Consider the following 144179-nt stretch of genomic DNA (forward strand, 5'->3'; position numbering starts at 1 on the left):
CCCCTCGGAAAACGTCTGGGTAGGAGGACTTATCCTCCACCTCATAGAAAACTGGCTAGACCTCTGTCGTCCACTTTACGCATGCTTCAGACTAAGTCCTATCCCAACCTGGCCCTTTTTCATTCGATCACTCCAGAGGCTTTTAGCTCTAGTTGCCCCGACTGTGCGGCTGTTAGCAATCTAGAACACATGCTCTGGCGATGCCCCTCGTTACAGGGGCCCAATCGCATCACGGAAGAAGAATGGAGCTCGGCCATCCAGAGTTCAGAACTGTCACGACAAACTTGGGCTGTCCAGAGAGTCCACGATGCGGCGGTTCGGCTCGGCCTACCCGTCCCCACGTGGGAGCGGCCCGCAGCTCTGCCCTAGGGCAGGGCTTCTCAGGACCTATTTAATAAAGTTCTTTGTCTGTCTGTCCAAGTAACCCCAATATTAGGAACGCAACAGACGAAGAAAAGGATGAATATTTGCAGTTTGTGGACCAAGCCTACATGAAAACAAAAATATTAACCTCAAATTTTCTGATACTACGTCATGGAAATTGATATTAACGATTAGAATTCATTTCATATCGCATTCTTAAATAAGACAATCCGATTTAAGTATTCTTCCCTTTTCTACCCACTGTCGTCCGATTCATGGCCAGTCCCCCTTAGTGGGTTGTGCTATACATATGCTTCAAAGCAAACCAAACCTATATGATGTGAACAAAGAAACCACGTTAGGTATTGTGCGGGGTGACACGGTGTGTAGTTTGTGTAGTCCCAGCTTCTTTTATTATTATTATTTTGTGAATGTGGCAGCCACGGTTGGCCTAGTAGTTTCTTTGGATATTGTATGTACCGGATTCTAGCGGACATGATGCGCATATACTCGTATACTTTTTAAAAGCGAATCATTTCTTCGCGATCATATACCAAGTAAACAGTATCTATCTATCTATCTATCTATCTATCTATCTATCTATCTATCTATCTATCTATCTATCTATCTATCTATCTATCTATCTATCTATCTATCTATCTATCTATCTATCTATCTATCTAACTATCTATCCGCCTACGTCTTGGTGCTCTCATGGTCGTTTCGTTAACTTGGTAAGTACCAAAATTGGCATAGTATGACCAGAGTGTATGACGAACATAAATTTGATAGGTCATGACATGCGTGTCATGTAGGTCATGAAACAGCCGTCTACATCTTGGTGCTCTCATGGTCGTTTCGTTAACTTGGTAGGCTCCCCGCGCACTGCTTCGCATAACATCGATTCGCGGATCTGCCGGATTTTTTTTTTCTTAGTTGTTATATTTGAATTGTATTGTTTAAGGTATATGGCTTCTCCGCGCCTATTGTGCTTGGTTTTTTTTTTTCTCGTGCAAAGTGATATTGTACTTAGTTTTGAAAACGACTGCACTTTGTTCGTTCGAAAACGTGTGCACACGTTGCAGCGCGGCCTCCTCAGTAGACATTTATAAGCACTGTTAAATCAGTGGACTTTTTCCTATAATCCGGTCTCTAGTGATGACTCAAGCTGCAGCGAGAGGCGCTGGTTGTTGCTGTTGTGGCTATGGTGTGGGGCTGCTGAGCACGAGGTCGCGGGATCGTATCCCGGCGGCCGCATTTCGATGGGAGCGAAAACACCCGCGTACTTAGATTTAGGTGCACGTTAAAGAACCCCAGGTGGTCCAAATTTCCGGAGTCCCCCACTTCGGCGTGCCTCATATCAGAACTGGTTTTGGCACGTAAAACCCCATAATTTATTTTAATTTTTTTTTTTGGTTGTTGCTGTTGCATGAACATGCAGGGTGGTCGCAAGCAGAAATAAATGGCGGGAAATTCAAACGCAGCTTAATGACGAAGCTATCAGCGTGTACGCCTTGACCGAAACGCATCTATATATATATATATATATACGAGATTTGGAGCAGCCTCCTGTTATTGGCAATATTGTACGGGAGGGGTGCAACAGAATGACTGGGTCAATGAAAGGTGGAGGCGTAGGCATGTTAATTAGGTGAGGTATGAAGTGGCAAATGGTAAAAGAGACATGTAAGGAGCATTTCTGGATTAGCGGCACATGGCAAGGAAAAAAGATGAGGCCTGGAGTAGCTTACCTATGGACAGGCAGTGATACCTGAGGTAAAAATAAATAATTGGTTGATTGCATTAGAAGCGATATTAATGAGTTCAATAAATCGGGCAAGGTCGTATTAGCAGGAGATATGAATGCGCACATGGAAAATTAAGACGGATATTCTGATTACAACGGTTCTCTAGTGCTGGATCTGTGTGACGAACAGATCCTTATAGTAGTTAACATGGAGAATAATTGTCATGGAGAGGTAACGTGGCAATGCGGAAACAAGCAGTCATGTATAGACTATGCCTGTCTCAGAAATGGTCTACGAACGACTAGACCAAATGATGATAGATGAAGATGGAAAAGATAGCCTGGGAAGCGATCATAAATGTTTAACGTTAAAATTTGGGAGAGATACTAACGCAAAACACGAACCAATAGCATCAGAATTTCAAAAATGAATGAAAACCAAATAACAGAGACCGCAAAAAACATAGGGAAGTAAATGGAGGCGTTTCCTACAACAGTCTGAGAATACAAGAAACTGGTAGATACTATGCAGCAGGAGTTAAGACAGACAAGGCAAAAAAATGTTTGGTTGGAAAGAGGAAACCATGTAAGTTGTGGAACAACGAAATAAAGCAAGCTATAGAAGAGCGTAAGCAGGCTTCTAGGGATCATGGAGAAACCAAAAAGTTGGGATTACACGAAGAAGAGGTGCTCCTTAGATGGAACAAATACCGAGAAAAGAAAAGGTTGGCGAGTGAACTCGTGCAAGAGAAAATTAAAAGCACAGCTGAACGTTGGGAGCATAACGTTCGTAAAAGAGACAAAGGCACACCAAAAAGATTCTGGAACTGTGTAAGAGCACTCGGAGCTACAACTAAGAATTCGCAAATGGCTATAAGGGATGAAGACTGCAACATCATCGAAGGAGACGATGCGCTGCCGTACAACAAAGACGTTATTAAGGGTAAATTTGGTAAGAAAGGAAGCGTAATCCAGACTCAAACAGATACAGAAACAACAGAGAAGCCTGAGAGATCAAAATGGTATGCAGAAACCGTTTACTGGAAAAAAGCAGGTCTCCCTAGTAACACGGTCGCAGAATCCGATGAAATTCCAATGCAGCTAATCAAACAGCTGGTTCCAAAGACCAAGGCACTGCTGACTAATGCCATAGAGCAAGAGATTAAGATTAAAACAATGAAAATTGCATTTGCATGGCGTGAGAGCAAGATGAACGTCATCTACAAAGGCAAATGTGATAAGGATAAGACGAGATCGTACAGGCCAGTTACAGTAACGTCGGTGGCAATTCAAGCCTGAAGATTATCACTGTCGAAGTGGGTGGAGATTAGTGATGTACTGGGGGAATTACAGAATGGGTTCAGTCCCGGCAGACACTTAGAGGATAACATGTTTGTACTTAATCAGGGCAGATATTTAGGTCGCTCAGAATATAACTTTATGGATGGCATTTCCAGATATTAGAGAGTGTACGGCAACGTAGACAGAGAATCGTTATGGGATATTCTCAAGCACAGAGGCATAGATGACGATTTCGTCGAGCTGCTGAAGGATATATATCGAGACAAACGAGTACAAATTGCATGAGAAGGCAGAAAATGTAATGCAGTCGTGAAAATTTACCAAGGACTGAAGCAACGAAGTCCTCTATCGCTATTGTTGTCCAGGCTTTATGTTAAGAACATCAAAAGATGACTGGAATACAGTGAATTAGGGTTTGATTTATCCTACATGCGTAATGGGCAAATGGTGCAACAGAAGGTTACCGGAAAGATGTATGCGGACGAAATAGTGCTACTAGCGGACAATGCAAGATATTTAAAGAGAACATTTTTAGCTCCCGCGGATGAGGACAAAAATATAACATTGACAACACTATGCGCTAACTTGAACAATTTAGTCCCAGCAAAAAACACCTTTAAACACTATCCATAGTAGCATATAGTTGAAGTTAGCGCATTGTGTTGCCAACGTCTCCCTTTTGTCCTCGTCCGCTGGCGCTAAAAATGTTATGCCCAACATACAGCAGATTTACAGAGACTAATTACGAATATGTGTTGCAACGCAGCGACAAATCTAGGTCTTAAGTTTGACACAGAGAAATCGGGAATCATCATCTTTATTCAAGAGACGACTAATTACGTGGGGTCAATTCAACAGCTCGTCATACCCATAGTCAAGCCATATACCTCGCCGTACACATAAACGAAGGAACGACGACTTACTCAAGTATCCACCAAAATAAGCTGAAAATAAAAGCGAAGCGGAATGCAGCGATAATGATACATAGAGCATTTTGGGGCTACAATAAAGTGTAGGTGGTGCGTGGAATCCGGAAAGGAATTATGATGCCATCGCTAATGTTCGCCACTGCCATTCCGCGCTTAAAATTGGTAGGTCGGTTGACTTTTGGGAGGCCATGGTAAAACCACAAATGAGGCAATTCAGGTTGACATGGTAATGGAATGGCATGGAATTGACATGGCAGAGGTTGGGCCTCTGTTGAAGTCGCATGAGCACAGAGCAAAATTAGTTTTGAAGAAAGGCGCAGGAACGTGGAAGAAAATAAATGCAGGGCAAAAGTGCACAGGTATCTGTACCTGAAAAGCCTGAACACAAATACCAACTGGATGTAAATCTTTAAAAATTAAAATTCAATTGTGTGGCTTTACGCGCCAAAACGACGATCTGATTAGGAGGCACGCCATAGTGGGGGACTCCGAAATAATTTCGACCACCTGCGGTTCTTTAACGTGCACCTAAATTTAAATAGACGGGTGTTTTCGCCTTTCGCCCCCATCGAAATGCGGCCGCTTTGGCCTGGATTCGATCCCGAGACCTCGTGCTTAGCAGCCCAACACCATAGCCACTAAGCATCCACGACGGGTGATGTCAATCTTTCGAAAGTGCCGAAACACAACTTCATCGACTGCGCCTTGGGACAGAATGTGAGAAGGGGTGAAGTATACCCCCACCTGCACCACTAATGTATCGCACTAATGCCGCCTTGGGACAGCATACACCAAACATTTTCTATATCGCATAAAACGGGATTCTTCCCCGGCTTGCTCCTGTGGCAACGACGATGGTCCTGTTCGCCGCCTACTCCTTATTGGCCCAGATATGCGACGAAAAGACAGCAACTAGAACAAGAGCTACATTCCGCTGATACTCACCGACCATTCTCGCTCGCAAAATTGCTGGGCCCATGACCATCGAAAATTGCTCAGCGAAAAGCATTAAACGCCCTCGAACATTATTTCCAAGACACCAAGCATCCTTAGCAATTACTAGATATTTCACTGAATAGCCACACGGTATAACTACAACTTGCCTTTATTATTTGCAATTATTAGCGCTTGTGTATCACGTGTTATACTCTTTTGTATTCTATATAGTCTCATCTGTTTATATGCTCATCACAGTCTACATCGCGGCCGCTTGTGCGTATTTGTGACTTTGTTTACCAACTCATTGTGGTGCGAATTGCCTTTGCCTTTTATATTTATGTTTGTGGGTGTCTAGGACTGTGAGCTGTGGGTTTGTGGCCCTGTGACAATGTTTAATTTCATTTTCGCGCTACCAATATTTTTTTATATTGTTGCTTCTGCTATGATAAAGAAGTAGCCATCACCATTATAGGGTGACTACAGCTTTCTTTTTATTTTCATTTCACTAAAAAAACTAGGAAGAGGTCTAGAAAGTTGGCAACCAAGTACAGGGTGATTGACAGTGTAAATAGACAACCAGGAGTCATCACAAATAAAGTGAGAGAAACAGAGACGGTAAATTGGATTCAACGAATAATAAAAAATGACCCTGGAGATTTACAAGAAAGGGAAGGAAGAGATGCGAGGGGAAAATATGTAACGCACACAATACGCCTTGCTATTTGAGGCTCGAGCTGGTTGCCTACGGACAAAAACATACCGGATCACGTATTCGTAACAAGATGAAGCATGTGTATGCTGCAGCAAAAATCCGGAGACCACTCAGCACATCCTAAGGAAATGCGTAGGTATTCAGCCAGTGAAACCCGTAAGTAACGTACACCTTCGAGAAGCGCTTGGATTTAAAGCGGACGGAAGCATCAACCGGTCAGCAGTCGAGATACGCAAGATACGTTTAGAGTATTGGTAGAAAAAGTGCAGGGAAGAGATTGATACGACCGGATCCGTTACAGGCATAGCTAGCGGTACAATGATGTCGGCGAAATGCAAAAACAACCTTGTCCCGTGCATCGGGGACACCTTAAAGATCCCCTGGTGGTCAAAATTAATCCGGAGTCCCCCACTATACGGCGCGCCTTATAATCAAATCTTGGTTTTGGCACGTAAAACCCCAGAATTCAAATTCATTCATGGTGCAAGGTAGATAGAGAAGTTTTGAGGAAGAGAAAAAAGGTTAAGGAGATGTATACAAAAATGCTAGAATGAAAAGAATGTATAGCATACCTGATGAACTCGAGCAGACTAGGGGACGATTTGTCACCGCCCCTTTTCAAAGGGGATGCCAATAATTGATCATCATCATAATTATCATCATAACATAGGGTAACTCGATGGCAGCGACGCCGTTAAAGGTGGAGACACCCTTTCACTCAGTCCGCGCCGCTTTTCGAAAGCGCCGATTGTGGAATTTGTTATTTGTGATATATATATATATATATATATATATATATATATATATTGTGGAACTTGTTATTTGTGATATATAACAGTAGCGACGAATTCGCGTAAACCCATCGCCTGTTTTAAAGCAACCTGTAGCAGTAGGACCATACCATTTGTACGGCAGTACAGACAGTACGTCGATGGTTGTAGGCGTCAAATAGCACGAGGCGTGTTTCCATAACACATGAGGCACACATTATTCTTTTATTTATATTTTTACACATTTTTTCTTCCATGAGCACCATTTTCTGCGGCTACTTTTATTATATATATATATATATATATATATATATGGGATGCCGGTTACAAGATTAATAAACCATTGATAGATCGTACCGCAAGCTTCTGGCTTTGAGTTAAAGAAGACATTTATTTTGTCTATAAGTTCTGGTTTAATCTTGACAAGAGTAAAGCTGGCAGTCACTTTAGCATACGTTAAAGATGATAAACGCGAAAGCCTGCGCGCTCACCAGGCATTCATTTAATTATTTAACATTCTCATTCCAATGCGTTGTTACTTCCTATTACTTGTTTTTCTCTTGTTCTCTTTGTCGTTCGCCTGACATCGCCACTGGTTCTGCGTGGTTAATATGGCACAGTAGAATGGTCGTGGCTTTCTCTTTCTATTTTATTTGTCTACTTTCTTGTAGCGCGGGCAGAATGAGAGGGACACGAAAAGGCATATTAGAAAAACACACAGCGCTGACTTTCAACAACAGATTTATTTCCAGTTCTCGAAGGCGTACATATCCTCCAGAAAACGTCATAAGGCACGTGTACACTGCTTGGAAAATATAAACAAAACCGGGAAAACCAAACGCAAATGCTTTTGTGGCTACATTGATTATTTAGAAGGAGGTCCGTTAACGCGAACAGAGGGAATCGAGCTCTTTTATTAATAAAGAAATTGATGGCTTACTGGCGGATAGGTCACCAAATGTGGCTATGTTCGTAGATTTCATAGTCATTTCGAACTTGCTTCTACGAATGATAACAGTTTTTTAATGTGTCTGATAAGTCACCTGAGACGTCACTGGAATTTTGGTGCCATAACGCCAGACAGTCGTATTCCCCCCCTTCCCCCATGCGCCATTTAAGGCTTTTGCCTTAAATATTCGACGACGACGAGAACCGCGAGGCGGGGTGTGGGAGGTTATCTCGTCGCTGTAGTTCAGTGTCGCGCAGAATGCACCGGAGCCACAATTACGAAAAAAGACCATTGTGAGATAAGGAATGTCGGCTGCTCGAAGCAGCTGTGTAACTTCACTATACCAGCACCACCTCAGATAAGACGAGGCTTGCGCACTTGGAGAATTGTCAAGCACGTGTACTTAAGGTTTTCATTGCCAAACAAAGAAGCCACGAACGTTATCGGGGCCACTTCCCGCGTGTCACCGACCCCATTTGACAGAGCGGTTTGTCAGTCCACTTGTATGATACCAGGGCGCAGAGGAGTTGGTTATCTGAATGACGTTCACAACACGTACAGAGAGCATTGCACCCTCCGATAATCTCGTTCCCTAAAAAAACAGGCCTCTTTGAATGTAGGCTTGCGGAATTCTTCGATGTGCGAGAAGTAGCGACGAATTCGCGTAAACCCATCGCCTGTTTTAAAGCAACCTGTAGCAGTAGGACCATACCATTTGTACGGCAGTACAGACAGTACGTCGATGGTTGTAGGCGTCAAATAGCACGAGGCGTGTTTCCATAACACATGAGGCACACATTATTCTTTTATTTATATTTTTACACATTTTTTCTTCCATGAGCACCATTTTCTGCGGCTACTTTTATTCTCTCTTTTAGAGAGACAGTAGTTCAGTGATCTACAGCGGAGCAGTGGATGAAAAAATAACTGGTCGCAGGTGGGGCACGAACCTACGTCTTCGCATTACGCGTGCGATGCTCTTACCAGTTGAGCTAACGCGGCAACGTCTTCCCATCCAATTTCTGGAGTATTTATGTTTATCTTCTAGAACTAAACCTGGATAGGGGAAATACATGTACTTATTCATTTAATTAAAGAAATAATAACTGATGGAAATGAAAGTGGATGTCCAGGTTTAGTTCTAGTCGAAAACACAAATACCCCAGAAAGTGGATGGGAAAACGGTAGCTCAATTGGTAAGAGCATCGCACGCGTAATGCGAAAACGTGGGTACGTGCCGCACCTGCTCCAGTTGTTTTTTTTTATCCACTTTCGTTTCCATTAATTTATCATTTCTTTAATTCACGTCTTCTTAAGATGGGCGTCCACAACACGTGGCAAGAGCTCGCCGAAGCGCACAAGAACAGCCAACTGGAACGACTCAAGCTTACACCCACCGGGAGATCAGTACTCCGACACCTGAACTACAGCGAGGCGTACGTCGCAGACACGGACAAGAAAGAACGAATACCATCGGACGTTCGAGAGTCCCTCTGCATTGCACCCGTCCCGCGCAACATGCATCCCATATACCACAAGAGTAGAAGGCAAGCTAGAGCCAACGCCATCAAACGAAGATTCAAGCAAGACCCAGACGCCCGCTACACCGACGCGGCCAAGTATCCGCATCGAAACGCGTACGCTCTCAGCGTCGTAGACTCCAGAGGCCGCGAGTTAGCATCGGCAACCGTCAAGGCACGCAACCTGGAAACGGCGGAAGAAGCGGCAATCACTCTCGCCACCACCACGTGCACAGACGCAGCAGTCATTTTCACCGACTCTCAGGCCGCCTGTAGAAATTTCTCGAGGGGCCGCATCTCGGCTGATGCACTCAAGGTATTAAAACGACGTAGCACTCCGCTCCCGTACACCTGTGTAATGTAGGTACCTGGACACGAGGGACTAGAGGGAACGAAGCGGCCCACACCGCTGCCCGCGAGCACGTCAGCCAGGCTCCCCTCGCCCCACACGCTCTCCGACCAGCGGCAGAAGAGGCAGAAGCCGTCCCCAACAACTATTCGGCGATATTGCAGCACTACAGGCTCGAGCACCGCACCCAAAACTCGGCAGAGAAGAAAGTGTGATGCTCAGACGCCTACAAAGAAATATGTAGACTCACGGAACTATAATGCACCGCCTCTACCCGACGCTCCACAGCTACCTCTGCCCACTCTGCAACGTTCCCGACACCCTGGCACGCTTGCTCTTGGAATGCCCGTGGCATGAAGACAGCGAAATGCAGCCGGAAATAGACGCTAACCGAGCACTACAAGCAAACGAAGACCACCTATTCGAAACGTGGGAGGCCAAGCTCGCCCTCGGGGACCTGGAAGACCAACGACAACTCGTCGCCAGGGCCAAGAGGGCAGTCGAAGCTGCAGAGGGTTCCTGGACTAAGGAACCTTCCCACCTCAGGGTGATACCGGGCATCGCTCGGGACACTGTTTCAACATTAAACGTTTCTTTCTCTCTCTCTCTTTAATTCAGTTAATAAGTACATGTAATTTCCCCTATGCGTCCTTGACGTCTTTGTTTGTTGGCTTCTTATGATACACCTTTCTTTTGAATTTTACACCCTCGCCGCTAACACACCCTCGCTTGTTGCCTTGCCCACCCGCCTTACAAGAACCGTACCTATCAGTAGCATAGCCAGAAATGTTGTTCGGGGGGGGGGGGGGGGGGGGGGGGGGTCACGTTGCAGCACGGCCTCCTCCTTATAGAATTTGTTGAGGGATCAAATACATGAATAACTACTGCATTGCCAATGTCATTGTATATTAGATGCTGCAAACGAATTGAACGCTACGTACTGTGAAGTAAAATATGTATTTTTTCATAAAAGAATATATTCGTATGTCCCAAAAATTGTGGCAGCCATAACTGATCTCAATTCTTCCGCATTTTCTTTTGCCTATTTAATAAGTAAAGGAAATATCACACGAACTTTAGAACTTTATCAGTTCGAAACCAGCAAAGCAGTGCGTGCAGCAGATATGAAAAACGTATACATATATATATAAAGGACATGAAATGAGCAAGTTGAGGACAAATATTTTGATGAATGTTTATCATTCAAGAACCTTGTTTACATTTTTGTACATATGCAACGGCCAGGGAAACACCTCAATGACTCTGTCCTTCGTTGCAATAGATTGCGCAGGAGCAGCTGTTAGCGGTCGTGTATTGTAATTACACCGAGATTATAGTTGCAGCAGTGAGTGCAAATAAAAAGCAGGAGTTCTGCAAAATATGCATTAGACATGCGAAGATAGAATGGAATATACAAATGCCGAGATACAGCTTGATGAAGGGCAAAAAAGTGCCGCTGGAAACAAAGTTCACTGCTTGTATACACAACACCTCGCAACAAGATATTTAAATATAAGTATAAGTCTCCAATAAATCTACGTATTTAAGCAAACGTCACTGTATATAATGCATCAAACAAGAGAAATAAACATGTTGCAGCAGTCACAGATACTAAACTTTACGCATAAAAAGACAGACGATCCAGGCACGAACAAAACTATGATCGCAGAAATCGTGATGTGTACTTAGGCCTTGCGGCGGTCGCGACCGCACCATATGAGTAGAATAATAGCGGAATAATGCCGAAATCAGTACGAAAATGTGTAATTTAACTGCCTGCAGAGCGGCAACAAATATTCTGCATCCAAAATTAAAGAAGAGTATTGTTTCGGTTCAAAAAAGAAGTAAAAGCAGGCGGATAAAAGGGAAAGAAAAGGCCAAAAGAAAGCCACAGATGATGCGGAAAGTTGAACTACCCAATATCCGAGTGTGTTTGTTGGGAAATGCCACGGGGGCAGGGCTTTCAATGAGCAAGGTCGGTCAAAATTGGTTATTGATGTCCTCGTAATTTTCGTATTGATCATGATGCTAACTATTAGATCATGATGCTAACTATTAGAATAAACGGCTAAAATTTCTGCCGTTTTAAAAGCTAATGAACAGTCATACGTGTTTATAATTACGAGTTTATGGACCTGAAGGAACAGAGCTTCTTACTTGCATTGAGTTTTGCTGTTTGGCTATCTAAAGGACAATCTTCACTCGGCGGGGAAGTTTAGCGAAGCGGTCAATAACTTCGGACACGCTGACGCCGATGTCTCTGTGGGTGTACAGAAGCACCAGCCTATCACCATGCGTTCCTCAGACATTGTAGAGCGCAAGTATTTTTTTTTTAGTAATCTCATGTTAAAAAATATTCTCTCTGCGCTGGCAGTGGTCACTGGAAGGGTGACTAGAATCTGGAGCAGTTGGTACGAATTTACATAGAACCTGCAGTCGCAATTAGAGAGGGCATCTATTCTGGTTCTCAAACCTAAAAACACTCCTTCGATATCGTTGGCCTCCTTGTTGAGGTACCTTGCACAAACAGTAAGTGGTTCAATTCCAGCAATATCCGCCGTTTCGTCAGCAAGTATAGCGAAGCAGCCTGCAGCGTTTTCTTTTGTATCTAGGCTTTCTTTGATAATTTCACCACAAATTTCTATAATTTGTGGTGAAATTAGATCGATCAGCTGGACCAGGGCAGGCAAAGTAAAATAAGGAAAACAGAAGAAAGTTAAAGGCCTATTATTGAGGTAGTTCTTTTTTGCGGGCGACAAGGTCTGGCTCTCCGTGGCCATAGGGACAGCGGTCCTATAGATTTAAGCAAAGCCCCCGCTGAAAATACTGGTATTTTCAGAGTGCTTCTTCGCATGCGAGCTGATTGTGGAGATACATATCTGAAGAACCATTTGGAAAGTTGCCCCAGTAATGCCTCGTATTTAAGCCACGATGTGTAATATTTGATCAACTTCTCAAATATTATCGTTAGAAGAAAACTGTCAATGAGAAAATTGTAGAGCAACATGAGAAACTCCCGATACAGCTTTCTGTTGCTCAATACGTGCTACATAAAAGTGTTCTTCCGAGCGTGAAAGAAGCCCGCGAATACACCCAAAGTGCCTCGAGCGGCCAGTCGCGCGGTAATTTTGCGTGTATTCGCGGACTTCTTTCACGCTCGGAAGAACACTTTTATGTAGCACGTATTGAGCAACAGAAAGCTGTATCGGGAGTTTCTCATGTTGCTCTCAATTTTCTCATTGACAGTTTTCATCTAACGATAATATTTGAGAAGTTGATTAATTAATAAGACGAACTATGGGATTAGGCGGAATGCAAAAGGTAATCTGGGTATCTCCAAGCGGCGGCAAATAATATTGCCTTGGTTCTGTCCTGTTACCTGGGATTTGTATATTTTTAAAGTTTAGCTAATGTTACGTGGTACACACTGTATATCAGACTTGCTACACGTATATACTCTGATGTCCATCGTATTTTTTTTTTTACTCCGCAAGATCGTTATTTCTTTTTATTTTACTGTGGTGGATTGCCAGCCTTTTCACTATAGGTGTACTTGTGCGTGCGTGCGCATGTGTGCACGTGCGTTAGCTCGTGGCACCTCAACTTTAGTAGGTTTTGTGCGTACTGTAATAGCAACAAAAACATTTATTTGAACCCCTTGCAGCCACATTCACGCTTAGATGCTTGAGTACAGCGTTACGAAACAGCTGAATTGTGATATTCATCGGGTTCAGATCATATATATATATATATATATATATATATATACAGGTAACATGCACCACAATGGAAACAATGCCACCAAGCAGCAAGCTAGACCTTGTAAGTCTGAGTGTCTGAGCCTTTACTTGAGATATGCATTCATGGGTACGTGGCTTAGGACAGGAGAACATACACCGCCATGTCGCGGATTTTTTTCCCGGCAAGGCAGCACCGTGAAAAACTCTCAGATAGAGATCACAGCAGGACAAGCGGCCAAGTTCATGGTTCCAAGCATGAACAATAACGAGTTGTTTACATGAAGCTCCCGGTAAACCGGCCAAAATATGTATAGTAGCGTACAAGCGAAAGCACCAGGGACGAATTCAAAAAAGCCTATTGTTCATAAAGCATTTTTCCATTGCCCGGCAACCGTCGCTAATAAATACAACATCACTATTGGCTGGCATCTGGTTTTACGCACAGTTCTAGTGTAAGAACTTGTTCGTGAATGCAGGATATAAGCGCCCGCGTATTCACAAACGAGCGGCTAACGAGCCTTTAATCGCATGCGGTTGCTGTACGAACCGTTGGAAGTTTATATCGGGTACTCTCTGCTCAAACACACACACACACACTTTATATATTTTTAACTAATGAAAACATTTACTAAATTCTGGGGTTATGTGCCAAAACCACGATCTGATTATGAGGCATGTCGTATGGGGGAACTCCGGTTTAATTTTAAGTACCTGAGGTTCTTTAATGTGCGTCCAATGTACGAGCGTTTTTGTATTTCAACTCCATCGAAATGCGGCCTCCACGGCCGGCGATTTGATCCCGCGACCTCGTGCTTAGCAGCACAACACCAAAGCCACTAAACAACTAACGCGGGTTATGCTCAACTAGCGCGCGAATATTGTATAAAAATTGAAATGACATTTTTACAGCTTCGTTCAACTCCTTATCCCCTCCTTCATGAATCGGTTACAATTACCAGCCTGCACCCCCTCTTACCTTCTTATTGTCTTGTCTGTCCAATTTGTATGTTTTCGTGTATAATAATAATAATAATAATAATAATAATAATAATAATAATAATAATAATAATAATAATAATAATAATAATAATAATAATAATCAATCATTTATTTATTTATCGTGCCCAGGAACAACCGTGAGGTCTAGGTGCTGGCGCACGTATACATAGAAAAAGAAATACAGCAGGGGAGTATCAGTGAAAAAAAAATGAATAAAAAATAACAATCTTGAAAAGAAAAGTGTACATACATGACCGAAGGCGCAAAATGCATACATAATAAAAAGGAGAAGGGAAGTTGAACAATATGTGAAAATAAGACACAACAACGGAAAGCTCAGAGCAGAACAAAGACATAGAGTTGTGAAAAATATCAGCAGGGGACAATATCAGCAAATACTGCAGGGAAATATCAGTAAAAAAATGAATAAAAAATAACAATCTTGAAAAGAAAAGTGTACATACATGTAACCGAAGGCGCAAAATGCATATATAATAAAAAGGAGGAGAAGGGAAGTTGAACAATATGTGAAACTAAGACACAACAACGGAAAGCTGAGAGCAGAACAAAGACAGAGAGTTGTGAAAAATATCAAGGTCATGAAAGTGGGCGTTATAAAGACTCTGTATTCTATGGACGGTTGAGTGTTGGTGGTGACAGGCAGCAACATGGAAAGGTCTGTGTTCTCTCGTGATCTTGCGCGGAATACGAAATGTGATACAACTGAGGAGTTCGGGGCACATGAGGATACCGTGAAGGAGTTTGAAAAGGAAAAGCAGGTCAGCGCGATTACGTCGGCAGCGAAGTAGGGGCAATGGCAATAATCCAACAGTGCTAGAGCAGGGCCCAGAGTCCGTGTTAGCAAAACGGTGATGATATATGCTTAGAAACTTTTTCTGGACCCGATCTATAATGTCACTGTTGGAGGTAGAAACGCCATTCCAGACGACCGACGCGTATTCGAGTTGAGGAAGACAGATTGTTGTGTACAACTTGCGGAACGGTGTAGGAGAATTGAATTCTCTCGACAGTCTGCAAACAGAGCCAAGCGTGCGCATGCCCCGCATTGCAACGCGTTTTGTGTGTGCTGAAAAGTGTAAGGTTGTATCAAAAAGTACACCAAGATCATTGATATCACGGACCTTACACAATGGTACAGAATCTACTGAATAAGAAAAAGAAATGCTTGCTGTTTTGCGGGTGAAAGTCATGACTTTGGTCTTAGCAGCATTCAAGGTGAGGTTATTTTCTGTGCACCATTTAGAAAAAGAAAGCAAGTCAGACTGCAGGATGCGACAGTCACCAACAGTGTGAATTGCCTTAAAAATCTTTATGTCATCGGCATACAGGAGGAATGAAGAATGCCGAATGGCGGAAAGAACGTTATTAATAAAAATTAAAAAAAGGAGTGGTCCTAACACTGATCCTTGAGGAGCGCCGCTGGTTACCATGTACGAAGAAGACGTTTGGCCGTTGACGTTAACAAAACATGATCTACCAATAAGATAACTCCGCAAGAGATTTACAATTGACGAGTCAACACCAAAGTGCGTAAGCTTGATGAGAAGCAGTGAGTGGCTTACCACATCAAAAGCTTTACTGAGGTCGCAATATATGGTGGCTACTTGCCCCCTTTGAAGTACTGGCGCGGAGATATGTGTCATGAAGCTTGCGAGAGTTGTGATAGTGGAGCGGCCGGTGAGCAATCCATGCTGATTCGGAATCAATGTGTTCTTCACAGTACAAGACAATACGTTGTGAAGAGCAAGCTCAAAAACCTTAGACGTGGCACAGAGAAGAGAAATCGGGCGATAATTTGAGACATCGGTTTTACAGCCAGACTTAAATACAGGAAAAACACGAGCAGTTTTCCACATGTGATGGAAGGTGGAGGTATTCAGAGAGCTATTAAATATAGATGTCAATACTGGGGCAAATATACCGCCGTACGCTTTTAAGATTGCGGAAGGGATGCCATCAGGACCGCAAGATAGGGAAGGCTTCAAGCGCTTAAGGCATTCTATGATCAGCTCTGCATCAAACAACACAGGACTAGATGTAGGAGCCGTTGTGTGCTACTGACTGACACCAGCGTTGAAACCTGAAGGTTTATATAGGGAAGAGAAATGGGCAGCAAAACAATCCGCGACTGCGTGGACCTCTACTCCACTAGAGTCGAGCAGGCGAAAACAATCTCCGCGATTACTGGTACGCCCTTGCGGATATACTTCCAAAATTCCGCCGGCCGGTCGGAGGCGCTCTTCTCCAATTAAGAACGCAATATATGCGCCATGATCCCGCTTATAGAGGCGTTTGCGGAGAGTTCGAAAAAAGCAGAATTCTTCTCTCCACTCATTAGGCACAGGAATTCTGGATTTACGGTGCGCGCGATCTTTATGCTTTATGGCAGTTATAAGTTCAGATGAGAACCAATGGGGATATTTAGAGCACCCAGGACTGTACTGAGGAATGTATTGGCGCATACCGCTCAAAACAAGCTCCGTAAACTTATCTATTTGGTCATCAACTTTGGTTTTATCTGTGACCAGGGACCAATCTCTGGTGGACAAGAAGTCATACAAGCCAACATAATCACCCCGCTTGAAAGCAAATCGAGAAGATTCATTAATGCCAGTCGAGAAGCTCTGCTTCAAGGCAGACACAGAGGCAGTTATCTTAAGTGAGGGGTGAAACTTATCGGGACGGACAAGGGAAATGTCACAACGGGAAACATCTATAGCTTGAGCATTAGAGAGGCAAAGGTCTAAAACGTTGCCACAGGAATTGGCGATCAAATTGTGCTGCTGAAGAGAACAGAAGGACATAAAGTCTAACAACAGGCTGCATTTGTTCTCTATGTAATGATTATAGTGAGAATATGTAAGCATGTTCCAATGAATTCCTGGTGTGTTAAAATCACCAAGAAGGATTACTCTGTGTTTGCGATGGGAGGATAAGACACCTTCAATAGAAGAAATGACCTGATCAAACAAAGCAGGAGAAATATTCGGTGGAACGTAGAATGTTCCAATTAACAATTTTTCACAGCGCGCTAGGCTGACTTCAAGCCAAATAGATTCCTGTACACTTTCTATGTCGCTGCGCCTTACACATGTCAGTGAGCTGTCAACGGCAATAAGTACGCCACCACCTTTTTGTTTAACTCCACTGAAGTCCCGGTCACTGCGAAAGACGTTATAATGTGGCGGAAAAAAATCTGAGGAGGAAATTTCGCTGCAGAGCCAAGTTTCGGAAATAACAAAAATAGGAAAGGAAGAGGAAATGACATTGGCGAAAAATTCACGTGCCTTGGTGCGAAGTCCACGAACGTTTTGGTAGAAAATGTCCAGATGACACACCACTTTGATCGTTTTGGGTCTTCTCTGAAGCATGAAGCATACCGTCGTGTAGCACCCCACGGAACAGCTTGAACAGGCACCCCATTGGCCACATACACGGGTCGTTCAGGCGCTTAAGAGCTTCATCGTCGACGGCTTCCTCAGCGCAGACGAGAAATGAGGCATACGAATTACGCCTCGTCTTGAGGCGTTTGCAGGCGATTGGCGGTGCTCCGACGTTTGACAGGTGAGCAGTCAGATGCGCAGACGTCGTATTTTGAGAAAGCCTGGACACAAAAATGGCTTTCGGTCGCGGGGCGCGTTTCGCTACGGATATTGCCTTGCTCTCCCCAGCTCCAAAACAAGCAGGCTGACGTTCACTCCGAGTTGCCTTGGAGAGATGGTCAGCGGTCACGGCACTCGGCGACGCAGTCTGGACGGTCGCAGCATACGTTTTCTTGGACGGGTGGAGCGGCAGCACAGTAGGAGAAATGGGCGGCATCACAGCGGGAGAAATGGGAGACGGCTTGCCAAGCGCATCATGCAGGGAACGCACCTCGACCCGCAGCGCACCCATAGCCTCGGCCTGCTGAGCGGATGCCAGCGCGTTTTCCCTGTGCAGACGCTCGTTGTCACTCCGCAGCCGCGCCACCTCATCGCTGAGGAAGGATATTCCCTCGAGCGCCTGAAGGAGAAGGCCACGGAGGGCCGCGACGTCACCAACCGCCTCAAAACCGGTCCCGACGAGAGCAAGGCTCTGTGGAGGGGTCGCCGATGGGGAAGCAGCGGGCGTGTTGGCATCGCTAAGCCTAGCCGCAGCAATGTCGGCATGGTCGGCGTTCTGGCACAGGTTACACGTGAAAGCTTTCTCACCAGACTTCAGAAGCTCAAGGTCCTCGTCGGGCCATGCAATACACTTCACGTGTGCACGTTTTTCGCATGAAATACAGCGATGAAACTGCTGTTTTCCGTAAAAAGGCTGGGAGCACAGAATACAAACGTCCGTACTAGGCGCCATCTCAATAATAATAATAATAATAATAATAATAATAATAATAATAATAATAATAATAATAATAATAATAATAATAATACCTCCGCAGCAAAAGCAAAACAGGGCCCATATTCACAAATAGTTGTCACGCTAGAATTGCTCGTAACAGAAAATTCCCGCCATATCCTGACGCTGGACATATACTTAGCGATGGCGGCTCCCAATGGCACATAGCACTTATGCACGGAAAGATACTGCACTTCTGTGAATGAGGAACTGCTGAATGTTCAAAACGTCAAACTCAAGGCTGACGTTAACGTGGTTTCGTGGAATCACTTACGTCCGTTAGGCTAGGTTCGCATGAGTCGCACTTGCAATATACCGCTCAATTTAGAGTCATATCCAATATGTCAAATTGGTCTAGTTCACTGTTCTATGAGGGGCATTCTACAAAACGGCGATATCTGTCTTTCTGTTATCGTGTTTTTATTTATTTATTCAGTTATTCATTTATTTATTCATTTATTTTTATTATTTATTTATTAGTATCATGATATTATTTTTCTCCTTTTTTGCTGGGTGATGTAATCGCAAACGGGACATTCCTATCGCTTCCGGCAAAATTGGTCACAATTAGTCAAGAAAACAAAAGTCGCACTTTGCCCGAAAGGCGAAGCATCAATTGCGATAGCAAATTTACTAGTAGAGTATACGGAGTAAGGATAGTAGTTTTATGGGCTACATAAACTTGGACACATTCGCTTACTAACTGAATTAACAAGCATAGTGTGAACGCGCTCAAGCAAACATCAATAGATCGCACTCGATGACCGCAGACAAGCACTGTCAAAAAGTTGGCGTGAGCAAGCATGGCAGGAGCAGTGAGCGAAGGTTGGTGTGGTCTATCGCTTCAACGAAAACTGAGCGGCCGAATGCACAGCGCATACAAAGGTCAGAGCCGTGTGGAGATGGCTTTCAAGATACGGTGCGCGCGACAGCCCTCAGCCGCGCACGGCAGAGTAGAAGCCGCGCACCCTCCCTCCCACGCTGCCTTCCCGCTTTCCTCCTTTCGCGTGGGAGATTAAGTCGCAAGTTCCCCTTGCGCCCGGTCGCAAGATACGCATTTAGTGCCGCAGCTAAACGTCGCCTCCCCTCCCTCCCTCCCATCCCCCCACGGCCTTTCGCACGACCGGAGACGTCGTGTTTGCTCTCCGCCGTGCGTTCGGTCTCCGTGAAAGCGCGCGTACTTCGTGCGCTTTCACTCGCACATGCAGCATACGGCGCGCGGCGACGAGTTTATCGCCGTTGGACTTATACGGAACCTGACAGTGACGACGACGGCGACGGCAGGAATGCGCTTGGAGTGTCCATATAGACCTTTTCATCGGGCAAGGAGGAAAGGGCGCGCGACGAGCCTTTCCTCCTCTCTGGCTTGTGCGAGCCGGCGCGGCGCCGCTTGAATGTGTTGCCCGTCGCTCACTGCGGAACGATTTGGAGGTGTTTTAGCTAGTTCTGAGTGCAATTTATGGAATGTCAGTTCTCACTAGGTCATCGAACATCCACTATGTAGCCTTTAGGTGCAACAGTAGCTACAGTATCCGGAAATTTCTCTTGGATGTGCAAAAATGCGACGCGCATCATCAGCCGCGGTATGTGTACGTGTTGTGAACTATGTTGGATGTATCAGTTTTCACTCGACGAAGAGTTGTTGTAAAACGTTTGCATCAGCCACCGGCATCGCTCTCACGTATTTTAAGTCTAGTAGACTTCAAATCACTATGTCTACGTTAGCTTCCTGCAAGAGGCCGAAGGCTTTGCTCAACACAGCGAGCACTGCGGTTGGCAAACCAACATGATACACACAATTGCTTCGTGCTTAGATCGGCATTGCCTTTTTGCCCTGTAAGGCACAATATACAAAGGGGATCGCTCAAAGAGAATCGAACAGCTATTTGCAAGGACATAATTTCCGTAAGATGGGTGAATGCATCGTAGATGACTGCACTTACGAGACTGAAAAAAAAAAAGAGTTCATATATGTCCTCATTTTGCGGCAAAATAAAACAGAACACGGGATAACGACGAAATAAGACTCCGCATAGTCGTGCCGCATGCTTGGACCACTTGTACCATACGCTATATAGAACAAACAGATCTATAACACAACATTTAGTACTGTCTGGGACGCTCGCACAGTCTGCAGCTGCTCGTTCGCCCACTCGAAAAGTGTGATTCCACTATACGGTATGTGGTTATTATTAAACAAACTATTTTATTTGTGGGCGGAAACCTTGCCCAGCAAACAAGGCAGTCACCCATTCTTTCTACACATAAGTTGAACGCTTGTCAAAGTAAACAGCACGACTTATTCTCCAGCAGAACGGTACTCATGCTGTTGGGATCGTCAAATGTTTCGTAACTACTCGTTGCAGCTAAACCAGAGGTTAGAATTACAGTGCTGAGAATGCTGCAGTAAGGTAAAATTCCTGAAACGAATTTTCAGAAATACTTTACTGATATCCGAGGCTGATTGTAAGCTCAAACAAACGTGCACACGCCGCGCTGGGTGCTCCGGCCGCCCTAAATTTAGCCAGCAGTTACTCCAGCCGCTTAATTACTTCAGACTTAAATTCCTTCACTACGCCTCACAGGACTATTCCCCATGTAGAAGACGCCATTTCATGCTAAATAGACCGCGCGAGTACGAAAAAATCCACCAGAAACTGCCGCCGAGCATATTGACCCTTTTCGCGGAGCAGTTTGTTTTAGAGAAACGAGATGGCGCTCACGGCGGCGCGCCATACCTCTCCTCAGCGACCGCGAACGAATACGAAATCATTACCGCTTCTACTTTGCTTCTGTGAGATTAGCTGTCAGAAATGCAACTGAGTTTTCGCTAACACACTGTTCTCCAATCATGCTAGATTGAATCATGGGGATTGAAGACGTGTGCAATAGTTGGCTGCAAAAATAGTGACGGGGATGTTAAGGAATAGAATGAATCTGTGTGGCCAAGTTCGCGGACCGCTGCTGCAACTGTCCGAACGTGTTACCGGCACTTCGTGATGTACTTACGGCTTTCCTCGAGGATACAGAAACTTGCTCATCCGCCAGCATTGTATCGCTAACCTTCAAAGAAAGGGCTTCATCCCCAGAACGTCGGCAAGAGTGAGTACCACTCGTTAAACAATGACAAAGGGAGTAGCGCCGCTTCCTGTCATAGTAAGTTTCGCGCACGTTATCTATACACATCTGTCCCAAATGGCAGGAAAACTTACGCCCACTCTATCGCCGACGTATCAAGAATAAATGAATGGGGGCACACTTAAATATATACGCACTGTATACGCACAATAATTAACGGACTACACCTATGGCGCATGAATGGTCGAAGCTGAATGTTACGTGGCGGTCCGCGAGAGTAAGCGAGTTACTAGCTGTAATATATATTTGCTACAAGGTATTACAATGTACAAAACAGCTACGTTTCAAGATTTGTGTGCAGCAAGAACAAATCTGTCGGAACTGGGCACACCCGCGAGCGATTAGGCAACAAATAATTAGATAGTGGCCGCACCGACGAAACTTCACTGAGTCAGAAACTGACAGGCCACTGCTTCAAAATATTTGCCGAATAAAGAACCAAGGTCAAAACACACTAATCCTGACTGAATTCATGAACGGAAAGCTGGGAATACATATTTAGCACCGCTTTTAGAACAAGCACCATGTATGCTGCTTGCGCGTTTGGACATAGCTTAATCAGCTCCGAAAGCGCTTTTGCATGTCCTCTGAAGCTGTGATCAAAGCTTCGTGTCGTCCACCTAGTCACCGTCTACTATATATCCGAAAACAGGTTTTCTAAGCCGTGCCAGCGTCATACACTTCCATGGTAAACAAAGAGGCAACGGAGGCAGTTGAGGCAAGCAATGGACGCCGCACCACGTGATCAAACATGGCAGCGCCCACGGGATCGCCGCGAAAAGGGTCAATACCGCAGCATACAACACGGGCGTTCGCCCAAGCCAGCATACCAACTGCCCATAGATGGCGGCACTGCCTACGCAATGGCGGCGCCCATGAAAAAACGGTCTATAATTGCTATCACAATATAAGCTAAATATCACTGTGCCGGGATCGTTTGCTTGAAGAGGCAAAGCGTAGTTGGTACTTGCATAGAGCGTGCAAGCACAGGCATTACGTGTTTGCCTCGGCCTTCCGCGGAGCGCCTCAACAGCAGGAACAGTTATCACGGCTCAAGACCATCCGATCACGACTTACATGACCATCGACACGCTTAGGGCCCATATTCGCCACGTTTCACGGGTGCAATCAAGCTCTCTTGCCTCCCTGCCAGAACGACGACCACAGGCGTCATTTTCCAACGTGGTCAACATTCATAGTGTCTCCCTACCATCGGGGTTCACACCCTCGACACGTTCACCATCAGCGTTGTGGTGTTTAAAACAACCTGAAGTGCGCCTTTACGTTCCAGGAATAAGAAAAAAGACGGACATGCCCACTTTGGCCTTGAAGCAAGCAGCTCTCGATTGCTTGCACTCTTTCTACTCTGACCGAATCCACATATATACGGATGGCTCTTCCACTCAGACCAGCTCCACCGGCGCAGTGGTTATACCATCACGATCAATGAGCATCACATACAAGGCTTCTCACGTGACATCATCGACCGCTTCGGAGCTTGTTGCCCTCCGAGGTGCCATTGATTATATTAACAACCAACCGGCTAATCGGTGGGTAATATTATGCGATTCAAAGGCGGCCCTACAATGTCTTTTGTCAGCTCTCCGTCGCGGGTCCTGCGAACAACTCGTCTCGGAGATACGAGAAATGCACCACCATACGATCGCAAAAGGACACGACGTCGTGTTTCAGTGGCTGCCGAGTCATTGCGGCATCACCGGCAACGACATCGCCGACGAAGCTGCTAGGAAAGCACACGAAGGAGCAAATATTGTTTCTGTACCTTTGTCGAGGACTGACGCAGCCCAACATCTAAGCAAGCTAGCGCAAACTATGACATTGGAGAAGTGGCATACAACTGAATTCGCCCAACATTGGTTGCATTCTCTCGACCCATCTATGCAGCTGCGGCTGTTGCCTGGATTTCCGCGAAATGAGGAGACAATGCTGTGCCGCTTACGCTTGGGTGTTGCATTCACCAATGCTTACACGTGTTTGATTGGAATGGCTGATAGCGCCGAGTGTAATGCCTGTGGTGTCGATGAGACTATAGAACACCTACTATGCTACTGTCCATCTTTTCAAAGCGAAAGACATAACCTCTGCAACGTTCTCAATAGGCTAGATAGAAGACCGTTCACTTTGAGCAAGATCTTGGGACCATGGCCTCGAATATCACAGCTGCAAAAGGCCACAAAAGCGCTGCTGCGATTTTTAAAAGCGACAGGACTGAGTGACCGTCTATGACCCGGACTGAGTGATAATCAGTGATAGAACAGAGATCTGTTGCTACGTCGGCGATATCAAGAGTGAACTTTCTATTCTTCTCTTAATCTCTCTCTCCCCTTTTTCCTTCCCCCAGTGTAGGGTAGCCAACCGGGCTCAGTCCTGGTTAACCTCCCTGCCTTTCATTAAATCATTTTCTCTCTCTGCATAAAGCTCCGCCGGCCAATGTTCACAACAAAGAAGATAGCAGCGAAGGCATTGGCCTATATAAAAAAAATTATTCTAAACACACACACACACACACACACACACACACACACACACACACACACACACACACACACACACACACACACACACACACACACACACACACACACACACACACACACACACACACACACACACACACACACACACACACGCACGCACGCACGCACGCACGCACGCACACACACACACACACACACACACAAGCACAAACAAACAAATGATGAAAAAAGGTTTCCTTACGAAGAGTATTTCTTCCTTGCCCGGCGTTGGGAGTCGCCACGTACTTGTGATTGCAATCGGCGTGATAACGAGGCAATACGGGCCCTCACGTAAGAGCGTTGTGTATTGTGTAAACAGGGTTAGCATGCGACAGGTTTATCGGCTACCGAATAAACGTTGTCAGTCTAATACATGCGCTATATATATCCGATAACCGGGACGTATATCCACCCCCCCCCCCCCCCCACACACACACACAAAAAAAAAAAGTAGTTACGCTAGAACTGTTCTGAAAAGCATGTTCTTTCAAACTTGATGTCGGGCATATCATTAGTGAAGGCGGAATGCCAATCAAAACGAGCACTTACAAGCGAAAAGCTTCGTTAATTTGGCCCCAAAATTTAGCAAACTTAAGTAAGTAAACGCTTTCCTTTATTGAGAAGTCTCTGGGCTTCCGATTCCGCGTTCGCACATGCTTCCACCGGCATTTTAAAGGAAAGATATTTTTTTTAGCTGTATTAATAAGTTACTCATCTACAATACTAAAATGTCTACCCCTATCGCGAGAGCACGCCTAATAACCAGAAAAAGGGAAGAAACACGGACAGGTGGCAACTCGCAAGTTCATGCACCTGCTCGCCGTGACCATATATATTTTGACGGTGTCTGCTCAGGCGTAGTTAATTTGTTTTATGGTTACAGATGGACTACATTGTGTTCTAAAAAGAACGAAAGAGTGCACTTGACCACTTTTCAATAAGTTTTGCTGCGTCACGACGGCCCAAATACGAGAAAAATAGAAAGAAACTTCAAAATCCGTGACGTCACACTTGCGTACCGGCGCTGGAGTATTGGAGAAAAATTGTAAAAGAATGGAACTTAGACCTTCGTTTTACTTCCAATGATAAACCCATTAGCACGAAATTAACGAAAATGAAGTTTTGATGGAATACTTTTGGATAGAAACTGATTCAGCGTTTCCCTTTAGCGTCCCTTTTAAAGGGCCGCTAAAGCGTCGCTTTCGTCTTTTTTAAATACTTTTTAAAAGGATCGCTTTTGCACCTTTAAATGTGTAAAAGTACCCTCCATTCTGTCGCGGAGTTTTAAGCTTATTATTGAAAGTCTCCACATATTATAAGCGTGCGGAGCGATTATTCAATTATAATTGTTCGGACGCGTCGGCAACGCTGATAACTGATAGCGATGGCATGCCGCAAAATTAGAATTTCAATCAAGTGCAGCTTGGCGGCAAGATAGCGGATGTTGTTTTTACGTTTGCGTTTCAAGATATTCTATGAATGCTTACACATTACTGAAGACTTCTACAAACCTTATAAGTGCTGGTTTATGCTGGTTTATCCTGCTTCGGTGAGCCAAGCCAACCCCCTCAACTATGGCGAGTGCCTGCCAGGCGAGCATAATTATCTAGCCACTGGGCCAAAAAACAACAGAAGAACAAAAATTAGTAAGTGCGCGGTTGCGAAGATAGGCGGGCTGTATATATATATATATATATATATATATATATATATATATATATATATCAATGGGGATGACACGCGACACTAACCGAAGGAGTCGGAGGAGGGAAAGTCGAAAGATAGCCCGAAAGTTATGTAATAATTCTCTCGAGGCAGCGTGTAGGTAGTCGGACAAGGCCATATATGACATATGTGATGATGCGTGATGTGAAAGCAGCGCCACTTTACGGCATAAACTGGCCCGTTACATGCAAAAGAAATAAATAGAGGGCGCAGAAACTGCAGTAGCAGCGTGGACTTAAGTTTTGCTTACCACAGAGCACGTATTATTGTCAGGTGACAAGGCATTTATCTGACAACTTATTCGGCTACATGTTACACCACTGTGTGTCGACTGATTCCAGCGTGCATGGTTTCACATGAAGTATAGTTTAGCAAGCTCACCAAAATAAAAAAGTAAATATATAAATATATAAAGAAATAAGAATAAAATAAAAGCAAAAAGTGGACGCCCGCAAATACGAGTGTATCGAGACGCAACGTTGCCCCTACACAGCTAGGATCAAAGCTTTCATATTCTATTTGTTTATTTTATAAAAATATTGTATCACCTAGCTACATGCCCTGATAGTGATCCTCCGTGTTCCTAACGATTGTTCTAAGCGATCACCGCGAGCGTTAACAGATAGGTTCGTAATGGTTCGTACAGCCCATAAACCCCAGATTTTGTCGATTTTCATGATCGCTCCTGTTCACCACTCATGCGATGGGCCTCTCGAAAGTAAGTGGGCACTGATTGCAGAGCACCCGCAGATAGGTTTTGCTATCTTTCGAGCGCGCCATGTCGCAGGGAGGTTGCGTTCACCGGGGGCAGCCTGATCTCTACAGCCCGCCTAATTTCGCAACCGCACTTACCCATTTTTGTTTTTCTCTTCTTTTTTTGCCCAGTGGCTAGATAATTATGCTCGCCTAGCAGGCACTCGTCATAGTTGAGGGGGTTGGCTCAGCGAAGCGGGATAAGCGACTTGAGGCACGAAGAAACGAGCTGGGGACCGGCATTCGTCACAATAGGCTATATAGACACGTGGGGTCGACCTTGGCGCGAAAGGAGGTTGGCCGTGTCTCGGCAATGGGGGACGTTTTCAGCGACTGAAGACCGGTGTTTTGCGGCCCATTATATGCAGCCCCACTCGCCCCCTCTTCGCGAGGAAAGAGCACGCATCGGGGACACTCGTATCGAGATTGCGCGCTGAGAACGCGGTCGCTTCCTTCTCTGCGAAAACATTGAGCATGACAGCCTGGCGAGACTCTTGCGAGCTGCAGAGAAACATGGACGTATGTGAAGCTGCGATTATCGAAGACCGGGTAGTGAGATCATCTGTACCACATCAGACGTTACCGGACGCAGATTACGCGACTTACTTGAGGTCTCTCTGGGGCAAATTCAAAGATCACACAGCGCTGGTAAGTGACTCGACGGGAATAAATGTTTATGTGACAAGCTATCGAACAGCGCCAACGACAACATAAGAGAGACGGTACGCTGTCTTGATTCTTCGTCTCTCTTCTTCCGCGCCGTCGGCGCTGTTCGACACGTTGGCCGCCCAACTTCGCCGTTCCTATTATTCATGGTTTTTGGCTAAACAAAGAACGGAGAGACTCTGCCGTGGAACATGTCAATAATGGTGTTTAGCGCATGCTGCAATGGGTTTTCGTCTATAATTTGGTGTCGTACTTTTTTTCAGGTTACGTTGAATCATTTGTGTAGACAAGCAGGCGGTGCTAGTGCGTACCATTGGGCAGTCAATGAGCGTACTATATGCACTTGCTAGCCGCAGATTAACTCGGTTTCAGCGCAAGTCCAAGAAGTATTAGTTTCTTGAAGCCGAATCTGACGTTGGTGTTCATCGTTCCGTAGCACTTGTATTACTGGTATGGATGTACCCTCTAGGCTCCTCGCTGAGGCATTTATTGTAAACCGGTAAAAAGATCTATACATATATGAGACGGTGTGGTAGCGGTAGTCCCGGTACCCCTTCCCTCGATATATTACATGAAGGTATTACGAAACTATTCATATTCCTAATTGAAAAGGAGCAATTCTGAACTTTCAAATATTCAAAACTAACAAAATATTTCGCAACAATCTAATATGTTAGCCTGGTTACTGATTTCCCTCTGCTTAACAAAGTATTGCAAATTATCAGAAGTGAGACAACGACAAAAGTTTTCGGAGCAGTGCAGAAGCAGAATAGGTGATGCAAGGATTTTTTTTTTTTCGGTTTTACGGCAGAAGCCTTCATGGCTACTTGTGATTCTTGCTCATAGTCTGACATTTCTGTGCTTGACAGTCAAGTCATGTAGAAGTTTTATGTTTTGCGCTACAACCTGTGATGCTTTCCTTGGAACGGGCCCCTTTCAGATGTGTCTGCGGCACAAATCCTTCAGCTGCTTTTATTGCGATAGCAATTATATGGGCACTTCAACCGGATTTCTGCCGTCGGCGTCGTCGCCGTGAGGTTCCGTATGAAGCCCAAGGGCGATAAAATCGACGCCGCGCGCCGTATGCGCGAGTGAAAGCACGCGGGGGACGCGCGCTATCGCGGAGAGCGAACGCACGGCGGAAAGCAAACACGACCGTCGCGCGAAAGGCTGTGGGGGTATGGGAGGGAGGCAGGCGGGGCAACGCTCTGCTGCAGCACCAAATGCTTATCTTGCAACTGGGCGCAAGGGGAACTGGCCACTCGATCTCCAACGCGAAAGCAAGAAAGCGGGAAGGCAGCGCGGGAGGGAGGGGGGGGGGGCAGCTTCTCTGCCAACAACTCCTCTGCACAAATCCTCTGCACTTTGCCCAGCGGTGGCGGTCGCCCGCACCGTCTCTTATCTCCGCACGGCTCTGACCTTTGTATGCGCTGTGCATTCGCCTCTCAGTTTCTGTTGAAGCGATAGACCGCACGAACCTTCGCCCGCTGCGCCGCTTGCTGCCAGCGTTTTGACAGTCGTTGTCTGCGGTCATTCAGTGTGATCTATTCATGTTTGCTTGTGCGCGCTGACACCACGCTTGTTAATTCAGTTAGTAAGCGAATGTTTCCAAGTTTATGCAGCCGATAAAACTACTATCTCTACTCCGAATAGCTATCTACTAATTTGCTAGCGCAATTGATGCTTCGCCTTTCGGGCGAAACAGCGACATTTTTTTTTTCCCCCTCAACTTCTAATGTTCTTTCCGCAACCATTTTGTATAGTACGTAGGCTTGTTGTACTTGCGTTACTGTACCGCAAGAAGCCGAGTGTAGGCTATGGTAGGGCGTCGCGTTCACCAATGCCTACGCGTTCCGCATAGGGATGTCCGACAGTGTAGCATGTGGCAGTTGTGGGGACGCGGAAATGATTCGTCATGTTCTTTGTCAGTGCCAGCAATACAGTTTGCAAAGACAATCGCTTTCCGTCGTGCTGAACCAGTTGGACGACCAGCCTTTATTGGACGAAAGAATTCTGCAACATCGCATCTCAACATCGCATGCACTCAACATCGCATCAGAAGGCCGTGCAAGCGCTCTTGCGCTACCCGAAATCCGCTGGCCTGTGTGAACGTCTGTGATCGGAACGCCTCTTCGGTTGCCTATGCCTGTGTTTTTTTCGCTCTCTCTCTCTCTCTTTGCATTCTCTCCAATCTCTTTATCCCCCACCTCAGCGTAGGGTAGCAAACCGGAAACTCGCTTCTTCTTAAGCTCCCTGACTTTCCTCTCTCACTTGCTCTCTCTCTCTCTACAACCATTTGTTCAGCGTTTTTGGAAAGCGATTGTCATGCAGCAGGCACCCTTTCTTGGAAAGCTAGTTTATAGCCAAGCTGTAAAGTTGTTGGTAGGCTAATCATGCATTTTTTTAACATGGTAATTATTGAGATTGCTTTAAAACTGATCCTTTGAACCTGATAGTTAGCTATCTTTTGTTCCATTATTCAGCGCCCATGCATTTCAACCAACTAGCTCAAGTATTAGCGTATTTACTAGTCAACACAGGGCCAGTACCAGACTATTTCGAAATATTCTTGCTGTAAATATATACGCTTTCCTTTGACTGTTTGGTACTCGATTCGTTACTCAATCCCTAATATTCATATTCTACTCGAATTCGAACAGTTAATGTTCACCCACCTCTAGTACGGGCTCTGAGGAGTGCAGAAAAAGATCAAAAAAAAAAGAAAAGAAAAGAAAGAGATAAATGATATGCGGAAGGCGGGTAGGTTAACCGGTTGATATATATCAAGTTTTCTACCCTTCACTGGGGAAGGGATAAGGGGAGACAGAAAGATAAAGAAAAACGCACACATATGGAAAGAGAGGGAGATTAAAACACAAACACACAAAGGAACTCGGGAGTGTCACAGTTCACAGGATATGTTCGATTGTTTCCTCGCTGCTGCAACTATCACAGGCAGCACTGTCAGCCATTCCGATGCGGCAAGCAAAAGCATTCGTAAAATATACTCCAAGCCACAGTCGGCAGAAAGCAGTTGTCTTGATTCGGGAAAGTCCAGATGGAATGCGTAGTCGGAGGGAGGGGTCCAGGCGGTGCATTCGAGTACCGTATTTACTCCAAAATAGGTTGGTCACGAATATAGGTCGACCCCTATATATTGTGCTCTCCGAGAAATAAAAAAAAAGGCGAAAGCTTGCACTTGGCCACGCAAAGCTCAAGGCACAGCGAATATGGCCGATTGATTGCATCTCTTGGTTGTAGAGATGCAATCTTGGTTTGTAGCTAGGCCTATACTCGTGTACGTCATCTGTGCTAGTACTGGAAAGGCTGCGGTAATGCTGGAAAGATGCGCCGCGCCATCACGCCACCGCCGCGCTATCGCCGCCGCCACAGCTGGTATGACGTCAGGCTCCACCGCACCGTCGCGCTACCACCGCGCACCTTTCCAGTACTACCGCAGCCTTTCCAGTACTAGCACAGATGACGTACACGAGTATAGGCCTAGCTGCAACCAAGTATAAACCTCGACATAGCCAAGTTCAACCTAGCTACAACCAAGAGACGCAATCAATCGGCCAGCTTCGCTGTGTCTTGAGCTTTGCGCGGCCTAGTGCAAGCTTTCACCTTTTTTTTCTCCTGGTTCAGCGCGTCGCGGAGAAGAGAGGCGGGAGTCAGGAAGGGAGGGAGCTGGCGAGGAGGAGAACGCGCGCGCATGCGCCGCGGCGACACGCGGCGCCGCCCTTCTAGGTGTCGCCGCCCTCCTGGTTGTCAATGCTACGACGCGGCAGTTTCTTGATACGAACCACACATTACGGATTGCTTAAACAGTTTCGCTGTTAAAAAGGAAATTAATCGAATATAGGTCGACCCATATCTTTTGAGAAACGGAAAAATTGGAGCATGACACACCTTTATTCACAATACGCTCGGTTCGGCCACTTGCTTCTTGCTGCCACAAGCCACATTCTCGTCAGAACTGTCAGGAAAGTTGTCCTCGTCAGAAGGTAGAGTCCATTGCGCCGCACAAACATTTGGACCCAGCCTCGACACACTTTAAACGTTGACCGGCCGATACCATCTCGTTGTGCCAACTGCCGTGCTTTCGTCTGAGTGTCCTCGGAGGACACCTGAAGACCCTTTGCACGCTCTTCTTCCACATGAAGCCTCAATTCTTTCTCGAGAGCGTCATGCCTCCCGGTTGCTGGGCCGCAAAAAGCACGACGACACCCGTCGCACGCAAAAAGTTGGTTCCGCTGCTTCCTCCAACCCCTAACCAGCTTTTCATTTGCGCCGAACTCGCACTGAGCGGCGCGGTTGTTGAAGTTTCCGTCAATACGTACCACGCTTCAAGTCAGAGTTGCAGCTCTGCCGACGTGAAGTCGTCGCACAGCCGCGCAACAACAAATACAAACAGTCACGTAGAAATTATCGCAAAATGGCGACGCAGAAGGAAACAACCAAACAACCAATAAAGAAGTGTGCTTCATTAACCAGAAACACACATATGTGTTTCCGTAGGAAGACACCGCTTCGGCCCTGCCCGCACGGCGGTTTATGTCCCAAAGTTGCGTTGAACACGACGAGCGCGCGCCGCCTCGACTCGCGTGGTTTGGGACTGTCACCTCGGGCATGGCGCCGCCTTGTCGGCGCCATCGCCAACGTCTGCGCGGTGTTTCGACGGCTCCCAGCGTGCGAAATTGTTCGTCCGGAGGAAGACACCGCTTTCGCCCTAGCAGCGCGGCGGTTTATTTTTATTTGTAACGCGATAGCGTTAAGGGCCCCGTGTTGCAGAAAATCCGGCGTCGGTGTCGTCCGTGGCGCAAAAAATCATCCGCAACAACCGCATGTGCAAGGTGTTAGTACAGAAGAAAATCATTCTCAACCACCCGGACCGCGCAGGCCCTTCGATGTGATGCAAGCTTTTGGTGAACAAAAATTGAATTTCTCACAGTGAAATCCATCAGAAAAAAAAGTCGCAGTTTCGCCCGAAGGGCGAAGCATCAATTGCGATAGCAAATTAGTAGAGAGCTATTCGGAGTAGGGATAGTAATTTTATCGGCTGTATAAACTTGGACACATCCGCTTACTAACTGAATTAACAAGCGTGGTGTCAGCGCGCACAAGCAAACATGAATAGATCACACTGAATGACCGCAGACAACGACTGTCAAAACGCTGGCAGCAAGCGCAGCCGCCGCAGCGGGCAAGGTTCGTGCGGTCTATCGCTTCAAAGGAAACTGAGCGGCGGATGCACAACGCATACAAAGGTCAGAGCCGTGTGGAGATAAGAGACGGTGCGGGCGACGGCCACAGCTGGGCAAAGTACGAACGCAGTTGTTGGCAGAGTAGAAGATGCGCCCCCCCCCCCCCCCTCCCGCTTTCTTGCTTTCGCGTGGGAGATTGAGTGGCAAGTTCCCCCTACGCCGGGTTGCAAGATACGCCTTTGGTGCCTGAGCACAGCGTCATCCCGCCTCCCTCCCTCCCATACCCTCACGGCCTTTGGCGCGACGGTGGCGTTTGCTTTCCTCCGTGCGTTCGCTGCGGTGATAGCGTGCGTCCCCCGCGCGCTTTCGCTCGCGCATACGGCGCGCGGCGACGATTTTATCGCCCTTGGAATCGATACGGAACCTCACGGCGATGGCGACGCCGACGGCAGAAATCCGGTTGAAGTGTCCATATAATTGCGATCGTAATAATAGTAAAGTACAACTTAAACACAACCTAAAGACATGGTGGCGTCGAACTGTTATTTGAATGTACGAGAAAACATAATTCTGTTACGAGGAAACTCAAACAAACCTCTTTTGCCAGCATTTCTACCATAAAAACACCGGCTCACTCGGGTAGCCTGCTTGCGAAAATGTTATCCAGATGGCGCTGGCATCCTCGGCAGGTCGAAAATGCGTTTTCGACACGCGCGCGCGTCGGGGCAATAGCAAACAATTAATAAAATAAGGAAAAAAGGTCCTAGGGCCTTCACATTTTAATGTAAGACAACTTATATTGCCCCTGGAGAAATGTCTTCTCAGCAATGCATTTCTGGTTAATAGTGAAGCCGACTTTAAGGGGATTGGTGTAAGCTTCGTCTTTGTAAGCTGGCTTTCCCACGTTCTGCGTTGTAGTGATTGAAGCCTGCTTGCTAGGTGCGAACGATGCGATGCGAACGGGTCCCGATAACGCTATCGCGTTCCACTCTTAAAGGCGAAGCTTAAGCGTCCCCCAATTTTTTATTATTATTTTTCAATTTATCACAATACCCACAGCATCCGTAGGCATTACAGCGGGTTTAAGGGGGGGAGAAGGAAACAAAGAACCAATAAATAACGCAGGTCAAACAAAACATGTACCCGGAACACTTTCGTACTCGCACTACACAACACTATCTTACTTCAGTGGGCGTATCGAGTTTGGAGTTACATCGTCTGAGAGAATCGTTGCGACATCGGATAGTAACTTAATTGTTTCATTGGCTTATGGTGCAGGGAAAAAATTGCATTTTAAACGCTTCAGTTTTACAGGCTATTTGTTTAATCTTATTTTCATGGTCCAGCCGTTGAGACACGTAATCAGGCTTGGAAAAATATTTTCCGGGGTCAATATCTGTTCTAGTGTGGAATATGTTGTGAAAGAGTTTCATTCTGAGATATTTCCAGCATTGCTGTAGTGGTTCCCAACCGAGGCCTTCTTTTGCTCTTGAAATACTGAAATTCCTGGTATAATTTGAACAAACAAAACGAACAGCTATGCTTTGAATTCCTTATAAACTGTTCACGTCACATGCCCCAATGTTACATCGAACGCGGCGGGCGCGTGCCGCCCCGGCTGACGTGGTTTTGGACTTCGTCTCAGTGAGCGCTCGCGTACTCGTCGGCGGTCGGCGCCGTGGAACTCCCTTGCTCGGTACTTTTGCTAGATTTGATCACGAATATAGGTCGGGATTCTTTCGTCACGAATATAGTTCGATAGCTAATTATGGGTAACATTTCGAGGGAAAAATAGGTTGACCTATATTCGAATAAATCTGGCATACCGGAAACCTGGCGTGTTCCACATGGATAGTGTGGCATCACACGCTAGTATGCGAAGCTTTGTTGCTGCGTCAGTTCTTGATAGAGGGATGGTTTCCTTCACGGCTTCTTCATGAGCCCTCCTAGCAGCTTCATCGGCATGCATGTTCGTTGCCCATGATGCCGCAGTGGCCTGGGAGCCACTGAAAAGTTATGTCATGCCCTTTTTCTGCTAATTGGTTATATAGCTGCCTTATTTCCAGCACGATTTGGTCTTGTGGTCCACGACGTAGAGCGGATAACAGACAATGCAGAGCTGCCTCTGAATCGGTAAATATGCTCTATCTTCGAGATAGATCTTTATGAATCATGCAAAGTGCGCGGCGAAGTGCAGCAAGCTCCGCAGCAGTCGGCGTTGTCCGGTGAGTGGTTGTGAACTGAATGGTCACGGCTTTTTCAGGAAAGATCACAGACCCTTCAAGTGTTGGCGAGCCATCAGTGTAAATGTGAAGATGGTCCTTGTTTGTCTCCTGCAGCATGAGTAGAGATAGCTACTTGAGAGCTGGCGACGAGAATCCGGCTTTCGTTCGAATTCCTGGTACCGAGGGTCGAACTTGTGGGTGAGTCAAACACCAAGCAGGTGATAGCAACCTCTCGGCAGGCGTATAATCTCTAGGGAGGCAGTCACGGTACGCCGCTATCTCCTGGCAAAAGGAGGCACTCGGTCGGTCTTTCGGCAGTGCGGCGAGGAGGTGGAAAGGGGTGCGGGCAATGTGCCTGATGTGTGCTCTGAGCACTTGCAATATCATATGAGTTGTGATTAGGTAATTTTGAGCTATCGCAATTGTTTCCGCTGTCATTGTGCAGCGCGGTAATCCAAGACAAACCCCGGGTGGCTGTGCCTGAGCCCTCTCGATTGCGCGAATGTTACTTTTGCAGGTATTGCTCAGTACAGGTAAGCTGTACCTCGGATACCCGAGAAACAGCGCCCTGTAGATCTAGAACATCGCGTGTACTGACGCACCCCACGTTTTCCCTCCAAGAAATTTGAAAAGGTGTGAAATGGCCGTTAGACGCTTCTTCAGGTAGGCCACATGGGCACTCAAGCTGAGGTCTCGATCAATGATCACCCCTAAGAATCCGTGCATCCTGGCGTAACAGAGGCTCTGCCCATTGATAGATATGCCATAGGACGTCATTGGTTTCCGCGTAAACGCGACCAGCGCGCATTTCTCAGGTGAAATCTGGCGGCCTTGTTCGCTAAGATACACCGATATTGAAGTCGCGGCTTTTTGTAGTCTCGAGTGCACCTGAGGACGTGTAACACCTGACGTCCACACACAAATATATGTCATTGATATCTGACATTGATATCTGGACAGCACTTGGTATGCGTTCCACGAGACCGACAAGAACAAGGACGAATAGTGTGGGGCTCAAGACGCCACCTTGGGGAACACCACGGTGCGTGTAGTGTTGAGAGGTCGGACCGTCATCGGTCTGCTCAAAAAATGACCTCATCTGTAGGTAGTTGCGGGTCCACTGGTAAACTCGGCCACCAAGGCCAACCGATTCAAGAGCGTCAAGCATGGCTCCATGAGCAACACTGTCCTAAGCTCCCTTTACGTCGAGAAACATGGCGACAGATAACCGTTTCAATCTCTTTTGATGCTGGACATAAGTGAGGAGGTCGATGACATTATCACTGGAGTAGCGGAGACGTTGAAAATCGGCCATAGCGTTTGAATAAACTCTGTAGCTTTCCAGGTACCAATTCAATCTGGCAAGGATCACGCGTTCCATCACCTTGCCTACGCAACTAGCCAACGTGATTGGGCGGTATGACGTGAGTTCTTGTGGTGAGTGGCGAGGTTTGAGGAGTGGCACCAGACGGCTTGTCTTTCATTTTGAGAAACGTTTCCATCTCGCCAGGATTCATTGAATATATCCAGTCACGCATTTCGTGCTCGCTCAACCAGGTGACACAAGATGCGGTACGATATGCCATCTGGTCCAGGCGACGACGACCGATTACATAAAGCAAGGGCTGCATCGAGCTCCTCGGTGATGAAAGGCAGGGCCATGCGTGAATCCCGTGAATGCGGAGCGATGTTATCTGTACCAAGGGAGCCTGTGTACTGTTATTGCTCGGCAATCTTCCTGCAGAAATATTCTGCAACCTCGATGTCCTCTCGACGTTAAAAAAGCGCCAGGGCTTTTAATGGCGCGCGTTGTTCGGAAATACACGTAGGCCTCGCACGGTTCTCCATATACGAGAAGGCGGTTAAGAGGTTTTCAGGACCGTGCCACTCTTCAGAAGACGTTCTAAAGTACTCACATCCAATTTATTAAGTGCCTACTTCACTTACGCCTACAGACGTAACATGCTCGAACATGTGTATTATGCGCAAGCTGAACAGCTCAATGCAATATGATATTTTATTGCGATAGCAATTACATGGACACTTCAACCGGATTTCTGCCGTCGGCGTCGTCGTCGCCGTCGCCGTCAGGTTCCCTATAGATAAAATCTTCGCCGCGCGCCGTATGCCCGAGCGGAAGCGTGCGGGGACGCGCGCTATCACGGAGAGCGAACGCACTCAATCTCCCACGCGCAAGCAAGGAAGCGGGAAGCCAGCGCCGGAGGGAGCTGGGGGGGGGGGGGGGGGGCGCACTTCTACTCTGCCAGCAACCGCGCTCGTCGCTCGCTCGCACCGTCGCTTATCTCCACACGGCTCTGACCTTTATGCGCCGTGCATTCGCCGCTCAGTTTCCGTTGAAGCGATAGACCGCACGTACCTTCGCCCGCTGCTTGCTGCCAGCGTTTTGACAGTCGTTGTCTGCAGTCATTCAGTGTGATCTATTCATGTTTGTTTGTGCGCGCTCACACCACGCTTGTTCATTCAGTTAGTAATAGTAGGGCCACATTTTCCAACGCACGCTACACATGCAATGCTGCCCGGATCGGCAGTGCAGCGCTACAGGTGTGTCCCTTCGCACGCGCTGCCCACGGGAAGCGCTTCTCATCAGCACCACCGTTTCACAGGCGCCTTCTCGTGGTCATCGAGTCTCTCTTCATGTCGGTCTACTTACGGCGCAGCACACCTGCTTACTTAATCAGCTCATGTTTACTACAATTCATATTGCTACCAAAGCCGCTCACCTTACTTCGTATGGCATTGCTGTGTTGCTATCGCATTCATTGCTTCGCCCTTAGGGCAAAACTGTGACATTTTTTTTACAGCACACCAACGTGAATTTAAGGTTTTCTTGGCACTACGTAATTGCTTGAATTTCACCACGGCGTCGTTTTGAGAACGTAACTCAATCTGATTCCTCATTTCTTGATTTCCGGAGAGCGTATGATACGGCATCTCATTCAATATCGTTGCGTAAACGAGTTAATTTAAGCGCGAAAGCGTGGTCAATTTCATCCCGCGACCTCGTGCTTATCAGCCGAACTCAATAGCCACTAAGCCACCACGGCGGGTTGATTGGTGTATAATACATCAATTTTATCCTCTTTAGATGTATTATTAGGTGAACTTTGCGGAATTGCGATAATGGTTTTTACTGAGAAGTTATATAGAGTTGTAAACCTGGTACCAGTTGACAGTAGACAAGAACTTTATTGAAAGGTCCTGAGGAAAAAAAGATTGGGGGAGCCGAAGGCACCCCAATCAATCAAGGTGGCTCTCGGCGACGTCGCGGGCCCTCTGGACGGCCTGTCGTTGATGCGTGAAGTCCGCGCTTTGCAGTAGGGCGTCCCACTTGGACTTGTCGTGAAGACCAGAGCCCGCGTTTAACGGGCACAGCCAGAGCATATGATCGAAAGAGCAGTACTCGTGCCCACATTTGGAGCACGATTGCGGGAAGTTGGAATCTATCCGATTGAGCGCTCTGGGGGTGAGGTACGATCTCGTCTATAAGAGCCTGAACGTGACAGACTGAGCCCTGTTTAATTTTTGGTGAGGGGGAGGGAATTTCATCCTGCTCAGTCTGTAGTGGGATGAGATCTCGTTAAAAGTGGTAAGAGGGTCTTTAAGGGAGCAATCCTGTGAGAGAGCTGGACCGTTAGCCCGGGCGCGGTTCGTGAATTCACGCGCTAGGGAGTGGCCTGCTCGTTGGGGTTGCAACCCGCTTGATTAACTACTCCTTTAACGTGGGCCGGGAACCAGGCGATGCGGTGACCTCTTATCTCGTTGTCCGGAGTATTTTGAAGAGACTTGTTGACTAGGCTAGCCGTGTGCTTAGACACTAGGGCTGGCGAGAAGGCCCTGACGGCAGTGCGCGAGTCGGAGAAAACAGTCGTTGGGCCTTTCGCAGCGTTATAAGGGCCAAGGCTATCGCGGTTTCCTCCGCCTCGTTTGCGTGCTTAGTGCAACAGACGCAGTGCTAATCAGCGTTCCGCGCGCGTCTACGACCGAGATTACAAACCTGTTTTCGCTGCCGTATTTGGCCGCGTCAACGAAGAGTGCATCTGCCCCGTACGGATTAACTCTTTGAAGGTTGGCTTTAGCCCGTGTGATTCTTCGGCCCTCGTTATATACCGGATGAATGTACCAAAAAAATTTTTTTTGAGGAGGGGGTTCTTTTTCGGATTCGATTTTAATTTTCAGATTTTCAAGAATAAAAAAACTGACAGCCTAAACTAAAAATTCGCGCCCGATAATCACTAGACCGTTTGGCGGTACGTCGTCTGTCGTCTGGCAAAATGGGCTGGACTGGTCTGGCTCGCTATGCTAGCTGTCTGGTGTGGAATCGCGTTTGCGGTCGCATAGGCGGGTCTTTACTTGGTTGGTCTCTTGGCGATAAAAGCACGCGCGACAGTCGGATTTCGTGACCTATCTGAATCCGAACCATAAGTTAGGTGCAGAGAAGGCACGCGCCTCCGGTGCTTCGGCAAAGCGCGTAAACGCTAGAGTCGAGAGTAAGCATTTGGATTATGTGAGTGCGCTCCGGCTGTGTGAATGCATGTGAATGTGACTTTAACCTGCGGCGCCTGCGTAAAGTGATCGCGTGATAGCTCAGCCCGCGGATCAGGCCCGAATTCACCCCCCATGTGAATCCAGATTTATTTGAAGTTGGCGGCATTGTGAGCGAAAAGCTGGGATGCTCGCGTCATATCGCTGCCGTCATAGTTATGGCTGTCGCAACGGTTCATAAGCATGGTCGCCGCACAAACAAGTCAGCGTGTGTGGAGTCACATGCAAGCTGTGTATATTGATAGCTATACGTAGGGCGCCTGGTATTCATACTTCTCTCGTGCCAACCAGTGATATTGAGGAGATTCGCGTGTGCGTCCCGTGCTATAGCAACCCAAAGGGAGATTATGTGCGCACTCACCAGCTTCCATTATATAGGCTACAGACGCAGCATTGGAAGGCGGGAATAAATGTCAACCTATACATCTGCCGTTCGCGTGCATCACATCGCATTCCAACAAGTTGCTATTGAAAGCAAGAGCGCGCCATTCTCCGCGATACTGAACTGCCTTTGGGACCAGCCCAGGTCTTCACGGAACAGGTTGTAACGTTTCTTCGTCGGAGTAGAAAAAATCTCAGCCGCTATGCCATCGCAGTCGCCGTCATACATTATTTGTCGCCTTGCTGCTGTCGTCAAGCACCCGTTAGTGTCACGCGCACAATTTTTCGCCTTACACAAATATGTCGGTTATTATTATTATTATTATTATTATTATTATTATTATTATTATTATTATTATTATTATTATTATTATTATTATTATTTGATTTGTACACATATGCACACAAGGACACGAAGGAAATAGGGAGGGAGCAAGCTGACAACTGCCACCGAGAGGGGCACAACGCCTGCCTACTCTTTCAGGAGGAGGGTATAGAGGAAATGAATATAGCAGGAAAGAAAAGAGGAAATAAAGAAATGACGGAGACACAGACAGAACAAAACAAAAACACAAATAATGTCTATAAACGGGAGGCAAAGGCAGTATCTTTCAGAAATGCTAGCAAGGCTCGATGGGCCTGGTCACGTCGAGCAGCGCACCCCCTTGGAAATAGGCAATCGTCAAGGGTCGCACATTGCAGTCCAATAAGTCTATATTCCTTAATTAGCAATGTGCGCTGCGCAACAAATGCGGGACACTGTAAAACGAGATGTTCAAGTGTCTCACAGGAGCCACAAAACGTACACGACGGGCTGTCCACATGCACGTCCTTGTCGGTGTAGGCGTTCACGCACTGATACCTGCACATCCAACCCTTAACTTGTATAACAGCGCTCTAGCACGACGGGGCAAGCCTCGACCACGAACACGGGAAGGAAACGACCCGTCTGCAACACGCTTGTCTGGGTGCTGCTTTAGGAGGTGTCCGCGTATCAGAAGACGAGCGTTTTCAAACATACAGGAAATGTCAGGGCAGTCACATTCGTGGTGGGCACAACTTGAAGCGAGGCGATCAGCCTCTTCATTTCGGGCGATGCCCACGTGCGAGGGTATCCACTGGGCAATGAGGGACACTCCACGCGAAGTAATTTTGCCGGCAGATTATTGGATACTGCATAAAATTGGGCTATCGGCACCTTGTCTCAGTCTGCTGAGGGTGGCTCGGGAGTCTGTAAGAATGACGAACTTCAATGCGATTAATTCTTCGTGTACGTACTTCAGAGCAACATTAATCGCTGCCAGTTCTGCAGTTCTTGATGAGCTTGGATGAAGTATTGCAAAAACCCGTCTGATGTCAGTCGAAGGGCAGAAGAAAGTTACAGAAGCGTCTTGGGCGTCGCTGCGTACAGATGCGTCCGTGAATACTATAATATAATCTCTGAATTTTTCAAATAGGTGGGACTGGGCCAATTATTATAGTGCCGAAACAGGCTGGCTAGACGTTTTGTGTATTTCGGGAATTGACGGACAAATGGGGAAGGAACATTTGTTGTGATTTTCCGGAGTTGTGAAGGAAGTAGTGTATTCTAAACTGCGAGTAGTGTCCACAAACAATGCCGCCATTTTCCCCATGCGAGAGAACGGGAGCTGAATCAGCCGATTAATGAGTGCTTGGCCGTCTGATGCTCGGTGCAAACGCTCGATATGGTGTAGCGCTCTTTGGTCTAGCTGCTTGCAAGCTCAGGGGCAACTGGTACGCTTCTGGGAGTAGTGGAACAGGTAGCGCCTCACGAGGCAAGCCAAACATGACTCGGAGGAAACACGATAGTCCCATTCCAATTGAGACATCACATTTGGCGGCACGTTCAAGACTGGCAAGGCATACATCACGCCAGAGAGGACAGATGATTGATATACCTGAAGTGCTGTCGTCTGGTCGCAACCAGCACCTCTAGCAGTCAAGGCGGCCACATACTTGAGCAGCGACCGGGATTTTTACCGCACAGAGGTAATGGCAGGGCGCCAAGACAGGCGATCATCGATAATTACGCCCAGGTAGCGGTGGTGTTGTACCCATTGTACTGGTGTCTCTCCAAGGTACAGCCGGCTCATGCTTCGACGAGCGCGTTGCCTTGGATGATACGCGATTGCCGTTTATCTGCTAACGCCTTTGCAGAACCTCAAACGAGGCTATAGTCAACTGCTCGCACAATACTTGACAAAACATCGACTCCCACAGTGCGCCGGATCTACATAACTTTTTCTCTTTCTGAGTGTGAAATAGATTCGTTGGATGACGCCCTACATTGAGTGTACGCACGCGCAGGTTGGCTTTCTGTGTATGTATCCCGTGGTTTTCTTCATAATAATGTATCAGTTGTTAGAGGCTTTCCTGTGTGCTTACGTCACTGTTACGCGGAAAGCAAAACATGAAGAGGTAGGCGTATGCATCGCCGAAAATAGCGTGTTTACACTAATTCCTATCTCTCAAGGGCAGCAATCTTGACGAATGCTGTGAGTTTTATAACTACCATAAATTTACGAGCCTTTGTGCTGCGCTCGTCAAACCAAACGGATAAGAGCAACTCGTCGCCTTTCTGTGCGAACAAGCGCGGCTGTGGCAATGTGGGGGTTGCTTATATTTGTATGAAATATATGAAAGCCGAAAGTGCCCCCATATGTGTTTTCGGTTTTTCACTTATTCAAGGGGTGTGCGAATATTCGTAATTTTAATACGAGTCAAACAGGCCTTGTTATTTTATGAGTATTCGATTCGAGAAATCACTATTCCAATTTGTTGATTATTCGTTTCTGTTTGTATAGAAGAGATAACAACACTTATTGGAGTGTTGCGGGAGAAAGATCGATGTAAGTGGGGACTGCTCCGGATGATCCAGCGGCAGGGGAGCCGCTGTTGTTGCGTTTCGTAAAGCTGAATTCGTAAAGTTATTCGCTTATGATGTGTTCCACATCGCGATTCACTGACATTTGCTCCTACAAAAATTTCGAGCATAACAGCTTTTTGTATGAACATGGTCCCAATTCTTGAGCTAACGCATGGGGTAGACAATTTCTGTTCAATAATTTCCAGTCATGTGGTGAGCTCCGAGTCAGGATTTGGTAATGCCTGCCGTATGCACAGCACAATATGCTTAGGTTCTGGATAGCCTATATACGAATTCGTCGTCTTGATTTAGACAAGGCCATGTATTATTTAACCAGTCTCACCATATTTGCATCCCTTTATATAAATGTGTAACTCTAATGGTCAACCGGTTATCTGCACTACGCATTACATGGCCTTTCCAGCTCCATTTTTTTCTCTTAATGTCAACTAGAACACCGGACGACAGCGAGAAGCGCACGGGACAGAACGCCTAGCATATTTAGTTTCATCGCTCTTTGTGCGGTCCTTAACTTGCTCTCGAGCTTCTTTGTTAACCTCCAAGTTTCTGCCCCATATGTTAGCACCGGTAGAATTCAATGATTGTACACTTTTATTTTCATCGATAGTGGTGAACTCCCGGTCAGGATTTGGTAATGCCTGCCGCATGCACTCCAATCCATTTTATTCTTCTGAAAATTTTCTTCTCTTTATCAGGGCCCACTGTGAGTAATTGACCTAGATAAAAGTACTACTGGGTGTCAAACAGAACGGGCGACAGTAGAAAAGAAACGCAGTCGAGGACAGCCAAAAATTAGGTGGGGCAATGAAATTAGGAAATTTGCAGGTGCAAATTGGAATCAGCTAGCGCAAGACAGGGATAATTGGAAATCTCTAGGAGAGGCCTTCGTCATGCAGTGGACATAAAAATAAGATGATGGTGATAATTATGATATCTATGAAGGGTGTATAGATATCAGTAGAGACCGGATTTTAGGCAAATGCCTTTTTTGTTCCTTGCGCTCCTATCGCCCCATTTTGATATATGAGCATGAATTAGACTTTAAGAAGGGCTTTTATAGTGTTTTTATAGTGCCTATAAATGCCTATTTTAGCGTTTGTGCCTAAATGCCTATAAATTCCTATAAATGCCTATTTTCAATATCGGCGCGTATATGAACACTATTTGGCCTCAAGTTTCGCTTTCGATTGCAGTTAGAGACCGTTATTAATGTTACCGGGCAACATTGACTGTTCGGAACTCTATGGGGTTCAACCTAGTCCTTTAGTTCAACCAACTCCCGGAAAAGAACTGCTAGCAGCATTGAAATGGGACGCGCCAGCCAGCATACGCCGCCGCGCTGACATTGCGCGAGCGGTTGGCGAATGCGAAACTGCGGAGAGTTGTCAGGGCAAAGGAGAGTGAAGAGCAAAAGAAGAAAGAAAAATGTGATGTGCACACGGCTTTTGTTTTGTTTTTAAGGTGTTCTTTTATTTTTAAGGTGTTCACCGCCGTCAGGCGTTCCTTCTCAGCGTACGAGGCCATTCTCAGTGACAAGAGGCACAATTTTGAATCCAAAAATCTCGAGATGGTGGTAGTTTGCTATTGTTTCCACAACATTCACAGTGATTCTTAGACTACGTTCGGCGTGCTCTCCAAACAGATTTCTTCAAACATGTGCACTTCAAATGGGCGGAAGTGTATTTGGCAGTGTTGGGACGTCTGGCCTGTACAATTCGGATAATGTCATTGTATATGAGAAAATTACGAAGATTTGTACCTAACAGTCCTCATTTAAGAACATGCTAATTTCTTAATAAATCGTAGTCTCTCTTGCATTTGTTATTTGTCTGTTTTTGTTGTGTCTCAATTTAATTGCGTCAGGTAGACATAAAGAATCGGTTTTTTTAATCAGTATTCCCAGCTTTCAAGCACTCTTTTTCATGCCTGTTTCACTATATGCGACGCTCGAGCCCAGTGGCCATTGAACATGAATATGAGCAGTGTGCTTATTGAATGAAGCCAATTGATCGTCATTAGTCCGGCAGTTTTATGGGACAATTACGCGGCTATGTTCAACTGTTGGCGCCTTTGTGCAATCATAGAGAATAACATTTCTTGTTTTCCTATCGTAGTAGATATAGGCCGCGCACGTCTTCGTTTGAAATTATTTGCATTTATGTAAAAACTATTGTGCCTATATTTACGACGTTGGAGCCCTAAAACGTTGTTTTGCCTGTCTGTTTTTGGCGCCTAAAACGCGCTTTTTTAATGCCTAAACATCCGGCCTCTAGACATCACACTTCTCACCTTCAACGAACACCACACTCTATGTGCATCTGGGGATGTGGTGTCCCCTTGTTTCACTAATCACGTTGTCATGTTACGAGAAGTAATAAATACGGCAAATCTACAAAAACTTTATCTTTCACTTTGTGCATAAGTGAAAGATAAAGTTTGTGAGTCAATTTGGTTAAAAATTGTCTTATTTATTAGTTCTCGCAACATGCCTATGTTGATATATATATATATATATATATATATATATATATATATATATATATATATATATAAGTCTCTCCTACTCGCATAAAAACTTAGCGGTGACCGGTGTTGGGTGCGTTCTTTGTTGGTATAGAAGCTTGCTGGCGCTTTCTGGCAATGACTTACAGTAATGCGAACGATATTTCCAATGATCATAGGCTTGTGTCACGTCGTTTCTTTTAAAGCGAAGTATATGCTAGGCAAAATCGTATATGGCTATAGATGAAATCGCCTGTGTACATAAAACTATCATCATCAGCATTGGCTCGAGCCTCGTCGTCTTCTTCCGCAGCTGGCTCGTTGGCATCCCTCGGGTTGCACTCGTGCCACTGCTCCCGCGTTCGTCGTCTTCGTCCACAGCTGGCTGCGTTGCCGCTCGTCATTCCAACGTAGAATTTCACTTCTGTCGTCGTAATACGGAGGCCGCGTTTACGGGGGTATGAGTCATTACATTGAGCAATTCATTGTCTTGCGTAGTGGTCAAATTTAATTTAAAAGCAATTTAATTTCGAAGACTCGCAAGCGGCAATGGTGGGCGAATGCTGCTAACCACGCCGCCGAGAAAACTCGAGACATCGAACGCAAGCGACAACGGCTGGACTGCGGGCATACTGTCAGTGACGTCGTTCTCTCCGTCGCAGCCGAACGTGTGTGTAACCTCATAATTGAGAAATACTTTAATGAACCCTCGGGATTAACCCAGTGATAAACACCGGGGCCGCACGTTTCAGCTTCGCTGGTTAACCATCTTCACGGAGTGGAAGGGCCGACGATTTTTTTTTTGTCTTCCTAAAATACTGGCGAGTTACCGTTTCCACATAAACCACTTACAGAGACGGGGCTTGAGAATATCATGAGGCATCGTCGAACCACCTCTGTGAATAGGCGAATATTATTCCCAATTGAGTTATTATAGAAGCGTTGGAAAGTTCTGAGGAGTTTACTGAAGTACAGTGTAAGTTCAGTTAAAATAATATAGACATCTAGAAAATGCTGCAAACATAAATGCTTACAGTATTTACGCACCAATAATTTGTGTTGATGCAAATATCTCTTTATTTTATCATTGGACAGTCACCCTTACGGGTGTTTGTTAACTTACCGAGAAACGTAGAAACATTGTTTCATCGACTACGGCTAGGTGTGGCGGCTGTGGCCTTCACCGATAAAATAGGAAGCGCTGAATCAGCATTGTACGCTTGTGGTGAACCAAATGAGGACATATCACATGTGCTGCTAACTTGTCCGCTTTATGCCATGCAGACGCGAGAGCTGTGCGTCAAGTTTAGAACTGTGGCAGCCTCGTTTCCTCCAGCAATGGGGAATCATGCGCGGTCTTTGGGGCCTACTCTTGGACCATGGCTGATATTGCAACGAGAACTTGTGCATTTCTTTCTTTCTCTTCGTTTCTTTCTTTCTTTCTTTCTTTCTTTCTTTCTTTCTTTCTTTCTTTCTTCTTTCTTTCTTTCTCTTCGTTTCTTTCTCTTTTATTCTTGCTTGCTGGCTTGCTTTCTTGCTTACTTTATTTCTTGCTTTCTGCCTTCGTTCTTTTTTCTTTCGTGTTGCAGCCTAGCCTTGAAGTACTTATAGTATGCGTGTGTCTGAACTTTATCTTATTTTTCAAGATCGTACCTAAGTGTGACATTACGTAATCCCCTATTTGTTTCGTTTTCTTTATTTGTTTCATTTCCAGCAGTACTTTTTCGAGTAATGTTTATCGCTCATTGGGCCTTAGCCTACATGGAACTAAAATGGAGCAACCGGAAGCACCCTGCTTCCGACCTCTCCACCTGGTCCGAGCTAAATCTAACATTTAGAGTTCGACAACCTTCATATTGCACAACGGCGCCTATGCGCCGACTTTCAAAAGGGGCACCATTCAACTGCTTTGAAGCACTGATTGTGACTCTCTGGCGCGATGTAGTTAGAGTACTCTTGGCTTTTAGATACGTTGAACATGACGCAAAATACTTCCCGTTCATTTCATGGGTGCAAAAAAAGAAATAAATAAAGAAGCAATAAATTATCTTGTAAAAAGGGGGGTACTGCTCTAGAAACCCACGGACAACAAAGGTAGACGTGGACAGAAGGTGTGCTGTTTCTAGCGCAGTACCCCCAGTTTTACAAGAGGAACATCCACCAACTAGCCCAACTTGCCGCTCTACTGCAATAAATTATGTTCATCAGCTCTCCCTTACAGCGGGACTTTGGCTTCCAGACTGATAGACAAATGGCCGCCAACAACTATCGTATCCGTTTGAACAATGGAGGAGAAAATAAGACAGAAACGAGAACTCTACATTTATACCTCACGTGGTGGCAGCTCTGACTATCGAAAGGTCATGAGCGTGGCTCCCGACATAGGGAAGTGCGCGCGTGATCTTGGATTAACAGGTATATATGCTGGACTCGCTCGATGAAGTGCCCACCGCTGCAACTCTAGGTGTTCTGCAACAAAGTTATGCTCGGATCTTTGTGAATAGAATGAACTGGTGGGGCACAGCTTCTGCTGTTTGTGCCGATCTTGTCTGCTTACGTGTTGGAGCAATGCTGCCAAATATAATTTCCTTCTTGTCTTTTCTTTTCGACTGGCTACTGTGATACAAATATTTCAAAGGATGCGGCAAAGTTGTCTATACATTGAATGGATCGATTTCCGCATGACAAGAGCATGTTTTGTGTGGAGTACGTAGGTGTTCAACTGCTGAACAAGGATCACAAGGATGCACTAGATGCAAAGGGAAAAGAAACAAGGCGTCTTTGTCTAGTTCCCTTCCTTCTCCGTGATAACCTGTGTCAGGAACTTAAGCCCTTGTATCGGGCTTTGTTTATTCTCACTGCATAGCCGACGTGCCTTAAAAAGGCACACTACCGTTTGAATTCCGAGTGAATAGAAGATATGCGAAATTCCGCAAGCAAGCTCTCGCGCACACTTTGTTTGACCTAACAAAGATGACCGACCTCGGGTTAGAATCGCAATTATGGTTTTAAAACGCGGGCTGCTGACAACATTCCTGCTGCCTTCCTTCGCTCGCACCATGCACCCAAGCTGTGAAAATGAATGTTCCAGGTTTAACAGTGCTACTAGCTGAAAGACGGTCATCTTGGTTACGGCGTCGGCTTTGTCACTTTCTTTGTTACTTTTGCGCCTCACGCGTCCATTGGCGAGTATTGTCTCCAATCCCGCTTCTGACTGCCAGGTGAAGAGCGACACGGGTGAGCGCTACACGTACGGGGAGCTCGAGGATGCCTGCACCCGCGTCGCCGCCGGCCTTGGCCAGCCTCGGCTTCAGGCCAGGAGACATGGCTGGCATACACTGCGAGACGAGCCTGGATGCCATGGTTGCCTTCTACGGCACTGCTTTCGCCGGCGGCTCCACGGTGTTTGCCAAGGCGAGCCTTACAGCACGTCAGTTTTCTCTTTTCTATTTTTTACTACCTCTCGCACTCGCTCGTTTCTTTTTTTCCCCCTTTTCTAGTTTTGCTTTTTGCACGAATCAATTACATGTAACTTGCCAAGAGTGTTTGATTCATCGCATATGTGGACTAATTGGGGTGACCACTTTGGATGTTTCTGATGCTTTTCTGGTTAACATTCCTGCATTCTCCCTTTCATTTTTTTCTCTCTCTCTCTCGCTCTCTCTCTTTGTAAATTAGGTATATCTATCCTTGACTGTAGTATAGCTCTGTAGAATAACGTTGCGCTAGAGGTTCCGCTCATGCGCAACGAAGCTGACGTCGCACATCCCTCTTCCCGCGGTCTCATTCCGATTGGTGCTGTGCACAGCTCCCGATTGGATGCATAGTCATTTCAACAGCAGGCGCGAGACGGACCGCTTTATCTCGCCGTATAGCCAAGCTTCAATTTACGCCGCCCTACTAGCCCTACTACGTCGCAGGAGGGTTGCACTGCGAGCCGCGCTTCGCATTGATGCGCGCGTGATCGGATAGTTTGAATGAATAAGTTGTCGTCATTTATTTCGGTTTACATGGTTGTCTTGAAATGTTGAAACACGGAACTAGACGTTTATGACGATTCTCTTCAATTTTCCGAATTAACCTCGTGATGTAAAATTTATAATTAAGAAGTTATTTAACATAATTATTTTAATTAGTTAATAGGTTGCTTTGGTGGCTTCTTTGCAAATAATTAATATTCATCAATGAATAATAATAATTAATCTTTAGGGATGTTATTCCAGCAACTTTTGCGGTTCTTTTCTTTCTTTCTTTCTTTCTTTCTTTCTTTCTTGAAAGTGTTAAAACTAAAAACAAAAGCACAATGTATGCGGTTTGGAGGCACACTTGACCTATTTTCGAGTGGTTTAAGATGCTGGCTTCAATCGCAGATAGGGCAAATTGGAATTCTTTCGATGTCTATGAATGTTTCTTCACGTGAGTTACGCACCACCAAAATAGAACTATCCCTGGCCAGCGGCCCGATACCCGAACACGATGAGATTCGAGTGCTTGGTCTCTTTATCCACAAACACAAACTAGTTGATACGACAATAGCGTAATTGCGTAAGGTGGGGGACAAGGTGGGCCGGATGGTCCGCCGGGTTTCCAACAAACGCGAGGGGTTACGGTGCAAAGACGCCTACGGTTGGCGCATGCATTCGTGACCAGTCGAGTCCTCTACTCGACTCCTTACCTCCACCGACGCAAGTGTGACGAGAACGCCCTCGAGGTGATTCTCAGGAAGATGTACAAGCGTGTGTTCGATCTCCCGATAACCACGTCCAACCACCGCCTCATGGGCCTGGGGATGCTAAACAGTTTCGCGGAGCTGCGGGCGGCACACTTGACCAATCAATATACAAGACTTTCAAAGACGCCGTCGGGACGCCGCCTATATATTAGCCCGACTATACACATCAAGCACCCAACACTGACGGAAGAGCGCGTACGCTTCCCCGAAGTCTGCAGATACGCCCTGCAGGTGCGGCCTCTTCCGGCCAACATGACACGTGACGACCAAAGTAGTAGGCGCCTTGCGCGGGCGAAGGCACTTGCCTGCCACTATAAACGAGGCAACCTAAATTTGCCCGCGCGGCGCCAGCGCCGAATGCTCCCCTGGCGGAAGGATGGAAGTGTCGAAGGTCGTCTCTGGGCCAGCGCGCGCCCGTGTTCTCTACGGCGCGAGCGATCGCGTGCGTTGTTTTCGCGACGGCGAGCGCGACTTCAGCAACAAGGAAAGGTGGCACGCAATACTGCTGTGTTGTTGATTGCCACAACAGCCTCGAAAGGTCGAAAGCCGCCCGTGAAGTCCTACAGAATTCCGGAGAGGTGTTACGAGAAGGACAGACGACAAGCGTGGAAAACTGCAGTGCGCCAAGCCACGTACTTTCGCATTCGCGTGCAATATCACGACCGCTCGATAAAAACACAATAGTAATATGCCTGTATTTAGCGCATGGCCGTTTTAGACATGTCGCATAGTTGAATCGTACAGTGACATCCACCGTATTAGCTTAGCGGTAAATGCATACGTGTTGCGCCGCTAAGCTCGACGACGCGAGCTCGATTCCCGGCCACGGCGGCCGCATTTCGATGGGGGCGAAATGCAAGAACACACTGGTTACTGTGTACTTTGATTTTTGTGCATGTTAAAGAATCCCCAGTGGTCAAAATTATTCCTGAGACCCTCCATTACAGCGTGCCTCATAATGATATCGTGGTTTTTGCACGCAAAACCCCCGAATTTAATTGATTGTACTGTTCGTTCACTCGCGATCGGCAAGGACGAGCTCGAGAGAATTATACCCCTTTTCCAAACGCTGCAACTTAAATTGCTAGTTGTGCAGGCAACAAAAGGGGCCGCGCGCTACTTGTCTTTTGTGTGGTGGCAATCCGTATTTAATGCTAGCTGCGGTCATCGCGTGCGTCGGTAAGCGGCAGATCGGAAAGCAGCTGCCCGAGACGTGCGCGTTATGTTGGTTGCTTGGCCATGCTTTCTAGGTTCACAATATCCAAGCATGCGTTAAATTAATTGCCACCTTGCACATTCTTCCTGCCAAGAATCTTCGTTTCCTGTAGTAGCCGGCCATCGGCGTGAGCTTACTTTAGCTGCAGCGGGGCATTCGCCCGACGAGAAACTAGATTTCCTTTGATGAGGCATGTGTCGCTAATTCTTACGCTCGTGCTGCTGGTCCCAATGTAATCGCTGGTCACCGTGATTTGGGTTCATTTCGCGGAGCAGTTTGTACGAGCGATTTCTCATGAGCAGTGAAAAGATACCTTCCTCACTAATGCAATGAGTTGCAAAGACTGTAACATCTGCATTGAATATGGCATGATATATGTTACCGAGCCGATGGGAAAGTCCGTACGTCCGGAAGGAAATCAGACAGCGTCTCCAGGCATAATGCGACGTTTTATTCTCGTCTCGGAAATATATAGAAAAAAAAGGGGGGGGGGGGAGGTGGGAAAGAAGAAAAGGTGGCACACGGCGCATGGGCAGCTGCCGCATGTCGATTCGGCTGACGTAAGTGATAACAATATACATTAAATATTTATGCAGCATGATATAGGGCATTGTGCGCATATGTAGTACTTACATCGTTAATTAATTTTATTGGCTTATTGATGCCTAATGCATGTGTTCTTTCTGTGCTGACAGTGCTGATGCCACTCCCTGGTAGCCAAAATGAGAGCAGCGGTGTGTGCGCGCCCAGCGACCAACGAAATCAACCGCAATCGTCACCGTCTCTGCAGATCTCTACAAGCATGCATGACCGCTTTGTTACGGCACCAAGAGAAATAAACGTGACTAAATTACTGAATTCGGTTTGTACAGTGGTGAGCACTGTTAGGGTGAACACCTCCTTAGTATTCAAGTTGGTATAACTTCAACATACCTTCTACTTCAGGGGGGAAATGTGCCGAATACGACGTCTAATGATGATGCCGATAAAATAAACAATAGTTTTCATTATTTTGTGCTAAACATTAACTGCTATAGGCTCGTGAATTCTAATGAGGTGTTCACTCTAACAGTGCTCACCACTGTAACTCTAACTCGATGTCGTATACAATCTTGGTGGACACCTCCGACCCGCACTTGGCTTTCACTGTCACATCACCAAACGCCAAACACGTGTGGAAGCAGACGCTCCCCTTTCTTGAGGTTGCGCCACGAAAAAATCTGTCGGCGTCGGCAACCTTCTTGAAACCGCATTGCAGCCTTTGCAATGCTGTTCAGCAAGCCGGCGATCTGCCGCCGTCGAAAACGGAGCGCTGTGAGCACGAGCAGCGAAGGAAAGCGCGGGCGAAACAATGTAAACAAAGCGGAGACTGCACCACGACGCGACCGCGCTGCTGGACATTTCCACTTTGGGGGCGCTGTCAGGAGGCGCAGTAGCGCCTTCTGGCGATCGTTTTCTTGTCTATGGGAACAAACGCGGAATCTTCTACGTGCACGCCTCCGGCTCTCACCATGAGGGGTAGTACATGGCCGCAGTCGTCCACCAAAACGTCGCGGTAAATGGCCTAACATTTAGAGCTCAAGACATAACACACGCGGAATAAGTCGCCATCGCGCTAGCTGCCGCAGACCAGGACTCACGCGTCATCATTACTGACTCGAGAGGGGCCTGCAGAAAAATTGAACAGGGGTACATTCCTCTCATTGCGTCTCGCATCCTTCAAAATAGCGAGTACCTCGGTGCCTCCGCGTCTCGAACGATCGTATGGGCTTCTGCTCATACGGACCTCGAAGGCAACGAAACGGCAGACGCCGCTGCCCGTGCGCTCACTCTCCGGGCAACGCCTTCAGAACCTTCCGAAATGGATCCCGAACCCAATCCGGCCCTCACTTTTCGAGAAATTACTCAATTATAATAATTCGGCCACGCAATTTATCCAAAGCCCTGTAAGGGTCTTACAAAGGCAGAGGAACGCACACTCCTCCGCCTTTACACCAAAACACTGATGTGCCCGGCAGTTTCAAACACTTTGATCCTGCCTGTACAGGAAAATGCCCGCAATGCGCGGAGAAGTCTTCGGACATCTTCCACATGGTGTGGGCGTGCCTCACCCCGAACCTCACCCCAAAACCAAACCCCACCCGGGAGGACTCGGAGGCAGCCCTGCTCGGCTGCTCCGACCTGGCGAGCCAGAAGGCCCTGGTTGCCCAAGCACAAGCCGCGGCGGTCGCCAATGGGCTCCTGTAATGAGGAGCCCACCTAGTGAGTGTGAGAGGTGGCCCCCTCCGGGCCACCTCAAGCTTCCTCCCTGTATTTTAAATAAAGTTTTTTCAGACAGACAGTGAGTTACGTGTGGAAGTTGACACGGAAACGAATGGGTGCTTGTTAGCGCTTCGTGGGTTCCCATAGTACGTACAGATGAGCGAAAAGTATACAATGATACTGCGTCAATCTAGAGCATGGTAATCGTAGTTTGGTATGACAAGAAACAGCGAAAAACTGAGAGGAGCCCGGGGAAATCATCTGCAAATCTCTGAAGCAGAATCCCTGTTACATCATGTTACAGCAACGGCTAGCGGGTACAGACTAGTTAACTGAACCGGCTAAGAATGACTTTTCCTGTCTAAGGCGTTAAAAGAAAATTCAACCTGGCAGACTTTGCGCGTTTTTTGGAAGGAAGAGATCCAAATGCAGACCGAAAGGGCATGTGACGTCACGTCATGACCACGTCAGTGACGCGGTTCTAGCACGAGAGAAACGGAGAAAGAGAAATTCCACCTTTAGTAGTTTTCCACAAACCAGCCGCCTTCTTTATAGACGAGGAACTTCCAACTCAGTTGGCCTTCCTATGAATGCGGGAAGTGCATAAGGACCACAAATGGCACTGCCTTACACATAGGCGTGATTTTCGTGAGCAATGCCCACGCTCACAGAAGCCAAAATATGAAATTTTGGTGTAATAGCTTTGAATAGGAAATAAATAAATAAATAAATAAATAAATAAATAAATAAATAAATAAATAAATAAATAAATAAATAAATAAATAAATGACTGATTGATGATTGATTGATTGAAGTGTTTTCACGTCGCCTGTTGTGTTCTACATAGTGTGATATGAACCCGACATGCATGCGACCGTAGGCATAGCTTTGCGCTAGCCCCGATAACGACATACAGGGGGCGCTGCGAGTGCCGCTTGCGTGACGTCAGGACACGGACGCGTGCCTGTCGTCTGCTACACTTAAGGCAATGTCGGGGCGCCTTCTGGAGCGTTAATGTTTTTTCGCTCTCGTTTACTATGCTAGTACACTTATGGCGGTCCTCTGGAATATATTTTTGCGATCTCTTCGTGTTTGTCGAAATTTATTCAAAGAGCTTATTGCATCATCATCAGCAGCCTGCAGCCTATATTTATGTCCACTGCCGGACGAAGGCTTCTCCCTGCGATCTCCAATTACCCGTATCTTACGCTAGCTGATTCCAATTTGCGCCGGCACATTTCCCAACTTGATCCCCCCACCTAGTTTTCTGCCGTCCTCGACTGCGCTTCCCTTCTATTGGTATCCATTCTGTAACTCTAATGGTCCACCGGTTATCCATCCTACGCATTACATGGCCTGACCAGCTTCATTTTCCCCTCTTAATGTCAACTAAACTATCGGCCATCCCCGTTTGCTCTCTGATCCACACCGCTATCTTCCTGTCTCTTAACGTTAGGTGTAACATTTTTCGTTCCATCAGTCTTTCTGCGGTCCTTACCTTGTTCTCAAGATTCTTTGTTAACCTCCAAGTTTCTGCCCCATATGTCAGCATCGGTAGAATGAAATGATTGTACACTTTTCTTTTCAACGACAGTGGTAAGCTCCCAGTCAGGATTTGGTAATGCCTACCGTATGCACCCCAACTCAATTTTATTCTTCCGTAAATTTCCTTCTCATGATCAGGGTCCCCTGTAAGTAATTGACCTAGATAAACGTACTCGTTTACAAACTGTAGAGGCTGACTGGCGATCATGAATTCTTGTTTCCTTGCCAGGCTATTGAACATTATCTTTGTCTTCGGCATATTAATCTTCAACCCCACTCTTAAACTTTCTCGGTTAAGGTCCTCAATCATTTGTTGTAATTCGTCCTCATTGTTGCTGAATAGGACAATGTCATCTGCAAACCGAAGGTTGCTGAGATATTCGCCGTTGATCCTCAGTCCTAAGCATTCGCAGTCTAAGAGCTTGAATACTTCTTCTAAGCATGCAGTGAATAGCATTGGAGAGATTGTGTCTCCTTGCCTGACGCCTTTCTTGATAGGTAACATTCTACTTTTCTTGTGGATAACCAAGGTAGCTGTGGAATCCATGTAGATATTTGCCAAGATATTCACGTATGCCTCCTGTACTTTATGGTTACACAATGCCTTTATGACTGTTGGTATCTCTACTGAATCAAACGCCTTTTCATATTCTATGAAAGCCACATAGAGAGGTTGATTGTAATCCGCAGATTTCTCAATTACCTGATCAATGACATGGATATGATCCATCGTAGAATAACCCTTCCTGAAACCAGATTGTTATCTTGGTTGAGTGAAGTCAAATGTTGCCCTGATTCTAGTGGAAATTATCTTGGTGAATATTTTATACAATTCTGAAAGCAAGCTAATGGGTCTATAATTCTTCAATTTTTTAACGTGTCCCTTCTTATGGATTAGTATAATGTTGGCGTTCTTCCAGCTCTCTGGTACACTTGAAGTCGTGAGGCATTGCCTATAAAGGGCCGCAAGCATTTCAAGCATGATATTTCCTCCCTCCTTGATTATATCAACTGTTATTCCATCTTCTCCAGCAGCTTTTCCCCTGGTCATGTCTTTCAAGGCACTTCTAACTTCCTCGCTAGTTATAGAAGGGGCTTCTGTATCCTTTTCATGACAACTTCGAATAAAAGTAGCTTGGCTGCTCTGGGCACTGTAAAGGTCAGTATAGAGTTCTTCCGCTGCTTTTACAATGTCATCGAAATTGCTGATGATATTACCCTGCTTATCTTTCAGTGCATACATTTTGCCTTGTCCTGTGCCAAGTTTTCTTCTCATTGATTTGATGCTGCGTCCATACTTTACTGCTTCCTCAATCTTTTCCACGTTATAACTTCGAATATCCCTTACCTTCTTCTTGTTGATCAGTTTTGACAGTTCAGCAAATTCCATCTGATCTCCCGAGTTTGCCTCTTTCATGTTTTATCTATTCTTTATTAGGTCCTGTGTTACTTGAGAGAGCTTACCTACTGGTAGCCTTGGTGTCTTACCTCCCACTTCAGTTGCTGCTTCTGAGATCAGCCTAGCTATGGTTTCAGTCATTACCTCTATGTTGTCTTCAGCTTCCTGTTTAAAGCTGCATATTTGTTTGCGAGCACCAGCCTGAATTGGTCTGCTTTTACTCTTACTGCCTCTAGCCAGGTTGGCTTGTTTCTTCTTGACTAATTTTACTCTTTCTCTCTTCAAATTTAGAGAAATTCTAGACCTCACTAACGTATGGTCACTGCACTTTACCCTACCTAACACTTCTACATCCTGCACTATCCTGGGATCGTCAGAGAGTATGAAATCTATTTCATTCCTTCTTTCTCCAATAGGGCTTTTCCAGGCCCACTTCCTATTGCTGCGCTTCCTGAAGAAGGTATTCATTATTCGGAGCCTATAACTTTCCGCGAATTCTACCAACATCTCTCTTCTAGCGTTCCTAGAATCGATGCCGTAGTTGCCAAGTGCTTGCTCACCAGCCTGCCTTTTCCCCACTTTTGCATTGGAGTCGCCAATGACTACATTATACTGAGTTTGTACCTTTCTCATTGCTAATTCAGCATATTCATAAAACTGTTCTATTTCTTCATCATCGTGACAAGAGGTTGGGGCGTAGGCTTGTGCTAGCTTCATTCTATACCTCCTATTCAGCTTTATTATGACGGCTGCTACCCTCTCATTATTGCTGTGGAATTCATCAATGTTGCCTGCTATGTCCTTGTGAACTAGAAATCCTACCCCGAATTCTCTCTTATCTGGAAGACCTCTGTACCAGAGGACGTGGCCGCTAATCAGCGCTGTATAAGCCTCACCAGTTCTTCTAACCTCACTAAGGCCAATAATATCCCAGGCAATGCCTGGCAATTCCTCAAATAGCCCTGGTAAGCTAGCCTCACTCGAGAGGGTGCGCGTGTTGAACGTTGCCAGGTTCACTTTCCAGCTATTTCATATACAACAATAAATTTCTCAAAGGCAAAGCTACAATGCCAGCTGACGGAGCTCAGTCCAGTGCAGTGTGGGTTTTTCATGCGCAGTTTTACACTCGTCCGTGGTAGCTCACCTTAGTAATAAAAGCATAAACGCAACAACATAGGATAGAACAATCCAGTTAAGTGACCATACTTGCGGTGGTGCAACAAGCCTGTAACAAACGCTGGCTATATACGACTTCTACAATATTCACCTCGATTTTAACCCGCTAAAACTTGTTTGCTCACAACGAGTATACTTTATGGTAAAATATCGAATGTTTGTATTCCTTCGCAGAAACGTTCGGCAGTAGCACGAGAACTGAACTAACACTGCGGTCTAGATTTTGCAGGCGCTGCTTGATTTTTGAGCGGCTTCTCAAAATTAGGCGGTTATTCGCCGTTTAACTTTAAGCGGCGGTAACTTGAAGTAAAGCTAATTGAGGATTTCAGCTGTTTTTAGCGCACGAAAAGGCATGGGCTAATATTTATTCCCTTTTCAGTGCAACATGTTCAACTCGGGTCAGCAATTCACAGTTGCTTGTTGCATGTTTGAGTAACAGTTAAGATGGATCTGTTTGGCAAAACTCATGCAGCTGCTCGGACAAATTTTTGGCCGAAATGTGCCGTTTAGTCAGTATGGCTACAGCCAGACAGAAGCCGAAGCCCAGCTCATTCTTTAGTAGTTTGACATATTGACGATATCATCATTCACCGGAGGAGGTCAAAAATCAAGTGAATTCATATTAGAGCACTGCACGGGCCGATTTTTTTAGTCCGGGCCCACCGCGGGCCCGTTTTTACGTTGGGCTGCCCGCCCGAGCCTGACTAAACGTTTTATGGTGAGACCCAGGCCCGGCCCGGGCCCGAAAATAATCTACGTTACCCGCCCGGCCCGCCACCCTTTTGTCTTAGGCCCGAGCCCGGCCGGAGCCCGGCTAGAAACCGGCCCGAACCCGGCTCGAGACCGAAAAAGATCACCGAGCGGCATTAAAAAAAAATGAAGTAAAGAAGACAATGAAAGGAATTTATTCTTAAGGCATAAATACATGTCATATGCAATTATAAACACCACTTGAGCGGTCTGAACGCAAATACCAGAGCGCGAAGTAGTACGAATGACCCTGCCGAGCAGTATTGCCAGCATTTTCCAACGACCCGACCTTGATGCGGCTGAATCCACTTCTACCGCAGCGCCGCCACAGTATTTTTCCACGTCGGGCGCCCCAGCCGCTCGTCCCACTCGACCGTATTTCTAGTCGAAGCGCAGCCACGACAGGTCGTGAGCGCAGTGCATGGATGGAGTAAATGAAGAAAGAAAGCTTCTCGTTCCTCCATGGTGCAGCGTAATGCGCTGCTGCTAGGGGGCCGGTTGAGAACATGCGTGCAATCATGGATGGACGCAGTGCCATATTTCAGCCGCGTAATGAATTATCTTATCTGACCAGTAATCGTTTTACCAATTCACCTTTGAAGAATCAGCAAGTCGCGAACGCGCTTGCACTGCGCTGGAAGGATTAATTAGATTGATTAAGGTAAGGAATACAATGGCATCCTTTGGTTTGAGGCGACTTCGGTCTTTCTGGACTTTTACATTCGGTTCAAACAGAGCAAAATACGACGGAAGAAGGAAAGGGAAGTACACAGGTGTAGCACTGCTAGCTTCCAGCTGCGCCGGGGCAACAGGTTTTTCAGAGTCGAGACGCGCGAGGATAACTCGCGGCACGTTACATGCACACCGCCAGAAAGTCCGAGCCCGGCCCGGGCCCGCGTCAAAATACCCGAGCCCGGCCCAGGCCCGGGTCAAAAAGCACATGCCGTGCCCGAGCCCGTGAAAAAACTGCTCTACCCGGCCCGGCCCGTGGGCCAGGCCGGGCCGGGCAGGGCCCGGGCTTTCGGGTAAGCCCGAGCCCGTGCAGTGCTCTAATTCATATAAGGCTTGGGGTGTCTTCTTTATGAGGCGGGCATATGCGGTGGTCTTTTATGGACTGACGAAGCGAGTAGTTCTCAGTTCGTATAAATAAAGACCTCGGTAGTTCGAGACATTCTGATTCGGAAGGTACTTGGATTTTCCTTTTCAAGGCAGCCTAAGCAGCCCTCTAGTGCGTGGAGTATTCTTAAGGCATTGCCTTTGGCGCTCTGGAGAACTGCTTTGTGGTTTCAATTCGATGTTGCAGTGAACGGATGGGTTTCGCGAACAATGCGTGTCTCGCCATATCGCCATAACGACGGTCGGTTGGTTCCGTTGCGGGAGGAGTCTGCCATATTGACGATAAAGGCTGCTCCAGACCACTATCAAGCATTCCATAGCTCGTAATATCTTGGCTCTCATTCTTAATCACGAAGCGTTTTTTTTCTGGTGATTGCTGTTATGGTATTCGTTAAGTATATACTATACATGACACGCAGTTGTTTTAATAGCCATGAACAATGCTTTTTATGGTTGCTTGCTTCGAAGAACAGTGAAATTAGTAGCAAATTTTTCAATACAAAATGTGCGCCTAACTCTTCCTTTCACCCATTAATTTAGTAGCCACATTTTACTAGAACACCTCGCCAGAGCAATACGAATCTGGATGAAAGCTTCGCAGACCGTATCCGTCTAACACAGATTTATAATGTTTACACCAAATACCAAGATTGCTGTACCGTGTAAACTGCAATGCCTGCCATAACTAAGTACTAAGGGAATGTTATGTTTCGAGCGAAGCAGCATACTAAATCTTCCATGCTGAATTTACATTGTTTTTACGTACAATTTATGGATAAACAGGCCGCCTCATGGTATTGCAAAAGCAGTAGACCACTTCAACTGCTTTATCCAAGGCACAAGTTTTTCACGATTCAGGTGGTTTCGAAAAAGAAACTGCAGTTTAGGTGTGACAGGAGAAAGCAGCCGAAACATCCTTAAGGAAGTACGGCGCCCAGTACCCCGGGCATGCCCTAAGCGAATGAGCGCGCGTGGCAGCCGAGCGAGCCGGAACGAGTGGCGTCTTGGCCATGAAGTCACTCGCAAGAGAGCGCCACTCCAACTTCTCGCTGCTAATAGCCGATGGGAGTCGAAACAAAGTCGAAAATTTAAGTCCCTGGGACATGTACGTTGTCTTATATAGCTTGTACATGTGTCCCGTGAAGCGTAAGGATTGCAAACATTATGAATCTAGTCAAGACGCCCACTTTATCATCATCTTACAAAGAGGACATGAGAAACTCCACAAGTGCATTTCTCCACACACTCAGTCAGGGTAACCATGCTGGTGGACCTCTAACTACGATTGGAAATAAGACGTCAACGCGCGAACAAGCCACAATCCCAGCCACCTTCATTTCCACCCACCATGCAAGTTTCCGAAGCGCGTCTCTGAGCTCCGACAGCGCTGCAAGCGGAAGACCGCCTATCTCGGTAAAGGAAAGTTAGATGTGTGGGATAGCCTGCACATTAAATGAGATTGAAGAACATCTCGCTGAACAGATAGCTAGGAAGGCAGACAATGTGGGCCTCTACACTAACAAAAAAGTCGCAGTTTCGTCCGAAAGGCGAAGCATCAATTGCGATAGCAAATTTACTAGTAGTGAGCTATACAGAGTAAGCATAGTATTTTTATCGGCTGCATAAACTTGGACACATTCGCTTACTAACAGAATTAACAAGCATGGTGTCAGCGCGCACAAGCAAACATGAATAGATCACACTCGGTGACCGCAGACAACCACTGTCAAAACGCTGGCGTGAGCAAGCGCGCCAGTGGCAATGACTGAAGGTTCGTGCAGTCTATCACTACCAACGGAGACCGAGCGGTGAAAGCAGAGCGTATACAAAGGTATGAGCCGCGTGGAGATCGCTTTCAAGATACGGTGCGTGTGACAGCCCGAAGCCGCGCAAAGTACAAGTACGCAGTTGTTGGCAGAGCAGAAGCCGCACGCCCTCCTTCCCGTGCTGCCTTCCCGCTTTCCTCCTTTCGCTTGGGAGATTGAGTCGCCGTAACCCTTGCGCCCAGTCCCAAGATACGCATTTGGTGCCGCAGCTAAACGTCATTCCCGATGGCATTTCGCACGACGGATACATCGCGTTTGCTCTCCGCCGTGCGTTCGCTCTCCATGAAAGCGCGCGTCCCTCGCGCGCTGTCACACGCACATACAGCATAATGCGTGCGGCGACGATTTTATCGCCGTTGGACTTTGTACGGAACCTCACGGCGACGGTGACGGCACAAATGCGCTTGGAGTGCCCATATAATTGCTATCCCAATAAAACGCATACGTTATCTCTGTTTACAGTAGGAGCAGCTGTCAGTCAGTTGTGATGTTGGACATATAATTGCCAAAGGCGTCTGGTCAGTGGCAAAGGCAATTTACGAGCGAAAACGTTGTAAATTCGTCCCCGTATGTAAGCCTGGGTGGCGTTTTTATCCCTGCTGCTTACTGGCTATCATCACTCCATGTCTCGGTGCTTCTCGAAGCGGTGACGCTAAATCAAGTCACGGATGTCAGAGTCAATACAAGAAAAAATGTCTTGGCTATTGACGTCGCACATGAGACGGTGCGGATCACATTGAGCAAACTTACGGAACTTGGCGGCATGAAGGTCCGCTCGTACATTCCTATGGACAGTGACAACACTACTGGTGTCATCAACGACGTGGACGTCTCCATCTCCAGCGCCGACTTGCCGATTTTAATTAGGCCAGCCGTTGATGGCTGCGCCATCACTCATGTATCTCGACTCCGCACATCCCGCTGTGTGAAGGTGGCTTTCAATGGCGAATCTCTTCCCTCACACGTCAAGGTGGGCCACTTTAGACACACCGTGCGTCCATTTATCCCAAGACCACTCCAATTCCCCAACTGCCTGACGCTGGGACACGTGAGCGCTGTGTGCGAGAACACGAGAGCTTGCTCGCGCTGCGCGCAGCCCCATGCTGCAGACTCCTGTATAGCCATGGTTCTCAAATGCCCCACTTGCATTGGGTCCCTTAATGCTACCTCAAAGGACTGCCCCAAAATGAGGAAAGAAATGGCGGTCTTGAAGCAAATGGCAAGAGACCGTTCGTCTCGTCGGGAAACTGTTGCAACCATTAGAAACGACGCTCCCGACGCCGTCGGACTTCGAAGATCGCAGATTCCTCTATGAAGAGCGTGGCACATCCGACAACTCCTCCTCCTCTGCCCCCTAGGCCTGGCGGAGTCGAGTCTAACTCTGACAAGGTCGTGCCAGAGAACACCAATACTGAAGCCTGGCCCGCGCTAACAAAGCTACAGCCGCCGCCACAGCAGAAGCCACAGCCGAAGCCACAGCGAATACCCCAGATGAAGCCACAGCCGACGCCACAGCCGACGCCACAGTTGAAGCCACAGCCGACGCCACAGTTGAAGCCACAGCCGAGGCCACAGCCGAGGCCGCAGCCGAGGCCACAGCCGAGGCCACAGCCGGCACCACAGTCACATCAAAGGATACAGTGCACCGCGGTGAGTCCACAATGCTGACTCCCGATAAATTGCCCAAAGAAGACCGGCAAGTGGTTGTGATGCTTCGGTCCCTTGTAAATACCCTTCGTATACTCTTAAGCAAGCTGCATACTCCGTCAGCGCGAAGTGCAGTGCAAGTACATGATGCTCTTAATCCAGTGCTTGCACGGCATGTACGGCTTCACGGGTAAGCCCCGTGGATCACCCGCAGCCTTCTAATCGCGCAATGACCACTGGCTCTAGGTTCATGTCAGATGTCTTCAACGCACATCAGTAGCTATGGAACTTGACTTTGGTGTCATGGTGCTTCGCTGCACACACAGTGCTCACTCTCTTCCTCTTTTCCTCGTTTTATTCCCCCTTTCCCTTACCCCCAGTGTAGGGTAGCAATCCGGACGTTCGTCTGCTTGACCTCCCTGTCTTTCCTCTCTTTGCTTTCTCTCTCTCTCTCTCTCTCTCACTCCATGGTTTTCCCAGGCGTTTTAATCCCATCGTTGACAGTGAGTATAGGTTGTGAGTCATATTAGTGTAATTAGCGTATCCAACTCGCATGGTCTGAATTGGGAAGTCTTTTTCCCGCAGAAGCGGTTTTTCTCGAGACTTCCACTTCACTGCAACTATACGTCATCGCCCGACATGGTACCAAGACAAGACAGCGCACACACATCGAGTTGGCATATACGCACAGCCATCTCTACTACCCCGTCAGATGTGCCGGCTGCCGGCTCTGTTCTCTGCGAAGTTACGGAACAAAATTACAAACGCTGCCGAAATATCCTCACTGCAACCAATATATGCCTTCAAGCGCATCATTTCTTTAATAAACCAAATAAATTTCTTTGGCTTTTTCTGACGTTTTCGTACTCGAACGGGCGCCTTCATTCTCGAACGCCAAGTAGCTTTTGGAGACTCATGTGCTGTCGACTGAGAGCTTTAATTGTGGCGTCTCAAGATTTAGATGCATTCGGTGGTCGGTGGTGGATGCTGTGTCGCGTTTCCCCTCCGCTAAACATTTTCTTGTCTTCTGGTACCATGCTCTCGAAATGTACTCTTCTTCCATGAGTATTACACATTTGAATCTCATGCACTTGTACACCTGTTTGAGTCTACATTGGAAGTTCTTATGGCACTCAGCGGCCACAGCTTCTGCTGTAACCTAGTTTGTTTGAGAAATAAAATAATCCCAAATATTTTTTTCTTTTGTTTCTTCAGTTTTCACACCAAGTCTTGTTCTTGTTGCGCAGGAGAGGTGAATTACGATTTCAAGGAAACAAAACCCTGCATTGTATTCTGCGATGAAGAAAACGCAGCTAAGACAGAGGAAGCCTGCAAGACAATACCCAGTGTTAAGGTAAGCCAAGAGGCACTTCATCAGACGGAACTTCACATTTGGTTGACAGATGACGTCATATAATAGCGAGGGCACGGACTTCTCTTTAGACCTCATTCAGGCAACACGATCGCGTTCAAGTTTCAGCCGCGTCAATAACTAATAATATAACTTTTCATCAGATTATAATAAAAATAAGACATCGCGATCATTTTTTTAGTCGTTAGAGGATAAATACCTGCGATAGTCTCAGAACTCAGTTGTTTTATTTTTCTCCAAGTTGCAATTTTTCCCCTGCGACCCTTGTACAACTTTTTTAAGGCACGAACAATGGTTTCCGGGCATTTCTATTTCTTTTTTTTTTCCGGTTTCCAATGCTGGCAAATGTAACATCTCAATGTGAATATGAGAGGTTATTTTTTGACCTGCACATATATGTACGAAAATTTTAATGATACTGTTCAAGCCCCCCTCATCTCTTCCTCTCTCCTGTATTGTACAGTTCACCGAAGAAAAGTGTTAATTCTGAAAACGCCAATAGATGTGCGTCTATCCTCGCAAACGCTGCTACAACGCAGCCTGTTTCTAAAACTGCCTTGCGGTCTTGAGCTCGTCTCGTTATCTCCTCGCGACTGTTGTCATTGCTCAGGTCGACGCTAGAGAGTGTGGAGCGACAGCAAAATCAGAACAAAGATGCATTAGTGTAAGGCAGCTTTGTTGTGAGGTAGCACTCCTTGAAGTATTTTGCTCTTAGTCATCTCAAAATGGAGATACATTTAGGTAGAGTTAAAAAATTACGGGCACATAACAAGGTCTGATTTGAAACCTGGGAAGATTGCAGGCGTTCAAAAATATTTTATATGTGTGGGAACTGTGAAGCATTACACGAATACATGACGCCACACTTTTAACGTTACTCTCCCTCCGATACACGGCCCTGTACGGACCGAATACGTACTGTGCGTGGAAAGCGCTCGAACTGCCAGATGCGCAGGTGCTTACGTGCACGTGTTCTGTCTTCACGCGTGGATGTCTCAGGAATGTCGGTAGCCCTGATTACATAATCATAAAAAAAATGCATCGATGTTGTGGTTGAAATTCTTGGATCAAGTGTCGGCGTGCTGCCTTGCAGACACTGGTGGTCTTCGGCCAGCGCGAGGGGATGGTGTCCTTTTCGACGATACGGCGAAGTCCCCAGGCGGCTTCCCTCCCCAGTGTGGACCCGGAGAGCCTGCTCGCTGTCCTCTTCTCGAGCGGCACCACGGGGCTCCCGAAGGCCGCGATGTTGTCCCACAGAAACGCTGTCGCCCAATTATTCAGCGCAACGTTAGAACAACTTCGTCATTTTCCCAGTTGCCTTTCTCCTTCGTGTCTGCGCTATCTTGCAGCCATTTTGTTTATTACTTTTTTTTGCTTTCTTTAGTATGACAACTGGATTAGTCGGAAGAGACAGAAGCCCCGCTCCATGAGTCGAATTAGTTCGCTTTTACGAGACACATATCCTAATTAACTTGGGAGCTCTTGGGTGCGGGTCTGCGGTGGCACTCACCCCTGAATATAGCGGCGACAGCGACCTCCCAGATGCAGGTTATAGCTGAGAAGTTAGTTTACATATAGGGTGCATTTTTTTTAGTTGCACCAAATTTGTAAAGATAACCTGTGGCAGATAGCACAATTATAGCACTTGAGCTAAATTACTCGATAAGGGCGACATTATTTCCACGAGCAATCAAATGCGGAATTGACTAATTAAGAGAATTTTACTAATTAAGCTTTATACTAATTAATTTACAGCACTTATTGGAATCTACGAATTGTAGCTAGTGAGCTTGCAAGGCATATCGACTTCGAACGAATTTTGAGAATAGCACCGGTTTCGATATATGCGCCGTCAAACTTGCGATAAAAATGCCCAGTTCCACTTACTTTCTTAAACCAAATACTGTTTTATGAATTGAAGCACAAAACTGGAATGCCAATGTATTTCGTCAGACACTTTGAAAGTTAATATCTCGAAACCGGTGTAGTCCTGAGAATTATTTCCAAATGAATACGCCTTGCGAACACACCGCCTACAATTCGTTAATTGCGTAATATGTGTCGTAAAATAATAAATTAAAACGTTAATTATTATAGTTATGTTAACTCTTCAATTAAGCATTTTGATTTCTCGTAGAATTATTGTCCGCCTCATCGAGTAATTTTGCTCAAGGGTAAGCATTGTACTATCTGTCCCAGACAATTTTTTTTTTTTGAATTTGGTGCAGGAAAAAAAATCTGGCATAGTTTCAGTTATTTACTGATTTACTTGGCGGAGTAGTGCCTTTGGCATTGCGCTGCTAAGCCCGAGGTCGCGGGATGGAATCATGTCCGCGGCGACCGCATTTGGATAGGGCGAAATGCAAGAACGCCCGTGTGCTGTGCATTGGGGGCACGTTAAAGAACCCCAGGTTGAATCCGCCATTACGGCGTCCCACATAATCAGATAGTGGTTCTGGCATGTAAAATCCCGGAATTTAATTTAGTCATGTACTGCGGTCACTATTATAACCGCATCCGCCGCGGTAACTCAGTGGTCGAAGCATTCTGCTACTGAGTAAGAGGTCGCAGGTTCGATTCCCGGACACGGCAACTGCATTCCCGATGGGGTCGGAATGCAACGACCTTCGTGTACCAGACTGGGGCGCACGTTAGGAGGTCAAAGCTAATCCAGAACCCTCAAATGCGGCTTTTCTCATAGTTATAATGTTCTTTTCGGACCTCATCAATAAATATACTATAAATGTAACCAAAGGCAGCATGAATATTGCAGATCTGCAATATCCTCATGTGTTCGTAATTCATAGAATACAGTGCAACATTTTATGTTGAATGCGAACATTTTAAGACGTGACTAAGAAGCGACTATTCTAAGAAGTGACATAAATGTAGCAGTGGCTCATGTTTCAAAGGCCTTGAGCATTTTCATGTAATTGCGGAATTATTGCATGCTCATGTGAATAACAAGTGGCATTGTCGTATTATTGGAAGCACGTCGATGAAAGTACGGCTTGCTTGCCTGTGTACATGATCATGTCACCTCAGAAGTGATCCGCTTGTGCTACAGGTAAATGTTCCACCCAATTCATTTGTGAAAATATTTGCGAAAATTTAACAGCGGAGCTGTTTAAGCCGACCGTCAGTCCATGGAGCGTGTGCAGAAACCTCGCTGAACGATGACGTCACCGCGCGTTGCCTAGCTAGCAACCACCTCGCGGAGCGGCGTGTGCTTCACGTCCTCTTCGTGCCGTGCACATATTGCCTTAACATGGGACGTTAAGGAGAGGGAAGGAGCGCATGCGCGCGGCGCGCGCTATGCTCGGGAGAGAGAGAGAAATTGTAGCAGCACCAACGAGGCAACGCGCAGAACTGCTACCGACGCCATCCGCGTTTACCCGTTTCCCCGCGTTCGCGCCGAACGCGCGCGGTGTCCGTGACTGCAGCAAGCGCCTCTGGCGGTGGCTCGGCAGTTTTCAACCAGTCACGACCCGGCAACTGTGGAGCGCAGCTTGGCCGTGAAGTCACCGGGGAGATAAAGCTCGGAGCCGCCGCGACGGCGGCACAACTCTCGTTGACTCTGTGGCGAGTACGTGTAGCCTTGACATGGGACGACCAAAGAAGATCCGGACACCCGAAGCAGAAGCCGCTCATCTTGAAGCGCGTCGCGCGGCCAAGCGAGAATCTGCGCGTCGGCGGTGAGCTGATCCGGAATACCGTGCAACACTTAGCATTTCCTAGCAAAACATAGCCATGCCTAGTAAAACCTGGAAGAAGCTAGGTCGATCACCAGCTCCGCTGTTTGCTCCAGCCTTGCACCACGAGTGCAAGCTTATCGAATTCGGTTTTGAAAAGGAACGGCGTGTCTCCTGCGTGTCTTCGAATGCGAACGCTTGCTTCGTCCCATGGTGGACGTGTGTAGCGGTGAGGACGAGCTCAAGACGCTATGGGCTATCAGGTTTGATCTCAATGCATCCTAATAACAGCGCAAAAGACAGGACAGAGCAAGCCGTGAACTGTAGCGAGGCGCCTAGCTTTTCCTGGGACTAGAAGCATAGAAAAGCTTTTGTTGAATATAGGAACAGTATTGTGAAAAAGATCCAATGGACTTGCGAAAATATTAAATTATGCGGTTTTACCTGCCAGGACCACGGTCTGGTCATGACGTACGCTGTTGGGGGGGGACTCCGGATTAATTTTGACCACCTGCAGTTCTTTGACGTGCAGCTAAATCTAAGCACACGAGCGTATTTGCATTTCGCGCCCATCTAAATGATGCTACCGCGGCCGAACCCGCGACCTCGAGCTCAGCAGCGCAGCACCGTAGCCCTACGCTACCCCACTGACTTGTAGCAGATGTAATGTAGGACAAACGGAAAGGTGGCTTATAGGAAAGCTTGCACGAATGCGCTACCTTTCCCAGAGGAAAACAGACCATACCTTGGTTTTTCTATGCAGCTCCTGCGAATGCTATCAGATGTTTATCAGGTTCGCGTAGTAGGGAAGTATCTCGTGCAGCGTGTGCGAAAGGTATGGGAGGTGCACCTTATCTACAAAAGTGCAGCATGTGTTATAGCTCACCGTCGATCAACCTACATGACAAAGATATTGGGTACATAAATAAATAATTACCACATGTTCACCAACGTCACCTTTACTTTTACTTAGTGTTTTACTTGGTGTACACTAAGTACACTTAGTGTTTTCATTGGTGCATGAAACATCTTGTCTGAAGTTACCTGTGTGTAATATGTGTCTCCAATATGCATAATACGTAAAGTGTTACTGTTTTCAGTCATTTGTGTCATTTAGTCTTAATCCTTTTGTGTGTTGTATGTCGAATTACGCAAAAAAAAACAAAAAAAACATGCCAGTGACCAACATTTACGCCGCAATACCATCCCGCAGCGAGCGAGGAGGCTTCAACAAGGCACGTGGTGCGTGCGCCTTGCTAGTGCAAGTCTGTCAAGGTGCACCTGAAGCATTATTGATGTGTAAGGTCACGTACATATAATGAAGCGCTCATGAAATGAGACAAGCGTTTGAGCAATTTAGCACTTATTATTGCTTGTTTAGAGGGGGAGGGGGGCGATCACATAGAATGGTTCCGCTGGATGGACCATATAGCTGGGCACACTGTTCGGGTCTGGCACTTCAACATTGTCAGCGGAAGAACGGTGTTTGAAGGGGCTCATAGCGGTTTGTTTAAAAAGTATGGAGAGGAGTGCAAACACAAACTAATCCTTTGCTTTTTTAGCTCGAAACCTTGCCCACAGTGGCACAAATTATTGCAGGTACGCGCGCAGGCTATCCATGATATGCATCAATAAAGCACAAGTATGGGAACCACGAATTCACGAGTTACAGTTGCACTTTTCCCTCCTTGTGCAGTCTCGACAACTCTCAAGTGGTGGTCAAGGACGACGTGCTATTGGGAACAGCGCCGTTTACGCACGTGTCGGGTCTGCTTTTCAATCACTGCGTGTTCGCAAGTGGCGCTTGCCTGGTGATCGTCAGAAGCTCCGAGCCATGCGATATCCTGCCGGCTGTTGAGAAATACAAGGTAATTAAATACGGGGCATTTCGTAAACATAAACATTATTATATTCCAAAAGCAGGGGCCGCAATTTGTAGAGCCCTTTGCATTTTTCATTCTTACCCCTCTTGGTGAATCGTTCAGACGCAGCCGTTTAGCGCTGGGATTGACCACTCGGCGCGACCAATGGTAAGAAAACTGCCAGGCACCAGTACCTCCTTGATTACCTTCTCTCAAGTACTGCGAACAGCGAAACTGAAGGGTCGCGGATTTGATCCCGGCCGCGGCGGCTGCATTTCGATGGGGGCGAAATGCAAGAACGCTCGCGTAATTAGATTTGGGTGCACGTTAAAGAGCTCCAGATGGTGAAAATTAATAAGTTCTAGACCAGCTACACGGGTAGAGCATCGAGCTGCGCTGCTGAGGTAACAGAGTTCGAAAGCAACCTTCGGACCAACTTGGTTCGTTGAGTATGTGGCAATGTGTCATACCGCTGTTCTAAGAACATCTTTGACACTGATTTGGAGCACTGGGTATTTGCCATTGGGTATTTGCCACTCGTTCTGTGCTGGTCTTCAATGAAGCTCTTTGGTGCCAACTTTGGTCACTGAGTATGTGCCACTGAGTGAGTGTCTGGCAAGCGAGGGAACCATTCTCGGCGTTCGCAGGCACAAGCGCGTCACGCTTCTCGTCTCGGATGCAACGCGCGGACTTCTCGGCTGTACCACTAGATAGCCCAGCGTGTCCAGAAAGAAGCGCGAGAAAGAAGCCCGTTTGTGGCATGGCGCGTTTAATTCTCAGCGTTCGTACGCCATAGATAGAGTGTACTAGAATTACCATGGATTTCGGGGGCCACGCGCAGGCTTCGCGGCGGCGGTGCTAGACAGACTGGTTTAGGGAAACGCAATAGAGGATTCCTACTGCAGTACACCCTCATGCATAACTCGTCTCGACGGTGGCAATACATTGTGTCGCTATGTTGATAGAATACTAAAGCATTACGGTCGACAGTCATCGGGAGATGGGTTGTGCCGCAATATTTTGTAGTCGGCAGCTTTGCGAAGTTGGAAATATCATAATCGGGCCCGTTACGGGCCCGACTGAAGCTGGATATCCTAGGCTGAAGCTCGGATATCCTAAGCGCGAGCCCGGCCGCTCCGGGTCCGGGATTTCGGGTAAGACCGAGCTGCAGCCCGAGAATGCAGGTCTCTAGTCTCACCCACAAAACGTTTCATCTATGTATATGTACTTAACGAGGTGAAATTCATCCTACTCTGAAATGCACATATCCTCAGTCGCTTCATAACGCTGTTTCGTTTACGTCGATGGCAGTTGTTTCGAAACAAACTTTCCGTCTTTGTTTTACAACTTTTAAGGCATAAGTTACACCAAACCTGGTCCTATCCTTTTCCTAATATAATATTCCTATTATTGTGGATGAGCTGTGTGAGCTTGTACATGCTTCTCCACAACGTCATCCGCTCACTGTTGCTGCGCACTGGTTGCTTTAGCGGCGTTCGCTTCATCGCGCGAACTTCGGCGTTGACGTCACCAACACCAACACGGACGCATTCGCAATCCACCGGTCGGGCAGAGATAGGCTGATTGCCTTTAGGGAAATCATTGATCATTACAGACTAGCCAGGGCTAGATATCCGGCAGCACATCGCTCATTAAACAAGTGGCAATCGATGGCTTGGCGGCTAATACAAACCAACACATTCCCCAACCCCATTGCCTTCGGTCACTATCACCCAGACGTATACACAGACATACGTAAGCATTGTAACAACCGAGCAGATTTTCAACACATAATCTGGGCATGCCCAAAGAAACAATATCATAACAATAACTGTTCAAAACCACAATAACCCCAAGTTTAATAATAAGAAATGAGGAGCAATGGGAGACCGTGCTGCTCAGCTCGGACCCAGATGTTCAAGCAAGAGTAGTCCAAATGGCTGAAGACGCCGCCGCGGCTCAGGGACTGCCGGCCGCCGTCTAAAGGGGGGACGGGGGAGGCTTCTAGTCATTACCCCTTTCTCTAACCACATTTTGGGCAAAATAAACTTATTTCTTTCTCTCTCTCTCTCGGCGTTGATGAATTCGAGCCACAGCATGATGCAGTTGCCTCACCACACATAGATCACGATGAAACTTCTCATGACGAATGATGATTCACAATATTTAGAAATTGCAAATTCAGCGAGAGAGAAGAGTTGTAAATATTTATCGATACACACGAATAATTCATAAAATGTCTAATAGAGCACCGACACACGGCGATCTAGTCAGTGCAGGAGTCTGGCAAAGAGGGCTCATACTGAAGTGCTTGGTGGATGCGTTGTCGGCTGGCACTGTCAATAAGAATAAGCTTTAACGCTCAGGTCCCAGAGGGAATTTTGGTGCGTGAAAATCCAGAGCGTCTTCGATTTGGTGCATTACGTTCAGTCTCTAAGCATACCTTTCGTGAAACATGCAGTAGTTGATTTGTGGTGACCTTTTACATAGCTCTCGTCCAATATTTTCACTGCAGTTTGGTGCACAGAGTTGAAAAGTGATACGTATCCGGCTCTAGTTAAGGCATAGACTTCAATTTTAATTCTTGGGCACACCGAGTTCCTCATAGCTAGTATAAATCACCAGACTAAAGCCAGCTTCATTTTTTTTTACGCCGACTCTCTATGTTTCCACTTCAGGGCACTGTCATATTCCTGTTCCCAACAATTCTTCAGAAGCTGGTCAGAAGTCCACTGCTTGAAAGATACAACGTGAGCAGCGTCAAGAAGATCTACGTTGGTGGAAGTACTACGCCATCCGTGACAGTCGAGGAGACGATGCAAAAGTTCAACCTGGACCACTTTGGACAAGGTAGGAATTAACAGTGTTGGCCATCCTGCGCGCTGACACGCAGCCTGCAACCAATGAATCTTCAGACGGCAACATTCTTTTGTGACTTTAGTGTATGGCCCAGCTTAGAAGGAGAGGGCGGGGTTGGTTTCCAGCGCAATGAAAAATTCATGACAACGAATAAATAAATAAATAAATAAATAAATAAATAAATAAATAAATAAATAAATAAATAAATAAATAAATAAATAAATAAATATCTGGCCATCTGGCGAGATGTGTGAACCCGGGCGAAGATGTCGCGGGCATACTCAGTTGGAATGTTGGTCGCGGGTGGAAGAAGTGTGTCGAAGGGTAAAGTTGGGTGGCGGCCGAACAGCAGATAAAATGATGAAAAGCCGGCGGTGTCGTGGCGGGACGAATTATAGGCAAATGTTATGTATATAGGTAACGAGTCGTCCCAGTCCCTGTGGTCCGGAGAAATGTACATGGATAGCATCTCGGTCAACGTCCGGTTGAGCCGCTCAGTTAATCCATTGGTCTGGGGGTGATATGCGGTGGTTAGTTTGTGCACGGCAAAACAGGAACGAAGAAGATCTTCGACAACGCGGGACAAAAATATGTGGCCGCGATCAGTGGGCAGCTGCCTCGGGGCGCCGTGATGTAGTATGAAGTCATACAGAAGGAAATCCGCAACATCCGTAGCGCAGCTTGTCGCCAATTCTCTCGTGATGGCGTAACGCGTCGTGTAGTCAGTCGCGACAGCAACCCACTTGTTGCCTGTTTTAGACGTAAGAAAAGGGCCTAGGAGATCGATGCCGACGTGAAAGAATGGTTCGGAAGGGACATCAATGGGGTGTAGGCGTCCAGCGGGTAATACAGCAGGTCGTCTGCGGCGCTGACAGAGTGCACAGGCAGCAACGTAGCGGCGCACAGAGCAATACAGGCCCGGCAAGTAAAAGCGGCGTCGTACGTGGTCGTAAGTACGGGAGATACTGAGGTGGCCAGCGGTGGGCGCGTCATGTAACTGCGCAAGAACTTCTACCCGAAGATGTCAAGGTAGAACAAGCAAAAGTTCCGGACCTTCAGGGAGAAAATTGCAGCGGTACAGAACGCCGTCGCGGAGGACGAATGCGCTGATAGCGGGTTCGGGATGCACACAACTACACCTTCGATGAGGAAACGTAGAGTCATCACGGCATTGTTCATTGCCAATGTCACGCAAGTGTGAAATGTCTAGGACGCAAGCATCCGTGTCGTGTGCATCATGGTCTGGACTGTCGACCGGGTGACGGGAGAGACAGTCGGCGTCCTTGTGTAAACGGCCAGATTTGTACAGAACAGTAAAAAGTGTTTTCTTGTAGCCGCAGCGCCCACCGACCAAGTCGTCCAGTCGGGTCTTACAGCGATGAGAGCCAGCAGAGGGCATGGTGATAAGTGATAGCGAAAAATGGGCGGCCAAATAAATAAGGGCGGAATTTGTCCATTGCCCAAACCAACGCCAGGCACTCGCGTTCCGTGATAGAAAACTTCCGCTCTGTGGTCGACAGAAGGCGGCTTGCGTATGCAATGACGCGCTGTGTATTGTTCTGCTGCTGAACGAGAACAGCTCCTAGCCATAGTCGCTGACGTCTGTGTGAAGTTCAGTAGTAGCGGATGGGTCGTAGTGAGCCAGCATTGGTGGAGCCGTTAGCAAGCGGACGAGGGCGGCGAAGGCTTCGGCTTGCGCAGGTCCCCATGAGAAGGAAGCATCTTTTTTGAGTAGGTCAGTGAGCGGGCGAGCGGTGTCGGCAAAGTTCTTGATGAAGCGACGGAAATATGAGCATAGGCCAACAAAGCTTCTGACATCTGCTGTGGATGACGGTACGGGAAAGTTCTGGACGGCGCGAATCTTGTCGGGGTCGGGCTGAACTCCTGCGGCACTGACAAGGTGGCCGAGAACAGTAATCTGGCGACGTCCAAAGTGGCACTTCGACGAGTTAAGTTGCAGGCCGGTACGTTGGAAAACGCCAAGAATAGCCGACAGACGAGTAAGGTGACTCGCAAATGTGGGCTAAAAAGCTATCACACCGTCTAAATAACATAGACAAGTGGACCATTTATAGCCGCGAAGTAGAGTCCATCATTCGCTCGAAGGTTGCCGGGGCATTGCAACGGCCGAACGGCATAACCTTGAATTGATAAAGCCCATCCGGCGTTACAAAAGCGGTCTTTTCGCGGTCCATGTCATCTACAGTAGAGCACTGCACGGGCTCAGGCTTACCCGAAAGCCCGGGCCCGGCCCGGCCCGTGGGCCGGGCCGGGCCGGGTAGAGCAGTTTTTTCACGGGCTCGGGCCGGGCTCGGGCACGGCGTGTGCTTTTTGACCCGGGCCCGGGCCGGGCTCGGGCTTTCTGCGAGTTTTTCTCGGGCTTCTCTACTCTGAAAAACATGTATTTTTCGGTCTCGGGCCGGTTTCGAGGCGGGCTCGGGCCGGGCTCGGGCTTAAGGTAAAGGGGTGGTGGGCCGGGCCGTGCGGGTAACGCAGATTATTTCCGGGCCCCGGCCGGGCCCGGGTCTCGCCATAAAAGTTTTGATCGGGCTCGGGCGGGCCACCCAATGTAAAAACGGGCCCGGCCTGGGCCCGGGCCGCAAAAATCGGCCCGTGCAGTGCTCTAATCTACAGCGATCTGTCAATACCCAGAGCGAAGGCCTATGCACGAGAAGTACTGGGCTCCATGCATACAGTCCAAGGCGTCATCAATACATAGCAGCTGGTAGACGTCTTTGCGCGCGATCTTATTCAGATGTCGGTAATTGACGCAAAAGCGCCAGCTGCCAACCTTCTTCTTAACACGGACAACTGGGGAAGCACATGGACTAGATGAATGTTCGATGACGCCTTTATTCAGCATTTTGTCCACCTCGTGCTGTATAACTTGACGTTCGGCATGTGACACACGGTACGGCCGTCGGCATATGGAATTGGCGTCTCCGGTATGTATACGGTGAGTGACCACTGACGTCTGGCCTAAAGGACGACCATCAAAATAAAAAATGTCGCGATAAGCCTCCAAGACGCGACGTATCTCAGTAGCCTGCGTAGGGAGAAGGTCGGGTGCGATCATCTTGCTTAGTTCGTCCACTACAGGGTTGGACTGATCGAACTCGCCTACGGAGGATGGTGGACCTTCTGTGTCCAATACGAAGATCTCGCAATCATCAATAGGCGAGATATCGGCCAGTGACATGCCTATCGGGAGCACCTGCGCGCAGTAGTTAAGGTTGAGGATAGGGAGTGTGGTCCGGTTTTCTGCAACAGTGAGTAGGGTGTGCGGCACGGCGACGTTCCTTTCAAGCATTATGTGAGCACGTGCACTCACCACATATACGCCGTCAGGAACAGGGGGAAATGAGGTCAGACTAACGTATTGGGTGGCTTGCGGTGGTAGGCGGATGTCCTCGAGGGAACATAAGCGCGGTTGGGTCTCTTGTGGGATGTCGCAGCTCTGGGGCAGTTGAAGCTGAATCACACCGGACGCGCAGTCAAAGAGGGCGGCATGAGATGATAAGAAGTCCATTCCTAGTATAATATCGTGAGGGAACCGTTCCAAAACAGCAAACAAAACAGGGGTAAGGTGCCCTGCGATGCTGACGCGAGCAGTGCACATTTCGAGCACGGTGGGCGTTCCTCCATCGGCGAAGCGCAGGGTTCGTGATGCGGCAGGTGTGAGGACTTTGTTCAGACGGCGGCGCAATCGGGCACTCATCACAGAAAGTTGCACACTAGTGTCGATCAACGCCGGAATGTTTATGCCATCGACTATAACATCAATCAGGTTTTGTCGGGTCGGTAAAGTCAGCAGAGGATTTGTTGGTCGAGTCGGCAGTGCAGCATCACCTCCGGGAGCTGCAGCAGTTAGTTTTCCGGAAAAGAGCATCGGAGGTTCATGGGGGACGGCGGGCGACGAGCCTGAGGCGATAGGGATGACGGCCGACGAGCTGGTGGCGAACGGGACTGGTGACGGCGGAATGACGGTTTGGAATTGTTCCATGTGTAGTGAAGAAGAGGAAGAAGTGCTCTTGCGTCTGTCGCTGTGCGCACCATCAGCGTTCGTGGACTGCCTCGATTGCGTGAGACGTCTAATAAATCGTCATATCACATTTGGTGGAAGGTTCTGCAATCCCCGACCTCACCCTGGAACTTCGCAGCCGAACGTTGCCGACTGCTTCAGCCGCTACCATGCTCGAGCCTACCGACAATCCACCAGCAGCTTCCGCCGCGCCCATCATTTGCGGTGCCGTCCAGCGGCAGCGGGACCCCCCCCGTCTTCAGCGGAGCCGGTGAGACTGACGTGGAAGATTGGCTCTCTACCTATGAGCGCGTCAGTGAGAACAACAAGTGGGATGACCCGACGAAGTTACGTTCCGTCATCTTCTATCTTGCTGACGTTGCGAACCTCTGGTTCCGCAATCATGAGCGGGACCTCCAAACCTGGTCCGCTTTCAAGGCAGCATTCACGGAAGTCTTCGGCCGCCCAGCCTTACGAAAGCTCCGTGCTGAACAGCGTCTACGCCAGCGCGCTCAACAGCCCGGCGAGACGTACACCAGCTACATAGAGGATGTCGTCGATATTTGCGCCCGCGTCGATTCTACCATGAGTGAAGAGGACAAGGTGAAGCACATCCTCAAGGGCATCGAGGACGACGCATTTCAAATGCTTCTCGCGCGAAACCCTTCATCTGTCGCAGCTGTCGTCACTCTTTGCCAGAGCTTCGATGAGCTGCGTCGCCAGAGGGTCCTTGCGCGCAGCGCTGTTTCACCCGGCCACTCTCTCTCGGGCCTCACGCTTCCCTCCAACTCCTCGCCAGAATCCTCACTCTCCGTTCAGATTAAGGATTTTATTCGTGAGGAGGTGGCGCGCCAACTTTCTATGCTGCCTCTCAGCGATCGACCCCTACAGCCTGACACATCTCTGGCTGCTCCTATTAGGAGAGCCACTCGCGAGGAACTTGCCGACTCGCTACCTTTGGCTCAACCATGTCCTCCCGTGGCGGCACCTCTGACCTATGCCGCAGTCGCAGCGCGCCCTGCGCCGCCGACATTCGCATTTCCTGCGACAGTGCGACCTCAAGCAGTGCCAACTCCCGTGTCGCCTGCTATTCCGCCTCGAAGCCAAGTTCAGAACCCTTGGCGCACACGCGACAACCGACCCATATGTTTCGCTTGCGGTTTCGCCGGCCATGTCGCGCACTTCTGCCATCGTCGCATGCCACCTACTAACCCTGCTGTCTCAACGCCTGGGTATGGATATTCCCACGATGCTACCGGCCATTCCATGCATCCCGACCCAGAGTATCCGCCGTCTTCTCGACGCCCTTTCGGCAGCCATCGTTCTCCGTCACCACGTCGTCGCTCGCTTTCCCCCTTACGTCGTCGCCAGTCACCTAGCGAGGGAAACTAGTTGCTGCAGTTCTGCAGGCACGAACTGCCAGCTTCGCGACTTCTACAAGGCCTGCACAGTCGCCACGCAATTTACTGGACGTTTTGGTTGAAGGAACCGCCACAATTGCGCTTATTGATACTGGGGCTGCGGTTTCTGTTATGGACGAAAAGCTTTGTCGTAAGCTCCGCAAGGTCACCACGCCATTGTCTGGTTTGCTACTGCGTACCGCGAGTGCGCAGCATATAGCACCGCTCGCTCAATGTACCGCAAGAGTGCTCATTGCCGACGTTGTTTATGTTGTTGAATTTTTCGTGCTTCCTTCATGTTCACATGACATCATTCTTGGCTGGGACTTCTTGTCTCACCATCGTGCCATCATCGACTGTGCTCGGGCCGAAGTGGCGCTTTTCCCGCTTTCCGAAGCCTCGCTGCCTGACCCTTCTGAAAGTAAAACCGCCAAGCTCACAGTTGTCTCCGATACGAACATACCACCCGAAATGTCGGTTCTTGTGCCCGTATCTTGCTCCGCCGTGCCAGACGCTACGGTGCTTTTTACACCATCGCCTATTTTTCTACGTCGCAAGGCTCTACCTCTACCATTTGCCGTCCTCAACACTGTATCTGGATTATCCACTATGCTTGTGTGTCACCCGCTTCAATCCCCTGTGACCTTACTGCGTGGAGAATCCCTTGGTCGTGTTCAGCCCCTTGACCCGCTTCACATTCTCGATACTTCCGACGACAGTAGCGTTGGCGTTAGGCGGTTCCTGGTCAAATGAAGGCTGGAAACGGGGTGGGCTCAGACCTGAACGGTAATAGCCATAGGGTGGTCGTGGAAGTGAGGATCCCACTCGGCTGCGGCAATGGCGGGCAATGTGACCGATTCGACGGTAGGCAAAGCAGATTGGTCGATCATCTGCAGTTTGCCACTCGGCTGGGTTTCGATAGCCTGGAGCGATCCGCTGTCTAGGCGAAGGAGCAGGTCCATTCGAGAGTCGTGAGGGTGCAATAGAGCAAACGGAATGAACTCCAAGATGTTCGAGTTCTTCGCGGACTATTGCTTGGACAAGAGGTACCATGGGCAAGCTGTTGGGATCACTGACGCGTGGAAAAGGGGTGGCAGGTGACATTGCTTCAATTTCACGCCGCACAATTCGTGTCACGTCTTCCGAAGTCGATGGTCACTGCATTCTGCTGTCCTCGCATAAGGGAGTAGCAGCTGTGTTCGGTAAGCGGGCGAACGATGTTGGAAAAGTTGTATTGCGGCGGCTCTTTTCCAGCTCAAAGCGTTGGCACTCCTTGATAATATCGCCGACTGTCGCACAATTCCTACACATTAGAAGATTGAAAGCATCGTCAGTGATGCCCTTCAAAACGTTCCCGACCTTGTACGGCTCACACATGTCGCTGTCAGTGTCAGCCTTGCGGCACAGAGCTAGCACGTCCTGGATATAAGTGACGTACGATTCCGTGGAAGTTTGTGCACGAGTCGCTAGGTCTTTCTTCGCGGCGTTCTTCCGCCCAAGTGGACGGCCAAACAAGTCCTTCAGCTTCTGCTTGCACGTTTCCCAGTCCGTAAGCTTCACATTCGTGGTTGTCAAACCACTCCCTCGCCGTGCCTTGCAAGTAGAACCTCAACTTCGCCAGCATTACAGTTGCATCCCACTTGTTGTGTGTACTCACACGCTCATTCATGGTGATCCAATCTTCCACATCAACGTTATCGGTTCCGCAGAACGTTCCTGGATCTTTCGGATACGGCACGATAATGGTTGGTGTTGTCGCCGCTGGCGCAGGTACCACGTCCTCCGTCATGATGTTAATACGAAGGCGACGACCGCTGCAGAGCTCCGTGGTCTCTTGGGAATACCCAGCACCTCCACCAAAATGCCACGGGGCAGAAATAGTGAAGCGAAGGTGTATTTAAAGGTATTTACAAAATTGCAGCAACGCTGCATACACAAGATGGCTGCTCGATGATGATGATGATGATGATGATGATGATGATGATGATCCCCGCAGGGGCGTCTGCGTCAGCAGGCGTTTGGTGTGTTGCGACACCACGGACCCGAGCACACGAGGGTCGGACCCTCCCACGCTTAACCGTGCGTGGCTTAGCCGTGTCCGGGGAAAAGGGGATCCTGGGGGTTGAGCCGATGCCAGGAGTTTGGACCTTTATGGCCCCCCGACGGAGGCAACACACTTCTTTGGCCTCTGCTTCACGTAGACGGCACCCCCGGACTGAACCACCCGGGGGAAATCGGTAGTTGCCTTTTCCTGTCTCCCTCTCCAATCTTCGTCTTTCCCTCTCACTTTCAATCTTTCCTGTCTTCTTTTCCCTTCCATTTACTTCCAACATTCCTGGCAGCAAGGGTTAAGCTTGTGTGTCATAACCGCCCTTGGTTATACGTATTTGGTTATAGCGGGAACGTACAGCTGGCGTTTGGGGGGCTTGTGTTTAACAGGTCCTACAGCGTCCCCTCGTTGGGCTCCATGGTGGGTGGCTGGCGTTCCTGCCGAAAGATCGTTATTTTTCATGGCTTTTTCTTTCCCCGCGTTACCCGATCGCCCCCTCAAGCGTGGGCGCACCGAAGCCGTCTTCAAATTTTTTGGCCGGCAAACTGAAAACTTTCCTCGATTCCACATAATCCATTGTGAAAAACCCGAAAAGATGGTGAGAATGATGTCACCTTTTCTAGTTTCAAAATGTCTAACAGAAACATTTGGCGCAGGCTACAAAGCATCAAAGATGGCTAGCGGTGATCTCCTATTGGAACTCCGCGATAAGAAGCAACATGACAAGCTCCATAACCTAGCCTCATTTGGGGACATCCCAGTGACAATTACCCCGCACCGCACGATGAACACCACCCGTGGTGTTGTCACCGATGACGACCTGATGCAACTGGAAGAAAGTGAACTATTAGAAGGCTGGAGTGAACAAAACGTATTCAATGTGAAGAGAATTATGCTAAGGCGCGATGGAAAAGAGATGAGAACAAAGCATTTAATACTTATGCTTGGTTCAAGTGTGCTTCCTGAAAGTATTGAGACAGGGTACGTGAAGCTCCGGCTAAGACCATATGTCCCGAACTCTCTGCGATGTTTTAAGTGCCAGCGATTCGGCCACAGTTCACAGAACTACCGAGGCCGACAAACATGTGCGAAATGTAGTGCCAAGGAACACCTCTCTGAATCATGTGAAAACACCCTCCACTGTGTGAACTGTGACGGGGACCACGCCGCGTACTCGCGGTCGTGCCCGTCATGGAAAAAAGAAAAAAGAAATTGTCGCAATCAAAGTAAAAGAAAACATCTCATTCAAGGAGGCACGAAGGCGGGTATTATCCCTGCCCAAGAACACCTTTGCCGATGTGGCGCGTCAGGGGGCAGCGACACAACGGTTTCCGGCAGCTGTCCGGCCCGCACGCAGTGAGCCGCCAGCGACGCCATCCGCCCCCTCGGCGGCTGCAGCCAGCGCTGCTCCGCCAACTCACAAGAAGGGGCCATCGACCTCCGGGCAGGTGGCCACCAGGGCCTCGTCCCTCGAGACGAGGCCTTCCCTTCAAACCAACCGCTCGCAAGAGCGCGTGTCCAGCGCCTCGCAAGAGGCGATGGACACAACTGGCCAGACGGCGCCGTCAGCGCCTAAGGAGCGGCGAGAGTCTCGCGATCGCTCCAAAAAAGAAAAAGCCCGCATCACAGGGCCCGACAAGGGCTCTGTAAGTTAAGTTAGTCTCTTTAACACACAGCACAAAAACACTTTCAACATGAATACACAAATAATACAATGGAACGTCAGAGGACTCCTACACAACCTCGATGACGTCAAAGAAATCCTACACAGGTTTAATCCTAAGGTGCTGTGTGTTCAAGAGACACACCTCAAGTCTACACAATCCCACTTTCTCCGGCAATACGCCATTTTCCGGAAAGATCGAGATGACGCTCTCGCGTCGTCCGGTGGTGTAGCAATAGTTGTAGACAAGTCTGTAGCTTGTCAACATGTACCCCTTCAGACGGCCCTTGAGGCAGTGTCAATTCGGGCAATTCTTTTTAATAAATTGGTCACTGTATGTTGTATATACATACCCATCGGCTGACTGGGAGCATTTAGCATCGGCTGACTGGGAGCATTTTAAAGATTTAACTTATTTACCACGAGATTTTATAAACAATTTTAGTATCGACGATGCTGTTGCATATTTTACTGCTTTTATTATCAATTCTGCTGAAAAGTGTATCCCACAAACGAATGGTGGTTCACTTAAAAGACATGTCCCCTGGTGGAACGAAGACTGCAGAGAAGCGCGAAAGAGACAGAATAAGGCATAGGGCATATTGCGTAGATCGCCAGGTGCAGAAAATCTAATTGAATTTAAACGCATTAAATCACAGGGAAGGCGGACACGACGTCAGGCAAAGAGAGAAAGCTGGTTGAGGTTTCTATCATGTATAAATTCATACACACAGGAGGCAAAAGTGTGGAACGGCTTAAGAAAGCTAAAGGGGCACCAAATTCATCCGTTGCCTCTGGTGAATGACCAAGGGAATACCTCGCAGGACCAGGCAGACTGTCTTGGGGAGCACTTTGAGCGTGTTTCAAGCTCAATCCACTATTCGCAACCCTTTCTTAAATTTAAACAGAGAGAAGAATGTAAGCCATTCGTTCGCAAATGTCGACAGAATGAACCGCATAACCTTCCTTTCAGTATTGCCGAGTTGAGAGCTGCCTTGATCGCATGTAAGAGCTCTGCACCGGGACCCGACAGAGTCATGTATGACATGATTAAGAACGTACACCCTGATACACAACTAACACTACTCGCACTTTTCAACACTATTTGGGCTGCCGGATACCTTCCGTCCGCATGGAAAGAAGCGATTGTGGTCCCTGTATTGAAGCAAGGTAAAGATCCTTCCTCGGCGGCAAGTTACCGTCCCATAGCTCTCACAAGTTGCGTATGTAAGCTATTTGAAAAAATGGTTAATCGACGACTCATACATTTCCTTGAACTCAACAAAATGCTTGATCCCTATCAGTGTGGCTTTAGAGAAGGGCGATCCACAACTAATCACCTTGTGCGCATTGAAGGAAATATCCGGGACGCATTTGTGCATAAACAGTTTTTCTTATCGGTATTCCTCGATATGGAGAAGGCGTACGACACAACATGGCGTTACGGAATCCTGAGAGACCTGTCGCGAATGGGCATCCATGGCAATATGCTAAGCCTAATAGAAAGCTATTTGTCTAATCGTACCTTCCGTGTCAGAATCGGCAATGTATTGTCACGTCCATTTATACAGGAAACTGGTGTACCCCAAGGAGGTGTGCTCAGCTGCACACTCTTTATCGTTAAGATGAACACACTCCGTGCCTCTTTACCACTGGCTATTTTTTATTCCGTCTACGTAGACGACATACAATAGGCTTTAAGTCATGTAACCTCGCAGTGTGCGAGAGACAGGTACAGCAGGGTGTCCAAGTGGGCAAGGTGTCCAAGGTGTCCAAGTGGGCAGACGTAAACGGGTTTAAAGTTAACCCCCACAAAAGTTATTGTGTTCTTTTCACAAGAAAGAGAGGCTTGATCCCAGATCCCTGTGTAGAACTGCATGGACAGCAAATACCTGTGAACAAGAACACAAGTATTTAGGCATCATACTTGACTTTAGGCTAACTTTCATTCCCCACATAAAATATCTCAAAGGTAAATGCCTAAAAACAATGAGCCTAATGAAGATTCTATCTCACACAGCATGGGGCAGCGACAGGAAATGTTTAATGAATCTTTACAAGAGCCTCATTAGATCGCGACTGGATTATGGCGCTGTAGTATATCACTCTGCTGCCCCAAGCGCGCTAAAGATGCTAGATCCCGTTCATCATTTAGGTATCCGCCTGGCCACCGGCGCTTTCAGAACAAGCCCCATTGAAAGTTTATACGTCGAATCAAATGAGTGGTCACTACATCTGCAGAGAACATACACCAGCCTCACATATTTCCTTAAAGTCCACTCTAATCATCAGCATCCGTGTTTTAATACCGTTAACGATTTGACGTGTGCTACACTTTTCCATAATCGTCCCTCTATAAGACAGCCTTTCTCACTGCGTGTCAGGGAGCTTAGCGAAGAAATGGATATCCCACTCCTCGAACATCGCTTAATGCCTTCAGCCAAAAGCTGTTACCACCTTGGGAGTGGCAGGTAGTAGCATGTGATATATCATTTGTAGAGGTTACAAAGCACGCTTCAGAGGTCGAAATCCGAATGCATTTCCTAGAATTACAGTCCAAGTACTCGTGCATAGAATTTTACACAGACGCTTCTAAATCGCATGGCGGAGTATCTTATGCAGCCGTCGGTCCGTCCTTCTCGGAATCCGGCGTACTCCACCCCGAAACAAGCATCTTTACGGCTGAGGCATACGCAATATTGTCAGCTGTAAAGCATATAAAGAAATCAAAACTTCAAAAAACTATTATATTTACAGACTCCCAAAGCGTCGTAAAAGCCTTGAAGTCACCCTGTAAACAGAAAAACCCTGTTCTCATTGAGCTCTATTCTGTTCTTTGTAGAGCATACGCAACTAACCAGCATGTCATTATATGCTGGGTGCCTGGGCATAGAGGCATCGAGGGCAATGTTCTTGCCGACCAAATGACCACATCAGTCACATCACCCGCTATTAACCCTACAGCTGCTGCTCCCGCAACAGATTTGAAACCTTTCTTGCGAAAGAAACTGCGAAGCCACTGGCAACGCTTGTGGGACGCCGAAGCAAACAATAAGCTCCACTTGATTAAGCCACAGTTAGGGTTCTGGCCCTGTACAACTAAAACACGACGAACTGATGTCCTATTCTGTCGTCTCAGAATAGGACACACATATGGTACTCACAATTTTCTATTGAATGGTGATGACCCTCCAACCTGTGGTAGATGTGGCGAGAGGCTCACCGTCCTCCACGTCCTCCTGGAGTGTCGGGAAGCCGAAAGGGAAAGAAAGAAACACTTTCCTCTAGCATATCGCTATTGTGTCCCTCTACATCCCGCCATGTTTCTTGGTAAAGAACCGCTCTTTAAGACCAAAGCAGTCCTCGCATTCTTGAAAGATGTGCTACATGTTATTCGCCCAATAAGTTCATAGCGCATCCTCTCTCTAGAGGATGTTGCTGTGATGGTTTTTTTTATAGCACTTGCCTCCAGGCTCTTGTGTCTGAAGGGCTCTGTTTAGGCACTTGTGCTTCTGGCCAATTCTTGCATCTGTAGTATTTTTTGTAAGTCATATCATTCTTTTGCAATGTATTGTTCATGTCTATAGTACACATCATTAGTCATTGCCATAATCTTATTACGTATAGATTTTTACGCACTTTACAGCGACTGGCCCCTTTACAGCCATGCCACATCTAATGTTCATATAATTGACTATTCATATACTACTAACAAATCATTACCATCGTCTTGGCGCTCTTTGGCCATAACTGGCCCTTGCGCCATAAAACACCACACATCATCATCATTATGATGATGATGATGCCTCAATCAATGGCACAACCCACTATGGAGGATAGGCCATGAACCGGGTGGTATTCTGATCGAAATTTAAGATATATTAGTTTAGAAATAAATAAGTAATAAAAATTAAAGGAACCAGCCGCGCGCTTTCCTAGCTAAATCGTCTTCGTTGTTCGTGGACACACCATGCCCCACTGCTCCATAAACAATATATATAAACAGACGAGAATTTACAAGGGAGCACATCGTTTCCAAGTCAGCCGTAAGGAGGCCTAAAATGTAGTTAGGAGGCCTGGACATATTTATCGGGATACGCCGCGTGTATATTACCTGTTTTTAATCACTTTGGAAAAATACGTTTTCTTTAACGGCCCCTGACCATGTTTGCCCACTGTGAGCAAAAAAATTTCGGAGCGTACTTCATGCAGTGACGATCGCGTCTGCGGAATGGATGTTAATGAACGCCACTAGAACGCCTGAAAGTTCAAGAAAAGGCCTGCGCACCCGATTTCTTTGAGCAGCCACTGTCCTCGCCAGAAAAGAGTACGTCCCTTGTATAGCGTACCACATCGCAGGTCGCTCTTACCGTGATGCCAGAGACCAAGACATGCTGCTCCGCATAAATTGCCAGCCGCAACGCGAACACGGGTATTCGGCAGTGAAACACAGAGCCCGCAAAACCGCAACGGGTAATGCGCCTAGCAGCAAGAAATGAAGAGAGTTAGAATGAAAAGAAGAGCGGCGCGCGTTTACGTAAATGTGACGTGGTCTCCCAGAACCTATATGGGAGAAGGCAAGGCAGGTATGTCGCTTGTGGGCATTGGTCGAGAGCATGAGAGAGAATTTCAGCTTAGGGGAGCCCAGCTCGGCTCATGTCGCCATGATCTCCTCGAAACATTTCGTTTGTTTCTGTCTCAGCTCTTATCGAACCCTTTGGAAACAAATCTTGAGAACGCTTCCTAGACGGCACTTTACAATTTACAGCATGTAAAGAAGCATCCAGTGGGGCATGGTCTTTGAATTCCGGTAATCCGTCTGGAAGGGAAGTGTCGATAATCCTACATTTGCATCTATTCCGATTAGGTGACGAGCTAAGTTCATAAAAATGCAAGCGAAAGCTCGCACTCGCTTTCGGGGGATTGATTCGCTACGTCCTTAAGTGTTCCGATGGAGTAAACTTTAAATCAGCAATTCGTGACACAACTATTCAAACGCTCAACCATTGATTGGAAGAATCGTAACCGAAGCTAGGCTGCATGCGATGATGCAGACCGTTGCATGCAGACTGTAAGACAGATTTGGGAGAGCGTATATTCTTTTTCGGTCGTTGTGACGTATGACAGCGCACTGCACACCCCGCCGGCCGAAAAGGACAGCGCTCTCCCTAGCGTAATCTTCTGCAATCATCGCGATACCGACAGCACGCTGGTAAGAAATGGGCGTAGCATGAGGGGCGCAAGCGTTAAAGGTCGCGCATGCGCAAAGCAATGCCTCGACAGAAGGCACTTGCGTCCTTAAAGGGCGCAAGAAAGCAGTCTGGCATGCGCTCACAGGTATTATTTTGTCCCCGCCGGCACCTTGCTTAATTTTTTTAAATTAAGGGGAACGTTGTTGGTAATGTGTAGGCGAAGTACAAAGCTTGTGGGCTAATTACAGGCATTTATAGCAAATTACGCAACCACGCGCTCCGGAATGTTATAGGGTTGTTTTATGAACGGCGCAGAATTTAGCCTGCTGTCCCGAGAAAACTGTATCACCGGTGAGAAGTGAGGGAACGTTACGGCCAAACAGCATGCGAAGTTAAATTTGTGTTGTTAAATTACGAAATTACTTAAGCAAGTGCTTGAAAGCGTCAGTCGGTCTTATGCGCTTTTTCCAAGGATAATTGTATTTGACAACAAGTTCACATTCAGGGAAAATGGGGGTCACATTAGACGTAATGTGTGACAAAGTTTAGCGTTTCTGGCCTAATTGCAATCACTAGAAGTAATTACTTAATACTCGTTTTCTGGCTATTTTTATGCGTTCCACGAGACATTATAGGTTTCCCCGGTGGCCTCGGCGAACTTTACAAGGAGGTGGTTTTGTATTTGGTGAAAATAGGGGGAGGGGAATGTGTAGTGAATGTTGAGAGTGCGTAGGTCCCTAATTGCGTGCTGTCCAGTAAATTACGTATGCAAGCACTCCGGAACCTTAAAAGCATCGTTTACAAACGGCGCAGAATTTAGCCCACCGCGACGAATTTATTGAAAAAGGGAGGAGCGATTGTAGCGAAACGCGCATGCAGAGTTAAAAGTGCATGCACAAATTACGGCCTTTGTGAACAATTTCTTCATCCAGTGCTCGAATGCGTTATGCGTATACAGGGTCCTTCGTTATCGGGATTGATTTTTTTAATGGAAGGGGTAAAATAGGGTGTTGTGGATGTTATTTTCTAAAAGAAAAATCGAGGAGAAATCAGGATTTTGCTCTCTCTGGCCGCCAAAAGTTATGACTTTCCTATAGTAACTTTCAACAACGATTAAAGGGGCCCTGAACCACTTTTTCATCGAAGTGTAGAAATACATTTGAAGTGAACATAGGCTATTTCAGAAATACTTTGCCGCAAAAAGTACTTCAATGCGTTCAGCAGAAGCGGAGTTATTGGCGATCAAACACGGCCTTCGCTGTGTTCCCGTTTCTCTTCAATGCCTTGCACTGCGAAGGCTATACGGCGGAGTGGGGCGGCGCCACAACGCTCCGCCTTCGAAATGTCACCGTCGCGCGCAGTTTAAGTTTCATTTTGGATGCCGGGACTTCCGATTTTGGTGCCTACGACGCGCTAAACGTAAGCTAAACGCAGTCGCCTACAACGAGCAGCCAATGGACTCGTGGCAGAACCCCGCGGCGGCCGCGGCGTAGCCGACCGCAGCCACCAACAGCAGCAAATGTGTTTTATTACGTAATAAAGCACACAGAAGAGAGTGAGGATCATGGCTTCTGTTGAAAGGAGAGCGTTTGAGAGAAAAGCGACGTCGCGCTCCGCTTGCGAGCTCCTCGCACCACGTACGACAGCAAAACTTGGCTGAGATGATCACAGCAGCGTATGCTACCCGCGAGCTATGTTATTTCACCAAGCCCGAGGGGTGGTTCAGGGCCCCTTTAACACACGCAAAGGCTGCTTCTTGGACACAAACGTATGTAAACAAGCGAAATCACTCACGGGCTTAATGGCAAAACGAGCTGTTCGCTAGTCATGAGATGAACTTAGTTATACAGATTCTCGTTGGCAGATATTGCTTATATTTTTTTAACCACGCAAAGAAAAACAACAAATAGGGGCGTACGTGTTTGGCGATCCCTTCTTTACTAGGGCGAACTTCGGGGAGAAATTGGATTTAACCCGATTTTGATAAAACTCGTTCGGTGCGCAAAAAATGGGTAATTACCGGATTTTCCCGCAAATGAAATACTGTAAATGAAAATTTTACGGCTGTTATATGCTATGTTTCCCAATATCCCCATCGAACTTAACGCGATGTTCACAGTTGGGGAAAATAAAGGGGATGGTATGTGCAATGTGTGGTGAAACGTTAAAGCTTCTGGATTATGCAGGAGCTTTGCAAATAATACTCAACCATGTTTTCTGAATGAATGAATGTGTGTTGTATAGTGGCGCAATGCCAGATATGGCCCAAGAGCGCCATGCCAGTGTTTGTGAGTTTGCAGTGGAGCGGTGAATTCTGAGAAGTAGATGAGACGTGGCTGTAAAGGGGCCTAAAAATAGTCGCTATAAAGTGCGTAAATTATACATGTACTAAAATTATGGCAATGACTAATGAGATGTGCAATGAAAATGAAGAATGTCTTGAGAAAGAATGATACGATATTTAAAATATTTAAGATGCAGTGAACCATGTTTTCTCCCTATTTTCATGCTTTATGTGACACGTGTGTGGTGTCCTCGCTGAACTAAACCAGTCAACTTAATCCGTGCATGGCGGGGAGAGGTTATGGGTCATGTGTAGGCAAAATTCAAAGTGTGTCGTTCAATTACAGCTTAGAATTTAGCCCGCCGTCCTGGGAGCACTATAAGCCGCCGAAACAAATTTAGCGGATGGGGGAACATTATATGGTAGATGATCATCTGAAGTTAAAATTAAGTACATGGGTTAAGTACAGCATTGGCTAGAAATTTCTTAAGCAAAGCTTTGTAAGAAGAGGCGGGCGAGTTGTTGCGGCAACATGATAAAACAGCTCTAAAGAGGAACTCAAAGAAGCAAAAAGCAATTGAGTGCTATAAAGCGTTATATGCGGGAGGCAGTGAAAACAGGTGTCATATGCGGGCAATGTTGCAAAGTGTGGGGTTTAATTACAAGCTCCTGAAATTCGTAATGCAATTGCTCGATAGAAACAGCTTCACTGAAAATTGGGCTGCCATTCTGCAAGGTCGCACAAGTTTGCCGTTCTTTTTTGTTTTTGTTTTTACTTGTTGGAAAAACCTGCAGACGTCAGTTATCTCTACGGAGGAGATGTCTTTAACGACGTGAGAAATAGACGTGAATGATATGTGTCTGAGCATTATAGTTTCTATTTCGAGTAGGCAGCACTGACGGGCCGTTTATAGTCCGACGTAACGCGCGCGCGCGCGCGCCGCTACGTCACGTTGGCGAACCCACATGCGCAGCCAACGTAACCGGCGGCTTCCGACGTGCCCCGATGGGCACGGCGCCGAAATGGGTCCTGACCCATTCGCGCGTCGAAGGCGACGGCGCCGTCAACCCACAATGCATCGCGCGATAAGAAGAAAGCCCCCACGCCGCTCCGCAGGCGGTCGCACACGGCCGTTCAAATTGGCGCGCGCGGAGGAGATCGTTCTGCGTATGCTCCAAAGATAGCTGCAGATGGCGCTCGCGTTGAAGTATAGATAAAGCCCCTTGAACTTTAACTATAGAGGGGATGGCATCTCGGCGGGCGCACCGCAACCGGCGTAGCGTGACTGGCTGCAAACGACGCTGGCCCGCGCGCCGATAACGTCGGACTATAAACGGGCCTTAACGGCTCACGAAGTAACTGTTTAATTACTTGCATTTATGAGTGATGGCGATGTCGCCACTCACGTGCAGTAGTCTATGTAAGTTATACGAATACTGCTTGTTTTATGCTCCTGGGTGGAAATCACTAATCAAGTACGTAATTCACTAAAATTCACTAATTAAGTTTGTAAGCTACCATTTTGTGGGCATGCTGTAATGCAAAGTTGAAGGCATCAAGTATGCAAAGCCATTCGATGGCAATCTCGTGCCGGGCACGACTTTGGAGACATATACGCTCTGAAAATATTTCGCATATTGGATTGGGGTTCTATTTAACACTTATCGGGACGGCATGCTTCGATAGTCCCGATAAATCTTAACGACTACTGAAGCTGCAACATATCAAGTTCTAGCAGTGACAAGCAAAAAGCGAGCTGATTTGCAAACGCCAGCTGCTCCGGAGCCTGTGCTCCGCATCGGCTGCATTCCATAGGTTACTGTATTTGGCTTGCGATTTAAAAAGAAGGTTATGCAGAAGCTTAGCTAATATTAAGGTTGTGCAAACGATTTGCTTGAGATCACACGAAAGATAGACGTAAGGCTAGTTCCATAGCGCTGTTACAAAAACTACCATGTCTCCTCGTTTTCAGCGTACAGCATGTCCGAGAGCTTTGGAGCTGGAACGATATCGCACAAGCAAAAGAATCATGAGACTGTTGGCACGCCGACGGTCATGACGAAGATGAAAGTAAGTGGCCCTCTTGTAGCTTGGCGGGCAAGTTACTCAAATAACGGAGGTGGCTCTTTAATGCTCTTGCATATGAAAAAAAACTAAATGCTGAAGAACTTCTCAAACAACAACAAACACAGCATAATAATAATAATAATAATAATAATAATAATAATAATAATAATAATAATAATAATAATAATAATAATAATAATAATAATGTGTAGTACTTCTGTTTCTTCATCTGTGTCATTTATGGGCAACAATCTTTTACTAATCTTCGCCCGCTTCACCCGATCCTGTTCCTTTCCCGATACTCCGGTTTGGTAGCTATATAGGCGCGCCTTGCTGTGTTTATTTCCACCAACCTCGCTTCCTCTTTGCAGCAGAACTAGCCTCTATTTTTGCCGGGCTATCTTTTGGCCTCTTGCTTTTCTTTTCATGGAACGGCCAGGTTGTTGCAAATTGTTCATCCTTCGTACAGGTCGTTGATGTCAACACAGGCGAGAAACTGGGTCCCAAGCAAACAGGAGAAATACGAATAAAAAGTCCTGCCTGCGTCAGTGGCTACATGAACAACCGCGAGGCCACAGCCAATCTTTATGACGAAGATGGCTTTCTACGGACTGGTACGTGGTAGTAAGCGAATATCACCTATTTGTACAGCGTGTTTCGGACGCACACAGTTTTGGGATACAATGACTTCCGCGGAGATTGACAGTCAGCTGTAGTGTATTGAACAGACATTTGCGAGATGTTTGGACGAAGACTGCCACGAGCATAAGGATAAAGGGGTAATTTTTCTTTGAATAAGTTTATAGCGGTGGCAGACATCAGGAATTGTGCGACAATCACAAATACGCTTCTTAATTAGCGAGTTTCACAAAAATAAATTGTTATACAGTAACCTAGCAGATATTGCAATTGCGAAAATAAAACCAGTGCATGCACAAGTCACGTCCACTTATTGGTAATTCTGCCAGTAGCGCCAGTTTTGAGATGCTCGACCCCAATATCAGTGACTAAATAGGTTGGTGCTTCATGTAGCTTTGCGCCACAGCGCCCAAAAAGGACTTCGTGGAAAAATGCTAAGTAGAACTCTAATGTTCTTCACCACCAGCTTCGTGAAGAGCGCGCATCGAAATTGACACTAGTCTGAGGTTTCATTAGTGAAATACCCTGGCCACTCACAGGTTTTCATTTCTCAATTGCAATGCCTGCACCAAAATTGAAATAAACTGAAATAGCGAACATTAAAATATATATGCAGGGTGATTAAAGTGAGGTTGACAGGTTATTTTTTTTTCTTTTTTATTACGCGCTGAGACGTACGGGAAGACCACCTCTACAGTAGGGTTATGTGGCGAGGGGGACACAAAGTGAGATGATAATTATTGCTGTTAGCAGTGCAATTAACAAAAATTAAATAATTAACTTTTGACTGGTTGCAGGAAGCATGCAGGAAGTTAGAGGCAGTCGTGTTTCTACAGAGTTCCACTTGGCACAACTCTAGTTTATCCGTGATTTGAGCTATCGAACTGCGAAGTTTAATTGCCGTTCGCATGATTACGCATGCAAGACAGTGACGATCAGCGCAAGGTTCCTCCGTTATCTCGGTATAACAGAAGCTACCATCGTTACAGGCTGCGCGGTTCCGTGTTTTGATAACGGTTCCGACTTCTGCGCTTTGCGATTACGCCAGCCGAGAGTGAAAAGGGGGCAGTTATCACTTTTGGCTATGCCTCCTCCCCGTTGGTAGACTAAACGCCGTACGCAAAAGGCAAAGTGTCATAAGGGAGGATCATTGCGCCGGTCCTCACTGTCTTGCATGCGTAATCATGCGAACGGCAATTATACTTCGCAGTTCGATATCTCAAAGTACAGGATACGCTAGAAGAATTCTGCCAAGTGGAACTCCGTAGAAACAAGATTGCCTCTAACTTTTCAACACAAACGTGCCTGCTTACTGCAGCCAGTCAAAAGTCAATTATTTAATTTTAGGCACGCGGTTAATAAACCCTCGTATGCTACCTATAAATGGTATCAACGCGGCCAGATTCGATACCCTCGCTATGAATAAACGAGGAGAAGGGAAACAGAGGCGCTCGATTTTTGTTAATCACAACCATAAAAGCCAACATGCTTTTATGGGCGTAATATATATATATATATATATATATATATATATATATATATATATTGTGTTACATATGCGAAAAATCAACTTTTACTTCCTAACGTTTGGGTCATGGTATGGACTTCATCAGAGTATGGGCATACAAGGAATAGGTCGCTTTCAAGGGCCATCACAATGGCTCTGTCAAATCGTAAATGGTGATTTAAAAACGTAAATGCACCTCAAGACATGGCAGCTAAACACATTTTGAAGTGTCTGCATTAACCAGAATGGTAAAAAAATGTCAGAAAGCAAATTGAGAACATGTAGCATAGTATAGTAATACACGTAGCAAATCATAGTAGTACTTACAAGTAATAGAACTACGATTAAACAGCAAAAAAATTACGCAACAAGTCAATCTGTTGTGTTCTTTGTGATTAGGGACCCCTTTCACAACTCATTTTGAGTAATGGCGTCCCAACTGCGCCATTCTGATGCATTGCATTCTGTTTGCTACGATTGAACAGTTCTATTTCTTGTTGTGCTACTAAGCCCGAGGGCGCGGGATCAAATCCCGGCCACGGCGGCCACTTTCCTACGTGGACGAAACGCCCGTGTACCGTGCATTGGGTGCACGTTAAACAACCACAGGTGGTCAAAATTAATACGGAGTTCTCTACTATACGCCGTGCCTCATAATAATATCGTGGTTTGGCACGTAAAACTACTAAATAAAAAAAGAACAGTTATATTTTTTCATCGCGTACTTTTTATTCATGCTCTGTGAAACAATTGCAGATCTCGCCGAATAGCTGTGCCCATGTTCCACGCATTGCTTTGCCATATCACCACGTACACAATTAATATGTTAGATTTAAGTGCGCGTTAAAGAACCCCAGGTGGTCCAAATTTCTGTAGTCCCCCACTACGGCGTGCCTCATAATCAAATCGTGGTTTTGGCACGTAAAACCCGATAATTAACAGTTAATATGCACGAACGCATCTCTGGAATTTTAGTCCCCACGCAGCTACTTTTAAGTGCCAAGCATTTCCTGGCGAACATTTGCCACTTTGAGAGTATCTATCTATTTAGCCGCGTACGTCTTGGTGCTCTCATGGTCGTTTCGTTAACTTGGTATGTACCAAAATTGGCATAGTATGACAAGATTGTATGACAAGCATAAATGATAGGCCATGACATCACTGTCATGACATGCATCATGCAGGTCATGAAACAGCCGCCTACGTCTTGGTGCTCTCATGGTCGTTTCGTTAACTTGGTATGTACCAAAATTGGCATAGTATGACAAGATTGTATGACGAGCATAAATGATAGGCCATGACATCACTGTCATGACATGCATCATGCAGGTCATGAAACAGCCGCCTACGTCTTGGTGATCTCATGGTCGTTTCGTTAACTTGGTAGGCTCCCCTCCCCACACACTCCTTCGTATAACATCGATTCCCACATGGCGTGGGATCTGTCGGATTTTTTATTTTATTTTTTTACAGTGGTTTAACTTAATTTGTGCTCTGATGCAGCAGCTGTGTCGGAACTCAGTTTTGTGAATGCGATAGCATGGAAACTGGTGACACGAACTCCGCCAACTGTTCTTTTTTTTTTGTATAATTACTGTTGTGTCTTTTTTCGCCGAGTGATTTCATCCCACATCGGAGCAGTGCAGTAGCCGGCATCTCCAACAGGCGTCAATATTTTCTTACATTCATTGAATAATATCAAAAAATAACATCGCGCCTTTTGCTTCAATTCACCTCTCATTGAGAATGTTCCGACAATCCCAACACTTGTATTCGCTTTTGTCTCCCTCTCAACCAGAGTGATCATGTAGTACTCTTGATTATGTGTCTTGATTTCGTTCCCTCGAGCAACTCAACAGTCGCTAAAGTCGCCAGAGTTGCGTATTGAAATGTTACCGCACTAACAGTCACGCTGAATACGCGAAATAGTTCGATTTGTGTGCTAGGGTGTGTGGAGTAATTTGCTTCGGCCCTTGCATGTGTGCGCCTGTGACTGTAACTGTAATTTATTTACACGAGAACGATTCCGTGCTCGGTGGCGTGCTAGGCAAAACAGATAGGTAAGTACCCTCGCGCATGAGCGCCTACAAGCATGCCACCCAGAACAGGAAAAATGAGCTATAGAAGCTTGGCCTCATGCATGCATATGTGCGCGGACAGGCGACATCGGCTACTACAACGAGTCCGGCGAGTTCTACGTGGTGGACCGCATCAAGGATATGTTCAAGTGCATGGACCGGCAGGTGGCCCCTTCCGAGATCGAGGAAGTGCTGACGCAGCACGAGGCCGTCAAGGAGGCAGCCGTGGCGGGCGTCCCTCACTCTGAGTTCGGCGAGGCGGCCAGGGCTTTCGTGGTGCTGAACGCTGGATACGCGCCCAGCGAGGCCACCGCAGCCGAGCTACGAGCCCTCGTCTCTGGTGAGAAGCTAGTGGACGTTCAGGCAAATATGAGCCAATTTGGCTTGTTTGTCTTCGTCAGTCTAGCTTTGATTGCGACGCATTCTTTACCTCAATCAGCCACCTTTCGCCTGCGGTGGGCAAATTCTGCCGCGCTGCGCCGGTAGGGGACGCGGCAAGTTTGGATAGCATAGCGTTATTGTATAGGACCCCTTTTCCCTAAAGGGAGCCACATACATTAACTCTTAGAGAACGTAGCGTTCTTGGGCGAGGTCCGCACGGAGCGGCGCCGCGAGAGAGACATCCAGGCACTCTAGGAGAGCGAAGTGTAGTTTGGAAAAAAAAAAAATTGGGTTTGTGAAAAAAAAAAAAAAGTGTGTGTGTGTGTGTGTGGGGGGGGGGGGGGTTAAGACGTTAGTAGAGAGTAGTGTTCGTGAGCATATCGTAAAGCCCCTTGCTAATACGTGCCCGGTGGGAAAACGCCATAGAGGGCCTTTAAGAGATCATAAAGTGAAGAACGAAAAGATCGCAGTTTGAGACAGCCATGGCGGCGCGGCGGCGGTGGCACATCTGCTCGTTCTGGATCGCTTCTGGATTCGTATTCTCACCTGGACTCGTTAAACTATTTAGTGAAGTTCAAACGCAAAATTTTGAGTATTTCTTTTAGCCGAAGTTGTATATAACAAGGTTCCTGTTCACAAAAAAAATTGTTTCAATTAATTATGCTATCTTTTACCTGGTTCTTTCTTCCGCAGTTATATTTGATGGCGTTATATATCTCGCTAAACTATGTGGCACTGCGGTCGTTTTCTTCGCATACTTGTTTATAATACACATTTAGAACTGAAGTGGCCTAATTATTACTGAGCAATGGAAGCAGCGCATATGTCAACAAAACGGACCCCACTAACTCAATTGGGCAGCAAATGCCACTGTACGGGTGCCCTTACTATCTATGGTTCCTAAACTAGTTCCCTGTGATAGTAGTATGGACCGCCTCCTTTAGGTAGCACATGCAACTACCGGCACCGTTTACTAGCTGCCCTTACTAGAACCTTGGTTAACATTGCTACAAGCAATTACTACTAACTTTTGGTTAGTAACTGACGCAACGTTTTAACTAAGAGTGCGCGCTCTTGCTGTGCTATCTTCAATCGTCAATAAGGCCTATCGGCTCTCCATTCCTCAAGCACTTTCCTGGAAAAAGCATGACTACGTTAATTAGCAAGAAGCACATGGTATACCAGTAGCGATGACGACACCTGCATACATGATCGCACACAGCAAGTTCCCCATACACAGCGCATCTATTTAACCTAACCTAACACACCTTATCCTAATATATATATATATATATATATATATATAGTAGTAACTGGATTTTTCAATGGGCCACGCGTATTTAGGAAAATCAGAAGCACAACTTCGCGGTTATCTTAGGTTCATTATTTACCCAACAGTTTCGGTCGGTGGACCGACCTTGAAAAAGGTCGGTCCACCGACCGAAACTGTTGGGTAAATAATAAACCTAAGATAACCGCGAAGTTGTGCTTCTGATTTCCTATATATATATATATATATATATATATATATATATATAACAATGACACCAAGGACAACATAGGGGAAATTACTTGTACTTACTAATTGAATTAAAGAAACGATAAATTAATGAAAATGAAAATGGATGAAAAAACAACTGGCCGCAGGTGGGGAACGAACCCAAGTCGTCGCATTACGCGTGCGATGCTCTCACCATTGAGCTACCGCGGCGCCGTTTTCCCATCCACTTTCGGGGGTATTTATGTCTTACAAATAGAATTAACTCTGGGAGTGTTAGCCAGTGCCACCACTCATATATATATATATATATATATATATATATATATATATATATATATATATATATATATATATATATATATACACGAGAAGCACCTCGGATTCCCTTCTTCTCTCGTTCATTCATAGCGAGGGTTCAATTAGTCTGACAGCCTTGATGTCATTCGGTGGCATACGAGGGCTTTTCGCCATGTGCCTGCTTTCTTAAGTTCACGTGTTACCTGACGCCATCGCATAAAAAAATGAATATGTTCCACATCCGCCCACTACGGCTCGGAGTGGCGCTGGCTAACACTTCCAGGGCTAGATCTAGTAACCATAAATACCTAATTTAATGGACTGATTGATAGTGCAACGTACGCGTAATGCAGAGGTTGTGGGTTCGGCTCCCACGGGCGGCAACTTATTTTTTCGTCTACTTCCATTTCCCATTTCTTAGTTATTTTCTACATTTAAATTTCAACTGACAGCTAATTTCCCCGATGACTTCCTTCGCTTCAGTGTCTGTTGGCGCTATATATGGTCATGATGAACAAAAATCAAGCCCGTCAGTTTCCTTTCGTCTCTGGCATGTTGACTCTTTTCGCGGCGATCCCGTGGTCGCTGCCATGTTTGATCACGTGGTGACGCGTCCATTGCTTGCTTCAACTGCCTCCGTTGCCTCCGCGTTTACAATGGATGTGTATGACGCCGGTGCGGCTTAGCAAACCTCTGTTTTGGGAGATATCGTAGACGGTGAGTGGGTGGACGACACGAAGCTTTGGCCGCGGTTTCAAAGAACATGCAAAAGCGCTTTCGGAGCTGATTAAGCTATGTCCAAACGGCGCGAGCAGCGTATATAATGCTTGCTCTAAAAGCGGGGCTAAATATGTATTCGAAGCTATCCAAACTTTCCGCTCATGAATTGAATCAGGATTATGGTGTTTTGGTCTTCGTTCTTTATTTGGCAAAGATTTTGAAGCAGCGGCTTGTCACGTTTCTGACTCAGTAACGTTCCTCGGTGCGGTCGCTATCTGATCATTTTCTGCCTAATCGCTCGTGGGTGTGCTGTTCCGCTAGATTTGTTCTTGCTGGGCACAAGGCTTGAAATGTAGCTGTTCTGCACATTGTAATACCTTGTAACAAATGCATATTATCGCTAATAACTCGCTTACTCTTGTGGACCGTTACGAAACATTCAGCTTCGACCATTCGTGCGCTATCGGTGTAGTACCTTCACTTATTGTGCGTATATAGTGCGCATATATTAAAGTGTGCGCCCATTCTCTTCTTCCTCACACTTTGGCGAAAGGGTGGGTGTAAGTTTCCGTGCTGGTTGGGGTAGATGTGTTAACTGGAACGCCCATGCATTTCGTCGTACACTTTGAAAATTAATATCTCGAAACTGGTTCAGTCCTGAGAATTCGTTCCAAGTGGATACGCATTATGAACTCAGCGGCTATAATTCGTAGGTTAAAAGATGTGCCGTAAAATAATTAATTAAAAAGGTAATTAGCGTAATTATGTTATTATTCAATTAGGCGTTTTGATTTCTCGGGGAAGTAATGGCCGCCTCATCGAGAAGTTTAGATCAAGGATTATAATTGTGCTATCTGCCACTAAAAATTTGGTGCAGCTAAAATAAATCACCCTGTATAAGACATATATATATATATATATATATATATATGCTTAAGCCTTAAACTTCAATAAACTCACCCAGTCCTGTGAACAAGTATTTATCTCGAGAACTACACTGTGATTTGCTTGGTTCCAGAAAGAGCACATGAGCACCCCTACGTTGATCCATGTAGGCTACCAGCCAGGATCGCACTTGTGTCAAAAACCACTATTAGCGCAGCACGGCAAAGATTATCGAGGATGAGGGGCATATTAACACACAAAAAAGCCACGAACACAATGATTGCAGAAGTGTACTGATATCGTTGGTACTTATATGAACTGACACGAAAAAAAAAGATATTTAAAAAAAAACATGAATTGTATCTGAACCGTATTTGTCGAAGTTTGGACGTCTGTCCAACGAAGCGTCCATTTACAGGCGGCACTTGCCTACGTCTTCCTGTCTGACGCCTCCAACAACCGCAGTTATCCAGCACAGTGCTATCCTGTCCAATAAACTTTCGAATATGAAACCCTCAGTCTGAGTACGAATCAAATAGCAAACCAAACACTACTCAATTCATTTTTGAAATTTTGGAATATTCGCACACACCTATAACGCGTAGGCGTGGCTACCAGCCGGGAAGCACTGAATGGGAGCTTTCTTGTTTACCTTGTCACAGCACTGAAACTTCGTCAAGCGTATCGTGTGTGCGTGTGTTTCACTTGGGCCAAAATTGAAAAATATGCAAATGCTATGTAGCTGGACAGAACCAAGGTAATGTTGTTTGCCGTCGCGTAGTATGGTTATACTCAATTAATCAACTATTCCATTTCTCAATTATTACAATTAAAGGAAAAGTGTCAATGAAGAAATTGCAGCGCAACATGAGAAACTCCCGATACAGCTTTCTGTTGCTCAATACGTGCTACATAAAAGTGCTTTTGCGAGCGTGAAAAAAGCCCGCGAATACACGCGAAATTGCCGCGCGACTGGCCACTCGAGGCACTTAGCGCGTATTCGCGGGCTTCTTTTACGCTCGAAAAGACAGGCTAGTTACTTTGGCTTTCGTGTCACTAACGAGTGAGAAGGGAGCGCGCAAGTCCATCTCTTGACATATAGTTCTTTTCCTTACGTGTCACCACTTCTCACCATTCACGCTTGACAGTTCACAGTTTCTTACGAATGTCTGCAGATTGCAAGACTTGTAGAAATATGCAAATGCGCAGCTGTCCCGTTTACACGTTCTTCACAAACGTCCTGAGTTTAAAGATTCTGCCACCGGGCATCTTTTCTGTTGCAGCGAATACCGCCCCGCAAAAGCACCTCCATGGAGGCGTGGAATTTGTGTCGACCATCCCGAAGTCTGACACCGGCAAGAACCTGCGCAAAGACCTGCGAAATGCCTACCTGCAACGCCAGGCAGCTCGCGGACTTTGACAGCTTTCTGGTGCACCCACTGCGAGAGCTCAAGTCGGGTCGAAGAAGTTAAGCCATCTTCCCCTTGAACTATGATGTAATACACTCTTGCACTTGCATTCTCTGGCTTTATTCAATCGTGCTATATGGACACCAGTACGAAAGGGAACACAATATCGTTGTTCTAAGGACGATCACAGCGGAAATGCGAATTGGAACATACCAGGGGGCTGACGCACGATAAACAGAGTAAACCTGTTGACGAAAACATCGCTTGGCACTTTATTTATCTCACTAAAAAATCAAGGATATTTAATGGTTTGAAACTCAGATCAGGTCTTTACCTTTCACGTATTGGTCCACGTGAAATTACGCCTTTCCTAAAGCGTTAACGCTTAAGATTCTTTCTTTGAGAAGGAAATGTTATGCTGCCACCTCTAAACATACAATTAAAATGTTAATTTCGTTGGCATATATAGTGGATATTGCTAGCAGTGAAGAAAATTACTTCAAGGCCGACTTCTTTATAAGTGCATGTGAGGTTTCGTTTAGTTGCGAACCAGACATGTACACGATTCTGAAGGAAAATCGCTAAAATAGGATGCTAAATACTACGCCAATAGTTTACTCAGTATAGAGTACTAAATATCCAAATTCCAAAAGTATCATAGTAGAGTATAAGATACTCAGAAAAGTATTGTGTTGCTTTCGAGATACTTTCAAAATACAAGACATTGCACGAAGAAAACATGGAAAACTGAGGCGCTTTATTTTGTCAAAGAGTGAAAACCCGAATTGCCCAAAACATTTGCTTGACTTCGGAAAGAGCTGTTTTCTTTTTTAAATGTCGTGTTAGACAGCCTGCTCTCTTTTTGAAGATTTTGCCGCTTACGCTGAAAAGCCGCTCTCTGCTAGAGTGGTCAGCTGTATTGAATCGTTAAATAAAATAGAATTACCGCGTAGTAAGCAAAATGACGTCTCTTGGTGGCATACCTACCCTAATACATGTAACCTGGGAGTGCGCTAAGCACCCTCATAGACCAAATACCAGTGACACAATGGAGCAGTGGGAGGCACAGCTGGCCCGCTCCGACCTGGCAAGACAAAAGTCTTTAATTAGCCAGGTCAGCAGGCGGCAGAGGCCAGTGGGGCCCTGGACTGAGAGGCTCCGACTACCCCTCCTTAATATCTTTTCCATTCCAATCAAGTTTCTATTAAAGATTCTTGGTCACTAACTGCGAATGTGATGTCATGTCGATAGTAGACGAAAAAATTACATGCGAAAAGAAATGACCTTGAGGGAATTTCTCAGCACAATGGCGATCATTGATTTCTTATACGGGGACTTGCGTTTTTCTCTTTAAGTCGTAGAAAGCTAATTTTGCGCTTACCGCTTCTTTGTTCTTACTGAAATTCTGCAGAAAGATTCTATTTTATAGTCCGGACTGTTTAATGTCACACTTGGCACAGTTAATTGCCTGGTTTTTAAGGAAGTAATGCGAAGTTGCCTTCGTCTATGGGGAAGCCAACTGCTGCCAAGGCAGCGTTAGCATAAAGTTGTGTCACTGCCTGTCGGCAGGTGTGGAAAGCAGCCGTTCCGGGAGGGTTGTCGCGTATTCCAAAGAATTAGGCAACAACACGCGACGACCCTCTCGGAGAGGCTGCTTTCGCAGTTGCCGACAGGCGGCGACACATGTGTAGAAAACTAACGATACGCGAAGAAACCAGACAGAGAGCTCATCGTTCCAACTTCTTCTCTTCGCAGTGCCCACCTGCGCGCGTTTATTCGTCTTTTTCTACATATTCCCGCCCCCCAGTAGCGTTGTTCAATTCAAGCTTGTACAATTTCTGCACTGGCCTTCTTATAAACTTGCCATCTTGAGCTTTCACACGGCAGGCTCGGATTATTCCATCTTGACCAGGGAAGACGTCCCCGACTCGTCCCAGTGGCCAAATACCTCTAGACATGTTAGGCTCCTCGATGAGTACTACATCATCCACTTGTAGACTGCTACTAGGATGCGATGGGATGAGGTGAAGTGCCCGCAGCTCGAGGAGGTACTCTTTCATCCATCGGATCCACAGGTGGTCCACGAGCTTCTGTCGGTATCGAAACTTCTTGCTGAGATCACATATCGCGTAGCCTGAGCACTTCGAGCTTCGGCGTCACTGTTGGTTCACTCTGGAGAGGCAAGAAATGAGCTCCCGACCAGAAAATGAGCAGGACACAGTAGAGAAGGCTCTCTATAGCGTCCGTATACGTATAGGTTAGGGGTCTTGAATTGATAACCGCTTCTACCTCCAGCAGTACGATCTCAGTTTGTTCGCTTATGAGCTTGCTCTTTCCTAGAACTTTGCGTAAGGATGACCTGACTGATCGGACAAGTCTCTCCCACCAGCCTCCCCACCAAGGCGCTCCTGGCATAATAAATTTCCATTCTATGCGATGCGTCAGGAGCAAAGATGCAAATGGAGAGCTCTTCATGGTGTTCCAAATGTCCCATAGGTCTCGCGATGCTCTCTTAAATGCGAGAGCATTATCGGAGTAAAGTGTTGCTGGCACTCCTCTACGAGCCAAAAACCTACGCAACGCTAGCAAGAAGGAGCTTGTAGAGATTCCACTCGTCAATTCAAGGTGTACAGATCTCCTGGTCGCACATGTGAACAACAGAATATAACCTTTGTATCTAACTTCATCAGTCCCATGTTGCTTTACATATAGTGGGCCTGCAAAGTGTAATCCCACAACTTCAAACGGCTGTGATGTGAGAAGCCTGTCTTCAGTCATTGGTGCATATTGCACCTTTACAGGTTTGACGTTGTATTTTTTGCAGAGAAAGCAAGCATTGATGATCCGTTTAACTTGTTGTGGAGCAAGTATAACCCAGAAACGCTATCGAATATGCATCATAGTGCTTGCCGCTCCGCCATGTAAAGCTCTACAGTGAGCCTCAGTAACAACTAAGGCCGTGAAGGGATGCCTTTGCGGTAGAATAACTGGGTGCTTTTTGTCATACGTAGCGTTCATTCTTTCAAGTCGGCCACCAAGTCGAAGCTGCCCACTGTGATCAAGGTAAGGGTGGAGATCGCGCAGTACGGAGTGTTTCTTGACAGTTTATCTAAGCCGAAAGTGTTCAATATCATTCGTAAATTCTTTGAGGTGGACACGGCAGATCCAGAACATTTCAGCCTTGTTTAGCTCCTCTGTCGAAATAGTTCCACCGGGCGACGTTTGAACACGACGACATCGGTCCACAAATCGAAATACCCAGGCGATGACGCGAAGGAGCTTCTGTAGGTTGCCAAACTTCCTTAAGTCAATCAGGGTGTCCACTATTCTCGGGGCTTGAAGAAGTACATGATGCGTGTCACACTCTGCCTCTTCGCAGATCGATGTGCTCATGTCTGAATCTGTAAGCCAGGTTGATCTTGGCTGTGATAGCCATTCAGGTCCCCTCCACCAGCTGCGACATGTACGTAGAACCTTTAAAGATACGCCTCTAGTCAATAAATCTGACGGGTTGTCTTCTCCTGGGCAGTAACGCCATAGCAGTGGGTCAGCAATTGCTGCGACTTTATTCACTCAGTGCGTTTTACAAACTGACCCAACTTGTTACGGTCACCACGGATCCAGCTCAGTGTGATCGTTGAGTCTGTCCACATGACGCAGGGAAAATGCGTTGAATCCCACGATGAGCGGATGTATTTTAAGAGTCTTGCTCCTACTACCGCGGCCATATAAGCTCGAGCTTCGGCAGTGTTAAAATCTTGGTAGGTGCTACTCGAGACTTCGTAACTATTAGTGATGTAGGTGTATTTCCGCCGTCATCAACTGTTCTCAAATAGGGACATGCTCCATAAGCCTTCAGGCTGTCGTCGACGAATATATGCAACTCTGCCTTTTCCACCGCTCCATGTAGCCCATCTATCACGCAGCGCGGAATCTTGATGAACCCAAGCTGGATTACGTCTGCGCACCATGCTGTGGCATCTTGATCTCCTCTGGTAACTGGTCATCCCAAGACTGGCCTAAAACCCACAGGCGTTGAAACAAAAGCTTTGCAGTGACGGTGAAAGGCGATAGAATACCAAGAGGGTCGAAAATTCGGGAAGCAGCCTTGAGAAGCGTATGTTTTGTGTCCGGCTGAGCTGAGGCTAAATATTCGGCTATAGATTTGGAAGAAAACTTGAAGTAATCAGTTTCGGTATCCCATTGCATTCCCAAAACTGCAGTTGATTTCCGTCATGCACCTTCCACTTGCTCCTCCTGGTGATCGAAAATGTTCTGTAGTTGCTGGTTATTGGTCTTTCATTTTCTGATATTCATGCCTTCATCTCGCATAATTTCTTCGATTGCTCATAGATGCTCAGACCATATTCGAATGTCTCCGCACCCACCAGTAAATCGTCTACATAAAAGGACTTCTTCAAAATAGAAGCAAGCGCTTTGTCCGCACAAGCATTGTCCAAGTGGTGATGAATAGTGGCCATGAGCAAGAAAGGGCTTGATGTTGATCCAAATGGTCCCCGGGTCATGCGCCATTCGACAATGTTACTGTTTTGGCTGACGGGAATGGCATCAAACCAGAGAAACCGGAATGCACCTCGGTCGGTCTCCTGTATCTCAATTTGTAAGAATGCCTTCTCGATATCCGAGTTCATGGCGACCGGAAACCACCGAAAGCGAAGTAGTACTTGTAGTAACTCTGGAGTGAGGTTCACCCCTTTATCCAAGCAGTCGTTGAGTGATGGAAAGCCTTGAGCGTGTGACGATGCGTCAAACACGACCCGGAGCTTGGTGGTCAGCGATTCCTCTCGTATAACTTCCCGATATGGCATATAATAGGTGGCCTGATCAATAGGAACATTCTTAGGTGCCACTTCAGCGTGTCCTAGCTCCAGGTATTGTCGGATGACTGCGTCGTATCGCTACAATAATCCTTCATTCATCAATAGACTGTTTGCCAGTTTTTATAGACGTGTGAGCACGGTATCACGGTTGCTTCCAAGTAGCTGTTTCTGATCTTCTTTCCAAGGCAGCGCTGCGGTGTATCTGCCATTTTTCTTGCGAATTGTTCCTCGGAAGCGTGCAATGGACTCAGTATAGGGAGGTTCGGCAGAATCTGTGATGCCCATTGCTTCGATCTTCCAGAACGACTGTAGAATCTGCGAGGTTGTGTCATCGTCATTAATAGTTTCCACTCGCAGAACACAGACCATAACGTTAGCGTCGCAGTCATGAAAGGTTTTTTGGCGACTCGGTCCTTGCAGTGTCCATCCGAATGCCGTGTTGATTGCGACCAGTCCTGGAATTTCTATGCTCCTTGCAACTTCTCCCGTCATGATTTCCCAAAGATGGTCAGCTCCAATAAACAAGTTGTGGCCGTTCTCAGTCTCCGCTTCAAGAAAATTCTTGTCATCAGCAAGAAAGTTGCCCTCACATCACAGCTTCTGAATGAAGTTGTTATCAGCTGTCGGCGCAGCAATGTCGTGACAGATAACTGGAACTATAATTGCTTGAACAATATGGATGTCGGAACAGTGTTGATTACGCAGTGGTACTTCAACAACCTTGCGTATTTCAGCAGAACTTGGAGATGCGTTGCCAAACGTGTTGAATGCCCCCAATTCGGGTTTCTCCCAGAATCTGCAGTTGCAGTTTTACAGCGAGATCTTCTGTGATGAATGATCTCTGACTGCCTCCATGCAGAATCCCTCTGATGTATCTGCACCTGTTATTTTTAATGACAAAAGTGCGAAACATCTGCAGGTACACTTCTTTGTCCGTCTTTGCGCAAGCATTTGTGCAATCTCTGTCGCAAAGCATTACTGATTGCGACGAGACTATCCCTGTTGTGCTACCCCAAGCCACCGCTGTTCGCGAAGTTTCCGCTGTAGTGTCTTTCTTTCTGTAGTTCGGGTCACACATACTCGAGGCGTGTCTTCCGTGACAAGCTGAGCACGTGAGTTTGACATGGCAAGACCGTGCCTGGTGACCTCGTGATGTGCAGCTATAACAGCGGTTATCCTTAGCTAGCTTCTCTTTTATTGCGATAGCAATTATATGGACACTCAAAAGCAGATTTCTGCCGTCGGCGTCGCCATCGCCGTCGCCGTCGCCGTGAGGTTCCGTATGACGTCAATGGAGATGAAATCGTCGCCGCGCACCGAACGCTGTATGTGCGAGTGAAAGGGCGCGAGGGGCGCGCGCTTTCACGGGGAGTGAACGCACGGCGGAGAACAAACGCGCGTTCTGCGCCGTGCTCCCTTAAGGGCTGCAGAAGTAGGCGTCGCTTTCCTCCTTTACAATCACCATATATGTAGCGCAAACGCGCCTTCTTCCGACGCGCGAGAGGCCGTGGGGGAGGGGGGAGGGGGAGGGAAGGGAGGCGACGTTTAGCTGCGGCACCAAGTGCCTATTTATATCAGAGGCTCCGGCAGCAGTCACCAACGCCGCACGCATTTTGAGCGAACGCGGGCAAAACGCCGACGGCGTCGACAACAGTTCTGCGTGTTGCCGGTGCTGCTGCATGTCGCAGTTTATACAGCTGATAAAGCTACTATCATTACTCCGTATAGCTCTCTACAAATTTGCTATCGCAATTGATGCTTCGCCTTTTAGGTGAGACTGCGACAACTTTTTTTTTTTTTTGGAAACAAGAGATAGGTTGGCGTCGCAGGCACGTGTACCGTGCTTCTTAGATCGACAGAAGAAACACTCGTTCCAGCTGTATGATGCACTGTGCAGTGTGGAAGCGGTGCTGCTGCCTCTAGTTCTCTCAGCACGGTCATCGACAGATCGTTGTGACGATGTGTTGCACTGCTCTCCGCTTTCTACCTCAACACGTGTGAACATGAGCAGCTCTTTTAACTCTGTCTCCGACATTGCAGCTGCTAGTGCTGACTCCGAGACGTTCATATTAGACCCATGTTCTCGTAAAGTCTGACTCCGCTTTCCTCGCGTATATGCTAGAACGATCTCGTATGGCAATGCCTTCTGTAAAATATCAATCAGCATTGCAGAGAAACTGACAGTGGGTACGTTTAGTGCAGTCAGACAGCGGATATTTAGTTGCACGGCATCATACAGCTGCCTGAGGCCGCGTACGTCGCTTCCGCACTTTACATGAGGTATATGGCGAAGCGCTGTCAGGTGGTGCTGCACTATCCTTTTACGATCGCCAAAACGTTCTTTGAGAAGTTCTACGGCATCTGCATAGCAAGCTTCAGAAGTCGGTAAACCGGCAATGGCTGCTGCCGCTTCCCCGGCAAGATAATGCCGTAAATAGAAAAACTTCGTCGTTGTCGATATAGCGTTGTTGAGATGAACAGTCTGCTCGAACTGCTCCCAGAAAGCTGCCCATTTGTGAATGTCGCCTTTAAATGTTGGCATATCAAGATTCGGTAGCCTTGAGCCAATTCTGGGCATAGCGTCAGGAAATGTCGGGCTTGAATTCTGAGAAGCAGTCTCCGCTGTACTATCCACGCGTACCAAAGCGTCGATCTTGCACCGAATCTCGGCAAGCATACTGATAGCTTGATCGTTATATTCTGCAGCAGTTACGTATTCTGCTTCGAGCTCATCGTCGGCAATGTGCTCTTCGAGTGCATCGATAAGTTTCGAGAGCTCGTTGTTGGTAGCAGATAGACTGTCAAAAATACCTGAAAGCTTGGGCTTGTCCACGGTTGGATCTGTAAGCAGCAACGCTCGTCGAGCTGACCGCTTGGTCTTGAGGCAATCCATCCGACTAGCTCTTGATAGAGGTCTGGTCTCCACGCCGATCATGAACGATGCGTTATCCAGTCAGTCCTCGCCGCCCGCAGCGCGAAGCGGTAGGTTAGAAGGTCCTTGGAGATGTGCGATGAAGGTAACGAGTCCGCACGGAGGTTTTCGGCACCAAAATGTAGAAAACTAACGATACGCGAAGAAACCATGATGATGATGATGATGATGATGGGGATGATGATGATGCCTCAACACTTGGCACAAACCACTGAGGGGGATAGGCCACGAACCAGGTGGTATTATGATAGAAATTTAAAATAAATTAATTTATAAATACTTAAGTATAAAAATGAAAATAAATGACTAATTGAAAATGAGAATTAAAGCAATAATAAAAGAATTAAGTACTCTATACAAAGTTAGTTTGCCTTGCCTGAATAGGAATAGTAATATGAATTTAATAATAAATTAAATACAGCAAAGGAAATACGTAGATTTTGAATAATAATAATAATGATAATGATAATAATAATAATAATAATAATAATAATAATAATAATAATAATAATAATAATAAACAGAGTGCTCATCGTTCCAAATTCTTCTTCTCTTCGCAGTGCCCGCTTGCGCGCGTTTATTCGTCTTTTTCTACAACATGTTTATGCTAACGCCGCCTTTGCCGGCGCTTGCTTCTCTGTAAACAAGGGCAACTTCGCATTTTTATTGCGATAGCAATTATATAGGCACTCCAGACGCATTTCTGTCGTCACCTACGCCGTGAGATTCCTATAAAGTCCAAGGGCGATAAAATCGTGCCCGCGTGCCGTATGCTGCATGTGCGAGTGAAAGCTTGCAAGGGTGAGCCGGCGATCGCGGCTCAATCTCGCCCGCACGAAAGAGAGGACAGCGGGCAGGAAGTGCGCCGTCTTGCATCGCGCGCGAGGCTCCCAACGTTGCCAGACATCGAAGGGAGGGGAGCCGGCATTGTACTCCGGCTGCAACTGCGTATGTGGAGGCTGCCCGCGGCAACACCGCCTAGACAGCACAGGCCTACGCACTCCGATCTATGACGTCATGCTACCTGGCCCAAAATTCCCATCGCCAAGACTGGCGTGACGAAAGCGGTGACATCAAAATCACTGCTGCTTACGCGGGAGCATCCCCATTAAATTCTATGGAAGTCGGATCAGGTAGCATGACGTCATGGGTCGGAGTGCGTTGACGCATGACGTCATGGATCGGAGCTTTGTGCGTGCTGTGTGTTCTCGACGCTTAGTTTGCGTTGAAGCGAAACACAACAGGAAGGTAATTTCGCTCGCTGCTGCTCCCGCGTTTCCACACGCCAGCGTTTTGACAGCGAGTGTCCGCGGTCATCGAGTGTGGTGTGTTCATGTTTGCTGTGCGCGCTGACACCATGCTTGTTATTTAGTTAGCAAGCGAATGTTTACATGTTAATACGCCCGATAAATGTACTATCCTTACTTCATATGGTTCTCTGCTAATTTGCTATCGCAATCGATGCTTCGCCTTTCGGGCGAAACTGAGTCTTTTTACAAAAAGCTAGGCAAGTGACTGCGTCAATTATTACATAAATTATTCGGAATATAAAATGCGATCTTTCTGGAAAACGTCAGTAAGAAAAGAGCAGCGGTGAGTGCAAAATAGTTTTCCTACGATTTTAAGAGAAAAACGCCCGTCTTGGTACAACTTATCTGCTAAGATAAAATTTACTAAAATATCAGGTTCACTCGCAGTATGCAAGCGCTACAGTGAAGCTTGGTTGGCGGCAAACGCGCTCGTGCAGGCACCTGCAAAGTAAAGCCCAAACTACACGTACGCTTGCCGGTACGCGCAGGCTCGCGTCTACGCGCCTCTGCGCGTTCGCGAGCGCTGCGCGACAGTTCGTGCGCGTCGGAGCGAGTGCGGGCGCGGCGCGCTGGCTCGCATCACCACGCGCTGCAACCACGTGACAGACAGAGACCAATCGGAGGAAGCGGTTGCCCGAGCGTCTCACCCACCATTATATCGCCACCAAGAGCGTGCGACGCATCGGCCCCGGCATCTACGCCACTATGGCGTGGTGCAGAACGGCTTTACCTTGCACCGGCCGAAATTATATCATGCGCTGAAGCGCTTTCTGAATTTTTACGCTGATTTTGCAACTCATAAGAAAAACGAATAAGCTTAGCAGGTTTTATAAGCATTTAAAAGTACTGTAAGTTAACCTCAAATCGAAACGACGTCTGGCCAAGGAGCCTATAGTGCACGCGGGCGCGTATCCTTTGTAGATGCTGACCACCATGTATTTATTCCCCCCGAGGCGTGGCAAGCACAGAGGCGCGTAGGAAACTTGGCGTGCCTCTGCGAGCGGTGGCAAGCGTACGTGCAGTCTGCGCTATCCCCTCAGCATATTGCAAACCCCAATTGGACGCCACTTGAAGGAACAATTGCCACTATACAGGGTGTCCCAGCTATCACGCAGCACGATTAAAAAAAAAAAGAGGAACGGCGTTACGCGAAGCAAACCTAGTGCGTATTGTTTTCAGTACAGTGGAGTAGCCGCCAGTATTTTTTACGTTACTGAGATTTAATTAATTAATTGTAATTAATCATCTAACTCGAGAATTACTGTTCTAATTATCAAAATGTCAATGAAAAAGTTGTAGAGCATCATGAAAAACTACCGATACAGCTTTCCGTTGCTCAATCCGTGCTACACAAAAGTGTTTTTCCGAGCATGAAAGAAGCCCGCGAATACACGCAAAGTGCCTCGAGCGGCCAGTCCTGCGGCCATTCTGCGTGTATTCGCGGGCTAATTTTTCATTTTCATAAAATCACACCAGTCTCTCAAATCTCTATCTTAAGATTCTAGCTTACCTATTATAAAATTTGGTCCTCTTATTTTTACTTCATATTGACTTTTACCTTTTTGTGCAGAACGACATGCTCGTGCAGGCTAATGTGCTTTCTCTTTCAACTGCAGTCGCATTAGAGCGTCGCACTTTATGTGGTTTCCGTAGTTTCTGCAAGCGCTTTCTGGTCTCCCGGTAATCAGACCACCCTTCGGTTCGTTTTCTTTTTTTTTTTTTTTTTTTTTGCCGGCTACATTTTCTGTCAAGACAAGCTTAAACTTGGACGTTGCGGACCATCATTTCAGCTTGAGAACAATTACTTGCTGAATATTTTTTAAGAGCTAGCATAGAAATAAAATGAAATTAAAATATGCAAACTACTTCGATAACGCAAATAAAACATTTACCTTTCCAGAAAACATACTCAGAAGCTGAACAACCACCTCTAGCAGAAATCTGGGGACATATAGGGATATTTTTGTCTGAGTTAGGGGAAAACTGGCTTCGGAGGCTAGCGACACTATGTCGATGTCTCATACCGATGATGAATGCATATTAGGGCGACGACGAAATAAACTTAAGAAAAAAAAAGGAACTAGGAAGGAACAAAGCAACCGCTCCCTTTGTTATACATAGCACTTATACCATAGAAACTTGTTATAGTCAACCCGCATATAGTCAACTAACTGTCGTATTGTCGAGAGAGAGTAAACATTTTATTACAAAAAAAAAAGGTAGTAAGAGTGCGGAAGGGACCCCTAGTCCGGGGTCCCTAGAACGATCTCAGCATAGTGTAGAGAAACGATGGTCCCGAATACACTCTCATATATGCATCCATGATTTCTTTCACCGATACAATCAAGACGGGTGATGAAACAGATATATAGAAGTACATATGGGGTGATCATTATTAAGTTAATTTTTAAAAATTGCCTGCAGCAGATAGCATAATTCTTGCCCTTGAGCTGAATTATTCCAAGAGGTAGCCATTACTAGCACGAGAAATCGAAACAGATCGCAGACGATGGGCCATTTCTGGGATTCCGAGGTCGCCCTCCAGAGTTTGCTCTCTGCATTACGCCGTGGACACCACGAACGACTTGTCGCGGACACACGAGAGATTTACCGTTGGGCAGTTGAGAAAGCACATGACATCGTATTTCAATGGTTGCCAAGTCATTGTGGTATCCTTGGAAACGAGCAAGCAGACGCAGCAGCTCGATCTTCACATACCAGTGCCGATTGCGTCGCTATCCCGCTGTCTTGAACAGACGCAGCGGGAAAGCTCCGTGCGCTTGCTCGCGAGCTTACGTGGGCCCAATGGGATTCGGCAGACTCTAAAAACCAGCGTCTTTGTTCCCTGGAACCTGATCTGAAGCTCCGCCTTCCACATGGCTTACCACGACGGGAGTTGTTAACTCTCATTTGTCGCCTGTGGCTTGGAGTAGCTTTTACCAATGCCTACTCCTACCTCATCGGAATGGCCGCAAGTCCAGATTGTGAAGTTTGGGGGTGCAAAGAGACGATAGCGCACCTTCTGTGTGACTGTCGTCGCTTCAATGCACAAAGGAAAATCCTCCGCACCATGCTCGACAAGATTGATAACCGTACCCTTACGGAAGCCAGAATTCTTGCACCCTGGTTCCAGCCGACGTCGGCATGAACTGCTTTAAAAGCACTAGTGTGCTTTAAAAAAGGGGAAAAAAGAAAGACTCATTGAAAAACTACAGAATGTGCCAACTGATGCGTTCCTGTTTTTTTTTTTTTTAATCTTCTCTTGCTTTCTTATCTTTTCTGCCCCTACCTATGCCAACCCCCTATGCAGAGTAGCCAACCGGACACTTGATCTGGTTAACCTCTCTCCCTTTCACCTCTTGTTTTCACTCCCTCCGAAACACATATTCAACTAATTAACAAAAATTCACTTATTAACTTGTTCATTACTTTACGGCAAATATTGCAATTTACGGATTGTTGCCGGTTATTTTGTAAGGCATATGCACTAAGAACGAATTTTGAGAATGGCATGGGTTTCAAGATATGCGCCGTGAAACTTCTGGTAAAAAGGCACTGTTGTTACACGTACTTTTTTTAACAAACCACCGTTTTATGCATTGAAGCACAAAAATAAATGGAATACCCGTGTGTTTTGTGATACACTTTGGCAATGAATATCTCGAAACTGGTGTCATCTTGAAAGTTCATTCTAAATGGATACGTCTTGCGAGTGCCATATTGCAAGGTAAATTGTAATATGCATGATTAGTGAATTTCCGGAAATCATTTGAATGTGTGTTTCAATTTCTCCCGCATGTAATGTCCGCCTGTGAATAATGTCCGCTTGTTTGAGCTCAAGGAGTGGAACTATGCTATCTGCCACGGGTGATTTTTTTTTAAATTCTGCAATACTTTAAAAGGACCCCTCGATATACTACCGGCTACGTTATAGACCTTCATTTCTATTTTTTATAATAATTTGCTGCGCACTCTTTCTTTTCATGATCTGATCAAGTGGGCACGTTTTGCTGCTATATGAGATCAATTCATAATGGCACGTGGCGTGGTTTTGCTTGTTGACAGGAAGCTCTGCCACTAGGAGGATATATGCATTGGTTCTACGACCGCGTGCTTGCTCATGAGTTCTGCATAGTGTCAGTGCCTCATATCCTCGTTTACGACCGCTGTCATAATAAACGGCGATGACCGCCATGTCCTTGGTTGTCTCGTGGTAAGCAGTTTCCGCCGGCTTCTCAGTGAAGAACTAGAAAAATATAAATTTGTCTGTTCACTTCCTGAGGTCACTGTATCTAGAGCGAGGGAAATGTACATGCCACGAAACATCTTCCTGCGCAGTCCGCCCTGTGGAAATTTTATGGCAGGAAAATGTCACACAACCGGAGCCACCTGAGTGTGCGGCAGACGGCGTGTACATTAATGGGTTGCGACGCTTGGATTTGCTTACAGGCATATACTAATGGTGGCGCTGACGATACGTCTGCAAGCGAAATAGAAAAGTACGGTGCTCCACGAAGGACATTACACGGTGTCTGAAAACGCGCATTTTTTTTAAAGCACTTTGCTTTCTCGAAGCCAAAGAACATGCACAACACCTGTCATAAGTTTCCAGACCTCGGCATGCTTGACCAGGGACGTTTTCCAAGGCGATCTTGCCGAATTAAAGCTCAATTTCACTTATTTATTTCCAAGGTTTAACTCGTAGAAAATTTCCGAGGCGGGGGTCTAGATTTTATTTGGGTTAAGCGACGTCCAACGCAAGCTGAACTTCCCACATCGCGCCCGCCATGGCTGTACGCATGCGTTGCTTGACGATTTGCAGAGGACTCCACCACGTCCTTTTATTTTAGAGTCAATGTAAGCATTAACTCATATGAGGCTGGAAACTCTGCAGACTTAAGACTTAAGAGTTGGACGCAGTTAACCTTGCTACTAAGGAGCTTCCTGCTGAATGCCTCTTTAACAAATATACTTTGCGCAATGAGCTCGAATACAGCTCAAGAAGTTTGCGCAAGACTTGACGGTTTGCAGTATCCACACAGCACTGAAACCATCTGTAACTCTTGTAACTCGGGGCTCCTGTATGAAAGCCACATTTTCAGAGGAGGAGCTTCAAGTGGCTCTGGCTTTCACAGACGCTTTCTATCGCCTGGGCATGACCGGGTTACCTACGCGGCGCTCGAAAATCTTCGCCAGAAAGAACGGCTCGTGCTGCTGTAGACCAGTGCAACGGGTCCTGGCGCAATACTTTGGTTCCACATAAATAAAAATTTGGCCGCTTGGTGCCGCTCCTCAAGCCTGGTAAATCCCCGCTAGATTTGATAACGTACCGGTACGCCCCATTGCTCTGGCCAGTTACATTGAAATGATAAAGGAAATGACGGTGTACACGCACAGTCATTCATTCATTCATTCATTTTTTGACAAAACAAGGCATTGCCCACGCGTCGGAACAAAATGAGGTGATTAACCTCCTGACGGGGTCCTGCTTACGCTGGGCGCAACAGCAACATTGTTCATGTTACAAAATGATAAATCTTTGTTTTGTTTTTTCCAAATATAAAGAGCAGTTAGTTCTGTCACACAAAAAACGTCGAATTCTCACAATAATTTCTAGTTCCACGGAATGGTGCCTGAAACATTACTTGTGCTCAGATGCTATGACTGGCTTCCAGCGTGGTCGCTCATCCATATACAATTTGATCGAGTTGGTCACGTTTGTTCAACATCAATAAAGTCTGAAACCCCTGACCACAGAGTGTTTCTTGAAATCAAAAGCACATTCGACAATGTAATGCATCATGCCGTTAACGCTTCGATTGGCATAGGTATAAGTTGCACTTTTCAGCTTTTCAGTGTGTTCGGACTGACACATAATCTTTCGTAATGACCGGGGATAGTGTCGCGACTCACCATTAAACATACTGCGGAGTGCCGCAGTGCAGAGTGTTGAGACCGACACTATTCCACCTATAGGGCTCGGTGGACCTGTCCGATGTTTGAATGGGCAGTCCAAGTATGGACCTATGAAGACGATACCTGCATCTGGGCATGTGCCGTTACATGACTATAGTAGATGCGAGCAAGGCTACGAACATAGGCGTATCTACCGGGAGGGGGGCAAAGTATGTCATTTGCCCCCCCCCCCCTCCAATTTTGAAAGCGGGCACTTTCGGTTGCACGCTGGAAAGTCCATCGAAACTAGAGCTGAGGCTAAATTTTCTTTCCTAATATAGTGGCCACATAAGTAAGTCTTTTCTTTACACATCCCCTGCTTGGGCAGAGAGGATTGTCTTTTGTGCCTTCTCAGGACACCCTGTATAGCGGACGACGCGCGGGATTCGACATACACGCTCGTGTTTCAGGGAACGCCTGGCCGCTGGGCAGTTCCCGCTCTAACAAATGTCAGCTTATGCAACTGGAATCATGCCCAGGCATCATGCCCAACTGTAATCATGCCTGCATTCGAAAACACAATCAGCTTGCTATATTTAACCTGCGGGCGAGGGGGAGGTCAGAATAAAGCATTATAATCAGCCACGCCCAACGACTGGCGTGCCTTACGTCATGAAGTCGTTGCATTATCAAATGATGGAACTATTTAATCTTTGTCCAGAGAAAGCCTACGTAACGTTGCAGTCTTTGTATCTTATCACCCCCAAAATCCAATCAAACCTCTTACAGGTATAACTGTTGAATTTCATTGTGTAATCACGACTTATCGTAGATACGCTCGTGCAAATGACCTTGGTTGAACGTGCAGAGCCATTTCAATACCAATAGAGCACTGACTTGATATTTTAACAGCGGAGCTGTTTTAAGGTCGAGGTTGATCCCTACGAAGCGATGGTGTTCACAGTTGAGAGTGAAGTGGAGAGAGTGTGAAATGAGGACAGTAGGTGCAGAGAGAGAGACAGACAGAGAGCGAGAGAAATAAATAAATAAATAAATAAATAAATAAATAATAAATAAATAAATAAATAAATAAATAAATAAATAAGCTTTATTGGCGAGGCGGGATTCGGCGAGCGTTATAAGGCGAGCGTTATAACCACTAGGCTTCAACCCACGCACAAGAACATGCATTTATGGGAACCATATGATTACGTTGTACCGACGATTGTAACACAACTTGTTATGGGCGAGAGAAAGAGAAAATGTGAGCGAGAGAGAGAGAAAGGAAGAAAGAGGGAGGGGCGGGATTTGAATCCGTGTGCTCACGGTCCGAAGGCGAGCGTTATACTCACTACGCTTGCAATGCTCCGCTGTTTCATCAGATTTCACAAGCGTGGAACTGGCTTAATTTTTTCTAAAGGCATGTGTCACTTCTGACTTTGACAATTTAATTTTCAGGCTGTTTCTAAATAAGAGATGCAGCTATTACTTGTTTCCCGATATTTCGTGTTTAGAAAAAATGAGGGCTCTTTTTGGTGACGTGTACTGAAAATTTGCATTGTGTAGCTTGCTTGTGTGTTCTGAAAACCTTTACTGAATAGTCGCTTTCTCCCAATTTTTATGCGTTATATACGGCATTTAGTTGTTCTGCCCCGATATCTTAGGTAAAATATCTGGGGCACGGTGTTTATATTTATTCGAAGTACGAAGCAGTGTTGTGAATGACGAGCGATATATGTTTATTCTGTGTAGGTTCATTACAGCCTTTGTAGAAAGTTTCTCAGTGAAGCCTTCCACGATGCCATACTGCCGCTAATAGAAATGTTTCCCAGATTTCCAAAACAACACCACGAGAAAGGGTTCAAATTCCACGAAAATTGAGATAATTTTAAATGCAATGCGTTGCGAAACTTTCACTTTTGCAAGTGTTGCATATAATTAGTGAGCCCCCGTTTTTGAATGTGTTTTCATGCATCATACGAGATTCGTTGTTTCTTTCTCCGGTGTCCTCGGTGAACTAAACAAGACATTTTGTTTATATTTGGGGAAACTTAGGTGCACGGTATGGCCAATGTGTAGGCAATGTTCCAAATGGGTGGGTGAAATGTGCCTTTTCCAGTAAAATACGTATGCTGGTGGACCATAGCGTTATTAGACTGTTTTAGGAATGGTGTAAAACTTATACGGCTGCAGTGGCATAATTACAGCTACAAGTGAGGTCAAATTTTATGAACATAAGGGAAACAATACGCCAATTTTATGTGCGATGGTAAATGCGTGTTAATCAAATACAGCGTTACACAAAAAATGTAAGCAAGTGTACGAAAGCACTACGCTGCTGCTCTTAGCTAGGTATCCCAATATCCCAAGAGAACTCTGCGATTCAGTTAGTTTATACTTTTAAGGAATAGGCAGCAATTTAAGGGCAATGTGTCGCGTAGTTTTTACGTTTATAATTTATTTAGAAGCTTTACGAATAATTGTTTAACCCTCACATTTTTTTTCTTTTTACTTTTTAATGCGTGATATATTAGTTTCGCCTGGTGTCGACCTCGCTGAACTAATGGAGGCAGCTTTATTATTTTTGGTGACTGCAAAGACAAGTTAAAGGTTTATGTGTACGTGAAGTTCAAAAAATACATATAATTGAGGCTTTCGCTATAAATTACATATGCAAGCACTCTAGAGTGTTATGAACGTGTCTGACGAGCGGGGAAGAATTGAGCTCGCTACCCTGGCAGAACTATAAAAACCACCAAGGCCAAATTTAGCGAAAATTCGTGCTACGTACGCTATGGAAAGTCTTTGTGCGAAGTTAAATGCGGTTGGATCAAACACAGCTTTTGTAAAAAAAAAAAAAGTCTTATTCAAGTGTCAAAAAGCCTTATCGAGTGTGTGATATAGCCGCTATCAGCTATGTTTCCCAGTGTCCTGTAGCTATAGCTGTAGGTTACAACAGGTTTATATTTTGTTGAAAGGGGAGGAGGGGGGCGGGGGGCACGGAGAAAGAATACGTGGGGGGGGGCATGGAAACTGCAATGTGAAGCAAAATCTTTACGTTCCTGGTCCAGTTACAAGCGTTGCAAATAATTGCTGAGCCGTCGTTTTTTACAGCGAACCTTTTTATGGTTAAGGTTACGTGAAATTTTCAGGTGTGCGAGCAAAAATTATCATCATCAGCAACCGCTCATACTCCCTAAGCAAGCAAAACATGCAATGACTCATCCCTCTCATTTCCCGGGAAGGAGTAGGGACCGTAGTGGAGACCAGGCCTGCTCTCCCGGAGCAGTATCTTCGCTCGTGGCAGTCTTTTCGTATGCTCCTTCTCTCTGCACGCGCCTATTCCTTCTTTCTAGTTTTATTCTGCGGGAAGGAATTTATGTTTACTGTGTGATTTAGTCCTATCAGATAATTTAGCGCGCGAAACTAAAACAACAATACCGGCAAACGGAGGCCTTAGGAGAGCGAGGGAGGACACCATGGTAAATGTTATGGTGAAATAACATGATCAATTACTACCTTTTTAAAAATTTCCAACAAGACGTGTTCCAAAGCATTTTATGCAAGCAAGTTTTCAAAGGGAACAGCCACATATATATATATATATATATATATATATATATATATATATATATATATATATATATATAATGTAATATATGTAATGCTATATATATATATATATATATATATATATATGTATATATGGCTGCTCCCTTTGAATAAATATATATATATATATATATGGACAACTTCTTCAAGTATGCGATATAGTTACAAGAAACTGAAACCGTTATTTCAACTGTTTGAAAGAAACAGCTTCGCTGGAAATCGGGTAGTAATCCTCCCATGTCGCACACATCTGCTGCCTTCTTGTGAATATTGCAAGTAATTTATGTGATTGTACATCGTTGCCTATAACCTCGACAATACTATTACCTACACTAGCCATACATTTATGCTGTAGACTTAAACACCAAGTACAATTCCTTGTTTAATTATTAAAATTGTTTGTAGGAAATGCGCATTCTTTATGTGCGCTGTACTGCTGCTACTGGGCGGGATCAGGGAGTGATGAACTCATTGCTACTTGTCCCTGTATCATCTTGTCATCTTGAGATTTTATAGAGTTGCGAGAAATAAATGTAAATTCAAACAACTTTTCGGGCCGCCATGGTTCACGATTTGTGATTGATATATAGGTCTATGCCTGTTATATATATATATATATATATATATATAGAGAGAGAGAGAGAGAGAGAGAGAGAGGTCGAATCATTTGGGGTTTGCCCCCCCTCCCCCCTCCTCGAGATATTCTTGGTACGCCATTGGCTATGAAAGGTAGCTCCGTCAACATCGTCGTACTTTAGAAAACAGAATTTGGAGCTTTCTTTAGGAACTGGAGGTTAACTGGAGGAATTTGGAACTGGAGGTTGAATCGTCTTCCAATGTTTATTTTCCCTTTTTCTCTTTTCGTTTTTCTCACGTATTCAGTCGTTTCAAGAAGGTGATCCCAAAAGAGTTCGAGATACAGGTAATTTGATATACAAAACAATAGGCACTCAGGCAAACGGTGGCTTACCGATTGGTGCATCCGAGGGCCGCTAAGTTACTGCATGCAACTCAGAAAAAAAAAAGCAAGCACACTTTATTTACCGGCCAAAAATTGCTGATCACTTTCAATTTCGCAGCGAAGTCCAAGTTGATTCTTTTCCTTACACTTGCAGCGGTCATCGCTCGCGGAAAATGAACTCACGAATGGGCACTCAACCCACACACCGATGCCGCGACAATTAAAGAAGGAATGTTGACGTTCGAAGTAGCACGCGGTCTTGCCGAACAGCTCGACGGAGCTCAACTGACTGCACGCGCGACCCACCTTGCTCAACTGACTGCACATTCTCTTCTCCGCCTCCAGGTGCCAGAATACATCAAAGCGCACAAAGAAGTCTAATTTGGGGTCTTCGGCGTGGCGCCGAGTTCGATATATCGAGTGTACCGGTGAACGGCGTTCTATATACGCGCGTACCAGCCCTATTCATTTGCATGGGATTTTCAAGGGGATTTTACACCTGTTCGATATGCACAATAATTCGTTATATGTGGGTTCGATATATCCGGGTTCAACTGTATTGTGAACCTAGTGAAACCTGCAGCAGCATCGGCATAGTATCACTCGCTTGTTACGCGTGCTGCGTGCTGTGTCAGGTTTCGGACTGCGCTGCAATCTTTCGTCCTTTGGTCTTTGTGCTTCGTTGACTCTTGAATCGTGAGACCAGTGTCTAGAAGAAAGTTTTGCTTGCCATGAAAATGATGACACTGCTGCTAATGCTGAAGAGAAGGCGACGTCGGTACCAGATGCAACCGCTACTTCCCTCTGCAGTGCCGCTTTCATGTTGCGGTCCTTATGTTGCGTATATGAAGCCATCCGCAATGGTGGCCGAAGTTGAACTTCGAGATTAATATTTCATTGTTAATGCCGCCGCTACGGCTGAAGACTTCAGCGGCTGCCATGATCAACTAACTAAATTAAAACATACGCGGAATGCTGATCACAACACACGCAGCTTGCCTGCACGCCGCACGGAGAGTCGTTCCGGTAGTCACGTTAGTTCGCCATGGTCACGTGAGGCGCGTCCCGCGGGTGACGCGGGTGGCTGCTTACGGCGCGGGCTTAAACATCCTAGCACTGCAAAGCCTCCACACTGCCACGCGTCGACGCCCGATGCAGCCTCCACACCTGACACCGTACGCACCCAGACGTGGTGCGGCGCGTGCGGCCGCGTTCCAACGCGTACGTCTGGTTGAGACTTTACACAATATTCCTAGGAAAATCCACCGATGACTACGATACTACCTAATGCAAAATTTAAGCGCAGCGCTATACGCGTTTTCATTTCGCGATGTATTGGCTGGCGCGGACAATATGTCTCGTGCGGCACGTCGCAGACGGAGCGAAGTGTGGCGCAACTGCCTCGCTAATCGGGAGATCGGGAGAGGCCGCGCGTGGATGGCGCGGGGGTGCGATTCACAGCAGCCGTCGCACACAGACCTCCGCTCATGTAGCGCTTTGTTTCCATATATGACATCGTTGGACGCACTCGCCGCATGCCATCGGTGAACAGACGACGGCGCGCTCCTCTGGCGCCATCTCGTAGCGGTTGTCGCCCATCTTGCGCGGCACTACGCTTTTCTTCTCACGCTTTCGCCATACCCTCCTCCTCCGCTTTCCTCCTCTACTCTCTTCACTATCGCCGTCTTTCATCACCCGCTGCCCGCCGCGTTCGCTCTTTCATTCTTCGCTGTGATCGTTCGCTCGGTTACGCCGAGAGACAACGCCGACAACGACGCTCAACGCAGGTACGGGGCGCCTAGGAGCTGCGCTCTAAAAACAAACAGAGCTATGTGAATTGACATTTGCCTTTAATATCGAGTCGGCAGCCTCTTGCTTGAGCGAGCATATATTTTGGAAATCTAATATTTCAACAACATGAGTGCGACACCTGGGCGCTATAACGTAAAGCTATTCCAAACTATTTCAATTCCGTTTCTGTAATCAGCCCTCCACGGTCCGCCAAAATATTCATGATTTGTCACGGAAACCACGAGAAGGATCAATCTGCAATGACGTGTACACACTGATAATGCATGATTAGACCAAACGAAAGAAGAATTATTATTTCCGATTTTACGCATTTTTCGCCATTAGCCCTCCGCAATGGGCCAAATGTTTTCGGGCTGCAGCCACTTCGCCTTTCTGTTATGCGACGTTACAAAACTGCGAAAACTAACCACGTCAAAGTGACATGAATACATTAAAGATGCATGCTGAACTTATTTCGAAATAGCCGAAGACTGCCCCGTTCCGAAAGGAATACCAGATCGCTGCCTGCCTATCACTCTGGCACTAGCTACTCGGAGCTGGTGGGGAGAATGAATTTATTTGCGTACAATAAAAAAATTGTGTGGCCGTATAACCTTGTCCACCCCTTCCGACACGTATATTAAATCACTCTACGAAGCTTTCTTCGCTGAGAATTTGTTTTAGCCACATTTCTAACATTCCGTTGCACGCTGCCGCGATTTTAGACTAGCCACCGCAAGCTAAGCAAGGGGAAGCAGGCCAATCGCAGGCGCCGGCACCACCCTCCTTATCTGGTTATATACTTTCATTGCTCTATCTTAGCCTCATCGAAACCCTCTCCACTTCTGCGTGTTCCTCGCCTCTTGACCGCCAATTAGACAAGAACAACCTGTCAAGGTGGGTAGTGCTATTCGCTTTGAAAGCAAACAAAAGTGATCTCCCGTAAGCGAGTAGACTGGTTTATTGGGCTGTTCAAACAACGCTGCGGGTCACCGCCCGATGTTTTCGTCGGTGGTTACGTAAATTCGACGTAAGTAGAATGGAATAAAACCCGATTGGGAATAACTTTACGTTATAGGGCCCCTGCGTTCGCATGCGTGTACAGAGAGAAATAGAGAAATTTCAGTATAGACATATAGGTGAGAACCAGAGCAATGTGATTCTAGCACCACCCTCAGAAGCTGCACTTGCCCCCCACCCCCATAAAATTAATAGGTGACGAATGCACCTCCCATAACGCGTTGTGCCCACCAGGACCCCTTATTAAATATTTGACAAAAAAAAAAACTAGCCGGCCAGATGCTCGGCGTTCTTTTGACAGGCCAAGGCCAAGGCGTAGTGCAACAGTATTTTTCGGAGCTATATATATGCTTTTGGTGATGCGCAAGCAAATTTCAAAGTGTGTGGTCTAATTTGGGGCTAACGTCTGGTCGTGCCGCTTGTCCTGCGGCATAGATGTGTATATCACAATAAAATGGGGGGGGGGGGGGGGGTCACCGAGGAGGCTCTCCTCAAGTAGAAGTGGCTTAGCAAACTTATGCAGCCGTTGTTTGATTAATGCGGCACTCTTCCATGGGGAAACGTGTGGAGCAGGGTCGCTGCGGCTAGACCTTTCCCCTAAAGTAAATAAGTTGCCGAATTTCGATATGCACATCTGACTGTCATGATCGAGTTTCCACGGAAAAATAATACGGCACGGTTCCGTAGTGTTACCTGAAGACTTGCGGCTTTCATTTTCCTTCTACAAACAATCGTATTTTCCCGCTGCTCTTATTAAAGATTAGAAATATTGCCTATAACATTAAATAATAAATGCTTTGTAACAGCGTGATATATTCATGTTAGAAAAGCAGAGCATAACACAGAAGGCCGTGATAAAAACATTTTATCAGAGTAATATTAATGTAATAACTCTTGTGTCGTAGTACAAAAATCAAGAATGGCTTCGATAGAATAGCTATCACGTTGATGCTATGCCCTTAGTTCACCTTCGGCGTGCCCGCACTTGACGCCCGATGTTGTCACGCACCAAGGAGGCGGCAGATGAAGTGGGAGAAGCCGCCTTGGTGCTGGGGCTGGTGGGCGATGCCGGCGCGCTAAACTTGTGTGGTCCACCGGGCTTGTTGAAGGCGCTGGTGATGGTGGACAAGACCAGTCCCGTGATCAAGATGAAGTACATGGCCTTCGCGGGGATGGCCGGTGTGACCGAGATGGCGGCGAACACGAGGAAGGCGTCCAGGGTGGCGAGCGTCGGCGCGTGAGCACAAATCGCAGCTTAGCTTGAGCCGGTACTTTGACGGCGGCGCGATCTCGTTCATGGCGGCCGCGTCCGGAGGAGTGCAGGCCACCGCCGCCAGCTCCGGCGCCGACGGTGCTGCACCCATGTTCTCGCCGGTGCTCCGATGGCCCAGAGGTTTTCGCGACGGGGCCCCTGCTTTCCGTCGTGCCTTCAGTAGGTCGACCGGCCTCCTTGCGAACTTCGACGCTAATGCGAGCTACAAAGGTGCCGCGCCACATGGAATGGAACGCTGGCACTTACGGTCGTCTTCTTCTTTCGCGTGAAAACACGAGCGGGTCTGATGATGATGAGGATGATCCTCTGTACAAATGGCACATACCCACCGTGGGGGATCGGCCACGAATTGGGCGTTTTGGAGAAAATGGACTTAAAAAATGAAAAAAAGAAAGAAAAAAGGAAGACGAATTCGGCTCGGTGTTCTAATTAAGTATTATAATGAGGTGTTTTAGGAAGGCAACCGATTCGAGTCAATGATAAAGTTCTGCATTGCAGTGCAAACATTCTGGTGGCTGTAGACGGGGGCGTTCAAGCTGAGGCCGAGCGGGTCTAACAAATGGTTTCTTTTCTTATTAAGCGAAGCTTTATAAGCTCACAAGTTTCGGCGGTCGTGGTGGTGGTGGGGGTGGTGGTGTCATGCTGAAAAGTGGGCCGATCCTGGTGATTGTGCAGAAAGGGTCCAAGCTCGATGGCACATACGAGGGACAAAAAGAAAGAGAGAAAGAAAGAGAGAGAGAAAAAGAAAGAGAGCAAGAGACAAAGAAAGAAAGAGTGAAAGAGAGATAAAAAGGGAGTCTTTTTCTCTTCGAGAAATAAAATGAATCTTGAATCTTGAACCTTGAAAGCGAGAGAGAAAGAAAGAGAGAGAGAGAAAGAGAAAAAAGAAAGAAGGAAAGAAAGTTGGTTCCAAGAAAGAAAGAAAGAAAGGAAATCACTAGCCCTTCCCCTGTCGAGAAAATGGGGGTAAGCGAAGGTTGTCGTGTGTGTACTTGACCTACTACTTTCCCTTCCCTTTCGTACTACTTTTCGTTCCCTTTCGTGGTACTTTTCGTACCCTTCGCTTCTACTTTTGTTTCCCTTTCGTGCAACTTTTCCTTCCGTTGCGTTGTACGTTTCCTTCCCTCGATGTATACATTTAATAAACATTTATGTTTTATTACCGTGACATGTCGTGAACTTTACGTTACCCTGACGAAGGTCAGATACGTACACTCACCACAAGCTTCGCTTACCCCCATTTTCTCGACAGGGGAAGGGCTGGTGATTTTTTTTCCTAATTCATCTCCCACAAACTTATCCTTTAGAATGTCACTAACGCCGCCCTCCTTTGTCAGCTGTAATATTTTCAATTATTTTTAGAACTGTGATACCACTTAATTTCGTCTGAGTGTTTTTCTGTTCAGAATGGCCCTGTTTCGATTTTCGTGTCTGGTTAATCATTAGATAGGGAATTGCGCGTCATGAGAGTCACCAAAGTAAATCATAGCGAATTCCAACGGCAGATTCGGAGCAATGCCGGAGCAACATAGTACCTCATGCCAAGGTATCCATACGATGCCTATAGGCATCCGGTGGTGTTTGGTAACGCTGGCGCAATGTTCCTCGGGAATTTGCACCCTTTGCTGAATCTTGCACGTGCGCTCTAAATCTGTAAGCATAACTGCGCGCGTGGCTTGTTTAAGCTTGTTAATGCTGTGATTTGTGAATGCTGTTGAATGCTGCGAGTTTGGCCCAGTGGGCCGAACTGTGCTCTTTATGGAGAGTGGTGCCGCGGCCGCCTGCAATAGTTTGTGCCAAGGATTTATGATCGGCACTGGCATCGGTGTACAAGTGTGCGATGCGTGGGTTTTGTTGGATGTGTTTCTGGTAGTATTGCGCATTTTGTCTACAATGTGTGGCATGTTTCTGTGGGTCCACGTCCTTGAGAACGGGCACAATGTTCGAGAGTGCTGCCGTTTTTGGCGATATGGTGCACAATTCTGGTGAGCGAGTGGCTGTAGATATGAAGCCAAGTGAGTGAAGTATTTTTCTGTCCGGATGTGTTACTAAGAGCTTTATTTCTTTGTCTTCTGTTCACGCTGATGAGCTCTTCTATCATAGCTTCCTCTTTGTGTGTGCAACTGTGTGCTTGCGTTGATATAGGAGCCCTCGACGCTAAATCGATGGCCTTGCATAGGAGCGTGTCAAGCTGATTTCTCATCTTTTTGTTGAGATTGATATACGAAACGGGATATCTGAGCCTAGACATCAGTAATGCGTCCCGTCCTTGCAGCATATCCTCTTTAACGGTTGTATAAGCGCTGCGACGTGGCGGAGTGGCTAGGCCTTTCCGTCCCGACGTGGGAGCAGCCCGCTACGTGCTAGTGCACGTTCCGGAGGATCTCCAATAAAGTTTTTCTATTCCATTCATCATGGGAAGCACTTGTTCACCTTGTTTCATGTATTGAGTGGTGGCTGGTTCTCCTCCATGATGTTGTTTACAAAGGCCAAGAATTACAGTTTGGCGTTGTTGGGACGTGCTCTTTCCATCATTGTGTAGGGTGACGGTGTGTGGCGTCCACAGCCTTTAGCGCACCGGAAGAATTATAACTAGGATTTTTCTCAATAGCATACTAGGTCGATGCATTGCGCCGCTGTATGCGTTGCATCAGAGCCTGTTGTACTTTGTCCTGAATGTGTCCTGAGAGTCTTTGTTATTCCATGTGGTAACGTCATCTCCGTATACTGCGTGCTTGACATCGGAGATGGGCTTCTAGACTCTGTGTATACGGCACATGGCTAGGTTGAATGTCGGAGAAAACACGGAGCCCTGTGGTATGCCCCTTTGTGGATGTTGGTAATTGTTTGTGCTTTGTTCACCAACTTTGAATGTGAATGCATGCCATATCGAAGGAAGTCGCGCACAGAGCGGTAGATCTTTTTTCCCATAGTTAGTACTGGAGGGTTCCTCCAGCATGGTAGTACACGTAGCTTGAAACACGTAAATGCTTTATTAAGATCAATGGCCAAGATCAACTTTAGTTGCGCTTGGTTCGGATTATGCCCCCGTGCAGCTGAAGGAGCATATCCTGTGTGGATAGATTGTTTCGATAGCTTAACAAGTTGTAAAATGGGTGGTTGGACTTTTTTTCTTTATGTGCGGTATAAGCCTGTTGAGGATGATGCGTTCCATAACTCAACAAATAGGAGTCTCAGGAATGTGGCTCTCAGATTAGGTAATGCGGGTTCCTTGCCTGGCCTAGGTATGAATATAATCGAGGTTCCTTCCACTCCGCTGGAAGCACTCCAGCGTCCCATATAATCGTACTATTCATGAACTTGAGGTCAAACTGGAGATTCTTCGAGAGAGATTTCGATGTTGCGCCCCCAGGCCTTGTTTGGTGACATATCGGAGACAGCTTTCTTTAGTTCCGCCGTTTGTTAATTACCCCGTGAATATGGGGTCCTATGGATCCGCCCCGACGTACTCCTTCTAAATGAATATTGTTTACTTGCGCTATTGGTACCTCTCGAACTTCATTAAATAGCTGGTCTATAGACGGCGAAGATGTCGCGAGACGAATCGTCTTGTATACCCATCCGTACTGGCCCTAGAGACGGGCCGGTGAGCAGCTCTGTTCTTTGCGGAATTACGCAATGAAACAGAATGTACAGAAACATCCTCACTGCAACAAATATCCGCGTTTAAGATTATAATTTTTTTAAGCGAAGCTTTCTTTGGATCCTCGATCCCCCAGAGTTTGGCGGGGCTATTCGGTCAGTTTTTCGTAGAGTAAACTGGGCCGATCCTGGATAATATATGCAATCCGCGGTCATTGTGTCACTTGGGTGGAAGAACATCGGTAAGGCTGAGGATATTCAGCATTGGGCAGTGTGTGACATTTGCACTTGAGTCTCATGGGAACAAAATCCTTTTCAAAGCTAAGAACTAGCATCTTGTCAGGCAAGCACGTACTCGCTATGCTGCAAAACGCCGTGCAGACCATGCGCGTTACCGCGAAGTCAAAGGCACAAAGCTTCTTCAATGCGAGAAGAATGTGAACAGGTCCTTGTTCGTAGTTGACAATAAAATTAAATAAACGTGTCATATGTCTGTTTGTAAAGCATTTAATTAAGCCCTGAAGAAGACAAGTCTCCTTGTCGAAACGTTGGCGTCAGCGACATTTCTTGTTCTATGTGACCTATGTGACTTGAGTCCTGTGTGACTTATATTCAGGACGTGCTTGCGCTTTGTCGCAAGGTTGACGAGAAGATGTCGGAATCGGAAAAGGTCGCGCACATCCTCAAAGGAATCGCGGACGATCTGTTTCGTCTCCTTGTTTTTAAGAGCTCTTCGACAGTGCAGGAAATCAATGCTGAATGCCGCCACTTCGAAGAAGCCAGAAGCCACTATTTTATATCGAAGGTTGTCCAGGACCTCTTGCACCCCTGCGCTACAAAACACAAGTTGACAACAGCGAACCACCCTTAGACCAATAGCCTCACAGAGCGTCTTAATAGAACTATCAAAAACATGCTTGTTATGTATGTTTCCGCCGACCACCATGACTGGGACGCCGCTCTGTCCTTCGTAACATTTGCCTATAATTCCTCCCGACATGACTTGGCTGGTTTTTCTCCTTTTATTGCTTGTACAGAAGAAATCCCACACTGTCATTTGACACACTCCTTTCCACCGTTCTTGACTAATCGTCAGAATACGCCCATGACGCCATCTTCAGAGCTGTAGAGGCCCGCCAGATTACACGCCTGGGCCGGTATTTTGTAGCGATGCCTTATGACTTATTCCATACAAGTCTTATCATCCACCGCTCACGGCCGGCTAATCCCATTGATAACGTGAGCGGACCGTCGCTCTGACCACTGACAAAGCGCGATAAGCGCGAAAAGGCATTAGCACCGGAAAGGCATCGCTACAAAATACCGGCCCTGCCCCTTACCGCTTCGCAGGAAAAGCAACGACGCTTCTATGATGCCCGCCACCGCGATGCCCACTTTAACCCTGGTGATATGGTCCTTCTTTGAACACCGTCACGGCGAGTTGACCTTTGCGAAAAGTTGATTTCGCCTTACTCTGGCCCGTACCGGGTCTTGCGCCAAGTGATCGACGTCACATATGAAATCACGCCCCTCGATTCCACCAAGTCTCGACCTTCCACCGACGTCGTCCACGTCACGCGCCTCACGCGATACCACTCGGACGATCTAGCAAGCACCAGGACCGCGCCTTCGCTGCGCCTTCGACAGCGCCTTCGTGATATTACCAAGCACTGCTCGAGACGAAGCTGAAGACAGTACAGAAGACGACGACGCTCTCTGATGTCGCGCGGACTGGTTTATCATCTTGTATGCCTTGTATGCCAGTGGATGCATTGTAATTATCCTGTCAATATAATTTAAACCTCTCTTTTCCCGTAACGATATTTTTATTGGTGAGCTTTCATCTAGTGTGGATATCTGTAATAGAGTAAAAAGTATGAATATACCAAAGGCACACCTTTTGCGTGCGTGCGTGCGTGCGTGTGTGTGTGTGTGTGGGGGGGGGGGGGGGGGGGGGTTTACCAAAGTGATGTTTACGAAAGAGTTTCCATTGCAGTCAAATATAGCACAGTGGACTGTTGTGAAGTTGGGGTCCGAGCGGCCACGAAGGTTCCATAGCTGGTTCCATAGCAGAGAGAATTCACTGTGGTTCTTCTCGGCCAATCACAGTTGTCGACCGTTCTAAAAATCCCGTCCATGATGTGGCACCGTTGCACCAGGCTCCTTGGCAACTTGGGAGCCAAACGTCAAAGCTCTTCCAACGTAAATGCTTGACGTTGGTACCTTTCAAGAATTCGTGGCCTCTCCGTGACGGTCAGCTTGTCAGTCAGGAGACTGGCCTTCGCGGAAGCTACCGCCGAGCTCCGTCGTAGTCCGGGCGGGTGCTGGTGTTTCACGGAAACACACCAAGAGCGACGTTGCCGTTTTAGCGACGCACGAGCCCGGTTTCTCATTGCAGCCTGGGGTCTAATTATTCGTCCATTAGTCCCAGGTGACGGTGACGCTCCCCGGCATCGTGAAACGACGAAGCGTGAAGAGAACTCCACATCTGCACGTCTGTCGATGAAGCATCCTTTGTCCCGAAGGACGGCCCGGCACAACAGTACTCCAAAATGTTAGCATCCAAGTTAGAATTACAACACAAGTTTATATGAGCGGTTTATGTCCCTACGAGCCGAATTATGATTGATATAAGTTACAAAAAATCCTATATTTTTGTACCTCTCGTGTGGCATGCAGATTGCACCTGGTCTAGCCATTGACAATTTGTAAATACTCTCCCAAACTTTTGTGCGCTATTGTATTCTTGTTATTTTTCTTGTCATTGCACAAAAGTTTGACTCAACTGTGAATATTCCTGTTCATTTTCGTTGAAGTTTCAAGGCTGGAGATTCATACGCATGATATCAAAATGATATCTGCTAATGCACATAGTCCATACAGAAAGAGCATAACAATTATATGCCTGAGTATTCAGCATGCACAGAGTTCAAAGCCAAGAGTGTTAAATGGGGATGAATGTGGCACTACTGTTAGCCATGTTAGTCAGTTTCCACTGAATTTTCTGCCATGCATGGCATTAGATTTATTGGTTGGAGAAATTAAATGCTAAAGCAGGCTGGCATTTAGAAGCAAAGGGATGCAGTGCCAAGGCATTTTGTGAAATGTAGAGATTGTCAATTACTTTTTGTTATTCTTTGGCGGATAGGGAAATGAGAGATACCCTACATGCATTCGTACTCTAAATGTGAATAAATATATGTACACATGGGTGTGGGATTATATCAAATTGTGGAATTACTGCCATTATAGTGGGTTCCATTCAAAGAATGTTTATTCTGGATTGATGATAAAAAATACTTTGTATAGTTGCATGGTTTGTGTGACCTTAGCTCATACTATTGGCATTTTAGGGGTTAAAATCAAGGGTGCTCTAGGAAGCCGGGCCCTTTGTTCACTTTTCTAGACTTCAAGTGAAAATTTTTGGAGGACACTTAAGCTTCGCCTTTAATAATGTAACGCGATAGCATTCAAAGATCCTAGACTGTTTGTGAGGCTTCCCGGCAACTGCAGCTTTGTTTTTTCTCCACCTTCGCCTCGGCGCACCGCTGCCGAGGAGGCGAGCGCCATCTGGATGGTGTTTTTGTAAGGAACCCCGACCGGGGCGCGCCGCTGTATGATTGATAAAGATGCTGGAAAAGGGGAGTTTGTGTTCGAGCTTCCTCGTAACAGAATTACGTTTTCTCGTATATTCAAATTACAATACGACGCCATCATACCTGTAGGTTGTGGTTAAGTCGTACTTTACGATTTTCTGACGCATTTTACTTTGATAAATTCAATTGGTTTACCAGCGCCTCTGCGCCACGCGGAGGGCCTGCGGGGGTGGGGTTATTCGGGATGAGTTTCTTGGCCACGGACGCCGACGCCAGATTTTCTGCGACACGGGGCCCTTAACGCTATTGCGTTAAAAGATGCTTGGAGTGAGGAAGGGCAGGCTACGAGCACACACGCAGGGAATCGGTATGTCGTTTTGCACCGGTAGGGCTACATGCCTAAAATAAGTTTTTGCTCAATGACAAAGGGAATGACTGTTTGGTGCATGTACATGTGTGTATAAATAATGTATGTGTGATCATATATATGGAACAAAATATTATTCAACAAAGGAAGGTTTTGTACCAGCTGAGCCTTTTCATTGCGTATTTCAAACAACCATAAGGGTGCATACCCTCATTTAAGTGTCTGGCTTGTACTCATTTAGAGCCGATATCTGATAGAAGATTTCTGTTCATTCGTTCCGCTTAAGCAAACTTTGAAAAGAAATTATGCAGATTCAATGCACATGAATCCATACGAAGCGAAGTTTCAGTCAAGCGGTCTGTGTTAAGAGGAAGCTTTAGCTCCGGGCCCAATTTACTCCAATGCTTCCTATTCAAATACATTTAAAATGCAGAAACGCTTTTCTGAAATAACCACATGACCGATTTTAATGAAATGGGTTGCATTTGAGAGAGAAAGTTCACTTAGCGTGACTGTTAGAATTGGAATTTCGATTTACGGCCTGGAATTTTTAAAGGCAATTCTCAAAAATTGGTAAGCTTCAAAAATATATATATAAACTTTGCGGAGAAATGCATTGGCGTTTCAGTTAGTTTCTTAACAAAACGTTGCTTTATGCATTGAAGCACGAAATTAACTGGAACGCCAATGCATTTATCCGCAAAGTTCAAAAATTATTACCTCGAAACTGGTGTCATCCCGAGAATTCATTCCCAGTGGATCCGCCTTGCGAACTCCCCGGCTACAATTTGTAAATTGCAATATGGGCCATCCGGTAATTAGTTAAAAACTTAATTAGTGAATTTTTGGTGATTAGTCGATTCTGCATTTCAATTTTTTGTGCAAGCAATGTCCGCCTCTTCGAGTAGACCAGCTCATTAACTAGAATTGGGCTATCTGCCACACGCAACCTTAAATAAATTTTGAAAGTGTTCGCTGAAACACCCTGTATATACTGGTCTTGTGCACTGTTAGGTGCATTGTAACTACTGCCTGGTGCGTAGGTCTCGGCTTAGCTTCGTTGGCTATAATAGAGCGTCAGTTTAAATAAATTGAGAGCCAAAGATCGATACGAACTGCGCTACCTACTATTGGTCGGTCTACGGCGACACCGTGAATTCAGCCGCACAGGTCCAACGATACCGATGAAAAAAAAAAAAAAAAGCTTCACAAAACCACCCACGGACTAATGAGTACATTTTGCGTCCAAAACACTTGAAACTTGTTCAAGCAGACGAACGTCCTGGTCTTGTTCACAATTTCTTGTTCACGGCATCTAAATAAAATTCCCTTGACGTGATTTTGTGCTTGCTTCCTAGAAATCCATGTTAGCTTTGAATCACTCTAAGGTAGTTTCCCTGCTTCGACTCCATTCCAATTTCCTCGTCATACTTTTCAGGTAGACTGTCGCATACACCTGTTATTTACGCGTTTACAGGTTTCTGTATATGTGACCCCTCCTCACTTTTCATCTTGTTTGTATTTTGCAAGTATTTTAACAGTGCTGGTTTACTAACCATGGTGTGTAATAGGGAATTTTCTTGATAGGCAATCATACCATTCTTTTTTTATTTAATTAGTGCGCGAAACCAGAACAACCTCTATTCGATAACCGCCACTCTCTACGAATCAGCACGCGATGCTTTTCTTTACCATTTGCAGTTGCAGCGAACGCCCATACTCCAAGAATTATTTTATTTAAACGGAGGGGGAGGGGGGGGGGGGGACGAAGCCTGGCTTGCACAACGTCTCAGGGATTCTAAAGGAAGTTTATGCCTGATTATACCTGCCCTGCCCAAAGAAAAAGATATGCTATTCGTGGGCGTAGCGAGCTTCCACATTAACGGCGCTGAATATTTCCGTTCGCTGAATCACCCTTTTTGGACAACACGAAAATCCGCAACAGGAAGCGGCAGCTGCGAGTTGGCCTAAAAACAAACTTTCACCGGCTGCGCTGCACCCGTGACCACGGAGAATGCTCTAAATAGGCCATTTCTATATAGCCATATGTCTATGCAGCGTTTCTGGTTAAACTCAGGCGGCTGCTGCACGCAGAAATCCCTCTCCGTGCAGTAAACATTTTGCTGTACAGTACAACCAACTGTACCAGTTGGTGCCACCTGCTCGAAACAACTCATGTAAGCAGGACGAAGTGTTTGCCGTTGTTGAACCTTTTCTTTTTTGTTTTCTAAATCACGTAGTATAAACTTAGAGTAAATATCTTTAGAGCATATCGATTTCATGTTCTACGCAAAAATTTGGGCGGAAGTCATCTACGATGGCTGTCCAAGTGTGCTATTAACAGCCGAAACGCGTCACGTGAGATAGGCGTGTACAGCAGCCGGGCTTTTGCATACGTCACGGCCACGTCCTAACGAAACGTCATTGTCAGCCCGGGTGAGCTTGAGTCCGAGTGACCTCGAATCCTTGACTTCGTTCTCAGCTGTATCACAACGCCAAAGCCCGTGAGCCAACGTGCCGGGGGATTTGTGGCTCAATTTATCAAGCTTTTATCTCGCAATTCCCATTTGCCATTGGCCGGACGCCTTCCCTAATGCATGTTTAGCATAAGGATTGGTTAGAAGCTGCTCTCACGCATAATTCTAGCGCAAGTGCGTTTTGTGAATGCGGGCCCTGATATTTATGAGTGGGAGTGGGTGAGAGAAACCGGCAGCGCTTGACCGCTACTGATTCTGAGTCCGAGTGAGCCCGGCTGGGTGTCATTTTGGTGAATTTTGCATATTTTCCATCCATGTTTCCATTGCTGATAAATGTAAATGGCTAAACATTGATGTCATCAGCCGTCAGCTTTGTGTACTCGAAAGAGAAGCAATAATGCTGTGACACGTATCCTTTACGTTCATTTCGGAAGTAGTTGAATAACGATTCTGCCGTAGGGATCACTGAAATCTGGAGTTTTTTTTTTTTTTTTTTTTTTTTTTTTCTTGTTCCTCTGTCGGGAGTCAAAAAGCTTACAAAACAATGTTGGAAGCAATGTGAACATTTAGCAACAAATTTATCCTCTAGGTGGAAGCTAACTATACTATTACAAATAAACGCATTGTCGCTACATTCATTTATAAAGCTTGTCCTTGATATATATGCAATGTTTGCGTTTATGTGTGTGTGTGCTCCCAGTGGAAATTAAATTGTGCGGCTTAACATCATGAAAAGGCACAGTAAGTTATGAGGGGCGTGGAAGTCGGGCACTACAGATCAATTTTGACCACCTGAGGTTCTTTAATTGGGCACCCAAAGCACAATACACGAGCGTTCTTGCGTTCCGCCCCCACTGAAATACGGCCGCCGCGAAGGGCATCCAAACACTATGGCTGCGCAGCCACACACTATGGCTATTACGCCACCGTGGCGGGTAGAGTGGAAATTAAAGGATGGTTTAGTTACAAAATACAGATTAGCCGGCCGGCGCCAGTCCAGCTCCCCTTCCCCTCCCACCCACTCCCACCCCTGGCAAACTTCCAGAGGGGTGTGGGGCGAGCTCCCCCCCCCCCCTCCCCCTTCTCGTAGCTGGCGCCTATGCCATATACACAGGTGCATTATGGTACACAACCTATTGCATTAGCGGTGGCAAACTTCCAGAGGGGTGTGGGGCGAGCTCCCCTCCCCCCCCCCTCCCCCCCTCCCCCTTCTTGTAGCTGGCGCCTATGCCATATACACAGGTGCATTATGGTGCACAACCTATTGCATTAGCGGTTTTACTGAGGTGTAAATCGACCTGAATCGGCTAGATAACGAGTGAGAAAATTTCAGTGTATGATGTGGCTTGTACAATCAGGAGGCAATGATGCGTTATACTTCTTTTTTTTTTTTTTTTCTCCTAAGGCAAGTTAAGCAGAGCACTCGTCCTCATAAACTCGTATACAACACGAGCGGCCGTGCCACATACTCCAATTTTCGTACGTGTCTGCTTTCTTTTTTTCTTTTTTGCACTCATCCGTCGTTTCCAATGCCACGGCATCGTAATCAGGGACGTTGCCCTGGCCAATGACATACGACAAATGTTGATTTGCTTTTTAAGTCTACTCGCATGCGTTCCTATTTGAAGACTATATTTGTCTTATCAATTGTTTTATTCATTATTTATGGGCATTCTTACACTTATGGGACACTTATGGGCACGGGTGATCAGGAATAATTAAATACAACCGTAATGTTATAGTTGCGAATCAGCACGTTGAGTCAAGTCTACAAGAACGCTCAGTCCATTAATTTTGTCCTTTAGCCCTCGTGCTCCAAAAGTGTCCTTCAGCCACTGGCGCATGAAAAACGGCGCCGCCTTCTCAAAATAAGTGTCCCCAGACCATCTGGCAACGGGAGAATGTTCTCGTTGCACACGTATCACAGAGCAAACAGTGCTTGTCGGAGTCGACGACAACCACGCTGGCGCTGCAGGCGGCATCCGCGAAGTCCCAAGCTGGCGGGCCGAACGCGCGGGATCATAGATCACCGGGGTATTCTGACGTCACGTCGCGAGCGTGCTTCCGTAGAGCGCCGATTTATTATCGGACGCATTGATTCCCGAGGCAACAAACGAGAGTGATTGTCTTGTTGCAACTGACAACTGCTGCTCTTATCTCTCATATGACACACTCTTACCGGCTGCTGCAGCGGTGTATATCCCAGCGCCCTTCAATCGAAGCCGTTGTCGGAACGGTGGAAACCGGACGGACGTGAGCTCGCACAGGTGAGATACCCTTTCTGTCTCCCCCTATCGAAACTCGTACTCATGACCGCGACACATGTGAGGCGTGAGCTGTGATGGGCGTCCGTGGGGGCTTTTCAAGAGCGCCGGCGTACTTTCATTGCATTCGGTATACGAGCGCCCTGAATCTGCCGAACAAGGGAATCTGCGTACACGCTCTCTATACACGCTATACGCGCTCTCTATTTTCGTCATTGTGGTAGTGCCTGCGTGCTTTATACGAGTAACTTGTATATCAATGTGTGTTCAGCTAAGCATGGCTTAATTTATACGAACTTCACATTTTCCGCATTTCAGAAAAGTCACGATTAATAAATAGAAAAAAAAATTGCGCGGTTATTGCCACTTTCAGCGCGAATGACGAAGAATGGCGTTCACTAAGGTGTGACGCTACTGTGGGGACAATGTTGCATCGTTTGACAAGTATAGATAATCATGTCTACTTTAACGCTATACGTTTACAGCTATTCCGAGTATACAATATTACGCTGAGCCTTACAAGACGTGAATGCACTGTTTTTTTTATTAAGTTACTCTATGTGTATGTGTGCCGTATAAAACATTCAATAAGAGCACACTTTTGCATGACTAATGTGATTTTTTTGTGCCTTGTAGAAATGTGTGTGTTTTGTTCGTGCTTATCCAACAACCCAACAACACATAGCACTCCCTAAAAGTACGGCAAGTTGGGCGGGTTGGTACAGTTGCATGATGACGGATAAATAGCGCAAAATAGATGTGGTCTAACAAAAGAAGTGGGTGTAACAGGCTATGCAACAGGCTCTGTTTACTGCCCAATCCTGCAGGCTGTACAGTGGGCCGATCTTTTAGTCAGTGAGGGTTCTTTATTAATGGCATGTTGAAAAGGGGCAAGCAGTCGTATCCTAGGGCGGTAACGCCAGGAAATGAAATATTCTGGACCTTTGGAGACACGAGGATACCAATGTGCACGTCGCAGCCAGTGCACGCACGGTGGAACTGAAATATTCGATAGTTCTGCACTTGCGCCTACATGTGATAGCCCTAATTAACCTTTCAATTTAAGGTCGCGTGCATGGGCGCTATAACGTAAAATGATTCCAAACTGTCTTGATTCCAATTTCTGCAATCAGCCTCCACGATTGGTCAAAACATTTCCGGGCCGCTCCCAACTTTGCCTGTCTGTCACGCGACGTCACGAAAACCGCAATAGCTCCCCATCTGATATAACGTGTACACGCTGATTATGCATGATTAAACCGCACAAAAGAAAAAAAATAATTCCTGATTCGATGTCTTTTCACCAGTAGCTCTCTGCTATTGGTCCAATGTTTTCTGGATACGCCCACTTCGCCTGTCTGTCACGCGACGTCACAAAACCGCGAAAACTCACCACGTCAAAGTGACGTGTACGCGAAAAAAATACATTAATATGCCGAACAAAACTGAAAAATTTTCTGAATAGCCACAGACTGCCCCGTTCCGAAAGGAATCAAAGATGGCTGCCCGCCGATCGCTCAGGCCCTCGCTACTCGCACCTGCCGGTGAGCATGTATTTATTTGCGCATGATAAACCTTTTTGCGTGGCAGTAAAACGTTATCGAGCCCTTTCGGCATGCATACGACATCTCTCTGTCAACTCTTCCTTGTTGAGGATCCGTTTTAGCGGCATTCTCATCCTTCCGTTTCACGCCGCCGCGATTTTCGACAAGCCACCGCTAGCTAAGTAAGGCGAAGCGGACCAATCGGAGAAGCCGGCACCACCCTCTTCATGCGGTTATCTATCTTCACTGTGCTAGCTCAGCTCCATCGAAACCCTCTCCACTAGAGCGTGCTCCTCGCCTCTTGTCAGCCAATTAGATAAGAAAAACCGCTGAGTGTAGACAATGTTATTGGTTTTGAAAGCGAACAAAGGTGACCTCCTATAAACGAGGAGAGTGTTTGATTGGGTTGTTCAGACAACGCTGCGGGTCACCGCCCGATGCTTGCGTCGGTGGTTACGTAAATTTGACGTCAGGAGTTTGGAATCCAAACGGTTTGGAATCATTTTACGTTATAGCGCCCCATATCAAGCTACAAGGATTCTCGAGGATTACAGTAATCCGTATCCTCTTCATAGTATAAGTAGATCACTTGCGCACAGTGCGGCAAAAACGACCGCACAACCTTTTTTCTGGTTCGGTAGCTTGTTTTCTGCCACAGATGTGCTCCCATTACCCAGAGAATGTCCGTTTTCAACTGCCCTAATTCGCGTCATATGCACGTGCGCTCTGGCGAAGTGTGAAGGCCCCCGAGCAATAGTTGATCTCCGAAGCTCCTTCGTTGCAAGGTATCGCGTTAAATTCCAATTGAACGTTCCGGCAAGGTAACATAGCCCTGTGCCTACTTCATGCTGCGTCTTTTACTGTACAGGCTTTCTCGATATATAAAGACCGTTGCTGCGTCATTTGCTCGTGTTCCGCAGCAAACAAAAGGAGGCAATGATGCGTTAAAAAAGGAACATCCGCGTGTAGTACAGCTGTTTCAGGATTCGCTTCCAACTAAACGTAGTGTACATGGTGCAGTCTGTCTATACGTGCATTGCGTTATCATACCTGCCAACCTGTCAACTTTAAAATTCGCAAGATTCCCCGGACATGACAGATCACGAATGCAGGAAAGGGAAGGGATCAGAGGAGGTGTTGCACGCTTTTTCTTTTTCAATTTGCATGCTCTGAGCATGCACACGCCATTTCGGAGATACATGTGCACTTTAATGAAGATGGTGTGACAAGCAACACGTTGTTTTTAGATCGAAGTGACTATGACAGTGACTATGGTGTTGTCGATTTCGCCTGCCTCAGGAAGTATTCTGTATAAACTTGCTTAAAGCAAGTAATGTCTTACATCTTTTCAGCATCGGAAGAATTCCAAGGGTACAGAAAACCACCACCTTTTAGGCGGTGTACAGTGCCGGGCACCGACGATGAAACGTGTTGGCGAGCTGAGTTGGTTTTTCGTAATGGCCCAACATTCGTAAAATCGTGAAACGAGCCCAAATTCGTTAAGTTTACAGAAAATTCGAGAGAGTTGGCAGGTATGCATTATATGCAGTGTGCTACTCCGTCTGTATAGGTTCCTCGCAGTACATATGAATTAGATAAACCAACTTTAACCAAACTTTTGGAATAACTATCCTTCTATAATTTAGTTCCCGGCACGATGACTCTGTCGCCATTGCATTCTGCTGCTGCTACGATTTCCGGTAGTCGTGGTGTTAGTCCTCCACTACGGCTTTTCGGAACCAATTGTTTTAGTAGTTAGCATATTCGCGCTGTTTAATTATTCAATAAGATTCAAGCAATTACACATACTTAACATCCATCGTTTTCGAGTAAAACCCGATAATTCCTGATTTTCGCACCACGAACAAGTTTTATGAAAATCGGATTAAACCCCATTTTTCCCGAAGTTTCACTCTTTCGTAAAGGGCAAGATGAAATGCCGATGTCGAAAAGCGACGTCTCCTTCTTGTGCCCCCTTTCAGAGTTGGAAACGAACGAGGGAACCTCAATAGACACATAGCTGTGCGCCTTGCGCGTCCACATAGAGGAAAGAAAAAAATTATATAAGGGAGGGGGCCAGCCTTCGCGAGACAATAGGCAACCGCCTCTGGCTCCGTTCACTCACCCAGTGCGCACATGGAGCTAAATCTACGATTGTTTCCAGACAAGTCACGAGGTCGTTTGGCTCGTAGCAGATTTTAGTACCACCGAAGCTGCTGCCGCTCACCGTCAATCGTAACTCGCACCAAGTCGCTCGCTCTCGGCTGGGCACCAGCAGGACGTTGAAATAGGCCAGGACATTGCAGCGAAAGGTCCATGATAAGTACGACATTCAGCTCAATGTATGGAGACCCGGCACGCGATTTTGCATCGTCGTCGGAAAAGCCAGATCGGAATCATTCGTTGACTACGCCTTTCTGCTGAACTACGTCAATACTGATGTGCATTCTGAAGGACGAGAACGAAGCCCCGAGAAAAGTATTGATGTGCTGGCCTCTTGGCAGGACGCCACCGCGCACCATACCCCAACCTAGCGAACGCAGCGCTGCTGACGATGCTCTGCATTGCGAACGGACGCCGTGAGATGACGCTTTCCAAATTAAGGTACGTTCAAAAGCCCGGCGGGTCAAGGATGGACAGAAATTCTCAAAATGCAAATGATAATTTACATCAACAAGGGCTTGTAAGATAAAAAAAATGCGTCACGTCTCGTCCGAAGCATGCCCGTGTGCACTACTATTCGTGCTTTTTCCCCGTTTGTAAAAAAGAAAAAAAAGAAAAAAAATTACAGAGATCAAAGTACACAAGAGAATCGCTTACCACGCGCTAGAGCACTGCACGGGCTCGGGCTTACCCGAAAGCCCGGGCCCGGCCCGGCCCGTGGGCCAGGCCGGGCCGGGTAGAGGAGTATTTTCACGGGCTCGCGGGCCGGGCTCGGGCACGGCGTGTGCTTTTTGACCCGGGCCCGGGCCGGGCTCGGGTTTTTTGACGCGGGCCCGGGCCGGGCTTGGGCTTTCTGCGAGTTATTCTCGGGCTTCTCAACTCTGAAAAACATGTATTTTTCGGTCTCGGGCCGGGTTCGGGCCGGTTTCTAGTCGGGCTCGGGCCGGGCTCGGGCTTAAGGTAAAGGGGTGGCGGGCCGGGCCGGGCGGGTAACGTAGATTATTTCCGGGCCCGGGCCGGGCCCGGGTCTCGCCATAAACGTTTTGATCGGGCTCGGGCGGGCCGCCCAATGGAAAAACGGGCCCGGGCCGGGCCCGGGCCGCAAAAATCGGCCCGTGCAATGCTCTACCACGCGCCTATTGGTTGTTTTTGCTTATATGGTTTCCCTGAAAATGCAAATAATGCCGGCTTACGAGTATTCGTATAGATATGTTCATCACATGACTTGGGAGTAGCTCTCCTTGTCAATGTATGTCCTTGTGAGTGGTTTCACTTGTTTAAATAAGACGTTTGTTCCTAAAGGGGGACGGTTGCCTGTGTTGGTCGTTTCTGAGAGTTGCCGGAAAAATTCCGTACTTTAGGCTGCCGACAATAAACAGCCCTATTTAACCCCGCTTTTCATTTTTAAATATAATGACCGATTTTTAAACCCCGGATTTCAAAAAAAAACATATAATACCAGATAACGAAGGACCCTACACAGGGTGTTTTCCGTAACTTGAACCATAGGCGTATCTACCGGGTGGGCAGGGGGGGGAGTGCCCCTACTGCCCACCCTGTAGATACGCCAATGGTTCAAGTTATGTGAAACACCCTGTATATGCTGTACACTCGGAATACAAAAGCATAAGGAAAGGTCACTTGTGTTGGAGGCTCCTGCGTACGTGAAGCCTGACAAGCATCAATTTCGACTTTGTTAGGCATGAGGTACTCGTCAGAAATTAGCAAGATGTGTCAAAATAAACATGCGTGAAGCAAACCCACCACCGTCCCTTTGAAGCTAAATCCTTGGTACGCCTTTTATGAAGGATCGCCTCCCCGCCATTTTCAACTCCCGTCGTCTTCTGCCCTCAGCGTATGTGTTGCCTCTGGTCTCGAGTTCGAGCGTCTTTCGATGACTTTGGTGCGACGGCAGCTAGCTCAAATAGCGTTCCTGTTACCGGGGCAAATTAACGGCATCCCTCCTCCACATAACGCTGTGATTGGACCCTCTCCCCGGAGCCTGGCCAAGGAAACTGTATAGTTCTTGCTTTGTGAAATATGCGGTAGAATGTTCACACGCTTGGCAGATAGTTGGAGAGTGTACAGAAAGCTAAAAACATGAACAGGCCACGCCAATGATTGCTCGGTTAACTGGTGAGTATCAGCATGTTTGATTCCCTTTATGGTTGCTTTCCGCCCACCGATCTCTTCATCACCACCAAATGCTTTATTATGCCGGACTCAGTGAATGGGCCCTTATACGTAGGCCCGGCTTATACTTTGTACTGCATGCCGCCAATTACAGCAAGAACATCATGACTGACGCGCAAGACCAAAGGGCCTCCCAGCAAGCACCGCGTGGCCCGGCCACAGTGATAGAGGATAACGTCGTGCGCTCCGCCGCTCCAGAGCCTCCTATACCCGACTGTGACTTCCCCACGTGCCTGCGGAACGCATGGAAGGGGTTTGCCGACCGAACTGCACTGGTGAGCGCGGGCACCAACTGACTGACAACACAATATAATATACAGTATGTAGATGCTGGCAGCAAACAGCAGCATCAAACTGAACTGGCTCCATCTCCGCGGGTTCGATCCAGATTATTGCAAAACGAGCACAAATTAAGCAATGATGAAGCAAAAGAAACTCAAGCATTAAAAGAACACGGACTTGTGCATGTGTTACATGTCTACCGTATAATATACAGATAATAGTACGCACACTTATTTTAATCTGAAATTATTTATACGTATTTTGGTGTGAAACCTACCCAATACTGTGCAAGCAGTTGTTGAGATTTGAACTCCTTGTGTTCTAGCATATATGCTATCATAAATTCACAGTTCCCACTCTGCCACCGTGCGTGCTTTTTGTTAGAACTTTCACTCTCAATTTTAGCAAGGGATTTCGATGTACAGGGTGTTTCAGCGAACACTTTCAAAAATTCTTAAAGGTCGCCTGTGGCAAGTGGCACAATTCTAGTTCATGAGCGGGTCTACTCGAAGAGGCGGACATTACTTGCACAAAAAATTGAAATGCATAATCGAACAATTAACAAAAATCGCTAATTAAGTTTTTAACTAATTACTTGATGGCCAATATTCCAATTTACAAATTGTAGCCGTGGAGTTCGCAAGGCGGATCCACTTGGAACAAATTCTCGGGATGACACCAGTTTAGAGATATTAATTCCCAAACATTGCGGAGAAATGCAATGGCGTTCCAGTTAGTTTCTTAACAAAACGTCGCTTTATGCATTGAAGCACAAAATTAACTGGAACGCCAATGCATTTAAAGGCAGAGTTCGGGAATTAATATCTCGAAACTGGTGTCATCCCGAGAACTTGTTCCAAGTGGATACGCCTTGCGAACTCCACGGCTACAATTTGTAAATTGCAATATGGGCCATTAGGTAATTAGTTAAAAACTTAATTTGTGAATTTTTGTTAATTATTCGATTATGCCTTGCAATTTTTGTGCAAGTAATGTCCGCCTCTTCGAGTAGACCAGTTCAATAAATAGAATTGGGCTATCTGCCACAGGGAACCTTAAATAAATTTTGAAAGGGGTCGCTGAAACACCCTGTAGAAGCGCGTGTTAGGGATCTGATTTCTTAATATCCTATGCCCTCCTGCAAGCAGTGCACTCGCTGAAACCCTAAGGTGGTTCACTCGGCGATA

The 144179-nt window shown here is 46.6% G+C and overlaps 2 protein-coding genes across 2 annotated transcripts in view; both read left to right on the forward strand.

Moving 5' to 3' along the window:
• The first annotated feature begins 27201 nt into the window (after nucleotides 1-27201).
• On the forward strand, nucleotides 27202-101922 carry LOC119436198 (uncharacterized). The gene is made up of 10 exons (XM_037702977.2): nucleotides 27202-27518; nucleotides 48541-48749; nucleotides 64236-64342; nucleotides 65454-65647; nucleotides 69749-69920; nucleotides 72593-72764; nucleotides 91357-91454; nucleotides 91921-92065; nucleotides 95758-96015; nucleotides 100743-101922. Exons 2-10 carry the CDS (start codon nucleotides 48587-48589, stop codon nucleotides 100877-100879), a joined length of 1446 nt encoding a protein of 481 aa, XP_037558905.1. The 5' UTR covers nucleotides 27202-27518; nucleotides 48541-48586; the 3' UTR covers nucleotides 100880-101922.
• A 34662-nt stretch (nucleotides 101923-136584) lies between these two features.
• Nucleotides 136585-144179, forward strand: part of LOC119436200 (luciferin 4-monooxygenase) — a 70374-nt gene continuing 62779 nt past the window's right edge. Inside the window, exons 1-2 of the mRNA XM_037702982.2 lie at nucleotides 136585-136813; nucleotides 142805-142985. Coding sequence (XP_037558910.1) covers nucleotides 142815-142985 — 171 coding nt within the window. The 5' untranslated portion in view covers nucleotides 136585-136813; nucleotides 142805-142814. The remainder of the gene's footprint in view (nucleotides 136814-142804; nucleotides 142986-144179) is intronic.

This window comes from Dermacentor silvarum, chromosome 1 (genome assembly GCF_013339745.2).
Source record: "Dermacentor silvarum isolate Dsil-2018 chromosome 1, BIME_Dsil_1.4, whole genome shotgun sequence".
NCBI classification, from domain to species: domain Eukaryota; kingdom Metazoa; phylum Arthropoda; class Arachnida; order Ixodida; family Ixodidae; genus Dermacentor; species Dermacentor silvarum.

Bases quoted from the DNA above. Each gene is read 5' to 3' on its own strand.
- LOC119436198 (XM_037702977.2), top strand. From the start codon at position 48,587: ATGCCTGCACCCGCGTCGCCGCCGGCCTTGGCCAGCCTCGGCTTCAGG. The intron at 48,750-64,235 runs GTCAGTTTTCTC...CTTGTTGCGCAG, and splicing joins CAAGGCGAGCCTTACAGCAC to GAGAGGTGAATTACGATTTC. The intron at 65,648-69,748 runs GTTAGAACAACT...CTCCTTGTGCAG, and splicing joins GCCCAATTATTCAGCGCAAC to TCTCGACAACTCTCAAGTGG.